Here is a 115,584-nt window from a genome sequence, read left to right on the forward strand (position 1 = left end):
GAAATTAATTAGTATCATCATAGAACTATACATTAAATTAAATGTAATAAGAGTAATAGTAGCAGTAACGAGATTAATAAAATTAACGGTATTAATGTGCGAGTAGTGACAGTTATAATAATGATAGTGGAAGTAGTGAAAGTAACTACGAATGTAGTGAAAGTAACAGTGGTAACAATGAGAAAAAGGATGAACAATTAAATAACCAATCGACTCAAGGAAATATTTTATTTATTTAAATATAGCCGGATAAAATTAAAGGGAATAATGAATTTAACAAAAAACAAATAGAGGAATTAGTAAAAGAAACAATAGTAACCACGGGAGTAGTGAACGTAATGATATTAAAAAAGAATGTCGTGAAAGTAATAATATTAATAGCGGGATAGTGAACATGTCTCATAATTTGAAAATAAATTTTACATTTCATCATAATTACAAGATATGCCGTAGAAAAATATATTACAAATATTAAACGTGTGAGTTAGACAACTCCAACATAGTTTATTTAATTGAAAATAAAATTCAACGGTAAATAGAGGTAGCCCAGGCGAAGCCGGGCGCCAAACCTAGTACTATATATTAATTCCAGAAACCAAGTGATTTCAATGTAATTAAATAAATCTATACAAATTAATTATACTATATAGTTTTTAATCATGGCACTGTGTGATGAACCCAACCAAGGGACTTCAATGTAAATATTATATAGTTTTGGTTGAATTATAAATTTAGAGAACACTATAATATAATGATTTTCCATAAAATAACATGCCCCAGTTATGGTATTAATTAGTATAAAGATGTTAATTATTTAACATACACGAATATAATATAATATAATATAATATAATATAATATAATATAATATAATATAATATAATATAATATAATATAATATAATATAATATAAGTATTTTATATTTTGGAAACTATTAAAAGGTAAATAAATCAATCTATATTTCCAAAAAATATAATATTTCATAATTCATTAGAATTGTAATTGTAATTTAATTAGTAATTAAAAACGATTGCTCTTAAATAATATTCTAATATAATATTTCAGATTTATTTAAATATATAATCCCGTGTCATGCAAGCTTGCTTCTCTACTTCTCTCTTCTCGTTCTCTTTCTATGCTCTCTTTCATCAATTATATTATACTCTGTAGTTTTTTGCCTCCTCCTCTTCTAGATTAATCTATCATTAATCCCACTCAAAGTAATAACAATTCAGCACCCCCTTTACTTTCTTCTCTCTTTGCTCTTTTGGGTGTTTGTATTTTCTTTGTCTACTCCCATTTTTCTATTTGCATGCCTCTGATCGGAAGACACTCGGTGGTAGCGAGTTGTTTCTGAAAGTGATGCTCTTTTAGTTGGTTTTGTTTTGCAGTGGTAGTTGAAGACGAAGGTCGGAGGTTGGAGACCAGAGATAGGCGGTAATCACAATCACAGTAATGAGGAACGGATATTTGATATAGGAAACAAAAATGGAGAATGAGGAACTATGAAAGAACAACTGTAATCACATGACCAAAAAATTCATAATGTATGGCTCAGGTAGGATGGAAAAGAGAGAGAGAAGAGAAGCATAGAGTGGAAGGAGGAGGCAGCTTAACACGCGAATAGGATGGAAATAGACATTTCTCCCCATTTTACCCCTTTCATCATTATTTTATGAATTATCAGTGCTTCTCACTCTGTCATTCCTCTTCTCTCCGTCTCTTTCCCCTTCTAGGTCCTCTCTTCTTTTTCAACTTTGGAATTTGTCGTTGCCTTGGTTGTCTGCCATATGCTAATTTAATCTATTTTTCCATCCTCCATTTATATGAAAAAGGGGGCAAATTAAGATCTTAAGTCTGAAGCTGAGATTGAAAACTCGAATATAAGTAGATAATCAACTACTATGATATGGTAGTAACCACCCATGTGAGTAGTAAAAGCGACAATAATAGCAATCGGAGGAGTGAAAGTCGCACTAGCAGCAATGAGAGTAGTGAAATTAACAATAATAAATGCGGGAGTAGTGAAAGGAAAAATTATGACGGCGGGAGAAGTGAAAGTAATAGTACTATAGTAGTCACAAAACATGTAATGAAAGTAACAGTAGGAACAACGGAGAGAGTATGAAAAATTAACTAATAATACGATTTTAAGAAAATATTAATTTATTTAAATATATGAGTTTGATAAAACTAACGGGTTAACCGTAAAAATAGCAGGAGTAGTTAAACAAACAACATTAATCGAAGAAGTAGTAAAGATAATAGTATTAATAGGGGATGTAGTGAAAGTAATAATATTGACAGCGGGAGTGGCGAACGTGTCACATAATTTGTTGATTAATTTTACATCCCATCATAATTTCAAGATATAAATTGTAAATGTATGTGTTCAACAAATTTAGCGAAACAGATTTCATAGAAAATAAAGTTTAAATGCTAAATAAAGGTAGCCCGGGCGTAGGCGGACACCAAACCTAGTAAAATACATGATTTTAGAATTCATGTGAATTAGCAAATATTGTTTGGTTGCCATGAAGAAAGTGCAATTCATGTAGGCATTTCAACTTATCTAGAAGGCCTAGGTAAGCAACTTCCTTCATTATGGAGGAACTAGAATTCATGCTTGTGGGAACTTTTAATTAATGTGAATTGGGTTAACCAAACAACTTGCATATTTTGCAATTCAAGTACATATCTCATCATTTACTTGTTAGGTACATGCTTGAACACATATCTTGTTTGTTGTAATATTCCTCCTAAAAATGTTGCAAAACTCGAGAAAAATTCTACTGGTAATAACCCTAATGATGCCTAATTTGAGTATTATCGGGTGGGTGCCATTTCTTTTTCCTTTTAGAAAGGAGTTGCCTGGTGAGTTGATGAAATGCAAGATGGCCCTAAAGTACAAAGATGGTCTATGACAGAAGCCCATGTATATCGGATGGGCCTAAAGCCTTTTCTTATGAGCATGAAAGTGGGCCCATAATGGCAGCTGATAAGAAAAGGTATGGAGAAGAAATGGGGAGAAGTCCCATCTTCCAAGATATAATATCCAGAGACAGGTTGAGACTTAGGAGCCAAACTTATCCACCTCTCATTATGTATCACAAATTCTTACAATGATGACTCACAACCGATTTAAATAATGTTGAAAGAAATGGGATTATGAGACGTTACAATCTTGCAACCGTCATAAGTAAGACTTGTTATGCATGTATAGAGGCGTCGTATTTAGAGAGTCTTTATATATCTGACCGCATCACTATGGTGTCCTTTTGTAACATGACGCCACCTCTATAGTATCTTCACAAATTCTCATTTGTGACGGAGAAAATGTGAAAAGTAACTATTATCTGCAGTGGTGGAGCAAAAGGGCGGCGGCTTTCAAGAGCGTTCACCCTCGCTGAAAATGGGAAAATCCGAATTTTTTAGTTAAATTTCCAAAGTTTTTTCAAATTGCCGAATTTTTTCGTTCCCCGGATGGAGATTCCTGACTCCACCATTGATTATCTGATAAATAAGAATTTGTAAATAAAATAGTCACATTTTTCCTGTCATAATTTGTGATCCTTCACAAAAGAGATCAACCGTCACAAGATGCCTTAGTATGAGTCCACTCAATGTTGTCTCATTCTATCTAAGTGAATGTTATTTGACTTGTTTTAATTTTAAGACATATATCGCCTTAAGAGAGACCTATCGGTTATATTTTGGGTATAGAAAAGTAAATATTTTGGACCCACTCACAATTGGATTTCATGTGTTTATTGCAATTTTGGTTAACATAGCAAGCATGGCCGATTCAAACATCACATGCATTTGCATTTTATTTGAGGAAAAAAAATTCCAAATTTGATCTAAATTGTTAAAATACAATCAAATATTTATATATGCACTTATGTATTTGCATTTGTCACCAACAATCTTTCATAAGATATTAAGTTATAAAAAAAAATTAGTAACATATTAATGGAGAAAAACCCGGTCAAAGTAGCACAAAAACAAATATTAGTAGGTTGTGTAAATTCATTTCGGAGGAAATAAATAGTTTATTGTATAACCGTATTTCCACTACAAAAATTAGTGAAAAAAATAAAAAGAATATATGCTTAATCAACTTGGTTAAAAAGTTGGAAAAATAAAAGAGGACCATATACTTACTTTATAGTATTCGAATAAATCAACAACTAAAAAAGTAAATGAAAAACGCACGTCGGCATGTATGGTCTATAAAAGCAATTGATAAGTATACGGTTGTTTCTGATATACGATTATTTTACTTCTAATTCCCTCTTTCTTTTATGCATACCGACTCATAACGAGTCGGTTTCGGGTGTTTTTCTTTGCTTTTTGTGCCCAATGCCCGTACTTATTACCTTGTGCATCCTTTTGTAGGAAACGACCCGAGTATGGAGAAATTGGGGCAAGAAAGGCACCCCATTGCCTTTACATGAAGAAGAGGTGAAGAAATGAAGATCGTGTGTTTCTTGCCGGGGACCGGCAATGGCCTCTAACCCTAGCCGCAAAAATACACCCCAGAGAATCACTCAAGAAATTTGAAGAAAAGCTGAAGAAGGTGCTTTGCTGGCAGGCCGGCAACCGGCCCACCGGTAAAGCACAACATGTGGAATTAAAAGAAGAATTGAAGGAAAAAACGAGCTTGGCCTCGCTGCCGGTAGGAGCACCGGCAGCCGGTCAACCGGCATTACGCACCTTGAAGAAAAAGAAGAAGTCCGAAGAAGGTGTTTTGCCGGAGCCAAGAACCGCCCACCGAAAACACAAATGCCAGCTATTTTTAAATCTTGCACGTTTTACCGGTAAGACCACCCGCCACGGTGGGCCTAAAAAAACACAAAGAAAGACGGGATTTGGGCTTTTCTTCCTTTTTCTTCCTAATCTTGTACAAGCCTATAAATACCCCCTCTTAAACCCTTTTGTACACACAACCCTAGATCTGATTTATTTCCTTTTCCAAGTTTGAAACTTTGTTAATTATTTCACTAATCATTCCCTAATTAAGCTAGTTCTTCAATCAATTAGTGATTGAATTTGGGTTTGTAAGAAGATTGAAGGATTTCCTTCTTTATTATTTCTATCCAAATTCCTCTTTCACTATTTTGTTGGTATTAATTCTCTCCCTTTTTTCATTTGTTTACATTTTGTTCTTCTTTTATGTTTGTTTGATTGTTTATGTTAAGATTGTTGGTGTTGTTTGTTTGTTGTTGTTAATTTCATCATTGTTCATCTTTTTATTGTTGATCTTTCCTTTGTTTCTCTTTTATTTATTCATCCTTGGGTAGTTGTCCTCAAAGACTTAATCTTTGAGTTGATTTGGTTAAAGATTGTGGCTTTAGGTTTAATCACTCTCATTATTAGATTAAATCATCTTTCCTTACACCAATTGCTAGATTGTTGCATGTTTAGTAGTGAATTTCATCTTTTCACCATGTTTGTGACCAAAGTTTCCATCTTTATTGTTTATTTTGCAATTAGGACCATGATTAGTGAGTAGTCTTCCACTAGGGCTCGGTTTGACCCAACATGAGTAATTTCACTAGTTGAATTTCATAAAGGCTAATTATTTGGGGAAATTGGTGAGGGTAGATTAGAGGATTGACTTGGTTTATGGGTTGACTTTCGGGTAGTGTCGACTTACGACCCTTGACCACCAACGAGAGTTGGTTAGGTTGTGATTTGGATACCCTTGATTTGACCCTATTGTTGACCTTGGTTGAGACCGAAAGGGAGAACCGGGGTAGGACACCTCTAATCTAGCGTTTGAAATCGACCCTCGAGAGAGGGAGTGGGATGACCCGGGAATTGACGGGGCTTAATGACCTTAGCAAATATTGGACTACCTTGGGAATAATGCATGTTTTTGGGGTAGTCGGGTATTGAGTTAGGGATTCGACCTTGAACCCGAGAGGGGTTGGTGGGTAGCACTAGTGTCCTATTTCGAACCCGAGAGGGGGGTCTTAGGCGAATTAGAGTCGTCACCTCCTCACCTAACTACCCTTGTGATTAGCCTAGAGATTCGATTGTGTGGAATTACGAATTGTTTGGGGAGAACCGAGTCTTAGGCTTTTAAATTATTTGATTTCCATCTATTTATTTTATCTTGCTCTTTCCCTTATTTCTTTATTTAGTCGCTTTACCTTGTTGTTGGTAGTTTTAGTATAACCTTCATCCCTTATTGTTGACTTAGCTAAACGATAGGATTAGAACAATTAGTAATCTTCTCAACTCCTTGTGGGATCGACCCTTAATAGTGTACAACGATAAAATCGTGCACTTGCGAGGTATAGCTTGATACCATCAAGTTTTTGGCGCCAGTTCTTGGGGAGTTCGGCTAGATATTAATTGTTTTCATTCTTGTTTAGACTAAGTCTTTTGTTACTAATCTCTCTCTTGAGTGTGTAGGACTTCTTGCATGAGAAGAAGAAATCAAAGAGGTCAACCAATACGTCCGATTGACCACGAGATCGAAGCAACCGCGAGAAGACTAAATTCGCTCCGTAGAAGAGGACTTATAGAAACACCGATTCCTCAAGAAAATCCAGTAATTGAGAACCTTCAAGAAGGACCACGGGTCTTTGAAACTTTCGAAAATCCTTTTGCAACACCGGAAACGGAAGTAACAATGGCCGCGGTCCCTATGAGAGATAACTTGGCTCCGAAAAAGGTGGTGAATCCGAGTATTGTGAAGCCACCTATTCAAGCCAACAATTTTGATGTGAAAGCCACCTTGCTACAACTTGTCCAAGGGAATCAATTCGGAGGGGGAGCCACCGAAAACCCCAACGAGCATCTCAACGAGTTCTTGGATAGTTGTGACATGTTCAAGGCCAATGGAGTCACGGAAGATGCCGTACGCCTTAGGCTTTTCCCTTACTCTTTGAGGGGAAGTGCCAAGGAATGGCTTAAAAGTTGTGAACCCGACTCTCTTCGGACTTGGGACGATGTCTCTAAGGCTTTTCTCAACAAGTATTTCCCACCCCAACGAACCGCAAGAATCAAGAGTGAGCTCCAAGGGTTCACCCAACAAGAAGATGAGACCCTTTATGAAGCATGGGAGAGGTACAAGGGCCTCCAAAGGCTATGTCCTCACCACGGTATTGGAGATGATGAGCTCATCAACAATTTCTATGAAGGGTTAAACAATGATATGAAGATGAACCTTGATTAGGCTCGGGAAGGGAGCTTTGGATAAGATAGATCACAAGATGGCAAAAGAACTTATTGAAGAAATGGCTTCTCGTACCTTTCATTGGAACAATGATAGGCACAAGAGGAAGGGGAAGTCAACGGTCGAGTCGGCCAACAATGTGGAAGTGAAGGAGATGATAGAAGAGCTTAAGCAACAAGTAGCCTTGATGAGCTCAAGCAAAACATCTAGCAATTCTTCTATGAGGAACCAAGTCTATAGTTGTGAGCTTTGTGGAGACCAAGGACACCCACCCAATGAGTGTCCTTTGGTGGTTGGAGATGGAAGTTGTATGGAGCAAGTGAACGGGATATGGGAGTCTAGTCCGGCCAAGCAAGCATTCAACAACAACCAATATCACCCCGGATTGAGAGCCCACCCAAACTTCTCCTATGGCTCTCAAAATGTCCAAAACCCAACCTTCCAACAAAAATCACAACAACCAAACTTCCAAACTCAAAAACAAAACACTACATTCAACCAAGGTCCACCGGGTTTCCAAGGGAGAACCTTCCAACCAAGGCAACAACAATTTCAACCACTCAACCCACCAACCAACCCACCTTTTCAACAAAACACCCAACCTTTCCAACAAAACACCCAACCTTTCCAACAAACCACCCAACCAAAGTCAAGTTTGGAACTCATGATGGAACAATTGATGACTTCACAAAACCAACTTGTCAATACTCAAACACAATTCATCAACCATTCCACTCAAAAACATGACGAGACAACCTCATCCATCAACCAACTTAGGACCCAAATGCAAGCTTCTCAACGGATGACGGACAACCAAATCTCCCAATTGGCTACTCAAATGAGCCAACTTCAAGCCTCCCAAGGGAAATTCCCAGGTAAAACCGAGGAAAATCCAAAAACTATGAATGCTATCCACTTGAGGAGTGGTAGGGATTTGGAAGACCGGGAATTTGTCAAGAAAAGGAAGAGTAGTAGACCGGGTAATGTCATTGAACCTCAAGTTGTGGTTGAACCTCCTAAGATAATTGAAGAAAAGGAGGGAGAAGAGGAACTCGTGGAAATTGTTGTGGAAACTCCAAAAGTGATTGATGAACCAACAAGGGTAGTTGAAGAGCCTCAACAACAAGTGGTAAGAACTTATCTACCACCGGTTCCCTTTCCACAAAGGTTGGCAAGAGCCAAACTTGAACAAAAGTATGGGAAGTTCATGGATATGATGAAGGGTATCAACATTACTATGCCTTTCATTGATGCCGTAAAGGAGATTCCAAGCTATGGCAAGTTCTTGAAGGAGCTCATCTCTAACAAAAACTCCTTGAGCCCGACAACCACGGTGAACTTATCCAAGGAGTGTAGTGCAATTCTCATGAATGAGGCTCCTCAAAAGCTTGAAGACCCGGGGAGTTTCTCCATTCCTTGTAAGATTGGGACCGTGCACATTGAGAGGGCTTTGTGTGATTTGGGGGCTAGCATTAGTCTTATGCCCCTCAAAATTTTTAAGAAGTTGAAAGGTTATGAGCTTTCACCAACAAGGGTTTCTCTCCAACTAGCGGATAGGTCGGTAAGATACCCTATTGGTCTTGTGGAGGATGTCCCACTCAAGGTGGGGAAACTTGCATTTCCATGTGATTTCTATGTAATGGACATCCCCGAAGACTCAAATATTCCCATCATATTGGGGCGCCCTTGCCTTGCTACGGGGGGTGCTATGATTGATGTGAAGAATGGGAAGCTTTCTTTGCAAGTGGGTGAAGATAAGGTTGAATTCTCCTTGAACAAGGCTATGAAAGAGCCTTCGGAAGAAAAGTCTTGTTATATGATTGATGTGGTAGAAGAATGGGTTGATATGAAGAAATTTGATGAAGACAAGGGTTTGCAAGGGTTCCTTGAGGGCAAGGTAAAGGATTGCAAGGAGCACCGGGAGTATGCTTTAGCTATGGAAGCAACAATTGAAGAAGACCCGGACAAAGAATTTGAAAGCTTGAGAGGAGATGGTAAAAAGGAGGAGAGATCTACGCCTCCTCAAGTGGAGTTGAAACCTCTTCCTTCTACTCTTAAACATGCTTTCCTTGGCCCTAATGATACTTACCCTATTATTGTCAATAGTGCACTCAATGACACCGAACTTCAAAAATTACTTGATGTTGTGAGAAAATACAAAGATGTCATTGGGTACTCAATTGATGATATCAAGGGGATTAGCCCTTCCTTTTGCACCCATCGCATTCATTTGGAGGATGAGAATGCATCTTCCATTGAGCCTCAACGCCGCCTTAACCCCGCCATGAAAGAAGTGGTTAGGAAGGAGGTGTTGAAGCTCTATGATGCAAGCATAATTTACCCTATCTCCGATAGTGCATGGGTGAGCCCGGTGCATGTTGTCTTAGAAGAAGGGCGGGGTCACGGTAGTCACCAATGATAAGAATGAACTAATTCCAACAAGAGTCACAACCGGGTGGAGAATGTGTATAGACTATAGGCGCCTCAACAAGGCAACTAGGAAATACCATTTCCCCCTCCCTTTCCTTGACCAAATGTTGGAAAGACTTGCCCAACATTCTCACTTTTGCTACCTTGATGGGTTTTCGGGGTTTTTCCAAATCCCGATTCACCCTAATGACCAAGAAAAGACCACATTCACGTGCCCATTCGGCACCTTTGCTTATAGGCGCATGCCCTTTGGGCTTTGCAATGCGTCGGCCACATTTCAAAGATGCATGCTAGCTATATTTTCCGAATATGTTGAGAATATCATGGAGGTGTTTATGGACGACTTCTCGGTCGTAGGCACCTCATTTGATGGATGTCTTGCTAATTTGGGTAAGGTCTTGAAAAGATGTCAAGAGAGTGGTCTAGTCTTGAATTGGGAGAAATGTCATTTCATGGTGACATCCGGGGTTGTTTTGGGTCATGTAGTGTCAAGTAAGGGCTTGGAAGTTGATCAAGCCAAGATTGAAGTGATCAAAACTCTACCCCCTCCCACTAATGTTAAAGGAATTAGGAGTTTTCTTGGGCATGCCGGTTTTTACCGGAGATTCATTAAGGATTTTTCTTTGATTGCCCGACCTTTAACTTTGTTGCTTGGAAAAGATGTGCCATTTGAATTTACTAATGAGTGTTTGGATGCATTCAATAGGTTGAAGGAAGCTCTCATCACCGCTCCAATCATGCAACCTCCCACTTGGGGAGAACCTTTTGAGTTGATGTGCGATGCTAGTGATGTGGCGGTGGGAGCGGTGCTTGGACAAAGGAAGAATGGTAAACTTCATGCCATATATTATGCAAGCAAGACTTTGGATGAAGCTCAATCACATTACACTACCACCGAAAAGGAGCTTTTGGCGGTCATATATGCCATGAACAAGTTTCGTTCTTATTTGGTGGGCTCTAAGGTAATTGTGCACACCGATCACACGGCGTTGAGACACTTGCTAATCAAGAAGGAGTCAAAGCCCCGTTTGATTCGGTGGATACTATTGTTACAAGAGTTCGATATCGAGATTAGAGACAAGAAAGGTGTAGAAAATGTGGTAGCCGATCATCTTTCTCGGCTACTCCATGTCAAGGATAAAGATGGATTGCCAATTAATGACACATTACCGGATGATCAACTATTTGCACTCGCTTTGATGGATGTCCCTTGGTACGCGGACTATGTAAATTATTTGCTATCCGGGGTCATCCCGCACGGTTATGACTCCCATAAGAGAAAGAAATTCTTCCATGACCTTAAGCAATATTTTTGGGAAGAACCGTGCCTCTACAAAGCTTGTGCCGACGGGATAATTAGAAGATGCATCCCCAATGAAGAAGTCCAACCCATAATCTCTCATTGCCATGACATGCCGAGTGGAGGGCATGGTAGTTCACGAAAAACCGCCGCGAGGGTGCTCCAATGTGGATTCTGTTGGCCTTCCCTATTTCACGATGTGGCCACCTACGTCAAGAAGTGTGACAAGTGTCAAAGAAGTGGTAACATTTCAAAGAGGCATGAAATGCCAATGAACTACATACTTGAGGTGGAGTTATTCGATGTATGGGGCATTGACTATCAAGGCCCTTTTCCCTCATCAAATGGGAATGAGTATATTCTTGTTGCGGTGGACTATGTGAGCAAATGGGTTGAAGCAATTCCAACAAAGACTTGTGACGCAAAATCAGTGACCAAACTAATGGAGACAATCATATTCCCACGGTTTGGAGTTCCACGAATTGTGATAAGTGACCGTGGAACTCATTTCCGGGAGAGGACTCTTGATGCTTTACTCAAGAAGCATGGGGTGCAACATAGGCGGAGCCTTGCCTATCACCCACAAGCTAACGGCCAAGCCGAAATCTCTAACCGTGAAATCAAGATGATCCTTGAAAAGACCGTGAGTCGGTCAAGGAAAGATTGGTCTACCAAGCTTAATGATGCATTGTGGGCTTACCGGACCGCTTTCAAAACACCAATAGGAACTTCACCATTCCGGTTGGTGTATGGGAAGCCTTGCCATTTGCCGGTTGAGTTGGAGCACAAGGCACATTGGGCCATCCGACTACTTAACTTTGACTTGAAGAGCGCCGGAGAGAAGCGGCTACTTGACCTCAATGAGCTTGAAGAATTTCGACTAGAGGCTTATGAGAGCTCTAGGTTGTACAAGGAAAAGACCAAGCGATTCCATGACAAAGCTATTATAAGGAGGGAATTCAAGGAGGGGGACTTGGTTCTCCTCTTTAACTCAAGGTTCAAGCTATTTTCGGGAAAACTAAAGTCAAAGTAGTCGGGGCCTTTCACCGTGGTCCGAGCTTTCCCCTATGGGTCGGTTGAGGTATCCGATGGAGACCAAACATTCAAGGTAAATGGACAACGGCTAAAGCACTACATTGCCGGAACCCCTATCATCAAGAGTGTGAGCTCCATTGCTACCTACCTTCAAAATTATTGATTGTCATTCATAACTCCGTCGAGCCTACGACATAAAACAAGGGCGCTTCATGGGAGGCAACCCATGCATCTTTGTATATAATTTACATCCTAGACTAGTAGTGAGAAATTTGGAATCGTATTTTGTCTATTTGGATTGGTGACGGAGGTCACTTTTGAAGAACACAAGTATTTATTTTCGTTGACCCGAAATCCCGGCATCATGCGTCGGAGTAGTTGCGGAAAACAAGAATCCCGGGGTCAATGAAAAAGCTCAAAGTTGAGTTGAAGAAAAATTGAGCAAATTTGAAGAATACAACGAAAAATGGCTGAGTGTTGTGTTTTGCCGGTGGACCGGCAGCCGGTTGGTCCACCGGCAGCGAGGCCAAACAAATTTTTGCAAAATTGAAGAAATGGTGTGTTTTGCCGGTAGGCCGGCAGCCGGCTCACCGGCATAACGCACCTGGTAAAGCTGAATACACGAAGAATTGATGATTGGGAGTGTGTTTTGCCGGCAGGCCGGCAACCGGCCCACCGGCATGACACACCTGAAGACTTGGAAAATTTTGGAAATTGGTGAAGAGGAGTGTTTTGCCGGTAGGCCGGCAACCGGCTCACCGGTAAAACATTCATGTATTGAAGATAGGAAGTCGAAATTTGAGTATGGAGTGTGTTTTGCCGGTAGGCCGGCAGCCGGCTCACCGGCAGAACACGCCTGATATTTGGAAAAATCAATTGAGGAGAGTGCTTTGCCGGTGGACCGGCAGCCGGTTGGTCCACCGGCAGCGAGGTCAAATTTTTGAAGGAGAAATTCGAAAATTAAAAAAAGAGGAGAGTGTGTTTTACCGGCAGACCGGCTGCCGGTTCGCCAACCGGCAAAACACACCCGCAGACCACAATTATTAACCCGATATCCCCCTTTTTCCAATTCATTTCTTCACTTCTCCTTCATCACTCCTCCATAATTTTTCCCCCTTTCTCACCCTAACTCCATTAAAACTCAATCAAACTTCCTCCTACCTTCACCAATCTACTCCAATCATCAAGATGTCGGGAAGAAGAACAAGGGCCGACATAGCAAGGGACCAAGAGGCATTGATTGCTCGGGCCGCAACCGATACATACCCCGATCCGGACTTTCCCACTGTCGAGTTTACCACACCTACGCAGAAGGGTAAGTTTATTCTCTTTAAAAATCGTCCCCTCACCCCTACTAAATTTCTTCATCATCCGTCTTTGTGCACCCTTGGGATTGCTGGGGAGACGGAAGCTTTGTTTGCGGGGTGTGGTATGAGGGGCATATTTTCCATGCATGAATACACTTACCCCCGGATTACATGGGAATTTTTGAGTAGTCTTAAGATTACCAAGCACCGGCAAACGGGGATGGTGGCCACTCTTAGTTTTAGACTTATGAACCGGGAACATAACATCACTTTGGGTCGGTTGGCTCAAATTTTTGGGCTGGAAAATGCGACATCGCACACCCCGCCCATTGACTTTCACTATTCCCGTGTATGGAAGGCGATTTCGGGCCTTGATGATCAACCTGGGGTAAAAAGGCCCGCGATGAGTTGCCACAATCCCGCCATTCGGGTGTGGCATAGATGTATGGGGTGCACCGTTCTTGCGGTAGATGAGCCATGGGTGTTTAGGACCCACGAGCTTGAAATTTTGGGGTCCTACTTGTTCACGAAACCCACCCCCTTCCGAATTAATGTGGCTCACTACCTAGCCCTTAATCTATCCAAGATTGCTAGTTCTCCGGGGCATAAAACCCCGATACATGTGGGTGGCATGATCACCCGAATTGCCCGCAACATGGACCGTCCGGTTGACCTTTCCACGATGAATTGGATACCCGGGGACACTCACTTGACAAAGCACTACTTGACTACAAAGCTTGAGTGGCTCAAAGAGAACCCCAATGACGGCCTTGAATATTGGCAAATCAATCACAAAAACTCCATCCGGCTTCCAAATGTTACCGCGGTAAAAATTGAAAAGGACAAGGAGTTCTATCTCCTTGATATTGAAGAAGAACCTCCCACCGACCAACCTCCTCCCACTATTCCACGGGTGTATTCTAGGGACCGTAGACGCGACACTCCCTCCTCCCTACGATACGCCGCACCTCAAACTCATCAACCTCCACCGTGGCACTTTCAACAAGGTGAGGCGTCCTCCTCGACCCCTCCTCCCTTGCCTCCTTCCCTCACCGAGTGGATGGAGAGGATGGACATTGCCACGGCAAAAGCCGCTAGTGAGAGGGACGTTTTGGGGAGAAAGTTGGACCGGATATATTATGATCAAGCTACCGGTACTTATCCCATCTATGATGATTTTTGTCGTCGGGATTACGTGGGTTATGAGCACCCTCACCCCTCCTACTTCACTTGGCCCGATGGGAACTACTCGAGAGAGGATGGGAGGATGGTCCGCGGAGGTCTTAACCTCCAACCGGACTACTTTGCGCGACCCGTTTTCCCGCCTATGCCCGAGTCTAGACCGGAGGGTCATGAGGCCCAATGGTTTGGGGGAGTTCGGCCCTATTTTGCTAGTGATGCGGGTGCGTCGGGATCCGGTGGTGGTTTCACGGGAGGTGATGGAGGTGTGATGAATATGAGTGGTGATTTCACGGGTGGTTTTCCGGGTGACGGCGGTAGTGGAGGTATTTCACCTTCAACCCCGATGATTTGATTCAAGGCTCCGATTTAAACACCGGAGATGATATCAATGATGAAGATTTTGATGATGAGATGGGGTCTTAGTCCCCGAATTGATGGCTTTCTATCCTCCCAATCAATCCAAATGACAAGTATGATTTCTCCCTTTTATCCAAATTTCTCATTCATGTTTAAATCTTTCGCATGCATTTAGTTGATAAATCATTTAGTTGCATCATATAGGATTGCATTAGATTTCAATTTTGTAATATATTGTCACATTTAGTAATTGCATTCACTTAGCCTAATTTGCATTGTCATTTCAATTTAGCATATAGAATAGAGCATGCATTGCATTTTCAAATTAAAAACCAACAAAAAATTGAAAAATGACCAAAAAAAAAAAAACCAAAAACATGTTAATTTATTTGACTAATATGCCCTCCCATGTCTATAAATAAGTGTGGGGAGGGCCTAAAAAAAAAAAAAACAAAAACATGCTTTTAATTTGAATTCCCTCCACACATTTATTTCCATTTGGAAGTAATGTAAATAAATAAGTGTGGGGAGGGAGTTCTCATATCAAAAAAAAAAAAAAAAAAAAAAAAAAAAAAACCCAAAAATATGTCTTTTTAATTTTTCAAAACCAAAAATCACAAAAATATGTTATTTTCCCTTTGAAAAATCAAAAATCAAAAAAATATGTTCATTTCTTTTCCTTATTCACTCCCTATGCTTTTGTCCATTGAGGACAATGTACATCTCAAGTGTGGGGAGGGAAATATCCACTCTTGTGCATATTTGTTTATATTTGTAAATGTTTATAAATTAGAGAAAATGCCTAAAAATCGAAAAATTTCTGAAAAATTCAAAAAAATTGCATTGTATATATATGTTTTGTCTAACCTTTTGGCTTGGCACATTGACCACTTGAGGCAAAAAGGAGCTAGAAGACCGCTTGGTATAATCCTTCCTATCTATTGCTCCTTTTACTATTCTTTCTTTTTGGTATCTTTGATATTTTGAAGGAGAATGGGAATTTTGTTGCTTTGGGTGTCTCCTTGGGAGACCGTTTGGAATTTTGTTGTTGATGTGCTGCTAGGTTTAGCCAATTTGTTGCACGTTTCATTTCATGTTTGTTTGAATTTCCGCATGCATTTGCTCACATGTAAATACTTGTTGCATTTCTTTCTTTTGCATTGAGTTTGTAAATAAGCTTTTAAGGAAGAACATGGTCAAAGGAAGGGAACCAAGTACCCCCATGATGAACTAATGTGCCCAATTGTGCCTTTCCCCTCCTCGTGACTCGCACCCGTGGCCTCTTAGTTAGCCGAGGAAGGAGGGCTTGACCAAAGAGTTTAGACCAACCTTGTGAGACCTAGGGCCGTAGACTAGACCTTTGGCTCGACTTAGCTACTCAAGGGTAAGGGTAGAGCCTCCTAGGGTGGGTACATCCATACCCCGCCCTCATCTAGGTTTGAGAGTAGGCCTCCTCGCGAGGCGTTTCACATCACTACGCATAAGTGTGTCGCATCGTCCTTAGATCATGAAATTGCATTGCATTTTTGTGCATACGATATGAAGCAAAAATCAGTTTATATGAACCTCACGATAGCCAAATAGCCTTGTTTTATTCCCTACATTGTTTCCCTTTTTGATTCACCCCCTTTGAGCTTAGCCTTTTCATTTGGCAAACCCACTAAAATAGCTACATTCCATAACCACCCTTCCTTAATCAAGAATTGGTCGGTTTTTGTAGTTGTGTTGTAGGAGGTGATTTGGGGCATAGTGACGGATAGTATACATCTCCGTTTGGGTCGGAATTTGGTATGATTTGGCATTTTATATAAATAAGAGGTTTTGAAAAAGGAATGAAAAACAAAATAGAAAAGTGAAAAAAAAAAGGGTCATGAAAAATCCAAAAAAATGAGTTAGTGTGTGTTGTAAATATTTGTTTGTTGTCAAGAAAAAGAAAAAGGCAAGCAACACCCCTACTCATCATTTAAAGAGGTAGAAAAGGCCGTTGCTAAATAAAAAGGGGCAAATTGATGTTTTTCCAAAATGAGTCGGGTTTACACAATTTTTGCATAACTTGGGAAACCGAGTCGTTGTTACGGTGTAAACGTTACCATTTGTTGAAATAAAAGGAGTTTTATCAAATTTTTCCTACTTGAGTTGGGTTTATGCAATTTTTGCATGGTTTTGGTCATCAATGCTATGTTAGGGCATAGACGTGTCTCATGTGTTGCAATAAGAGATGGGATGTGATGTGTCGACGATTCTTGATTTGAACCCCACATGTCCAAACGGTGCTTGCACCAATCCCGTTTCGACCTTCTCCTTAGCCCCATTGTAACCCTTGCTTCATGTTTTGTGCATTTTCCCTTTGTTTGCATTTCATTGGACATAGGACGGTGTTACACATTAGATTGCGGGCACGTTTTCGCTAGTCGAGTTAGTTGAGTGATTTTGGTTACTTTTTGTCACAAAAATCACCTTGTTCTTTCATTGAGTGACGAGTGAAAACCGTGAGGATGTCGTTGCCTTCGTCTCCTTAGTCATGGGTCCTTTGGTTGAATCTTGTGTCGGTTTTGTAATTCTCGGCGGACTCGCCTCTCTTCCCTTTCCCCGCTCTTGAATTTGTTTCTTGATCATTGGTCACACAAGGGTTGCTTTTGTCACATTTAGGGGGTTGGCACCTCAATTGGCACTCCTGAGACGGTACTCCCGACCGAGACCATGTTTTGTTGTTTGAAAAATCCGACCACTTAGATGAGGAAAGTGGGTCATTTTGTTAGATGCATTCTATTTGTTGATTACGTGCTTTCATGATGAATGTGTCAAAAGTTTTGTAGCAAGACCCGACTTGCCTTGCAATAGGGCACTCTCCCCTCATGGGTGTCAAATTGTGAGTTGAAGGGGCGTTGAGTGCGCTAATACTCGATCGGCTTTAGTAGTAGTTTAGTTGGGTGATGCTTATATTGTGCATCCACTCTCCATATCTATCATAATAATGTTTTGTACATTTTGTTTAAGGACTTACTCGGGGACGAGTAAGGTTTAAGTGTGGGGAGGTTTGATATACGATTATTTTACTTCTAATTCCCTCTTTCTTTTATGCATACCGACTCATAACGAGTCGGTTTCGGGTGTTTTTCTTTGCTTTTTGTGCCCAATGCCCGTACTTGTTACCTTGTGCATCCTTTTGTAGGAAACGACCCGAGTATGGAGAAATTGGGGCAAGAAAGGCACCCCATTGCCTTTACATGAAGAAGAGGTGAAGAAATGAAGACTGTGTGTTTTGCCGGCAGACCGGCAGCCGGTCTAGCCGCCGGCAAAACACACCCCGAGAATCACTCAAGAAATTTGAAGAAAAGTGAAGAAGGTGCTTTGCGGCGGGCCGGCAACAACGCCCACCGGTAAAGCACAACATGTGGAATTAAAAGAAGAATTGAAGGAAAAACGAGCTTGGCCTCGCTGCCGTAGGAGACCCGGCGTCGGTCAACCGGATTACGCACCTTGAAGAAAAAGAAGAAGTCTGAAGAAGGTGTTTTGCTTGAGGACCAAGAATCGCCCACCTGGCAAAAAACACAAATGCCAGCTATTTTTAAATCTTGCAGTTTTACCGGTAAGACCACCTGCTGGTGGTGGGCCGAAAAACACAAAGAAGACGGGATTTGGGCTTTTCTTCCTTTTTCTTCCTAATCTTGTACAAGCCTATAAATACCCCCTCTTAAACCCTTTTGTACACACAACCCTAGATCTGATTTATTTCCTTTTCCAAGTTTGAAACTTTGTTAATTATTTCACTAATCATTCCCTAATTAAGCTAGTTCTTCAATCAATTAGTGATTGAATTTGGGTTTGTAAGAAGATTGAAGGATTTCCTTCTTTATTATTTCTATCCAAATTCCTCTTTCACTATTTTGTTGGTATTAATTCTCTCCCTTTTTTCATTTGTTTACATTTTGTTCTTCTTTTATGTTTGTTTGATTGTTTATGTTAAGATTGTTGGTGTTGTTTGTTTGTTGTTGTTAATTTCATCATTGTTCATCTTTTTATTGTTGATCTTTCCTTTGTTTCTCTTTTATTTATTCATCCTTGGGTAGTTGTCCTCAAAGACTTAATCTTTGAGTTGATTTGGTTAAAGATTGTGGCTTTAGGTTTAATCACTCTCATTATTAGATTAAATCATCTTTCCTTACACCAATTGCTAGATTGTTGCATGTTTAGTAGTGAATTTCATCTTTTCACCATGTTTGTGACCAAAGTTTCCATCTTTATTGTTTATTTTGCAATTAGGACCATGATTAGTGAGTAGTCTTCCACTAGGGCTCGGTTTGACCCAACATGAGTAATTTCACTAGTTGAATTTCATAAAGGCTAATTATTTGGGGAAATTGGTGAGGGTAGATTAGAGGATTGACTTGGTTTATGGGTTGACTTTCGGGTAGTGTCGACTTACGACCCTTGACCACCAACGAGAGTTGGTTAGGTTGTGATTTGGATACCCTTGATTTGACCCTATTGTTGACCTTGGTTGAGACCGAAAGGGAGAACCGGGGTAGGACCTCTAATCTAGCGTTTGAAATCGACCCTCGAGAGAGGGAGTGGGATGACCCGGGAATTGACGGGGCTTAATGACCTTAGCAAATATTGGACTACCTTGGGAATAATGCATGTTTTTGGGGTAGTCGGGTATTGAGTTAGGGATTCCGACCTTCGAACCCGAGAGGGGGGTTGGTGGGTAGCACTAGTGTCCTATTTCGAACCCGAGAGGGGGGTCTTAGGCGAATTAGAGTCGTCACCTCCTCACCTAACTACCCTTGTGATTAGCCTAGAGATTCGATTGTGTGGAATTACGAATTGTTTGGGGAGAACCGAGTCTTAGGCTTTTAAATTATTTGATTTCCATCTATTTATTTTATCTTGCTCTTTCCCTTATTTCTTTATTTAGTCGCTTTACCTTGTTGTTGGTAGTTTTAGTATAACCTTCATCCCTTATTGTTGACTTAGCTAAACGATAGGATTAGAACAATTAGTAATCTTCTCAACTCCTTGTGGGATCGACCCTTAATAGTGTACAACGATAAAATCGTGCACTTGCGAGGTATAGCTTGATACCATCAGTTTCAAACAAATCCAAAGCTAAATTCGACAAAAAAAAAAAAAAAAAAAATTCTAAATTCATACTTTCATACAACAAGTACAACACAAAACTTTTGAGGGACGGTTTCTGAAATTAGTAAGAGACACTTCATACATTTTTATGTGATTTTTGTAAGTCATTTATTATTGATTGTAGCAAAAAAAAATACTCTTTCATTTAGTAGATATTTTTATAGTAAACATATCCCTTTTATTGTAGATTCTAACAATTTTCATTAGTATTCCTTTTTAAATTATATGTACCCGTTTAATTAATTTTGATATTACTTTTACGTCAAATTGTAATTAGTCTCCCAGTAAACTAATTGAAAAACCATTTTTCAGAAGACCTACTCTATTGTATTTAGTCATCACTGCATTTTAAATAATACGAAGTAGAACATAACTTACTATAGAGAAATATAACAGTTACTCCCTCCGTTAGTTCTGGTCATTTGTTGTGCTATTTCATTTTGGGCGTATTAGTCAATTGTTGTCTTTTCTATTTTCGAACTGCATTTGATGATTAATTTCAACATTCACACTCAATTTGATCCACTTGTCAACTTATAATTGATTCCTTCCTCTTTCCTTGGTCTTTGTGCCAAAACCAAAGACCAACAATTGACCGGGACGAAAGCAGTATATTTTTACAAATTCTTTCTTAAGACAAGTATATTAGTCGTAAATTTAAAATAATTCAAGTAAAATAGATGAAACAAAAGTTGATTGTGTTATCTCATTCTAAAACAGATATCGCCTTAAGGGAGATGAACCGGTTATATTTTGAGTATTGAAAATGAAAATATTTTGAACCTACTAACAATTGGCTTTAATGTGTTGATTACATTTTGGTTAATATAGATAGCATTCAAGCATGGCAGATTCAAATGGTGAAAACATGCAGCAGGCAATTCAAAAGGCTACAATTATAACAGTGAATAACAAAGGGTCTGGCGCTATAAGGATGGGCAGGTTCAAAAGTTGGATGGGAAACTCCAAAGATACTCAAGTGTTGCCGCTTATTCCAAGTAAAACTAGTGATAAGTTTACCGTTCTCAACGGTGAACACGGAGCGATCGCAGGGTTTCAGTATAATGGAAACACCATTTCAGGAGAAGAATGTGGATTGGTGGTGACTTGGGATGCACCTACTGTTTATAACCCTCCCAATGTTTCGAACAAGGTACCATCCATACTTAATACTTTTACTAGTTTAGATCCCGTGCACTATATGCACGGTATATATAGAGTTTTACCATTTTAATGTATTATTTTTGAAATTTAAATTAACTAATCTTTTTTATTTTTATGTTTCTCATCGTTATATTTTGATTTGAAAATTCAAAATCAAAATCGTATCAAGCATGAAATTAGTTTTTCAATGAAAGTTTTTCTTTTATCGAGAGATTAATAGTGTAAATTTATAAAATTTTACTAATAATATATTTTTAGCCGCAACTTTTTATCATAAGAAATCAATGAATTTTATCGTATGATTCTTTAAACAAAAAAAATGAATTCTTTTTTTATATCATAAAAAGACTGCAGATAAATTTGTATAAAATGTTAAATATTAAATGACATAAATGTATAAATCTAAAAGATTATGTGTATTATAGTTCACCATACTTATAGAATATGCTAAAAAAACTAAATCTTATTTTAGGAAATATTTTTAGGCGGAAAAATTTAGAGTTTCACTTATTCTTTTAGTAAATAGGGGATTTTTCGGATTTTCTTACTTGTATACATATATTTCTCAAAACTTTAATTTGAATTTGCAGGTATTTACTTACGGTAGTTCAAAGGAACTTGCTGACAAAAACACTTGGGAAGAAATCCTTGAGAAATTGGCGAAAGCTTCATCTACCGCTCCTCATGCTAGTATCGTTCATCAGGAGCCGGACACGGCTAGTCTCGTCGTAGATGTTAATATGGACAACTGGTTCCGATCCGCGGGTGAAGCATAGTCATAATCGGAGTTCGGTCATTGCTGCCAACAAATGTTGGCCCATGTATACTGAATCCTGATACACTCCCATATACATAACAATAATAATATTATTATGGGTTTTTCTAACCTATGTCCACTAGGCATAAGATAATAAATCAAAAAAGGAAAGTATTAAATGAGATTTTTATGGGAAATTGTAATATCTCATTACTATTATTATCTTTGCTTGCGTTATTCTATATTCGATTTGTTTACATCCCACTAAAATAACACAAATTATACTTAAAACAGGCATATCCGTCTAAAGACTGGCACACAAAGCCTGTCATAACTCACATTTATCCAAATAAAGTGCTATTTGACCCGTTTTAATTCTGACACAAATATGTCCGTCTTAAGAAAGACCAACTGATTCCTGACTAAATAATTTGGTGAATACTTCATCATGAAAAAAATTTAACATTATTAGTCTATTAGATGAGTTTGCTTAGTTTTGTGATATTAACTTTTACGGTACCTTTTTTTTTTTCTTTCTAATGTATTTTTCTGCTCAGTTTACATAAAATCTCAGAAAAATCATAATTTTGTATTCAGGACTACATATAATGTACAACGGTCCTTTCAATTTCTATTGCACAAAAGATGCTTTATATAACAATTATTTAAAGTAACGTGAACGAATAACTAATAATACATCGTAACGCAAGAAATTGCTAGGAAGTGCACGCAAAATAGTTATAGCATCTAAAAAGTCAAACTACCATAAACCAAGAATTATAATTTTTTTCCTTTTTTTTTTTGTATCAAATGCAATACAATATCGGTTGTAAGGAGATTCGAACCTGAAACCTATTGTCATTATTGATCTTTCTTAACCACTAGGCTAAGACCTTTTCAATCGACTGTAAACCAAGAATTATGATTGGATCGTTATTTGTCATCATCTCGGCCAGGCGTAATTGGGTAGCCAATACCATGTCTTCTGGTAGGAAAAACAACAAATAACAAGCTACAAATAAGTCCTACACCAATAGGAACAATATCTAAGACTTCTTGAATTTCATGGCTTGGTGTTGGTGCAAAACATGTTACAACATTTTTGTCACGTAACGCGACAACTCCGAATACAAACATGGATAACACGGCATGGACCCAATCAATGAACCTTAATTTGTATTTGGTGAGGTTCAGGTTTTCTTGACCAGGGTTCAAATTTGAATTTGGGTAGTCGAATAGCCACATGCCCTTGGTGGTCGCGAGTCCATAGTAGACTTGTCCGTCTGGTCCCTGTAAGCTGTCTGTGAATGAGGCTAGGAAGCATGAGATGGCTAGCATGGCTAGGAGAATTGCGGTCAAGGATCGTGTGACTGTGTCACATTGACCGTTATTGGTGAAGACCGGTGTAAGGATTTGGAAGGCTAATAGGGTCCCGGTAGGAAGTAGGTTTGCTAAATAAGCCGTGCTGGCTAAGGTTTGTGATATGACTCGTTGTCCCTTTGATTGTTGTGAAGGAGGTACCAGTGGTGGTGGTGGTGGTGGTAGATTATTAGGATTGATGGTTGAGGTGGTGGTGGTGGACGGGTGATCATTATCAGAGTCTGAATCTGAGCCTGAGCCGAGTTTTGGGATTCTTTGTTTTAGTTGAGACATTGTTGGTTAAGAAAATGTAAGACTTTGGAAGAATATTAAGTTGATGAGAGGATATGGGATTGTATATAAGGCACCACAAGATAATTGAAAGGGATTGGTAAAATATTAAATGGGTGTTGTACAATAGTTGAACTAATAGTTGAACTATATAAAATGGTCTAATTTGGGAGGTGGCCGGGTTACTTGTACTATTCTTTTTAATATGTTGCTTCTAGGAGGGTGTGAGGGAAGATTAGCACGGAACCGTAAGTCTCTCTTAAAACAGTAATATCCGTTTTAAGATAAAAATGAGTAAAATATATTCTCATTTGTACATGTAAGACAGTAAGACAAACATTTTGTTACCTTTTTTTGACATTCTGCTTTCGTCTCATCTAATCATACTTATCAGTTGTAGGTTTAATACAGATATTGCCGTATTAAACAAGAATTATTGACCTTAGCAATTGGTAGGTACCTTGAGCAAGTTTTGCGTGGTTGTCACCATCTATATCGTGCTGGCTGGTGGAATATGTGTCAATAATTAAGACGTTAACATGTGCGTCAATTATTTTCTTGTTTCGGTACTAGGAAAAAAAAGTTACTCTTTTTTTTGTTGACGTTTCATTAAAACACTTTTCACAAAAGAATAAGAAACGTAAATAAACGAGTTGAGTGAGAATGCATTTTTTCATAAATTTTCGTGGTTTCATTTAGGCAATTTGGTGATCTATTTGGCCTTAAATTGATGGGCGGATCGATGTTACTTATTTGTATCCATTGGATTTGAAACGGATACAATATTGTCGGGTCACGACTTACACATGCAAATACGATTTTCTATATGCAATTGAAGAACAGTAGCTTAGAGAATAGAGATAGTTGTGCAACCGCCAAATACAATCTACCTATCTTTAAGAAGCCAGCAATAATAACTCCGGCGAAAACCAGAATTTTTCGTACACATGAAAATGCATGTTTCTCCACTTTTCTCGTATTACAGTTACAACTTACATATGCAAATTCGGTTTTCTATTCTCCCTTCACTCTTCATCGGAAAAAGGGAGGAAATCAAAAGTTAAAACAATGGACACATACTGTCTGGTATCGACGTTACTCAGCTCCACCTTCGAGACTGTCTGATATGGCCTCTATTTACCAACAGGTACCATACCGGGGGCATGCAACCCATATTTGATGTCTGATGAGACCGACTTACATTAACTTCTACTCCAGCTCATCGTCGTCATCTGGTAGTATGGGTGTAAGTAAAGAATATCTCACCCGTAAAGATATTTTACCCTTCTCAACCTGAAGCTTTGCCCCGGAAACAACCCAGTAACCCGGTGTGTCTTGTGGGCCCCTTGTCATCTCTGTAGTGTCAACAAACTTCAAAAGCTTGGGTGCTTGGACTGGAACGGGTGGGCCCCCAGGATAGACGGCAGAGTTGATATTCACGTCAGCTGGTTGTGGTGGTGGCCTTGCGGCAGTAGTGAAATGTTGGCTGATTAGTGTTGATATAAGCCCCGATTTGCGACCCAAACCTGGTGACCCATCCCATTCCGGATTCTTTATCAGAGTGGCCCCTACCACGGTGGAATAACCAAGTCTAAGAAAGAGTAATTTCTTGAACCCATAATCCGCAACTTGCAGTTGGGCCCCAGTTACAATTGCAAGGTCATCATCGGGTTCAACTGGAGCAGTGCATACATGAGAGAAGTTCTTCCAACCGACTTTCTCATAGAACCTGTGATCGTAAGATTCCTGCTCATACTTTCCAGTTGGGTCATCTTTCAGTTGAAAGACTTTCGGAAGAGATGACAGGTGTTGCAGGTGGATGGCTAGACGATTGCTTCTTCTGCCTTCGAGATAAAGCCGTAGACCAGTCACTGGCCTTCTACCAACATCAACCTGTACCCCTCATTGACAAACAACGGAAATTAGCTGGAAGTTCGATGAGAAAATAGTTGAAAACCCCATATAAATATAAAATTAGTTTGAATATCCTATTTAAGAAAATTTCCGCGGAGACTTCAGCATTGCAATATGAAAGAATAGAGCGAAATGGTTCACTTAACTCTCGATGCCTCTTGTATCGTGACATAAAGTGTTCAATGAATTTACGAAACAATTTTCAGAAGGGATCAACCAAAAACATCTATATGTTTTTAGCAAAGGGGTGGTTCTCACTCCTCCCTGCCCTACCATAGATGGGAGCCATTGAGACGATAAGGCAATGTTGTGGTTCATCGTATTTAATGTTTGTCTAACTCTCATTTTAGATATAAAAATGCAGATGAAAATATGGTACAAATTTTTAAGATAGGGATTTTTCTTAGAAGAAATCTCATATAAAGAAGGAATGATAGCCACCACAGATTAATTACCGCACTAGTATTGACATAGAGCCTTGGACCCATGAAGCTAAACTGAAGTGAAGCATAATTCTGTTCCTTGCGTTGAGGACCCAATGGAAGTTCGCTGAACACAGGTGCCCACTGTCTAGGCAGCTGAAATTCTAAAAACTGATGCAGTTCTTCTATAGGCGGCTTGTCTGCCAACATAAGCCGAAAACAAAAACCACGTTATATTAGGCAGGCACTTCCAAACATAAAAATGCTAATTCCAGAAGATGAGGGTGGGTGTGTGATATAAAAAAGCTCAAAAGGTTACGTATTACGATAATAAACACCCACCGTCACTAAGAATATAAAGTTACAGTTACACAACTTACAGCGAAGGTATAGATTTATAGCATGGCTTAAGAACCCACTCCCAGGGACACCATTCAACAGAGATGTAATTGGGATAAACGACATTGAAATAACGTCTGGCTCAGACAGTACAGTTTGTAACCACTGGTGATGGGGAAGATTCCTATTTTCACTTCCACCTCTCCTTTTGCAAATGGTAGTGACTTCCTTAAAAATTAAAATCACAAAAATTACAAAAATGGGTGTGTAATTATAAAGCAAAAACCTGCCAAATTAACAAGGAAAATGCATATAGACGTACCTCTTTATGTGAGTATGAACAAGAAGGACTCATGTCGGCAAATCTCAGTCGCTGTTCACGGCCTTGAAACTACATAGAGCAAACCAACTGGTCAGTCAAGCAGTGTCAGGTGCTGAGCTCCAGGCCTCCATGATTTATTCATAACAGAGTAATCGGCAAATTACATAGGTAAACTACAGTAAAAGTGACACTTCCTATTACATCTGATACAGCCCACCGAAACTGTGATGCTTAAATGATGAATGTGGCGGAGATGCTAATGATACGTTATATGTGTGGAAATACAACCGTAAAGAGTAAAGACAGTAGTGCTTCTTGAAGATATGACAATAAAGCCTTCCTTGCATTGGTTGAAAATATAAAGATAACTGTGATGCACTGGTTCGGAGAATAGAAGGATAAAGTGAATATGAGGAGACCTAAGAAAATCCGAGTCATCTTTGAGAATAACATTGCATATGGTGCAGTGGAGGGCCAAAATCATGCTCATGACTGTGCTTCAATTAGCTTTGTAGGTTAACTCTCCCTCTGCTTTCCCTTAACTTTTTGTTTACTGTCTCAAGTTTCCCATTCTTTTCTCCCTTTTATAGGTTTTTTTTTTATTCTAGCGTGTAATGGTTCTCATTAGCCAACTCGAAAGTCTTTCGGGACTGAGGCTTTGTTGGTCATGGGAGTGAGTATGGATAGGGAGAGGGGCGATGTGGAAAGAAAAATTTACACTCTACGAAATATTATGCAAAATAAAGCACATACAGCTTCAACATGCTATAAATCACCAGCAATTACCAAAAACAAAGAATAACAAACTTCCTCCATTATTCTATAGACCCTCTAGTCTAATACAATTTACCCATGTTCCTTATTGTAAAAAAGGTACCTTGTCATTATGGCAAGCATTATCAGAGTTCATGTCACACTCCACATTTGCATCTATGAATCGCTTGTCAGCCATATCCTTCAATTTTTTCTGAACATCAGCATGACCAAGTGTTGATGAATGTTGCTGCTTTACGTAAATGACATCTTTCCCTCCCATCTTTACACCCACAATAATGTGAGTTCCAAATTGTTCTATGAACCTGAAAGTAAACATGATTAAAATTTAATTTACATTCAAATAAGCACGGCGGAGTCGCTAAATTATCAAATTATGTTGCATATTCAATCCAAACAATTATTGGGGTTCAGTGTATTTAAAACATAACACCATTAGGTTGCACCCTGCATAGAATTTTCTGCTCCCTGCTCAAATTGTCAGTTTGTCACCATTCTAGAGGGAATTGTTGATGTCCATCACATTGCTATATTTTCGTTACCATTCTAAAGTAAAAGCAGTTGCATTCATTTGAAAAGTCATAAAAAATTAACACTCCAAACAAAGCAACAATTACAGGTTCTGCATATGGTCAACCAGATCTAAATAAGAAAAATAACTTTTGTGGTTCGAATGTCCAGAAGACATCAGTTCTTCTCAGTTAAACCATATCAATTCAACAAAGTTTTAGCAACATTGGTACAGAAGCTTAGCTGTGACCAGCACTCCAGTAATTTCACTATATAGAGCAAACATTGAAACAAAGTCAAATTTGAGATCTACTTCTCTAAGTGGCGAAAAATAGACTTTATAACCGTATTTCAGATAGTAGCCACGCAAGGTGCAACTGATTACATTACATCAATAATTTAACAGCTGTAGACGAAACTGCATTTCCGTATCGTGTTCAAGGGTTAGTAATTGTAAATCCAATGAGCCCATACAGAACGTTTAGAATATGAGATTTAAGTATAAGAGTTTGACACCCATATCGCTATATGTTCTCTCAGTCATACCCATAACAGCCATCCTATGTTTGGCATCAACCCTAATCTTTTAACGTATTCAGGAATCTAAAAATAAGAAGAAACATAAAATGAGGAACAATATGTAACCTTGCCAATGCAGCTGGCTCCCATGTTGAAGGGACAGCTTGTTTCACATGGTCACGCAATACTAAATGACTTTTCTGTAAAGCAACAGAGTATAAGGTTATGAACACCCCATCAAAGGCCAGTGTCTTTGTGTAGGCTGCATCCTTTTGCCAACATCCCGAAAATTCAAACATAGTATTAAAGAGGCCTGAAGGTATTTTGCCAGTTAATGAGATCTTTTGGTTGAATTGTTCCGACATCTGTAAATGGAAGCCGGTAGTATAAGAGTTATTAATGTCAACATGAAGCAGCAATGAGAAAACATGATAAGCGGTAAATGAAAAATGAGCACATAAAGACCAGCTATGACTCTATGACACACTTTGCCAGTTTGCCATTGTCAGATTATTGCATTATCATCCTTATGAAGCCTCACAGCACAATGAAAAAGTCCTTATTGAACATATATCATATAGAATCCACTGCCAGCAGAACGCCATAAGCAAGCTAGTATATTAGAATATTAGATTCTCTTCTGTACACAAATGTACCAACACACATTAACACAATTATATTTCGTCAACTTTAATGGTTTTGAATCTTCGCTATACATTATCATCAAACTAAGACTTCAGCACTTCAGCTGGCAACTTTTAGTTCATCAGCAAGAAATCATTAAAAAGGGCAGCCCGGTGCACGATGGCGTCCCCGCTAGGCGAGGGTCCGGGGAAGGGTCCCACCACAAGGGTGTAATCGGGGCAAGTCTTCCCTTGCCATTTTGGCAAGAGGCCGCTCCAAGGACTTGAACCCGCGACCTCACGGTCACAATGCAACACCTTAACCGGTGCGCCAAGGCTCCAAATTCAGTTCATGAAGTTTAACAAACACATAACACACAAGTTGTAATAGGCTTAACAATAATCATAAACTAAGAAGCATAAAGCGCTAAAAACCGACAGCAAAAATTAAAACAATGAACATTCAGGCAATAAGACCCTAAAATAGTACCTGCTGAAAAGAAAGAACATCAGACCTAAACCTGGTCCTTTCACCCTTATCACATTTTATCGAATTTGGGACATTAGGAACCACAATTCCACCAGGCAAAGCAATCTCTTGGCACTTATCCTCATTAATTTCAATCAAATGAGATTCAACCGATTCACCTTTACAAAATTTAAGCCTAAGATCTGTTGATATGTCGTATCCACGACCAATCGATCCAATGGCTACTCCAGCTGCCTCTGCAGCTGGTAATTTCAATGCCATTATACACTACAACTCAATCAATCAAGCTCATCACACAAATGTACTCTACTTTCATGCAGATTGTTCAATAAACAATTAAAACCAATTCTAACTCTAAACACAAGCTTAAAAACTCGATACGACGAACAAAATTAATACACAAAGTAAACCAAAACCCAGATGCAAAATCCAACAAAGCTTAACACAGACACAAACCCAGATGTTAATTTGTTGTCAAGTTCAAAAAAATCAAACTTTTAAGCTTAAAACACCAAAAAAAAATTAATGGGTTAGATGCAAGCATGCAACTTTAATGTAAAACTCAAGAAATTATTAAGCATTAAGTGAAAATTAGGTCAAATTAAAATAACCCAGTAGTTAATTTGTGGTAAAAATTGGGGATTTGTTGAAATTTAAGCTGGAGCAAGTTGAATGAAGACAAACCCAGCTGTAATAACTAATTATTGTATGTGAAATTGAAACCCTAGCTTTAGGAAGAAGCAAAGGTTGAAGGTTGGTGTAAAAATAGCAAGAGAAGTGAGATCCTGAGAATGGGGAAGAACCCTAAATTGGCAAAATTTTGGGGGAAAGTAGAGAAAGCAGTAGGATTTGCGTAAATGGTGTTATTTTTGACTGCAGATTTGAAGTGAAAAAATGGGAACTGGGATTTGTTGAAACTTGAATGGTGGGAAAAAGGATTAGTCAAAAGATGGAGATTTGGAATTGGATTAGTCAATGCATTGAATCTACGTGTTTTTGGGCATCATTTGTGAAAGGTATATTCATAAATTGATGTTGTTGACTAGCACACAACCTATAGGCTAACCAAAATTGAAACAATCTTAATTGGAAAAATCACCGTTATTTTTAAATAACTTGAAAATAATCGATCTGAGAATGACCCAAACCCAAATTAACCTGACCCGAAATGTGTTAAACTCAAAAATGACTGCATTCGGACCCGATTATGGCTGACCCGTTTGTCAGGTCATTTCTTCATGCTTTTACTAATTTACTACAGTATAAAGAAGGAAGAAAATTATTACTTGATACGAATAGCCAAAGTGGAGTCAGAAACTAGAAAATTTATCCGGACTGCTATTAGCCCATACCCTATTAGAGCAATCCAAGATCATAGAATTCACACGGTGGAACTAGAAGGGAATTAGTAAGGGGTGACTCTGTCCCAAAACGTTGGAAAAATTGAAAAAAGAAATAAAAATAAAAAAAATCCTAGTTTACTCCTAACAACAAAATGTTGTTGTTACTATTTTGTTGCTACGTTTTTTTCCCCCTTTTTTGCATAAAAGGAGGTATAACGGCAATTTTGATGTTGGCGGGATTCGAACCCAAGTATAACACCTCTCATAACTTTATTGACTAACTAGTTGACACATGCCCTATTATTGTAAGTTTTTTTTTGGCATAAAGGGAACCACAAGGGTGATATTGATACAAACGGCTTCGAACCTAGGTCTTTAAACTCGCCGCTCATAACATCTGCATAATAAGCCTCATAATTATCTCGACAAGAAGTAAAAAAACAAAACGTCCTAAATTAACTAACTAATCTTATCATATCTCCCTCAAAACTCCACGTAACTAATTAGATGTGAATTAACACTACAATTGATTCATCATATCATGAAAACTGGTAAATACATTTTTTTTGTGGTCATATTTAAGTTTGTCCTTTGCAGCCTAGCTCCTGCTGTCTATTCTCTGCCGGCAATCTTTGGTCAGAACTTGTGAACAAGATCAATGATCTATTCGACGGGGAGTATGTCCTGAAGTATCAGATTGCAAAGGAGGATCTTGATTCTTCAGTATCAGTAAAGTCTGACGAAGACATCCGCTATATGCTTGACGAATATGATCGTCTTGAACAAGTCGGACCTTCTAAGCTCCGGACCTACTTATTTCCTGTCAAGCCAGTTGCGGTTGAAAATCACTCTGCATTATCTGGTCTAGGACCATATACAGTAGATCAGCGTTTCGTTGATGCAATAAATGACATTGTCCGGCCCACAATCTTGGTCCCGACGCCTTTTCCAAATAGAGGCCGGTTGAAGTCAGTTAGCCCTTCCCCCACTGAAGGTTCACCGGGATCACTTTCTCCTCCTCGCAGTACCGTTCCACAAAACCCACCTCTTGTCCAGGAGAACACTTTGATCAGCAGTCTCCAAAGCCGGCTCACCCGGGTCCACCGAGTCCAGAGCTCACCTAATTTATGCAGTCTTAGTGCGCGTCACATTTGCCCTGCAACGCCATATCAGCATTACTACCACGGCTGTCAGTCGCCAGATCATGATAGTCCAAGCTGGCAGGGTTACCAGTCTCCCATCACAGTGCATGGTGGCAGAAGTGAATACAGCAGGGCTCCGCCGCTTATGGGTCACCACAATGCAATGTCGATAAGGTATCCCAGAAGTGGGGGCCACAGAAGATGGGGCCACCTTGAGCAGTATTCTACACCGTGTGCATAGGGCTGAGCATCGGTCCAAGACCGGACCGGACCGGACCAAACCGGACCGGACCGAAGACCGAAAATAAAATTTTTGTGGACCGAAGACCGGACCTAAAACTTTCGGTCTTGGACCGGACCAAACCCGAAATATTCGGTCCGGTCCGGTCTTAGACCGAAATGGACCTAGAACTAATTCTTTCACTATTTCGTGTATGATAATTACATTTAAGTTTCACTAAATTAAATGTCGATGAATAATTAGATGATTGTTTTTGAGAAAAAAATACTCAATATTAATTTATAATGTCTTGTGAAGATAAAATGATAATTTAGTTTATAATATTGTAATGATAGTCTTTAGAAACATAAAATTCGGTCCATTTGGTCCGGACCTAAAATATCCGGGTTTGCTCCGGACCGGACCGAAGACCGAAAACTCAAAAAATGAGGACCGAGGACCGGACCTAAAAAATTCGGTCCGGGTTTGGTCCAGACCAAATGGTCTGGTCCGGTCCATTTTTCCGGTCCGGACCTAAACTTGCTCACCCCTACGTGTGCTAGCCTTCCTCGAAGTCCTGGTGATCTTTGGGAGTTTTGACCACAATCCGGCCTGGTCAATGATGACATATTTTCTTGCAGAACTTGCGGCCTCCTGTATTATAACTATTTCCCTCCCTAGTCTGGCTACTTAGATTATACAGCCGCCTTCAACTCCTACCCATTAGAGTTTTAGGGCTGATACACACCCCGGAAATCTGGAAGTGCTGCTTCAGTAGTTGAAATCACAGGAAAGTTGTTAATGGTTCATGATTTCATGAGCATCAATGCATTAAAGATTCACAGGTCATGTTCCCAAATTCTTTGTAAGGCTGTTCTACATGTAATACAGTCTCACATCTTACGAAAATACCTCTATAGTGATCTGTTTTTTTGGTGTATACCATCCAGTTTAGTCTGAATTCGAAGCGGGAGGACCGCTAGGGCAATAAAGCTCTATCTCATGAGTTTTAACACTACCTCATTCTCGGGGCTCGAATCCAAGACCTCTGTTTAAGCTAGAACAGCCCCTTACGAGAGTACTCATGGGTATAACTGTAGTGATTTGTGGAGCAGATGATATCGTCTTTAGAAGACTTGCATTAAATTAGCATAATACTCGTACCATTTTTGCATGAAGCATACTGAATCATGTCTACCTTTCCTTGTTTTGCGTTAGCCGCGAGTCTTGAGTCAACGTTTTCAAATCTTCACTTTCCATGGCATGAGTCGTGACTCGGTGCTCATGTCTGTTGAACTTTCCGAGTTTCCTGATGTGCCGTGTGCGTGTGGAAACAAAAATTATGTCAGATGAACCATGACCTAACAGGAACACAAAACATATACAGTTCTGCATAATACCACAGTTGATTCTCCAGCATCAAAAATCTTTTATTAGCCGTTCTCAGGTAAAATACATGGTTGATCTTTTAAGCATCATTTTGATTATAAATGTCGTTCAAGTCGATGATGACATTAAAGTACACTAATTTGCTATCATAGAAGGGCAACTTAGACCTGGCAAGTGCATCAGATTGCGTTCAAAACCGTATTCATCTCATTTCTGAATTGGTCAACAAACCCGCCTTTTGCAGTTAATAGTTAAGGCAGACATTGTTTAGAAACTAGACGTATATGAATAGAGATCTTACCAGATAAGAAGAGTGAATACTGTATTTGACAGCAAGATGGGAAGGGCTAACAGCAGAACACTGGCAACAAGCAGAGAAATCAGCAATTAACTCCTACAGTACTGTATTATTCAATCTGGATTTCGTTAACAATTCAAACCACTACAAGATCGATCCAGGCATCAACCGTAATAGTGGCGATATCAGAACAAGGAGCTACTTATCTATAATTTTCCTACTAAATCACTCTCTCATCACTAACGATTTATGCAAAAGGAAATTATAGTGATCATCATCAAATATTTCTTATACACAGCCGATGAAAAATAAAATTAACCTCTTCTAGCAGATTTCTGGAGCTCATTTGCTGTCTGTGAAGTCAGCATCAATAACATCTCCTTCAGGACCTTTGCCAGTTGAATCCGAGGTTTCTGAATCTGCGCCCGGTGTGGGGCCACCAGTTGCTCCAGCTGCACCAGGCTGGTTGTAAAGGGATTGACCCAGTTGCATAACTTCTTGGTTTAGTGCAGCCATGGCATACTTGATGGCTTGTGTTTGGCCCCCTGAGATGGAATCCTTTAGCTCTCCCAGTTTAGATTCAACCTTCTCCTTAACTGGCCCCGGAACTTTGTCTCCAAGTTCCTTCAACTGCTTCTCTGTCTGGTAGACAACGGAGTCAGCTTGATTCTAGGTGTCAATGGCTTCTCTCTTTTCCTTGTCCTCCTTGGCAAATCTTTCTGCTTCACTAACCATCCTCTCGACCTGAGTAATATCATGTCAGACAATTTTCAGCTATTATCTTCTCATATTTAAGATCAATTTTCAATTAGGTCAAATAAAATGTAACTACGTTAAATAACCTAATCCTTCTGCCCCCTCTACACTCACCAGGCACCACCCTCACTCTCCTCCTACACAACCACCATGGTTTGAGGAGGGGAGGGGTTGGTTTGTAGTCGGGGACAACGGTGGTCAAAAGGGGCGAGTGGGCTGGATTGGGTGACTGCAGAGTGGGGTGGTAGTTGCACAGGCAGTAGGTGGAATTGAGTATCCTCTATCCCACATGGAACAGAGATTCCTACTCGGTGGACTTAAGGGAGGGCAAGTGAGGCGAGAGAAATGAAGGATGCAGTTTCGTGTCAGTAATTATTGTGTATTTTGGTGAGGAAATCAATGAAGTCTCGTAGTATGAGGAAGTGTAACAGTAGGATTGTTAGGAAGCTATGAGAGAGTCTCACAATGGAATCACACGCGATTGACTATTAGTAATGTCAACGATATGCAATATAGGCTTTGAGAATGATTCAAACCTCATCACCTGGCAAGGTACTAGCTCCAGTAATAGTGATGTCTTGTTTCTTTCCAGTTCCCTTTTCAACTGCGGCAACAGAGAGAATTCCGTTGGCATCAATGTCAAACTTGACTTCAATCTGTGGAACACCTCGAGGAGCAGGTGGAATCCCATCCAAGCGGAAACTACCAAGAGATTTATTGTCCCTCACAAACTCTCTTTCACCCTGGAGAACATTGATCTCGACACTAGTCTGTCCATCTGCAGCTGTCGAAAAAACCTCTGATTTGGAAGTAGGAAGTGTCGTGTTCCTGGGGATGATTTTTGTCATCACTCCACCGAGGGTTTCAAGACCAATTGATAATGGTGTCACGTCCAAAAGCACAATGTCACTTACATCTCCAGCGAGGACACCAGCCTGCAATACGATAAAAGCGAGAAATAAATTCAGATTCTCCAAGATAACAAAACTTGGAGCATGAATTATGAAGTAGCTTAGCATCAAATAGCCGCTCATAAAGCAGACAAATAACAATAGCTATATATATTTCATCCAGTCCATATTTGTCTCCCCTTACTTTTTTGTCCATCCCAAAACAATTGACACCTTTCTAAAGCTAGTAAAATAAAGCAGCGAATTTCTCATACGATCACTACTTTTTTGGGTTTTTTAGTCACTACTACTTCAAGTACTCCAATACATACTCCCATCACGTTGATACTCTCTCTCAAAGAGTCTCTCAGAGAGGACGGACTGTAAGCGTCAATATGGTATCTCTACATGATTTTTTTTTGCGTCAAGGAAGAATAAAGATATTTCATCACAAAATGTTTGATCTTTTAGCCCAATGTGGTCAATGTAAATGAGATGATGGGAGCATTCTTTGGAAGATTATGATGCAACCCCTCCCTTTCAGAATGCACACCAATAGATTTTAAGTAATATAGATACATGAAAGTGATATCGTATTTAAAAATAGCATGGGGCATAAAAATTTGAAGAGAAATGACACTAATTTGATAGATTGGAATTAGAATGGAACCTGTACTGCGGCCCCTAGAGCAACAACTTCATCGGGGTTGACAGTCACATTAGGATCTTTTCCAGTGAGACTTTTGACCAACTCATGAACAGCTGGAATACGTGTGGAGCCACCGACAAGGATCACTTCGTCTAAATCACTGTAAGAGAGCTTGGCGTCTCTCAGTGAATTCTGTACGGGTGTTTTCAACCTGCAAACAATAAATAAATGCAAGGAACAAACTTCTAGAAGTTAGAGCACACATAAAAGCTCATTTAAAGAGGTAATATTGAAAAGGTAAAGATAGAAAACTACTACAATACTGAACCACAAATGACAAATCAGAAGACAATTTTACTATGTACCTGTCAAGAAGGTCAGAACAAAGTTCTTCGAATTTTGCCCTGGTCAAGGTAGTCGCAATGTGCTTTGGCCCGTCAGCAGCGGCAGTGATGAAAGGCAAACTAGAAACAAATGATTTCAGTAGTCAATTCTAAGTAAATACGGAGTATCATACAGCACATAAAGAAAAGGTACACAGAAGCCACTGCAAAAAAAAATATTTGAATACTATACCTAATGTTTGCCTGTGTTAATGATGAAAGCTCCATCTTAGCTTTCTCGGCTGTCTCTGTAAGACGTTGAAGCGCTTGATTGTCTTTCAAGAGATCAATGCCTTCATCCCTTTTAAAGTCAGCAGCAAGCCAATCAACAATCCTCTGTTGTGTCAATAAAGGAGTTAGTTATTCACTTTAATAGCAGGTGAAACATGAAGTCCAAAAGAAAGAGTAAAGCAAAGTAACTAACCTTATCAAAATCGTCACCACCTAAATGAGTATCTCCCGAGGTTGAAAGAACTTCAAATACACCATCACCAACCTCAAGAACTATGTCATATGAATGCACAATCAATATGATTAGGAAAAAATTATTTTAGTTTACGGTACTAAAGGACAATTATAAATCCAAATAAAAAACGACAGAGCATATGCCATATGGTATGAAACTCAGAAACAATAAGCAAGCACGGATTAAGAATGGAAGAAACAGTACCTGAAACATCAAACGTACCACCTCCAAGGTCAAAAACCAAAATTGTTTCGTTATTCTTCTTCTCAAAACCATAAGCTAAAGCGGCAGCGGTAGGCTCATTTATAATTCTAAGAACTTCCAACCCAGCAATTCGCCCAGCATCCTTTGTTGCTGTCCTTTGAGAGTCATTAAAGTAAGCTGGCACAGTGACCACAGCCTTGGTGACTTTATCGTTTAAAAACTTTGACGCATCATCCACAAGTTTCCTCAACACCTTCGGAAAATTAGAACACCCGACAATGATTGTCAGACCAAAACATCCACCTCTATAGGTACACCCACCCACATTACCAATCAATTACAAATAGTGTGCAAACAATATTTGGTAACAGCCAATTCTCTCCATCCAGGTTATTTGTTTAACTATTCCATATTTGGGTGTCACGTTCATTTGATTACCTTTCCACATTAGGAATGTTTCTAATGGGTAATGTGATCTTACACATTCACTATTGTCACTTGTCATATAATAACAATAACTACAAATGGTCCATCCTCTCTCCTTGTCTTTGTACAAAGGTCTATCACGAACAATTGCTTACCGTTTCTATTTTAACCAGTTAATGTCATATCTTCATCTTTCCATTTTTCTAAGGGTCAAGCCAAGATATTACAAAGTGACTCTTGCACATTTACCCACCTCGCACCTTCATTCTATTCTAGCCCCACCTTGCCACAATGACCACCCCTAGGCACCCACGGTCACCCTTAATAAATACTCCTTCCGACCCAAACCAAAGGTAACACTTACTATAAATAGACGATCCAAACCAAAGGTAACATTCCTTATTTGAAATACAATATTACCAAGTTGTCCTTATACCCATTTGATATTTACCAAAATGTCATTACATGATCCACCTACAAACCCACAATTAAACCCACAATTACATGGCCCACCTATTTTTTCCCTCTTTACCCTTACTTTTTCCACATTTTCTTAAATACTCCATTTTCCCCTAACCTTTGGTCTGGGTCGGAAGGAGTATTGGTCTTCGAGTTAATTTCAGTCCAGTTCATTTTTGTTCCATATTTCCATTCAGTATGATTTCAGTCCAAACGAACACGGCCTAAGTGAAAACTAGGGCTTTAGTCCGTCTTTGTTTTCAAAGACCACTACAGTGCAATAACCACAATGACCACCCCTAGGCACCCACGGTCACCCTTAGGGCTTGCCTGGAATCCATGGAATAATACAACAACAACAACAACAACATCAGAGCCTTAATCCATGGAATAATAAGGGGGTAAATTTTAATGGGGTGATAATTACTAGGGAATTAATTACCTGGGTAATGAATTCCTTGATGATAGGTGTGGATAATGTATTAATCTAATACCCTTTATGAGAGTAATAGATTCGGGAGTTGAATAATTAATCTAATACCAACTTACATATCACTATTCACTACACTGTTCATTTCCCCCCTTTTACCCACAATCCAAACAAGCCCTTAATGGATATTGGTCCACAGGGGTGTGATCTTTTCGACTAAATTTCAGTTCATTTTGGTTCCATAATTCCGCTCAGTTCTAAGAATTTCAGTCCAAAAGAACCCAACCTAAGTACGTTTTTGTGCTAAAATGCAAAATAAAGCTACAAAATCTAATTCCAAACAAACACAATAAATTCAAATAATACAAATAAATTACAATAAGACGGTTTTATACAAGAATTATCGAAACAAGAATCACCTGAGCGGAAATCTCTTCAGCAGCAAACTGTTTCCCAAGAGCAGGACAATCAAGCTTAACATTCCCATTATCATCCCTAACAACCCGATAACTAACCTGCTTACTCTCCTCATCAACTTCCGACTCTTTCCTCCCAATAAACCTCTTAACCGAAAAATACGTATTATTCGGATTAACAACCCCCTGTCGTTTCGCAATCAGTCCAACCAATCTCTCCCCATTCTTCGTATACGCTACGACACTCGGTGTCGTCCGCTCCCCTTGCGCATTCGTAATAATCGTCGGCTTTCCTACTTCCATTACCGCCACCGCAGAATTAGTCGTACCAAGGTCAATTCCCACCGCCTTCTCGTTAACCACCCTAACCGCATTGAACCGGCGGTTCGAGTGGGTCCGATGGTTTAAACGGAGGAAGGTGGAAGTGGGTTTAATTGTGCAGAATGAGAGGTTTGTTCGTTGGCCGAAGAAGACGGAGTTATTGATGTTGTTTAGGTTAGTGAAGGGGCGTGCGTTGAGGATGTTTAATTGGGATGTTGAGGATGACGACGCCATTGTTGTTGGTGTGAAGAATTGGGAATTAAGGGTTTGAGATTGAAGTGGGTGAATTCAGGAGAAAAGCGGGGTTTTTAAGGTATAATAAAGTTTGTTGGTAAGTAGGTTGTGTTCTAGAAACTTTACTCTTGCATTCTTGTTTCGTGTGCTTTGTTTTTCCTCATTTTTTGCACGGTGGTGGAGCTAGCCAATAGAGCAAAACCCTTATTATTTTAAGGTTTTTTTGTCAAACACAACCTTTAAAAAACTTTTTTTTCCAAACACGACCTTTAAAAAAAAAGTTTGTGAAACACAACCTTTAATAATTTTTTTTTTGTTAAACACGACATTTTGGCTAGAGTTTGAACACTTGTAATAGGGTGACTTTGAGTCGATGTTTGAGATAGCAAACAGGGTCGGTTTGAGGTGTTTTTAGACTCGTTGGATAGGTGGGAGTACAAGCTTTCCCGGCATTATCAATACGGCGGTGATAGGTGGCCTATGCGGGGTTTATTAGTGTGTTAAGTAAGGTTGGTCAAGAAGTGAATTGGTGTTTTTCTGATTTGTTTCTCTCTCCAATTCACTCATTGACCAACCTTACTTTACATACCAATAGACCCCACATAAACCCACCTATCACCGCCGTATTGGTAACCATTGGAAAGTTTGTACTTCCACCTTTCCAAAGAGTATAAGAACACCTCAAATGGAACTCGTTTGCTACCTCAAATATCGACTTAAAGTCACCCTATTGCAAGTGGTTAAACTCTGGCCAAAATGTCGTGTTTTACAAAAAAAAAATTATTAAAGGTTGTGTTTTACAAACTTTTTTTTTAAAGGTGGTGTTTCGAAAAAAAAGTTTTTTAAAGGTTGTGTTTGACAAAAAACCCTTATTTTAACTTAATTTCAGCTTATTTCGATTCAGTTTAACTTTATTCAGTTCAGTTTAACAATACTTTTACTTTTATTCAGTTAAGTTCAGTTCAAACAGGAGCTGTCGTCCATTTAAATATCGGAATCTTAGGCCTTGTTCTTTTGGACTGAAACCGTTTGAACGGGACTGAACTAAATGGAGCTGAATGAAGCTGAACTGAACTGAAGTAAGAGCTAATTTGTGAAGAGAAAAACTGAACTGAACTGAACTGGAATTAAGTTTAAAAGAACGTGGCTTTATTATTAACACGACTTTATTAAATTTGTGTTTTCTAAATAATAAATGCTAACCATTTTATCTATTGATTGAGCCTTTTATGTTTATAAATATTACTCCGTAATTATGATTAGACCGGTCATGAGCACTCACGACCATGAACGTACAGTCTATGCAACGGGATATTAGTTGGGCCCACTTCTGTTTGGTCCTAACCTAATGATCTCTACTCGAAATGAGTAAATAACAGCACATAGAAAATCAGAAGTGATCACCCTGAATTAATTTGGTATGTGAACTCGACAAAAAATGATCTGGTCAGGCTAATTAGATAATATTCGACCGAGGGTAATTTTTTTTTCTACTGATCCTTTCTTGAGATCCTTTCTTGAGAATTTGTTAAACATGCATATCGAACATCATCTGCATCCAATATATTTTGAATTAGGTCCGTCACTTTAGAAGTCCTATAACATCAACGGCCTCTGAGGTCCAACTTAGAAAGGACCAACCAGACATGTGGCACCCAACCTGATAAAGGTTCACTTGTTCAACAATTCTAGTACACAAATAGTCTTTGTCCTACAAGACCTATGACGCCTTTTCATCAATTTAGCTATGGACCGGGCTTGCTCAAGGACTCACTCTGCGCTAGGAGTTTTGTGCCTTACAGTGTACGCCACATTCAAGTCTGGACTCCATGCCTTTTCTTGTGTATTGCCCAAGTCGAACCTTGGGCTCCTCTGATATCACTTTGTTGTGTGAAAGTTTGAATAACTCAGTTTAGTTCAGTTCAATTTAGCTCCATTAAATTCAGTTAAGGTCCATTAAATTCAATACAGTTTAGCTCAGATAGTTTCGGTCTCTCTAATTATTTTTTTTTTCCAATATTGCCCTTGAAAAATGGTGGATGCCAGCAAAATCAACGGAAAAGCCCATTAAATATCACAAGTTTGAAAACAAGTAGACCAAAACTTGTACCGGCATTCTCTTCTACTCTCCTCTCCCCCTTTCCTCTCAACATTTCAAATTTCCAATTCAATTTTGAAATCTCCCAAACCAAAAAAAATGGCAAGAAAACCAGAAGAAGAATACGATTACTTATTCAAAGTAGTATTAATTGGAGATTCAGGTGTCGGCAAATCTAATCTTCTCTCTCGTTTTACTCGCAATGAATTTTGTTTGGAGTCTAAATCCACTATTGGTGTTGAATTCGCTACTCGCACTCTTCAGGTTCGTCTTTTTTATTTTCCGTAAGACGGTTTTATGCTAATATAGTTTAAATCCCTACTACCTAGAATATAATATCACACCTGGATCTTAAAAAGTAGGAGTATTTGTGATTTGTGAACTGTAATAATCTGAAAGTTTGAATTTTTTTCATGTGGGTAACTGATAATTCGGCGAAATTTGCTAGATTTTTAACTGGGTTAAACTCAATTTTGACAAGTTTTATCTAGTTCGTTTGATTTGCGTTTTTATATGGCTCTTTGTGTTAAATTTGTTGTTTCTGTAATTGATGTGAGAATTTTGAGATTCGATATTGAAAGAAGAATTGATCTTTGATCTGGTGTTGGTTGGTGAACTCCAATGCGAATTGTTCTATTCGTGTGGATTCGACGTCGTTTCGTGTTGGATATGGTGTTCAACATTTGGTTCAACTGCTGGTATTAAAAATTGTACTTTTGTATTTGTATATGATATATCAAGTTGAGTGTTTAGTTTGACACAGTCATATTTGCCCTCTACTTGAAATTTTGAATTTTAAATGTAGAGGGGTTGTTGAATATAACAATGTAAGGATTAGGATTTATGACCTAGACAAAATTTACCAGATCTGTTTAAGTGAAATCGATTCTGAGCAAATAATCTTAATTCTGGAAAAGGAAATCCATTCTGATTTCCACCTAAGGGATATTCTGGAAGTTATATTAATACAATAAGTCTTGCTTGAGATGGTCTGAAATAAGACGAACCAAATATCACCGTTTTTTTTAATAGAATGTAACCATTTAATGACAAAATGTTATAACTAAAGTTGTCACTTTTTATCATGAAAATAATAACATATTACAGTAAAATGACTACATTTGGTCTGTCTTATTTCAGACGGAAAATACCCCGTCAGAAATAAGAATTTGCGATATTAACAACTTGATGTTCGAGGTGATGCTTGTTGCATATCCGGGATCCTTGTCGTACTCGTGTTATTATTGGAGTGACCTTAGTAGAAACAGTTTGTGTTTTTGACCACATATGCAAGATGATACCTTAGCAACCTTACCGTGGTCGTGTTATGGCATAAGGCCAAATACCAGGCGACAAATTGCCCTGATATAAAGGAAGTGGTTACATACTTAGACGAGGATTGAAAATTTGAAATTACAAGATTTTATAGAGATAATTTTGATTGTCTTAACGGGGATCTCTTAACTTGTTTGTAGTTGTATATGTCCCTATTCTAGTAAATATGATATGATGTACATTGTTTCTCAAAGAAACACATATCAACTACAAGAACTCTGTTACTCCGACACTTCACTTGGGTGCCGTGTCGCGTGTAAGATTGTTTCGTAAGGAACGTCTCATAAGAGAATAGCTCTAAGATGCTTTAGGAGCTCTCGGTTAGCTTGCCATGAAGAAAAGCTCACGGTCACCAAGGCATTTTTCATTCTGTGTTCAGTTTTACTTGTGCACGTTTTTACTGGACTTCAGATTCCAGTCTGACCTTGTACTGTGTGATTGTTTCTGATTGCATCATAGGTCGAAGGAAGAACCGTGAAGGCTCAGATATGGGACACGGCAGGTCAGGAGCGATACAGGGCCATCACAAGCGCCTACTACAGGGGTGCCCTGGGAGCTCTTCTAGTGTATGACGTGACCAAGCCTACAACGTTTGACAACGTGACCAGGTGGCTCAAAGAACTCAGAGACCATGCCGATGCCAACATTGTGATCATGCTTATTGGTAACAAGACAGATCTCAAGCATCTCCGAGCTGTTGCCACTGAGGATGCTCAGAGTTTTGCTGAAAAAGAGGGACTTTCTTTCATAGAGACATCTGCCCTGGAGGCTATTAATGTTGAAAAGGCCTTCCAAACCATTCTCTCTGAGATATACCGAATTATTAGCAAAAAATCGCTCTCGTCTGGTGACCAAGCCCCGACAAACCTTGGGGGTGGACAAACTATCGATGTTGGGGCAACAGCTGAGCCTATTACGAAGAAGCCTTGTTGTTCATCTTAGGAGGAGTTCGCTTGGTTAGCGATTTCCACTTATGTGAAAATTGTTTTGAGTCGTGTTTGGGTTGAGCCGTTAAGTAAAGGTTGTTGTTATCAACTGGCCAAGACTATTATATGTGCTACTGTGAATGAGTGATCCTGTATTTTCCATGTCTGTATCTCTGTATAATTCCCGATCATTCAATTCAACGGATCTATCGATTCAATGTAATTGAAGAGAGAAGTGAAATGTCTTAAAGCAGGAGAGTTCGATATGTTGCTAAATTCATGAGTGGGGCGTATGGGCACCTGCCTCAAATGAAGCTGGCAACTGCAAAATGTGCCTATTTACGAACGTGCTATATTAGTGTAAAGCGTTGCCTTTGTATAAGATGTAGGGTAGGGCGGGTTTGGTTGCATGTGAAAGGATGCTAGTTTGAATCGGGTTAACCTATGTGATCCCAAAGCTAATCAAATGCTTTGCTTGGCACGTGACCGACCTGCTCTCAACCGTCATGTCCCTCCCAAGTACCCAACGTGGGAACTTGGGAAGTAATACCTTATCACGGGGGTAAATAGGAGTGTAACTGAGCCAAGCCAAGCTCGAACTCACCTACGATCGATTGATCGAGCTTAGCTCATATTATATAAATCAAGCCTGACTGCCCGAGCTCTTGAAATCAAAGCTCAAGCTCGGCACATATGTTATGACCCTTAGCTAGCTTGAGCTTTATTTGAGTACATTTTATTCGAACATTATTTTACTTTAAGGTAATTTTTAAGTTAAAAAGTTGCATTAATAACAATAATAATAAGTGAAAATTGTAAATTACCACCTACTATTTACCGTATTTTACAAACAACCACCTTGTATTGTGTTTATTACAACTTACCACCTATATTACACGATATACATCCAAACTACCACCGTATTTCATTCTCGATCATCAATTTACTTAAGTCCCGACTCGTTAAGTTAATAAGCTATAAAATGGCATGTCTAGGATAGCGATGCGGAGGGTGGTGGTCAGGTGGCTACGGTGAAGAAGTTGTGGTGAGAATGTGAGGTGGTGGTGGGAAGGAGATGGTGGGAGGAATGATTGTTGGTTCTCCTAGCTGAAGGTGCTCACAATTTTGCCAGATTGATTTTGATTCTTCAAAATTAATTTGACTTAATTTGATTTTGATTGTATTTTGGGTTCAAAGACAGATTTTGTTTGTCTTTTAATTTAGGGGTAGCAAGGGTTTTAAGTAAATTAAAGTAAGGGTATTTTAGTCATTTTATAGCTTATTGACTTAACGAGTCGGGACTTAAGTAAATTGATGATCGGGAATGAAATACGGTGGTAGTTTGGATGTATATCGTGTAATATAGGTGGTAAGTTGTAATAAACACAATACAAGGTGGTTGTTTGTAATATACGGTAAATAGTAGGTGGTAATTTACAATTTTCACTAATAATAAACAAAAAAGACTAGCTCAAACGAGCTTTCGATTTGAGCCAAGTGCACTATTAATCACTTTACATTTTTTGATTTTGTTGTTTAGATTCAAATGTAGTAAGACGGGTATATCTATCTTAAAAACATGAAACGGGTCAAATAATTAGATGAAACAAAAACTAGAATGCCTTGGCTTGACAAAACGTTGTCCCATCTAACAATATGAGCTGTTTTAAACTTAAGACGATATTACAATCTTAAAGATTAAAGAAGACCAACTGCATCTTTGTCCTAAAAATGAAACCAGTTGGTTAACCAGTAATTACTGGATTAAATTCATCACATAAAATAATCTGACTGAAGTATATACACAAAGGTGTCAACATATTGACAAAAATCTCACATCACTTCTTCGACATATTGCCAAATCTTCACAAAACATGTACATAGCCATCTCTACTGTGTGTATATAGTTAGACACCATACCCCGGGGCCGTTTAAATTACAACAATCAACAAGAAAAAAGGACCAGATGTTCCCGGATGGCCATCGACGTTCTTAAAAACTGGTCTTTAGATTCCTCCTAGTAAAAAAATCCTGCAAGAGCAGCACATTTGTAAACAGAATTGAATACCAAGAAGATGTCAACGGAAGTAGTACAATATCCTCCCCTACAACCAACGGCAGATGAAATGCTTGACATAAAATGATGGGCAGTGTAATTAAAATTTTAACTACTTGGACGTAAACAAAATGTTTTCAGGAAATTACTTGACTAGTTGACTCTATGTAGTTATCACTCAATAATACCGAAATGTATGCCCCTTCACTCAACAACAACAACATCAAAACCTTAATCCCAAAATGATTTGGGGCCGGTTGACATGAATCATCCTTTAGAACCGTGCATGAGTGAACGCACACCTCAAAATGCGAACAAAATGTATGCCCCTTCACCCCAGGAAAAAAAAAGTTGACCCTAAAATACTTGATGGAACTCTAAATTGCACCCTAGGTGTAACAAATTTCAATTGTTACCTAAAGTAACTACAGCAGCAAGGCTGAATGGTTTTCTAAATGAACATTATAAGCTGATTATGTTACTCAGACTCGTTTATAAGTATTCGACACGGGTGCGTGTCGAAGTGTCGGACTCAGTTATTTTTTTTGAAAAATATGTATTTTTTGGTCTAAAATGAGGTGTCATACTCATGTCCGAGTAACGAGTGTCGGACACGGGTACTCGAATAAATTAGAAGAGTCAGAGTAACATAGGCTGATTTTGGTTGAGGTTTGTCAACTTTGTAAGATAAATTTCAAAACCTGATGATAATTGGATTTTGAACATCCATAACATAAATATCAATACAATGCCAGTGAGTAACCGCAGGTCCACAACGAGGATAAGATATCAATATGATGGCAGTGGGTAAACTAGTTCAATAAGGAGTAATTCGTTCCAGGGATCAGAGGCAAAAGAGGTCAGCAACGGACCTGAATTTCGAAAGGTATGAATGAAATGGTTAATCTCTAAGACCCAGTTCCACCTCCAGCTCATCATCCTCCTCGAACAACTTGAGAAGACGGGCATACTGTTCTTCTCGCTTCTTCTTTTGCCATAGCTTAAAAAGGAAAAAGGCAAAAAGCACTACTGCAGCAACAGCAAGGCATATGATGGCTACCGTGGTCCCGCTACCACCACTGTGTGTCTTTCCGTTGTCATTGTTTTCATTTTTAGAGCTTGGTGTGTCGTTTGATAAACCTGACATAGTAACATAAAGGGTAACCACAACAAAGAGACATACAAGGTCATGAACCCCTACATACACATACAATTGGGCAAGTGGAAAACTTTTAGAACACTCTTCCCAACATAAGCAGCAAACATACTATTCATCTTACAGCTCACTTGTGATTTCATTGATAAAATCAATTTACATAATATTTTTTTTATAATTTATTTATATATACGTATTTATTTTTGCATAGTTTACTAGTCAATGAGGGTATCGAATGCTGATTCATGTCAGTTGTCCCCAAATAATTTGTTATAGTACAAATTCTTATGTGTAAATTAGAAAGGACACTAATCTCATTTCTCTGAAGTTGTCAAGTGTGTGAGCAGTGAATATGCATTTACCACGGGATATTAATGAATAAAGAAACAAATCAACAATTGGTAGTCTCTAACATTTCGAATAAATAAGACAAGGCATCAGCAATTTTTGATAAAAGGATAAAAAATAAAAAACACAAAACCAGAGGATGAAGGAAGAGAGCTATAAAAGGGGAACTATAAAGCGTTTCGAAGATGAAGATGAAGATGAAAATGATGTAATCCCAGACATGGTGATGATCTCTATCAACCAAGTCCATCATTCACTGTGAAACTTCCTAACATATCACAAATTAATCTAACATCCCGCCTCAATAACGTGATAGAACTTGATTTTCTACCAAAGAGCCAGAGCTTCAAATGATACGAAACGTTCAAACCAATTAGGCAAAGAAACACTTTCAGACTATACCACTTGTGTAACGAGTACTCAGAAGTCAACGTATAGCACTTTCTGATCTCTTGCCAGTTGCCATTATAAATCAACGTCCACTTTAGTCTCTAATTTTTTAAGAGCCAGAGTTTGTTAGAACTTAAAAGGGTCAGTGGGCACAATCATTAGCATCTTTATATCCAAACATCACTGACCTAGAAGACCATTATAGAACTACTGTAACAGAAAGAAATCGAAGTAACTGAAACAAACCAATTTATTACTTGTAAATACGATCTAGGAACCCTAAATCCTATTTCCTCCCATTCTCTGGATTTATAATAAAGCACTTTCCATTTTGACTCATTCACTAGTTTCACACCATTTCCTTAAATGGCAAAATCCATAAACTCTCCTCTCTTCTGCTATCTCTCCTCCCTCAAAACCCAACTGCACCACCAAACTCCAACAGAACCTCCACCACCCTAACTCCCACCTCTACCACCACCTAACGGACTGAAAACCTCCTCCATCACCCACCACCAAAAACAAAAAATCCTCCTTTACCTCCCAAAATGCAACCCGACCACGTACCTCCCCGTTGGCCACCTGAACTTCATCAAGTTTGAAGAGGCGCAAAGCGCAAGACGGAGGCGATGAGTGAAGGGGCACGACTTTTGGAGGCGAGGCGCCCTATTTTAGTAACAAATTTGTATTTTCCAAATAACATTTTGAGCAACAATACTTTTATAAGGAGTTTTCATGTTGGCTAACATGTAAAGGAGTAAAACTTGGGAATAATGGGGAAAAGAAATGGCACAATTGAAGATCTAGATGAAAAAGATATGGAAAGTGCTAACTAGCGAGTCTTGTTAAGTGAGCCTCATTTAAAAGGAGCACCTATAATGCACCGAGGGATTTTGGTTGGCGCCTTATCCAAAGTGCGCCTTAGGCGCACTTTTTTAAACATTGATTGCAGCATTGGAGAGGTAATAGCTGCTGCTTTCAGCATTTTCAAAAATATTACAAAACAAAACGAATATATGTCCACTCGCACGCATAATGATTCCGGCAGAAGTGAAAATAATGTCCATTTGTAATATACACTCCAAGAACTTTTGCTAGTTCCAGCTTTCCTATTTCTATTTTTATAGGCTATGTTTAAAAATGGTTTTTTTGACACTCGAAAATACTACCAAACACTTTGAACTTTTTCATCTGCTAGGAATCTTCGATACTTTAATTAGCCAAACGCTACCAAAGCCGTTATTCTGGCAAAAAGAGTCGAGCTTCCGGCAAGGTTGACTTGCTTTCTAAATTCTACTAACGAAAAACTACGGCGTACCAACATTTTTTTTCTTACCACAACAGTGACAAAACTCACCTAACTTTCTTGTTCACTTCCTCCAAGCTTCCTAACTTTCACAACTGCTGATTATCGTTATTCTTACTCCCAATTAAATTTCGATACATTTCCCTTATTTGTCCTCAGTTTTATTTTTTCCTAATTTGATACCCTCACAGTTTTGCTTTTTCATATACCCATTTACAGTTTGCGAGCTTTACTATTCCCAAATAAAAGTTCATACCAATAATTTCTCCATTTGTTCATTTTATTAACTTCCCTTATCGGAATAAAGAAGAGAAAGCAAAGTTGGTAGAACAAATGATGTAAAATAGAAAAGGGGGGGGGAGAAAAACAAATGAAGCTCCAAAAAAGAACAAATGAAGTATAACAGAAGGGAAAAAAGAAAGACAAATGAAGTTCCAAAAAAAAAAAACACAAAATTAGTCGAATAACGAGAATATAAAGTTTGTGACAAAAAAAGAGCAGTTTATCAACAAAAAAAGAGAGGAGAATATAAAATTATAATTCTAGTGAAATAAATGAGGTAGACAAGAGGAATAAAAGATTCCAATTAGATTGACAAAAGAAGATATTAAAATTGTGGGAAATAAAGTGAATAAGAAGAATAAAGAATAAAACAAGAATTATGGAAGAAATGAGATAAAAAAGAAACAGAAAAAAAATGAAATTGGGGTATGAAGACAAATAAAGATTATAAAATAAATTGAGATAACGTTATGTAGATTAGAGAAGAAAAAGAAGAAAATTTGAAATTAAGGGAGAGAATTGGCTTTAAAAGTTTTTAACAGGCACTAGGGTGAAAGTCATGTTCCAGGCACAAATATCCAATCTCCTATGGACAGCACAAACAAATAAAAGACAGTTAGCACCAACTAATTTTATTACCACACTGAAACGCCTGAATAATAGTCGTAATCATAGTCTCAATTGTAACGCCAAATAAGTGCTCAAGGCATCGATCAGTGGGTATATTCTGCAAGCAAAGGATACACTTAAAAAAAAACTGTATTAAACAGGAGGTATGGCGTCCATCCACAAAAGTCCATGAGATACAAGCATTTTGGGCGTGGAGACAGAGCTGAATATATTCAGGTAGCGCCTCCTAAAAGAGCATGCCATTTGATGCCTATAACCCTAGAAGGTAAGTCGAAATGGAGATGTAAATAAGCATCTACTCTATATCTATTAGCATATGTCGGAAAATGCAGTAAGTGCCATCGTTAATACACCATCATACAAGGCTGTCGTAGGTAGGGGTGTTAACGAGCCGAGCCCGAGCCGATCTCGGGCTTAGCCGAGCTTGAAAAAAATGTGCTCGTTATAAAGCTTGCGAGCTTTAACGCGAGCTCGAGCCAAACTTGAGCCTATATAAAATTGTTTATTTTTTAATTTTTTTTCTTTCGGTATTTTCAATAACAAGGCTCGAAAGTTATATGTAAAAATATTTGTCAAATCAGCGAGACATTTGACATATGTGATCAAAAAATATAATGATGATAAAATATATTTATAAAATATGAGCAATATCTTATGTAATCACACAAGTTTGAGCCACTCGCGAGCTTTTCGAGTCAAAGGCTTGACTAGTTAAGCTCTCAAGCCGAGGCCGAGCTCGCACGAGCCGAGCATTGACCAAGCCGATCTCGAGCAGCTCGCGAGCTGTCTCGTCTCATTAACACCCCTAGTCGTAGGCACTATTATCCAGCTAAAGCTTCTCAAGGATCTCAAAAGCTTTCATATAAACACCAAATGAAGATCTTCCGAGCTATCAATAGTTCATATAATTAAATGCAATTCACCTATTGTAAGTTAATAACCCGCTAAAGCTATTCAACTGCAAGCGGACAATATTCTCTGATGAAGGAATCCCAAAATCACCACTCCCAAATCTTCAATATAGTACTTACTAAATACACAAACCCAATTCTCCAAAACCGCCTCGCATCCTAAAAACTTCCCCAAATAAAAACCATTGAACATCATAATCAAACAAAACTAAAAATAGTCATTTAAGATTATCACCATCATTATCAATACTAGCTTCCTCTCTTAATTTTGAATGACTATGATGATGATGATGTTATTTTCTTTGATTATGATTATCATCGCCACTATTAGCTTTCTCTCTTGATTTTGTTTGATCATGATTTCGATAATGATGTCGATTGTATTCGATCATCACCATCATTATTATCACTGTTAGCTTGATTATGACAATGACTACTCATTTCCCAACAATGTACTCCCTCTAATTCTTAGGAATTTCCCCATTTGATTACAATAGTCCTCAAAAATCTTAAAAAGTGGGGCAATTCCAAAGAATGGAGCTAGTTTTATAATCGCGTAAACTTACATCTTCATAAAATGCACTAAACCTACAATTAATAGACAAATCACATCTCAAATACGTCGTCACTCATTGCTTATCATCTCAATATTGATGATCTAACTACAATTATAATCATAATCCCGCATTTCACAGATTATAAACTAATAATCCTAGCTAAAACTCAATTAAAAATAACTAATACAACCACAATTTCAAATTTCAATTTCAATTCAATAAAATATACAAACATCAGATCAAGAAAGAAAGAAGCATATAGTCATCATGTAGAGTAATTGAAGCAGATAAAATCACGTTAACCCTAATTTTGAGAAATTAAAAATAAAAAACTAAAAAAATGAAAACAAACCTGGCGAAGAAAGAAGGGAGATGGAGGAAAGGAACAATAAAAAGCGAATTGGAAACAATGTCGAAGATGAAGATGAAGAAGATGAAGAAGAAATCAGAGGCATGGCGATGCTCACCTTTCCTCAAATTGATCTCTCTCTCTCTCTCTCTCTTTATTTAGAACAACAGAGAAACAAAGAAAGAAGAAAGAGAAAAATGTGAAATGTAATTGGAATTTGGTACGAGGGGGTTGGGTCATTGCTTATGGTTGGGGGGTCATACTCAATTACTACTCATGAGTCGACCCTCACGAGTTCAGACGGAATGGAACGAAATGGATTACGATATAATGAAGATGTATGAGTGACAATGAGTCGAGTTGAGCGTGTGTTTAGGGTTTCTCAGCTCGGAGGCTTGCTCGGCTTCAGCTCGAGAATCATAGGCTTGAGCTTGACATTGGAAGTTTGGCTCGCAGCTACCGAGAATCGAGTTCTTGTTCAGACTATCTTATTTTCTTTCTTAAATTAAATGTAAAGTAAGTCAACGCATTATGGAGTACAATTATGCGAGAAGAGAAACTCTAATTAAAAATATTAAATGGTCAAATATCATCGTAAAGGGTCTTGTTATGTTTAGTTTGACTCCTGAAGGACTCAATGTCTCAATCCAATCTCGATCTCAAGTCAAAGTTACTCGGACCGAGCTATTATCGAGTTGATCTCGAGTCACTCACGAGCTATTTCGTCTCGTTATCGACCTTACATGGGAGTAAGGAGTTCTAAATCCATATTTCCTTTTATCTTTTTGAATTGTTATAAATCGTAAAATGATGGAATAGAGTTTGATTCATAGGAAAGAGGGTGTGTATGGTGTATCGAATTAAATCCCATCCATCTCATTCAAATGAAGCCAACTAAACGTCATTAATATAAATTTGGATCGAGTTCTCACAAGCAATATACTCAAGAGTTCTCACAAGCAATATACTTAAAACAAACTCAGGAAGTTGTCTTGAGCTCGAAAATAGTTAAAATTGGCTCACACGCCTGCTGGTCGGCATAATGCATATCAACGATTTCCGGTTACATTTATATTTGAACTTTTCTGTTGAAAATACTATTTTGTAAGAGACTAAGTTTCCATCATAATTCCAAAATATTGAAATCTTCACTAAAAGATCAAATAGGAAGAAAAGAAAAAAAAATGTATTAATAAGTTTCAAAAACTTGATTGTAAGGGGTACCATTAACCCACCATTTTTCCTTAAGCTAAGGATCGTAGAACCGAAAAAGAAACGCAGACGAAGGAAAGCGAGCGAGAGTGCAAGAAGATTAAAAGCTCTGAAGTAAGTGCATTTCTATCACTCAGATTTTTGGGTTAACAAACCTCACCAAAGCTCGCAAATGAAAGTTAATTTTCAAACAAAAATCAAAAAGTGAAACCAAAAATATTACTCCAACATTATGTTTTCCCGAACAAAACAGCAACACTCAAATCCACAAATCCCGAAATTGGCAATGGCAAAATACACTCACTGGTCAGTTACCTTAATCCTACCATACATCGGTACATAATAGCTTATTGGTCAGTTGCCTTAATCCTGCCACTGGGTTACATTGGGAATGGTAACGGCAACCATTCCCAGGATTTCAATAGATCAACCCACATCAAATACATCACCGACGATGTCTCCTACCATGATGGCCAAATATTCACCGGGAGCATGTAGGAAGACACTTCGCTGCGCTTCATGCATTTTAAGAACTACAATGCAAGAACACCATGAATCAGAATTAGAAATTCATACTATGGATGACCACAAAATAAATCGAAGACTTAAATTAGTTTCAAATATATGAAACTGAAACAGGCAATATATGATGAAAATACGTGGGCAATGCTAAATTCTAGACCCTTGGTCTTTTGTACAAGTCGTTCCCATATTTCGAGATATCTTCTAAGGTCTGATATAAGATGTGAGAAAATATTATGAAAATGTATAACCTTGTACAAGAATTTCCCATTACAATATAATGGCACATGTTTCAGAATTATTCTCAAATTACATTTTACAAAATAGGAAAAAAAGGCTTACCTATGAAAACGGCAATGACATGATAAAAAAAAAAACGGGAGTATCACAAACATCACAGATTCTCATTTAAGACCATTGTAACATCCCACCCCTATAGATTAATGAGATTATTTGAATTCGTCAATTCAATCAATAAGTTGAAGTTTCAAAGGGGCGTATGATTGTATAAAAAATTAAATAGCACACAAAGCTTCTCAAGAAAGTTATATGGTAGTGTTGTTTAGTCTAGAAGAACTAAGGTTATCTAAACAGTAACAAACGGATCCGTCAAAAGAACCAACATGAAGAAAATATAAACTTACTCTTGTGGAACTATTTTTCGATACAAAACCAAGAATATACTATACATGATGTTTGTTTAGTCAAACAAAATCACAAGTCAATGGAGGACCTTGATATGTGAAAACAGCATATAAAAACGGAGGTAGCAACATTTTCAGGCTCAAGTCCAACCAACCACTCATTCTCAACTACACAACTGCTTCTTCAGCAAGAGTGGAGAGCACAACGGTCAACTCTATGTAAGCTAATAAGATAATTTGTATTTCTAGATTCAGAACCTAAAAACGTGTAAGGTTACTTATTTGTAAAGAGACAAACCTCTTGGAACAGCTTCAATCATCCAGGTAATAGTAAGTTCCAGCTGATTTCTGCTCTCTGTCCTTTGTGGATTCCAATTTGTTGATCCTTGGCCGGTAGTTGGTCGGGTCCCTTCTAAATGTGATATCCAGATGCTGCGATTCAACCAATGAAAAGGTGATTAGTAGTCTCTTTCTTTTTTCCCCTATTGAGTTTTGACCATAGAATAACAGAAGCAAGCACAGTGCAACTTACAGATAGGAAAAGATTCATTCCAGTTAACAAAGACTGGGGGGAATTTGCAGTACAGTCCACAGAAGGTGACCCCTCATAAACAATGACTCTGTCCGCCAGATATGTCGCCATAATAAAATCGTGTTCAACGATAAAGGCAGTCTTCTTAGCATGGAGTATAAACCTCTTTATAACCTTTGAAGCTACAATACGCTGCTCGGAATCAAGATAAGCACTAGGTTCATCTATTAGATAAATATCTGCAGGCTGCATCAGCATAAAAGGCAGTATATGTTAATGCAAGATTTCAAAGTGCCTTGTATAATAGCCAGGTATTCGTTGCCGTTTACCACGATACTTCACTTTGGTAGTGTGGCTTGTCTGAATTAACGACATTTTGACACAATACAACACTTCATAGATACGAAAAACAGGACTCCTCTTCACAAAATGAGTGTACAACACTCAACATCGCTTGCAGTTGAAGCCGAGACAGAGTAACATAAATTCTCTGCTAAAGCACATTCCCACAACAGACTCAACAGAATACCGAAACATGAAAGCTAATGTTTTCTAACACTCGAATATCTCTATCGGAGTAACTGAAAAAGGCGCATTGAGGCAACAGATGCCGGTGGAGGCAGTGAACAAAGCAAAGGCATGTCACTCATACACACAAGGCACACCAATTTTTCCGAACAATTGTATTTTCAAAATATCTTACGCCAACAAAAAAACATGTAAAGATATGGAAAATAGCATCATAGGGGAACGGAAAGGCATAACATAAGAGCTTAAAGGGAAAAAAAGTATAAAACTTGCGTGTATTAATGTCTTGCTAGTTGGGTCTTTTGCACAAAGTGTACATAAACGCTCTCGGGAATTTCGACTAGTGCCTCAACAAACCTTGCACCCTTTTTAAACTAGGCCTCAATTATGTGAACAGAGAGATCTCTACCGCACATTGACTATTCTCATAATAAACAATGAGGAAAAGAAGGTAGTAGCGAGAAAAAGAAAGATACATAAAGGTTGACATCATGTTCAAGAAAAATGACTTCAATGAAATTACTCAGCAAGTTGGATTACCTTTCCCAAACACAAAGCTAACGCGACTCTCTGCAATTCTCCACCAGATAGATTAACGACTTCTTGGTCCATTAATTGCTCAATTTGCAAAGGCTTCATGACATCTGACACAAACTGAGGATGCATATACGAGTCCCTAATCTTTTGATGCAGTAGATGTCTAACGGAATGTTGGAATTTCGGACTGATCTTTTGAGGCTTGTACGAAACATTAAATTCAGGCACTTCCACGTCAGAATCTCCCACGTCGTCGGGCTTAAGCAAACCGGCCTGTAAAAGTTGGTTTAAATGTTAATATTGTAAGCAAACTTCAATTATATATCAACTCAACTATCATCATCACTCAATAAGACTCAACTATCATCATCACTCATCATCACTCAATAAGTTAAGATAAGTTAAGAAAGAAAAATACCAGCATCCGAATAAATGTTGTCTTTCCGGTGCCATTCTCTCCCAACATCACAACGATCTGGGAATCAGTAAATTCACCTTCACTGACACGTAGCCTAAATCCGCCTTGAGTTTTTGACATAGCAGGGTATTTGTACCGAGCATATGTCTCGATCTCCTCTGCATTATCTTGGGGAGTCTCTGCAACCTGATAATCTAATATCAATAGACTGTCCACAAAAAAACATGGTACCTAGGTATCTGAGAGTATGTCCGCAGTAAAATACCTTGAATGTAAGAGATTCGTCACGGAAACGCAGATTTTCTGTTGGCACAAATCCGGACAAAAATATATTGATACCTTCTCTAACAGAGAAAGGCAGGGTCACAACTCCATAAGCACCCGGTTTACCGTACAAACAGCAAATGAAATCCGAAAGATAGTCCAGAACACTAAGATCGTGCTCAACAACAATGACGTAGCTGAAAGAAAGAAATAAACAAGGTCAGCACATGTTAAGATTAATAATAAGTGAGGAGCACAAAGATATTCCCCAAAGCCCCAAACTACCTAGATCTCTAATTTATCATCCCAATAGACTTTTGAATATTAGTTATCCTCATTTGACTTCTGAGTATTAGTTATCCCCATTTGGCTTTTGAATATTAGTTTCTACCGTTCAATTTAGAGATATGACTAATACTCAGAAGTCAATTGAGGATAACTATGCCGTCTGAGGTCAAAACTCTACAGTTCAATTTGAATATTGCTTTTGAATGTTGGCTAGGTTGAATTATGCTGTCTGAGGCCAAAACTCTTATATACTATACGAAATATTGATCAAGGAAAACATAGTTTTACACTTTAACCCCAAAAATCCAGGAGAGACAATATAGATGGGAATCTAGGACAGGGTAATAGACAGGAGCGGATACCTATTAGGCCTAAGCAATGATCTGACAACTCGTGCAGCTTTGAGCCTTTGCTTAACATCAAGGTAACTTGAAGGCTCATCAAACATATATATCTCAGCATTCTGCATAGCCACCACAGCAATAGCAAACCTCTGCAGTTCCCCACCAGAAAGATCCCCAACATTACGATCCAGAACTTTGTTAAGCTCAAGATCAGTCAGCATTTCAGCCTTCATATCTCTCTCATCTTTCTGATCTAACACCTGTCCCACATTGCCCTGAACAGCCTTCGGAATGTTATCCACATACTGGGGCTTGATAATTGCCTATTAACAAACAGAAGTCAGTATAAAGGCAACATGAAACAACACCAACAACATTACACCAATGACTGAATGGCTCCCGCATGTGGTAGAGAGGTGTGAAGTAAGCTGTGCGCAGCCTTACCCCTATGTTATACATCGAGAAGTTGTTTCTGAATGACCATAATGAAGACTGTTGTAAAATGCAGATATCTTGAATAGAGAGTTTAGTAAGTAATTGTGCTTCAGTCAATCATAATCCCAAAGCCAATAAATAGCAAGTTTTTGGCCTTTAAGGGGCCACAAAGTACAAGAAGAAAAAAGAAACAAAACACAATACCACTGCCCGACTGAGTAACTAGAGTTCTCAAAGAATCACCAGTGTTGAGACGTACAACCCACAAAAATATTAGGGGCGGAGGGCACAAAGTGAATAAGCAGAAAGAAAAAACACTTGGAGAGAGACAGCACCTTCAAATTATCTTCCAATATGCGCGTGAAATAGTTTTGCAGCTCAGACCCACGAAAGTACGTTAAAATCTCTTGCCAGTCAGGGGGATTCTGCAAAAAAAAAACATCAGCCAAGAGAATAGGACAACAATAACTGAAAAAAAAAAAAAAAAAATCTGCAGAACAAAAAATTACATTGAAACGACCCAGATTAGGCTTCAGCTTTCCAGCTAGCACTTTAAGAGCAGTTGACTTTCCAATACCATTTGTTCCAACTAAACCAAGAACTTGCCCCGGCCTCGGAACGGGTAACCTGTGATACAATAATTTCAGGAATCTAAGCTGAAGAAACGAATCCGCAAAAAAATTCACAAATCAACTGATCTAACCTGTGTAACTTGAATGTGTTGGGGCCATAGCGATGTGTTGTATCCTTCTCCAAATCTTTAGGCAAATTGATGATTTGAATTGCTTCAAAGGGGCATTTCTGCAACCATAAATAACGTAATATCTCTTTCAGTGATTTCACACACACTTACCAATGACATTACTTCATGACATATGTACATCAGTTCAAGCATGTATCAGAGACGGAATAGAGCAGAGCATGGAAAATAATGTTGACCTTAACACAAATACCACAACCAATGCACAGTTCCTCTGAAATGAAGGCAACTTTTGCTAATGTAGTAACCTCGATACATAGCTTCCCTGCAAACAAGAAACGTAATTTAGAAATACATAGAAAGTTCACTAGTAACAGCTCGCAGGATTTAGTGCCATAATACTACAAATTGATATTGCAGAACTAGTGACCTAACAAGGTACCACTTCAACCTACATAAATGGATAGCAGCGCTTTTATAAAATGCACAACTTTGACAACTGCAGATGAATAAAAAAACATATGTTCAACACTTCACCAACCCTCTTCCAAGTCATCCACCAAATTGAAGTGCATAAATGCTTCAAGCAAAAGATAGTAACGTTAAATAATACCTCAATAATTTAGTACGTCTACAAAATCCGTCAAACGACATGTTGCCAAAACGCTTCTAGACTTAACCACAATTTCAAGGAACAGTATGGAAGTGTCTGCTGACTAGTAACGATTATAAAGAAGCCACTTGCTAACCCACCCACCGAAAAACGGTAGTGCAAACATACAAACGCAAGGAGCTTAAATCGCGAGAATCAACCAAGATAAATCACTCATGTCAAACGTAAAACAATCTATCAGATTGCACAGGAACAAAAGTATACCTGTCTTAACCACAGGACAGCTCTTCTTGCACTCTTGACGGCACTTCTTTGGCTTGCAACGATCTGAGCTTACAATGGCTATACGTGTCAAACGTTCCGTCATCTTGCTTGTTGTTTAGAAGGATGTCAAATACTTGACCTCGAAACCTGGAAGAAAGAGATGAAATATTTCAAGTCAGTAGAGAATAACAAAGTTGGCAACATAACCACAGATAAAAAAAAAAAAAAAAAAAAAAAAAAAAGAAATGGCACCCCTTGAGCAAGGGGACGTAAGAGAAATTACTCGTAGTCTAGAAAATAAAACACCCCATAGCAAACTATTATATGAAAAATGATAATAATTCCAACCCTTAACAAGCCCGTAAAGCATTCCCTGTTAGGTCCAGCAACGCATTAAAACAGCTCATCATGGAGTGTCAATGAAAATTTAGATTTTAGACAATGAATACAGAATTTCTCCAATACATAACATTGTTATAGAAATTAACACTCGGGAGAAAAGGAAAAAGAGTTAATTTTTAATACCTTTGCATGTTCTAACTTCTAAGTGACACGATGCATGAATATGGTGAAATTCTAAGTGACAACATCCTTTTTCACAGAACAAAACAACGCAGTAGAAAAAGTTTCAATCTTTTTATTCTAATCATCAAAAGTAAACTAGTAATAAAATACAACTTCTCACATATAGTAGCATATCATGCTAAAAGGATTGAAAACTCGCATTGGCTCCACAAAATCAAACTATGCCAGCAAAAAAAAAAAAAAAAAAAAAAAAAAAAAAAAAAAACTCATTCCCTCATCATCAATTCATGGGAACTAATATATTGCGACCGAAATCACACTTCTCAAGAAATTTTCCCCCGTTTAACCCCTTCTTTCACCGTATTCACTGATTCAGCAAACTAATACTCCTTCCGTCCCAATCATTCATTAACGGACAGGCGAATTTTGTCATGCAAATTTTATAAAAGCAGTTATGAATTAATATACTTCATGCAAATCATTATCTATATCATCACTATCAATACAAATTACCTAAGTTCAAATTTCATACAACTAACATTACAATATCTCAATTTAAAATTGATAATTCAATTTGAATCTTATGAATCGACCTATAATTAACAGGATTACATTGAAAATAACTAATCCAACTTTCTAATTGAAACATTAATACAAAAATTTACAATTTCACAACTTTAATTGATTAGCAAAAACGAAGAACAGGAATCTGAGAGACGAGATTACCTTGATAGAAAGACGATTTGGGAGGCGGAATTGAGAAAGTAGAAGGGGATGAACTGAGAGAATGAGAGGTGCCTTTTATTTAGTTTAGGTGTTTTTGTTAACGTGTGTCCGGCACAAACTAGGAAATTTATTAATATAGATTCCGAGTTGTAACCCTCGTTAGCCTACCTGCTATACGTGATTTGCAGCTATTACGTATATTCGAGGGTTTACCTAATGCACATCTAAGATAGCGGCTGCGGTTCTCTCTTCACTCAAAGAAAAATAATATATCAATACGATATTGTCGTTAATTATGGTAAAAGTTAGTTCTTAAACCCGTTTTTTTTTATATATGTCCCTTATTATTAAAGCGAGAATTACAGAAACATTGTAGTTAAACTCTCGCGAAAAATTTGTTGTTTTAATTAATAATAAAGATAAATAACACTTGTGTTTACAAATTAAAACCGCGAGAACCAAGGAAACATTTTGGTTGATTTTACCTAAAAATACCGAGTTATTATCTTTTATTATAGTTATTTTAATTAACAAGATAGATAAATGAAAGATTGTGATGTATCCACTATGCAATTGAGAGTTACTTACTACTTACTTAACTTGTAAGTAAAACTCTCGCACCGCCTAATCACACAATAAAATATCTAGTATCACTAATAAGTTAAATTACTCAACATGAAAAAATCACAATTATGATCGATAACAACGCTCACTTGTTAAGTGAAATATAGGCATTTCGGACCTATCATTTAGGACCAGATCGGATCACTTTCGGCCCGGGATATTTTTCGGTCAAATCCTTTTGGGTCGAGTTGTTTTGGGACATTTTAGGTCATAATATGTTCTTAAATAAGTCATTTTGGGTCCATCAGATCACTTCGAGTCGGATGACTTTCGGGTCGAGTAAAGCATGTGGGGTCAGGTTAGGTCACAATTTTCGGATAATTTTCAGGTCTCGGATTACTTATTGGATTGGAGTCAGCTTTACCAGATCTAGGCATATGAGCTAAGGTTCATACTGTATATGCTTAGACGAATTTTGTTGTAGTATAGTTTTCATATTAGTAGAATATTAGATACATTCATACATATTGTTCTATTAATAAAATTTTATTTATTATATGAATGCTTCGAGTATTCTATTACAAATATATAAAGTAGATCCGTACATTTTGCACGAATTTAAGACTAGTATTAAATATCAAGCGGGGTCATAACCCGTATATTTGACCTGGACTTGGACTCAATATGGTTTTTCTGAAACCGTATCATAAATACGGAGTAATATTTGTCAGAACTAAAACACCATCTAAACAATATCCAAGACAATTCACTCATCTTGTCAAGTAATCTTTTCTTAATGAGTTTTATCAATTAGTCAAAACCATTTTAGTTGGTTGATGAACAATACAAGTAAAGAAGTAAGGCCTTTCCAAAATCAGATGTAACTATGAAAGCAAGTCTCTCTTCCTGCAAAACTCCGAGCATTCTCTGTGGCAACAGCTCGTAGAATCGTTGGGATCAATCTTGTTCCCAATAAGCATGGTTCAATGTTGGTATCGGCATGGTCTCTGAGTTCTTTGAGCCACCTGGTCACGTTGTCAAGCGTTGTACTCGGTCACATCATACACTAGAAGAGCTCCCAGAGCTACCTGCAGTAGGCACTTGTGATGTCCCGGTATCGCTTCCGACATGCCATGTCTCATATCAGAGCCTGAAAGGGTCCTTCCTTCAACCTATCATGCAATAAAAAAGAGAAACAGTTCAAGGTTAAACTAGAAGTATAAAGCAGTAAGTTGCACAGTAAAAACAATGCACACAAACCGTACTCAAATGTAAAATGTCTTAATGACCATGAGTTATTCTTCGTGGCCAGCTAGTATCTTACATTCTCACTGCTATTCTTCTATGAGACGGTTCTATAGTATGAAAGCAGCCACGACAGCCAACATGCCTATTTAGACACCCACCTGGTCGACCTGGATAATTTTTGATGGTCATTTATATCAAGAATAACTAAACTTAAATATTACAGTAGTCTCATTATTGCATGTTATGAAAACCATACTGTTATACAAGTAATACAGTAACAATTTGGGTATTACCTCCATTAATCTTCATTTCTGCTTGTCTGACTCAATTCTTCAGGCGGTTGCTGCATCTGAGCGTATGTATAAAGTCTCTCATTAAAGGCCACTTGAGGATCTTTTTCTATCAAATGCCCATTCTCGTCAAAAGCATCCTTCAAGAAAACAACCCAATTCATCTCAGTACCAGCCAAATAAAATGCCCTTGGCTGCTTCGAAAGCATTTGGTAAGTATGCTTAGTGAGACTGAACTCCTCCTTGAACTCCACTATATGATGTATCGACGCCTTCTTCTCCAATGTCAATCCCAAAAATTCATGTATGATGCCAACCCTGTATTTCTCTGCTTCCAATGTAAACAGTTCATGTTTCCACCCTTCTGAATAAGGCGAAACCAGTGGCAACGTATTCAAAAAGTTTAATCGGTTCACCTCATCATGATCTAAATCCAAGGATTTCCCATGTTTCAAAGGAAACTTAAATGCCCTCTTCACTTTTTCCTCATCAACCATGAACTCTTTCTCTAGGGCACTTACTGCTAATGAAGGATCCCACTTCAATAATTCAAGAGTACGACTCCCATCATCACTGTTAACAACCCGAAAATCCTCAGGGAAGTTCAAAACCCAGTCCCTAAAATTATCAGGAATGCCAAATAAGAATCTACAATGGTAAATCTTGCTCAAAGGCATTTTCTTCTCCTTTGACATCATCAATAACTTCTTCACCACTTTTACCCTCTCCATTTCCATGGACTCCATAATCTTTTGTTCTTCCTCAAGTAATCCCTCCATGAACTCGGTAAATCCCAACCACATCTTGTTGTCATTGTGCCGGTAAATTTCAAAGAGGAGAGGATGTTTGGCAACAAACTTGGTAACCTTGCGGCCACGGGGAAATCCCAGTTCCCGGTAGAGTTTTCCAGCATTATCCAAGAGGAGGATATGTTCACGTTGCTTGGTAAGGTACTGTTTAGACCGAATGAGAAAGCGAAAATGGTTATCACGGTTCACGATTCGTTCAAAGTGGGCAATTAGAGAGGATTGGTGCTGAACAAGGGTTGTTCGAGCGCTGGGCTTATTACGTTTCTTTTTGAATTTTTTAGGGGTTTTAGTTATGAGAAAGGAGGTAGAATATGAAGAGGTCAGGAAGGCAGGGAAAATGGGACCGCTCAGAGTTACATTTTTGCGAGATAAGGGTTTTTGGTAAGCCTTGCAGAAGGCGGTAAATATGCGCCAAGCCATGGATTTAAAGGGAGGTCGGGTTAGTGAGGAAAGAAATGTAACAACTGTAAAAGAGAAAAAAAGGGAAGGTGATAGTTGAGTGACTCTAACAGCGGCTATCAACTATGGCCTCTTAAGGGAAGTCCAAAGATGCTGAGACCATGTACGCATAAACCTTCCCCCAATACAGCAGTTGCTTCAATGTCGAATTTACATAGTGTTATCTGCAAACCAGAATAAAATCAGAACATGTAAAACAAAGCCCAATTTGGTTTATTTTGGACGATGAAACTCTTATCAATTTAAAGACCAGCAACTGTTGCGTTCAATTTGTCACATATGATGACCTTGATATTTCCACACTAACATAAGTTATCTCTAAAATAAATCTTTAACGTAACGGCTCAAACCATAAAAGGATGTCTTGAATCCTATAAATAGGTTGTTTTAGCAGATCAAGATACCACTAAACAATATGTGAATGTTTGTTACTCCAACTCTTCTGATTCTCTCACGTACCCGTGTTCGACACTCGAGACTCACACAAGGGTATGACACTTCAACACCTCATTTTAAGCCAAAATATGCATATTTTTCATAAAAATGGTCGAGTCCGACACTTGGACACGCCCCCGTGTCGGATACTTCTAAACGAGTCTGAGCAACATAGGTACTTAAAAAAAAGATAAACAGTCAAGTAAGCATTATTTCGAAACTACTGAACCTCATTAAGAAATAGCAGTCTTTAGTCTGGTACTTCAATTTCTTAAAAAGATAACTGAAAAACTATGATTACAACATCGCCAATGTGTAAGGTCGATTCGATTGTGAGGAGAATCAGCTAAAAAAACAATGAAATTCGCATCCAATCAGTTAAAGAAACATAGTGAGTACCTCATTCCGACATAACCGAGGCTCTGATAGTAATAATACCCTTCTAAATGTTATGGTAAAACAAGGCAAAAGCTAGGATCCAAACAAAACCCTAAGTACAGAATATCCATTGATTCAAGAAAAATCAAGAGTCATGCGGGTTTTGGTGATAACGAAAAAATGGGGTATAAGAGCCTGAAACACAGACAAGACTACCTCATTCCACAGGCTGGTAATGTATTGTCGAATCAAATAATAAAGACGTAAACTGGAAGTGTGTTGTTCTTGTTCACACTTTGAAGTTTATTAATAACTAGCAAAAATGAAAGTGAATCCTCCGTCTCATTTTTGTGTTTTATCTCGTGTCATCCCTTTTTTTTAATGTATCCTCGATCTTTTTTATGATCAAGGATTACGTGTTTGAAGAAAAGGTAATAAGACACAAGGTGAGACATGAAAATGCGACAGAGGATACTAATCTAAATTTCTCACTCAATTTTTATCGCTTTCCAAACAATATCATCGACTCATGGTTGATGCATGGTTAATATCCTTCCAAAAAATAGAGAAATGATCAACACGATTTTCTTTCCAATAAGTCTCCCTTGTGACGGGTATATCCGTCACAAGCTTGTGACGGGTCAAGTATCACACCCATTTTGATAGATAAGAGCCATCACAAATGAGAATTTGTGTTTTCAATGATCACACAATTGCTAAGCTAACACAACTATGAAAACACACAAAAAGAAGACAGGCTAATATGGAAAAGTTGTAAACATGCACAGTTTTAGTTGCGGCAATTCATCAAACACTTGGTGAGCATATTCGTAAAAGCAATTGTGATAAGTAAATATCTCCAATCACCCGATTCATTCGAGACGACTATCATTAAGCTGAAATCAATTACAAAAATGAAATAAATTAATCAAAATGGAGTTGAAAAGACAAATTAAGTACCCTTAATTAAGGAACAAAGAAATTAAAGTGTATAAGGCGGTACCTACGGTGGTTTCCGGCGACCAAAGGCAGCAATGCGGAGATATATAAATTACAATCGGTCTCTCTTAAGACGGGTATGGCGTTGCGAAATTAGGAGGCTTTATTGAACCAATTTGCCTTTGCCATGAGTTTCTTAAATTAAAGTGATATTCTCTCGTGTACCCTTTTTCATTTTCTATGATATACCCCTTTTTTTATCCAAAAATTATGGGGATCAATCACCACTTCCCTAAAGCGGGGTCAGTTTTCGTATATACAATATTGATTTTGTCTCCCTCTCCCATACCCTCCATTTCTCTCTTATTTTTTTTTTTTTTTTTTTTTGGCACATTCTTATTTTGGTATTTAAACAAGACCTTAAAGCTTGTATCTCATCGTAAGTACGAATAAAAACAACAATCTTGTCAATTATATCGATACTAGGTAGTCTGCATCTCATTGTAAATATTATCTCTGTCCTAAAATCATTTGTTGTCGCTTTTTTTGAGACAAAGTTATCAAAGAAAAAGAAATTTGAATTGACCAATTACTAAATGACAAGTGGAATAAATTGAGTGTGAATGATCAAATTACTCATCAAATTCATTCTTAAAATAGAAATGACAACAAATGACTAAGACATCTCAAAATGAAAAGGGACAACAAATGACCGGGACAGAGGGAGTAATATGTACGGACGGGACTAAGGCCCTGTTCTTTTGGACTTCAAGTCACTTAATTTAATTTCACTTCAGATCCTATAAGTTCAGTTCAGATCCTATAAGTTCAGTTCAGATCCAATAAGTTGATTGATTCGAGATCCTATAAGTTCGATTCAGATTCAGATCTTATAAGTTGATTCGATCCTATAAGTTGATTCGATTGATTCGAGATCCTATAAGTTGATTCAGATCTTATACCTCACTTAATTTAAGTTAACTTCAGATCCTATAAGTTAAGTTAAGTTGATTCGATCCTATAAGTTGATTCGAATCCTATAAGTTGATTCGATTCGAGATCCTATAAGTTCGATTCGATTCGATCCAATAAGTTCGATTCAGATCCTATAAGTTGATTCATTCATTCGATTCGAATCTTATAAGTTGATTCGATTCGAGATCGATAAGTTTGATCAAAAAAAGAATGCGCCTAACAAGACAAAACTCAAATCGTTTTCCTGATAGGACACGAACTAAAGGTAGCGATTAGAATAATTTCTAATTTGAATTTATACAAAATTTCAAGAGATAACACATTAATGGATGACAATTCCTGGTTGAGGATATTTTTTTTTTTTTGGTAACGAGGGAACCCGTAAATGCTTATCTTCGGTGTCTGACTAGAACTCGCAGTGTGCGTGATAAAATGCGCAAAACCACGATATACTGGAAACCACCCGGAGGTGTGCCAAGTCATTGGCGTTTAACTCGCGCCAAAGAATACTCCACAAGATTTTGCTCTTGGTGAGGCTTGAACCTGAGTCTCCTGAGAATTTCACCCAAGTCTATTATTTTCAAGCACTTAAAATCTTAATATAAATAAATAAAATGACATTGAAGAACATGCTCAGCTCCCATTCAATAAATTACTAATTTGATTTTTTTTTTTTTTTGTCTCACGGAGCGCGCACATAGTCACATTACAATAAAGGGGAGGGGGGATTCGAACCTGGGACCTATTGTCCACAATATCTCCGTCTTAACCACTAGACTAAGACATCTTCGGTTTACTAATTTGATGGAAGTACAAACAGAGCGATTCGAGTTCCAGGCTGCAACTCTGTATGATGCAGCACTTGTAGGGAACGTGAATTTACTGATAAATTTGTTACAAGAAGATCCACTCATCCTCGATCGACTGAGCATTAAAAAACATGAGAATTTCACGCAAACGCCATTACATGTATCTGCTAATCTAGGGCACTGGGAGTTCACAAGCGAGATTCTACGTCGAAAACCTGAAATGGCCGAGGAGCTTGATCACTCAAAAAGATGGTCACCGTTACATATGGCTTCAGTTAAAGGACACTTGGAAATTGTCAAGACTTTGGTTGAAGTGAATCCTAAAATGTGTCTTGTACGTGACCTTGAGGGAAGGAACCCGGTTCATATGGCCGCGATTAATGGTCAGGTTCATGTGCTCCATGAGCTTGTTCGGGTTGTACCACAGGCGGCTAGAGAGCGGACTAGTAGTGGAGAAACTGTGCTTCACTTGTGTGTCAAACACGGTGAGCCAGACGCGCTGAGGTTTTTGGTGAATGAGCTGGATGATGGTGTGTTACTCAACACTAGAAATAGTGATGGTGATACGGTTTTGCACCTCGCAGTTGCGTCTAAACAAGCTGAGGTAAATTCCCACTTCTAACGTTAAAAATATCGGTCTATTTACCATTTGAATAACCTTTTTACTTTAGGTATAAGCATGAGTCGTTCCCTGAACTAGTACTCTTTTCTTTTCAATCGATTAACTAGTGTAGATCCCGTGCAAATACACGGCATTTTAGACAATAATGTATAAAAATGTTAAATATTACGGAGTATAGTTTAGTAACATGCTTAAACGGTATAACCGTATAAGAGAGAAATAAAATAATTTTCAAACAAAAAAAGATTGATGTGTAACCTAAACCTAGTTATATAAATTATTTAATAATTAGAAACAGTATTATTATGCTATAATAATAAATTTAATCAACTTGTAGTATTTTTATATCAAAAATAGAAAATTTAAATTATGAAAAAGATTATGCAAAATATTTCTCATATTATACTGTATTATTAATGCAATTACACCTGTGTAACAAAATCAAAATACTTATTAATGTGGTTTTGCATATAGAAATTAGTAATAGTATCTCTTATTTATGGATAGAAATAATATGACAGAATTGCACTTAGATGGGAAAATTTTTAAGCCCTCTTATTCTTTTAGTATAAGGGGATTATCCACTAGTCCACTCATAATTAATTTGTTAGAGTGGGAGCTAAAAAATTTTCCATCTCTTGTAATGTGTAGGTCATAAAATTCTTAACAAAAAACAAGAGAATGAAAGTAAATTTAATCAACGAGAATGGGTTAACAGCAATGGACACCTTGGCTCAAAGCAAAAAGGACACCAATGACAAGTCAATCTACAGTGCCCTAAGAAAGGGACAAGCTATGAAAGCAAAGGAAAAGGAAGCACTAGAGCCTCGAGACAAACACAAACAGCGATTGGATAACCACCGAAATGGGCTAATGGTGGTCGCATCCCTGATAGCAACCATGGCTTTCACAATCGGGATTAACCCTCCAGGAGGAGTATGGCAAGACAACAATGACGGTCACCTAGCAGGCACGGCCATTATGGCAAATGCCACAAAAGGATCTTATAATTCCATCAGCTTATTTTTCAAGGTATTTACACCAGAAACACAGTATGAATTGCTACTAGTAGTGAACACAATAGGATTAGTGTCATCCTTGAGTGTAATCCTACTACTGATAAGTGGACTCCCATGCAAGCGACTTTTCGTAGGGATGCTGATGGTGATAATGTGGGTTGCAGTGACAGCTACAGCATTGTCTTATGTTATCGCGGTTGGCTTCCTAGTGTCTGGTGGAGGGGGCAGTGAAATTTCGCAAGCCATTGCAGTCTCAGTTACTGTTTGGATTATGCTGATGATAGTAATGCTGCTTGCACATGCTTTGCGCTTTATTGTCTGGCTCACCAGGAAGCTATACTCCATATGTGCTAGAGGAAGAGTCTGAGGAGAAGATTACCATTTCGCTCAAGAAGCTCTGTTGCAGTGGCGGAGCCAGGAATGTAAGTCAGCAGGGGCGAAAATTTTCAGCGGGGGCGAAACGGTAATATTATAAGGGGGCCTCAAAAAAATTTGAAAATCTTAGCTAAATATTTCGAAATTTTCGAACGCCAGTGGGGGCGACCGCCCCTGCTAGCCCCTCCCTGGCTCCACCACTGCTCTGTTGTAGGCTATGCTATTTGTTGCTGTCAAAAAAAAAAAAAAAAAAAAAAAAAAAAAAAAAAAATTACCTTACCGTCAATGGATCTATGTGGCACAGGAGCTCAATTCTTGTATTATGTATTATATCATCGTTTAAGAACCCTCCGATGCCAAGCTAGGAAGCCACAGAAGATATAATTTTGGAGCTATAAGATTACTCATACATTCAACAAACAACCACATAAATCGAAGTTCACATTAGGTTCGTTTTAAACAGATGAACAAATTACACAATAACATCTGATCAAATACTAATAGTTAGACAAAAGAAATTGACATAAAAATCTATCAGGTTACACGGCAGTTCATTTCACTAGAAGAAACCTACCAACATCGAGATCATTCTGAAATTAGGAAATAACGCTCCACAAAGCATACACAGTTGAACATTTAGACCCAAGGTACAATAATACACGGGTTTTTAGTTAACGTCCAGATTAACAAGGAGACGCGATAAGTGCAGAAAAGCAGACGAAGGGTTGTTAAGTACAGCAATTGCTCTTCTGCTCTATAGGCCGCCCCTTCAGTGGAACAGTTCCTCGTGATGACTTATTTGCTGTAGTCTGGTTCCCAACTCTGCATTTTTCAGATTTTTTAAACATTAGCATCCCTAGGATTACACGAGACAATATGAAGCATACCCGCATGCCAATTCCATAAGGTAAATCCAAATTCTACATGTCCTAGCGCCTAGTGGTGGTCGTTTGATTTGCAAGAAATTAGTATTCAAGAGAGTTAACATTTTAAGCTAATCGACAAAAAAAAAAAATTGTTTGGTTGAACAATGGAAATGGGGTCCACAAGAACGGAACTCCCTATTAACCACAGGGCCTATGTCAACAACTTCAGCAAGAAACCCATTTAACGAGTTGTGTCAACCACACAAAGTTAAAAACCATCAACAGAACAAATGTCAAATCAGCAGGAGTTTAGAAAGCGTAATTTAACTTACTTTTTCTTAATTTCACCAGCCATAGTCAAGAAAGCCTTCTCAACATTAACTGCATCTTTGGCACTTGTCTCGAGGAATGGAATTCCAAGCTCATCAGCCAAAGCCTGATTATTCAACAAGACAAGAGACTCAAGATAAAGCAGAAAATGCATTACACAATCATCGGCAGATGCGTGTAAATGATGTAAGAGATACATCGGGTCGAGGGACACTATAAAACTATTCTTTTTGTGCCTTCTGCCCATTTTGGTGTTTAGGGGTCCACCATTGTGCATAAAAATGATACGTTCCTCTGTTCCAATCATTTGTTAACCTTTGTTAAATATACCCCTCACAATGAATATAAAAGGTAAACAAATGAGACGGAAAGAGTACGTGAACCCCGAGTGGTGATGGTGGCTGGATTTTTTAGCAAGTAGAAGAGGATGTTTCACCACACACCTCAGGAGAACTAGGATAGCGGTATTTGAACTACTTTTAAGGAGTACAACATAAAATTTCAAGGGTAAATGACAGGTACCTGTCCCATCTGTGTGTCCACAACCCTGTTCTCCACCAGATCACATTTATTACCAACTAGAAGCTTGCACACCGAGTCATTTGCATATCTATTAATCTCATTTAGCCACTGCTTAACATTATTGAAGCTTTCCATCTCCGTGACATCATAGACAATCTGATCCAATATGATGGAGTTCTCTTTAGTAAATACCAAAAGAAGGTCAAGTATAATACTACAGAATACATCATAAAAGCAATAAAATCCCTAGAAAATATGGACAGAGGAAAGAGTCGAAAGACTGAAACAAAAAAGTTTACAGCACAAAAATGTAAGCAGTTCCAAACAAATGGTGTTGTAAGGTCCCAAAAAACAGTGATCTAAGATTCTAAAGATGGCAATCTTCCAGAACCAAACTCGAAAGCTCGTAAACGAAGGTGTCAACTAGACTAGACAGCTTTTTCTCTTTATGATGATACAAGCAGCAGCCAGTTGCAAAAATAACAAGGACTGAAAACATTAAATTGAAGTGAACCACCTAACCTACAAGGCTATAAGCTTAAAAACAAATATGCAGCAGATAGCTGTCCTTCATCAAGACAATTCAACGAGGGTAGCTTCAAGATTATTTCAAAGTAATTTTGCCACTACGCACGCCAGTAAGTTGTTTGAAAACTGCCTCTCGTCTCTATTATCTAGACAAACAATTCTGGATAACCTACATAACAAGCTTCCCAACAGTGGCTATTGAGTTTTGATCGATTTAAACGAGTTAATGCTTCATCCACCCACTATCGAACAATGTGTCCTCACCCTTTTCACCTCATGCAGAAAACAGAAGTCAGGCTGCTATGCCAAATAACAGCTCATTATTCAGTTTTGGAGATAGGTACGTTCATTACCTAAGAATGAGAAGAACATGGCTACTAAAAAATTTCACACAGCCACAGCTGAGAGACTATCTTACCTAATCAAATTGCAAATATGTGAATGTTTCACTTTCCTAATACTCGAGTACTTCAAGGGGAAATAATAATTTAAGAATAAAAAGGCAAATTCAAATAAGATAAAAACCATGGCAAATATCAGCATTATTAATTTCAGAGCAATAACTTTGTTACTTTCAGCTCATTAAGTAATTCAACTGATACAGAACTTCTGTTCACCTTATATAAAGAATTTACTTACAATAATTCCATGTGCTCCTCGGTAATAGCTGCTAGTTATTGTCCGGAACCGCTCCTGCCCAGCAGTATCCCACTGGAAATAGATAGGTAACCAGATAAATAAACTTAAGCTTGTAGGCAATTCTCAAAGAACAATAGAAATTTAGCATCTATCAATATAATTTTTATAGAATGTTAGGCAATACTTCTACTCAAGCTAACAACAGGTGACAATAGACATAAACCAGAAGAAATTTCATAATTGCTATTCATAGACAATTCTCGTAAAGAAGTAAAATATACCTTTACATTGACGTTTAATCGGTAGGTCAAAGAAGGTTCATTTGATGTTTTCGGGGAACAAGTATACTAAAGAAACAAGAGTAAAAGCCTCACCCCAAACACAAAATCGGAAAGTAGAAAATGGCCACTAGAATACAAGAAACAGGCAACATATTTGCAACTTGACTACTGAGGCAACGTTAATGGGGAAGAAAGTTGACATTTTGTCAACCACAAAGAATTGCCGAAAACATGGACAGGATGCTGGCGGGATAAAAAGTGTTAAAAATCTCTTGTAAACTTAGAGTATTTGGTGAAAAAAATGAAAATTAACACAAACTGATCGGGTATACTATTGAGGTTTAAGATGATAAGAAAATTAAGTAATTGAGATTATAAGAAACCTTCGAAAGTCCAATGAGTTGTCCATGAGTTGGCTTTAGAATGTCACGAGACGGTTCGTTATCCTTGGCAACTTATGACTAGTAAGCATAATAATATGAAATCAATTAAAGCATGAAGCATCACAAACTATAAAAATGTAAACCAATTGATAACAAGCACCCAAATGATCAAGACTTGACATGTAATTCAGATTTTCAAACTACCTACATAAAGTATAACCCACAAATGCTCATCAATTCATGATAACAACACAAGCTACAAAATCACGACCACGAGTACAAGACCATGCTCATCCACCATTTTAATCACAAGGTCGACAACACAGAAATCGACTCACAATCTGTAATTTGACGCTCTTGCCTTCCAACTCTATAGTTCTGATTTTCTGCAATACAGAAAAACACAAACCCCGTCAATCAAATTCCTCATTTCTAAACACACATTTACAAGAACAGTTCTCAATGGCACACTCGGTGTATCATATCACCGTACACCCTCACCAACGATAATGCAACATTTCTATTTCACTTTAATTATGTTTTATTGTTCAGAGAAAGTATGAACATTTCTATTTTTCTCATTGTTTGGGGAGTACAGTGACGTGGTACACCGGGTATATCTAATAATTTCTCTAATTGCAAATCCACAGATGCCCAACAAGCAAAATTACACAAAGAAACTCACAAAATCAACTCCAATGGTACTAATATAGCTGTCAACATATGAGTCATCCTGAAACAAACAAATCACAACCATTTACATAAACAAACTAAAATAAAATGACAAAACACTTCATCCGTGTAATCATTTGTTTACCTTTTTATTCCCTGAAAGCGATAAATCAATCTAAACAAATGATTGAGACAGAGGGAGTAACGAAATGGGTAATCAACAAAGCAATAATACAAAGTCAAACATACTGCAAATCTCAAAAGAAGGCATGATTTCCCAACAGATGAGTCTCCAATTAGCAACAACTTGAACAAATAATCACTGCCCAAAAAAAACCCACGAAAATTAATCAATTTAAACCCAGAAAAATGCAATCTTTTAGTCACAAGATTATCAGCTAAATTAATACACATAATAAGTAAAAGTATACATACTATTCATTACTCATGGCTGTTGATTAACGGTGGGAAAGATAGAGAGAGAAGAGAGACAGGAGGAGAATGCGATATGCTTGAGAGAAAAAGGTCTTCTTCTGTAAAGGGAGACAGGAGACAAGTGTGGGTTTTGATTGGATTTTGTTGGAACGTCTTTGGGGGCAATCAAAGCCACGAAAGAGAGATCGTGCAAGGGCCATTTGCCCATTTATGCTACAACTATGCTACCATTTTAGAGACGGTTTCATAATAATTTTCGGTGTGATTTAAAAGTTGTTAATAAAACATGAATCGAGTAGCTAATAAGTTTTGTACTAGGCAGTTTTACGATTTTAAGTACAAATGTTAGTAATAGAGATAATAATACAGACACGGATGATATGAAATGGTTTAATAATTAAAAAAAATGGTTATGATCACGATAAATTAGCACAATCATTATAAAAAATATGTACGGAGTACAAAATAAAAGAGTCACTTAAGGCTATAATTAACGGCCAAAGGGTTTTAAAAAATGAAAAAATAGCCGCGGAAATATAATTTTTCGACAACTTAGAGGATCCATGAGTATGGATAAACAACTTTCATACTTTTTTCTCAACCTTTATAAATTGTCTTTTATGTTTTTCAACTCTAAGTTCATTCCTTTTCGAATGAACCCGAATAAACAAATTTCTAACAAATAGCACAATATTTTTCTTTTTAAATTTCTATCTTATCAATACTATATATTAAATCCAGAAACCAAGGGACTTCCATATAATTAAAGTAAGTTATACAAATTAATTATACTATATAGTTTTAAATCACTAGCACCGTGTGATAGACCCGATTAAGGGATCTCAATGCAAATATTATATAGTTTGGGTTAAAATTAAATTATATAGAAGATTGGTAATTTTCTTAAACATTTTTAAGAGACTAAAACATGGTCAATTTCCTTAAAATAAAATAATTAATTAAGATGGTCAATTTCCTTAAAACAAAATAAAATAATTAATTAAGATGATCAATTTCAAGGAGACTAAAAGAAAGACATGCTTAATTGATAGTTTTCCTAAATATTTATAGAAGACTAGAAGATGGTCAATTTACTTAAAATAAAATAATTAATTAGTATAAACATGCACACTTATGGTATTAATTATTATCATCATAAAATTATATATAATCCTCTTAAAATTGCATGCCTAAGTAGTAAAAGTAATTTCGTCAGTAAAGAAAAGAATTGTAGTAACATTGGATATATAGTTATATGATAGTAATCACTCATTTGAATAGTAAAAGTAACAATATTATCGGCGAAATAGTGAAAGTGGTAGAAACAACAACGAGAGTAGTGAAATAATCAATATTAATGCGACAATAGTGAAAGTAACAATAATTACGGCGGGAGTAGTGAAATTATCAATATTAATGCGGCGGTAGTGACAATAACAATAATTACGGCGGAAGTAGTGAAAGTAACAATGATTACGGGCAAGTAGTGAAATGTTATTACTATTGTTTCATTATTAAGAGAAATATTCATAACGGGAGTAGTGAATTTGTCTCAAAATTTATTTTATCGTAATTTTAGGATATGTCATAAAAAAATATATTAATGATAAATTTATGGGTTATGCAACTTTAAGTAATTTTATTTAATGAAAAAAAAAAATTAATGGTAAGTAGAGGTAGCCCGGGCGAAGCCGGGCACCAATACTAGTTTTTTTATTAAAGCAACAACCACATAACATAGGTGTCACTTTGTTGTTGAAATTCAACAATTCAAAGGCTTTTTGCCTTTCCTATATGGACCCATAATACTAACAACAATTTAATTAGAGAATTTGATACTTGCTTGCTATGAATTGTTTAATACTATATTGAGTTCGTATTTCATGTCCCATTTTTATGTCTCATCTTGTGTTCCATTATCTCTTCATTTGACACATAAGCATTAAACATTAAAAATATGTATTTAGATATTACAAAAAAATGAGGTGTCAGAAGATTAAGGTGATAGAACATGAAAGTGGGACAGAGAATCCAGAGTGTACAAAATTACATCGGCTTCGTTCAGAACAAAATTACATAATTTATACAAATCTTGACATATTTTCAAATATTACACTCCTATCACATCCTACCTGTGTTTTTCATTATGCTGCCACAAAAACCATTTACCATACTCATATCACTTACTCATTGGTTAAGTTTTTCATTATGTTGACACGAAAATCATTTACCATACTCATATCACTTTTTACATAAGTTTTCCATCATTATGTTTACGTGATAAGTGAAAAGCATTTATCATATGTGAGATACTTAGGCAACTCCCCTAAATCTGACACATACTCTGTAATAGGTATTGGCATCCAATGTATCTTCCATGTCAATCTTATTACTATAACTATTGTGTCATCTTAAAATCGAAAAGAGAGATTAAACTATTATAACAATTGCCCTCATCAAGTTTAGTGCTACTAGATGCATTGTTATCTTCACACTCTACAATTGATTCTTCACTTAAAATAAAGTTTTGTTTAGTATTACCTGTTTATAAAGTAGGCTTGACACTTGATTATGCATCTGGTAGTTGATCATATCAAAAGCTTGATTTCAACAGTAGTGATTTCAAGTCATCTTAATTTATTTCGAATGATTTTTGATCGGGTCATTTTTGGGACAAGTGATTTAGATTGTCGCGTCATTTTAGTTAAAGGTCAACAATGCTCAAATCAAGTTAGATTAGATCAACTCGGCATCACGTCAATTTCATGTTTTGCAAAGCTTAGTAAAATTTGTAAAGTATAAGAGGCAAATGCGTCGTTGTATATAAAGGAGTGATTCAAATATGAAAATAGATGACTAAATATGGTTCCTATTTCTTTTCTCAACTTATTGTCCATCACTTCTAATAGATGTATATTACTCGTATATATTATTTCAATCACACATCGTCATTCATTACTTCTGCTTGTGACCGTTAAATCGTGGTAAGAAATAATCTAAGTTAAAAGAAATGGAGATGAGAGATAATAGAGAGGATCTAAATTGAAAATAGATAAAGAGTAAGAAGTAAATTAACCAAAAAGATGTCGGCACGTATTAAATGAAAATATGGATAGAAAAAATTGGCTAGGAAAGAACACTTAGACCATCCGCAATGGTGAAATTTTCACCAATTTTCACTCTATACATTTCACCCGCCACCTCAGCTTTCCACTCACCACCAAAATTTATCAAAAAACATCAAAAAAACACTACATTAACAAATAATCAACTTTTCTTGTCTTTCATACTTTATTATACCCCACATATCCATATCACCATTTCACTCTACCCACTTATTTTATTTGCCAAAGTTATACGATGTGCTTTTGGTGTATGTCAGACTGATTGCGTCGTTTTGAAATGAGAAAAGCAAAAAACAAAGCAATGGGACCACATGCACTGACAACCAGGCCCCATATTTGCTCTTCACAAGTTTTCGGACAGGCGAAAATTTTCACACCCTCTCTTTCCTCTTTTATTGTTTTTTATTCAAAAAGCAATTTTCAGCATTTGTGTGAGAATGGACGAATACCCGTTGTGGGTGCTCTTACCTTGCTTACAACGGTGGTAAGGTACAACGAAGGGTGTATGCACTATTACTCCCAAAAAAACAGTTGTAAACAATGTGCGAAAAAAGAATATACGATAATTGGTGATCCGATAATTAGAGTACAAATTCTTATTGAAAACGGACGCTATTTGTCATAAGCTGAAAACGGATAATGCGTCTTTCACAATAAACAAGTGGCAAATCAAGTGAGAATTAAATAGAGCATGCCACTTGCTTTTCCACTTGTGAGATTGTGAGAGGGGCACTATCCGTATTGAGCGTGACAGATGGTACCGTCCTTCAATGAGACAAGCTGCTGTAATTTGATTGGTAGATGACAGACACAAATGATCAAAACATTTTTAATTACAGTTACTAAACTTCCCTCGCTTGTCCGTTACGTTTCCCGGCACCCAGCAGTCAGAATCCGACCAACCACCGATAAAGGGGCTCATAATACCGCCGAAACCCTAGAAATTAAACGCAATAATTGAACGATCAAATCTGCAGATCGCGAGAATCAGCTTAACTTCAATTCGATACGCGTCGAATTAAAAGTTAGGTGCGTTTGGTAAGATAATCGTCGATTTTTACAATTTAAGTAAGATTATTGGAATCGCCAGAATTTGTAGTTGTTTGAATGATTAGTTGTGTTGAAAAATTAGTCTCTGAAATTGAGCATGATGATGAATATTGCTTGATTACATAAGAAAGTGAGATGATATTTTTCTGTATTGTTTTGGTTAGTTGTTACTTCGTAGTTAAGAGATTAGGTTTTCTGAAATTGGTTTGATTGATTGATTGTAGTAAAGTCAAGACTGCGCGATTTTGGCATTTAAATTGGAACAAGTGTCTTGATTACTGAATTATTTAGTTTCTGAAATTATTGTTTGTGCGCTGTGTAGATTATGGTTGATCCAGGAATACCTGTAAAACCGAGCTGGCAACGTAAGCTTGATAACGAAGAAAATGCTCTTTCCCAGTTCAGTTTAAGCATACGAGAGTGTGTTCACTTGGTATGCTAACTTGAACCTAAGTTATCAGATATTGTATTGTGCCTATTGTTTGAATTTGAACTACTATTGCTCAATTTTACGACTCTTAGGTTGTGTTTGGATTGAGTAATTTGGAGGGAAAAGAAAGGGAGGGAGAGTAGGGGATTTAAAATCTCTTATTTGGTATCCAAACACACCCTATAGCAAAAGTGGAGGGAAAGGGAGGGGAGGGGGAAGGAGGGAAGGGAAAGGGAGAGAAGGGAAGGGGAGGGAGAGAAGGGAAGGGGAGGGGGAATGGGGTGGGGGTGTTTGGATACAATTTCCCTCCAAATCTTGCCTATTGTGGAGAGATTTTGATTAGGCTTGTAGGAGGGAAATTGGATCCCTCCAAATCTCTCCCCCTCCATTTCCCTCCACTCTCATTAGCTATCCAAACAAAGGATTTTAAATCCCCTACTTTCCCTCCCTTTCTTTTCCCTCCAAATACCTCAATCCAAACACACCCTAAAGAGAGAGTATGCCGCTGTGTTTGATAGCTAAGGCTTGGCTTTAAATCTTGCTAGATCCTTCTTAAAGAGAGTTAATTCATGTATTGTGTGTGACGAGTTTTGCTTCAATGGAAGATATAGCTTCTGTCAGCGGTCACTTATTTTGTGTCTCCAGATTTAGTCTATTGTTTTGTTCTCTAATTATCATGTTCGAGAACTTGCGATTTAGTGGACTGGTGACCTATTTGAGTTTTTTGTAATTTTATGAATGAGAGTATCTCGTTTAGGAAGAGTCAAGCTGAGATATATGACAGGAACACCTGACGTAGGACAACTTTTAGTCAAGTGCGTGAAAGTGCGAACCCTTGTTATGCGAGTGATGTGAAGAAGGCCTCTAGTGGTAGGAAAATCCGAAAAACTGTAGCTAAGCGGGGGAACAAATTTTCCATGTTCGGCAGGTGAGCTTGTCAGCTGGTGGAAGTGTCTTTCCTTACCATATTGGTTGGTCAATTAAGTTAAAAAAAAGAATTTCTCAAATCGAGTTTCTATTAAGGAAGTAAAATTAGTTGATGTAACCTTCCACCTTCCACCTTCCACCTTCCACCTTCCACCTTCCACCTTCCACCTTCCACCTCCTACCTTTCATTTTCTACTATGTATAGTAAAAAACATTAACGCTGCCAACTCTGATAGTAGGACAATGCAAGATTGCAAGACATTATTTCCAAGTCTCTAATTTTGTATGTTTCCCTTACTTTAAATCGTGTCAGGCTCCTATTGGCTATCGGCTGTGGCGTCATGTCCGAGAAGAAGCTGGCAAGGGAAGGGTAAATTCATGTACCTTGTTAAACATGGTTTTATATTGAACTTTGATATTGTATGGAATATAATGCAACTATTTTTGACGCACCTTCCAATTTGCAGGGTGCAATTATTAATCCATTCTTCAAGCGCACAGTAACATCTGACCATGGGGTTCCTATTGGAGGGATTGGGTAAGTCCTTCTGCTTACAAGCTCTCCGGTCAGTTCATTGTTTGTCTTGGCTTGTAATAAGGTAGTAGTATGTGAGTTTCGTTCTCATTTCATTGTTGTAGGGTCATTTCTGGTATGAGTCACTCCAATAGGTCATTTTCGGTTATTGGACTATAGGGCAATTCAGGTAGTGTCTTTTTGCCTTTTGTGATGGTGGTTAAATCGAGTTAATTAGTAATAATTTGACAAAAAAAATAGTGTTCTTTTGCAACATTACATATTTATAAGAGAGAGTACTGTTTTTTATTTTTATTTTAATGTAGTTAATTTTAAGTGTGACTTACCACTAGTCTTTTCGGAGTTATTTCGGATCGGCCAATTCCAGGTCAAGTGGTTTTGGGTCATTTCAAGTAAAGTGGTTTTGTTTCAGATCATTCTTAGTACCTGCTGCGCTTGGTTTACGACAGGAGTATAGCTAAGAGTAATTTTATGGCTTGCAGCTTACTCAATAAGGAAGTGTTAAGATTTGAATGAAACAACCTAAAAGGAATATGTACATAATTGATCGGAAAGAAGGGAGTATGTGATATGCGCTTATGGTTTTATTCTCTTATGCTGACTCTTGTAATGCCAATCATCAAGAAAGTGTATGTGAGACAAATTATCCCCCATTAGCTTATCTTTCTACTCCCGTCAAATCATTGTACAGGGCTGGAAGCATTGGTCGAAGTTATAAAGGCGAGTTCCAGCGATGGCAACTTTTTGCAAGAACATGTGAAGATAAACCAGTTCTGGCAAACCAATTTTCTGTAAGTTTGTTTTTCATTCTTACAAAATTCTTCATCGCTGTATTCTTTCTGTTCAAATCAATTAGCTACGCTTCCACTTTAGGTGAGCAGTAAACACTTCCATGTGAGTGTCATCCCTGATCTTCACATAACTTTTATCCTGATACTGTGATCCAAAAGCAAACATTGTGTGGGGAAGAGGTGCTATGTAGCATTGTTGGAGGCTTAGAGCCTAATCTCATGATTTTGTTTTCCTTTTATATTTTGGATCAGCAATAAAAAGCAGTTTCAAACTCTTCAGGGAAATAAACACAACAGCTAAGTCTTTGTCCGATGAAGAAAATAAATTCAATTACAGTAACCCTCTGTCAGCTGTCAGCCTGTACTAATTAGTCATTAAGTTCGGCTCCTCTCTTGTTGGTCTCTGTCATGAAATTGATTTGGGAAACGCGTCCTCCATCTTTATCTACCATCTAACAATTGATTAAACCTATGTCTGATGTGTCTGAAATACTTGCACGGTTTTATTTTCTCTTCTCTCAAACTTGGTCAATAAATTGTTTGGAAGTTGTCTTTCTGTCTCGCATTGCAATTGTTTCCTGAGGATTTGTGTCCTCAGTTGCCACTGTTATTGTTTTAATCAATGGTGCTACAGTCAAGCTTTAGAAATGAGAAAATGCGTATAATGCTCAAGTTTCTATATTAACAAATCAACGACTTTTTGATGACAGTAAGGGAGATTCTATTTTCAAGATTGCACAGAAAGTCGAGGAAATTTGTTACTTTATATTCCTTACAACTAATTCCTTGTTAGGAGCTAGAATCCCCTGGAGTGGTAAAATAACTATACAGAGTAGAGTTTTCTAAATATGATAGTAGAGCCATTTTTCTTATTTAATTACAAATATCACCTTCGATTATTCTTGTATCATTTATGGTACACTCTAGCAACTCTACCAAAAAAGAACTCTAGAGTATCCCAACACCCTTGTTACTTGTTGGTGTGTAACATAGCTGCTTTATCTTACAAAATTATGTTTTGTGATTCTGGTATTTTCTCTAACCATCGGCTTCAACCTCAAAATGGTATCGGACTTATTGTTACTTATCTACAGGTATTTGTCTCACGGTCGAATGGTGAAAAATACTCTTCAGTGCTATGCCCGCCAAATCCCGAGATGGCCAAGTATGCATACATTACCCTGTTTCTAGTTTTTGTCCCTTTGTGCCTATTAAGAAATGATTTAGATCTCAAGTGCAGTTGATGATTAATAGTAGTTATGTCTCAACATGGAGATAACATTGTTCTTTTGGGCTCAAATAGGGAAACTACTGCTTCAGGGATTGGAAGTTGGGATTGGAATTTAAAAGGGCATAGTTCTACATATTACGCCCTCTACCCAAGAGCATGGACTGTATATGATGGTAAAATGTGTGGTGAAATTTTAATACTTCGTATTCTTTTTCTATCCGCACGGTTACGCCTTGACTTGTTTTTTTTCCTTTTCAAATTTCAGGTGAACCTGACCCATCACTCGGGATAGTTTGTCGTCAGATTTCACCTATTATTCCTCACAACTATAAAGAAAGTAGCTTCCCTGTATCAGTATTTACGTACACAGTAAGATTCGAATCATTCGATGTCCCTGTGACTTAGATTTATTATTGCGTTACCAGTCTACCTGGAAGCTTTCTTATTTAGTAGTTTTGATATTTGCTTTCAGCTGTCAAACTCTGGCAATACAGCTGCTGAAGTGACCCTTCTTTTCACATGGGCGGTATGTTAGACATCCATCCCTTCTACGTTTATTTTTGCTGACTGAAGTTGTATTGTGTCATAGACTCAGAGCAATCGTTTGGGTAACCTATCTTAAAAATTAGCAATTTTTAAGTGAGATTTATGATCTATTTTTAGAATTCAGTGGGCGGAGATTCAGGATGTAGCGGTAGTCACTATAACTCAAAGATCACGTAAGAACACATCACGTCCTTCAATTTTTACTTCTTCAAAGTTTCTTGTGTATTCCATTGACACTGCCAACATGTATACTGACATACAAGGTCAAATATAATATTAGGATGAAGGATGGCATGCATGGTGTGCTTCTAAATCACAAGTGAGTGAAATTGATTACGCAGATGCTCCTTTTCCACACTGAAAAACAATAGTTTGCTGTAGTTTCGCCTTTTTCAAAATTCCATTGACAAGCAGGACTGCAAATGGATTCCCCCCAGTGTCTTTTTGTATTGCAGCTGAGAACAAAGAGGGCGTCCATGTGTCAGAGTGCCCATGTTTTGTCATCTCTGGTGATGCGGAAGGTATTACTGCTGAGGATATGTGGCAAGAGATTAAGGAGGTTAGTGACTTGGTTTTCTCGCTTTTCCTTCTAAAGTACATTCTTTTTGAAGGACCAAGCTACTCCGTAAGTCCGTATTAAGCAAGAGAAAAGATGTGGGGCTTGGAGGTGTGAAAACTTGAAATTTTTTGCACTTTCACCCTTCTCAACCACCATCCTCCCTCACTCCCTAGTCCTTACCACCACAGCCGCCTCCCTCACCTTTGCCACCCATTCCCCATCCCCATCCCCTTACCTTCGGTACCTTTTTTCCTCTTGGCCTAATCTTTATTTAATGCCCAATCCTATTGGTTTTCCCCCTCCCATCCTCTTCCTCTTCTCAATGAAACAAACCCCAGATGGTGGTCATTATTGGCTATGGGCCTATGGCAACCGTTCAAGAGAGGTTTGGATGAGGGAGAAGTGGTACAACTGTTTTGATCCTTGAAGTGAAATAGTGGAACCCATGTTTCACATGTAGTTTGTGGCAGAATTAATAAGGGTACTTGGGAGTTAGAGTGGTCCAAAAAGGAACATTTGAAGAACTTGTTAGGATGAGGGGTGTATCATTTAGTACATGTACTTTTAAGATAGACATATACACCCCATATCCATCATATGAATATAACTATGATAACTTTGCTATGCAATTCTGTGTCAGTACATCTAGCAAAGATGGAGTATGTGTTTCCATTGTGTCATCAATTCTGCATCGAGTATTTTGGTCAGTTGCAGATTTGTAATTGATAAGCAAGTAGTCATGAACGTCAGAGTGACTGCGTCGATTATTATTGAAGACTGACATCAAACATCTCAATTTGTTCTCTAATTTGACAATCAGAAGGCTCTACTCATATTCTGGAGGGAGAGATCTAATAAAAGGTCTTTAAATTACAAAAAATTGTGTCATTGGTCGAGCTGTGAGACTAGAGATATAATGAAAAGGTCTCCATGTTATAAAAATATGTGTTGTTGGTCGAGCCGTGAGCCCAGATTGTATGTGCTTTACATTGTCATTACTTTCAGCAAAAAGCAGATATTTGCTTTCCTGATCTCTGCTCATCAATTCAGCCTTCTAGTCGCTTTTTAATCATCAAACAGTTGACTAGGCTGTGCGTGGGCGCTTCTTTTCCAATTTGTGATACTCCAGGGTATCCTTTATTATGAAAAAAAAATTGTAATGAAAAAAAAGCACATTCGTTCAACGGAAGTATAGTGCATTTTACAACTATTGTAGTTTAGTTCTGACTACTTAGTCCTATTCCTTTCAGCATGGATCCTTTGACAATCTTGACTGTCCTGAGAAATCGGCCCCATCAAAGCCTGGGTCATCCATTGGGGCTGCAATTGCCGCTTCAATTTCAGTGCCATCAGGCGCCACACGTACCATCACCTTTTCTCTATCATGGGACTGTCCTCAGGTGACATTCTCAAAAGGGAGAACATATCACAGGTCAGTGGAAAAACCTTTAGGAATGTGTTCTTTATTTACTTCGTTAAAGTGCTACGTTGCGCTCTCGCCTAACTATTTGTTTATGATTGCTGTAGGCGCTACACAAAGTTCTATGGCACAACCGGGAATACAGCTGCAGATATAGCCCATGATGCTATAGTTGGTACGTAATTTCATTTTTCTCTCCTCCAATCAATGGCCCTTGAGTGCGTCAAGCCCATCAATGAAGAATGATAAGTCAAAAGTTGAAATCCTTCGTTGCTAGTGGCTGATCTTGTGCTTACAAATTTTATTGTAGCTCATGCGCAATGGGAGTCTGAAATTGAAGCATGGCAGAGGCCTATTCTCGAAGACAAACGATTTCCAGAATGGTGAGTCCTAAGTTTTGCAAGCTGATATGCCCTCTCAAATAAGTTGAGCAGTTTGGGTCTTGGCGGGTCCATATGGGATCGGCTAGGGTTAGTGTTGGAATATGGGTCAAAAATACATCTTCACCCCTCTTTCCTGTCCCATTTTTTGTTTATTATTTAAATATTAATATTATTTATTTTAAATCGGGTTAGTATTATAAGGAATGATACTGTAATAATAGTTATGACTTAACTTAAATTTAATAAATAGCAAGTATGATACAATATTTTTTTTTAAAAAAAAAATTCTGGTTTAATTTTATATCCTTCAAATAAACATTTGTATGATTTCATCTTTTTCGTCAGATTTGACCTTGACACCGGTTTTGGGTCATGGGTCAAGGCTTAAAGTTTCATGACCCTAAAAAACATCGTGCGAGTTTGCAGGTCATGTTAAATTTCGACAGGTCTATTTGAAGTCCATTAATAGCAAGATGTTTTTAAGACCTTGAAGTTCTCCATTGCAGGTATTCAGTAACTCTTTTCAATGAGCTTTATTATCTCAATGCTGGGGGAACTGTCTGGACAGGTGTGGCCGAAGTTTCTTGTGTTATAAGCTCGTAGCTTTGAGTTTTAGGTGAACCTAAGATGAGGTATTTTGTGCAGATGGTTCTCCTGCATTACAGAGTCTTGCAACAATAGTAGAGCAGAAACTGTCTATTGATCGGTCAGATTCCGACTTATCAAATGCTACCAGTATCTCTGAGCAAAATGATACTGCAGTGGACATCCTTGAGAAGATGACTTCAGTGCTTGAGCATGTTCATACGGCAGTTAAATTTAATTCTGCTTTTGGGCCAAATTTACTTCAAGAAGGGGAAGAAAATGTTGGTCAATTTCTATATTATGAAGGGATCGAGTATCTTATGTGGAACACATACGATGTTCATTTTTATGCATCTTTTTCTTTGGCAATGCTATTTCCAGAGCTTGAACTTAGCATTCAGAGAGACTTTGCAGCAGCTGTTCTAATGCATGACACTAGAAGAATGAAACTTCTACATGATGGAAAATGGGTATCAAGAAAAGCTCTTGGGGCTGTTCCTCATGATATTGGCCTCAATGACCCATGGTTTGAAGTAAATGCTTACAACATCTATAACACTGATAGGTGGAAAGATTTAAATCCAAAATTTGTGCTCCAGGTTTACAGGGATGTAGTAGCCACAGGTGACAAAAAATTTGCTCACGCGGTTTGGCCATCAGTGTATGCAGCCATGGCCTTTATGGATCAGTTTGATAAGGATAGGGATGGCATGATTGAGAATGAGGGTTTTCCTGATCAGACGTATGATACATGGGCAGTCTCTGGTGTGAGTGCGTATTGTGGAGGACTGTGGGTTGCTGCACTTGAAGCGGCTTCAGCCCTAGCACGAGAAGTTGGTGACAAGGGTTCAGAAGATTATTTTTGGTTCAAATTTCAGAAAGCCAAATCTGTTTATCAGAAGGAGTTATGGAATGGCTCATACTTCAACTATGATAGCAGCTGTGGTGTTAATAGTGCATCTATCCAAGCTGATCAATTGGCCGGGCAATGGTACGCTGCTGCATTTGGTTTTAAATTAATGAACTTGAAAATAAAACGAAGCAACTGTGGAAAAAAAGGAAGTGAATATTCGATAAAAGTGGATTTTTTACTTGGTCACCTTTTTCTCTTATAGAAGCAATGTGCCTTGTAAAATAATTATTCGTGGGTTCTTAGATCAAATATGGAATGCAAAGCGTCCTTAATGGCTAAGATCCTCACCCAGGTAGATTATTTGTGAGTTTTATGTAAAACTGGACTGCCGTTTTCTGTGTAATTTTTTTTTTGCTCAGGTAGATTTTAGTATTCGAAGACTATACATTCATGCTTTGGTCAAGAAGCATCTGATGTTGCTGCTTTTGCTCTCTAGATTAAATCTCTACTGTGCATGCTTTGACCAAATTCCTGGAGTTTTCAAAGATTGTTCATCAAAATTTATTTTCTTCTTTATTTTATTCTTCTCAGTGTGAATTTACACTATAATGTATCTCTTGTTTGTAGGTATGCTCAGGCCTGTGGACTAGCACCAATCGTTGATGAAGAGAAGACAAAATGTGCCTTTGCCAGTATTTTTGAGTTCAATGTAATGAAAGTAAAGGAGGGGCGGAGAGGGGCTGTGAATGGGATGCTTCCTGATGGGAACATTGACATGTCATCAATGCAGTCAAGAGAGATATGGTCTGGTGTCACTTATGGTCTTGCAGCTTCCATGATCCAAGAAGGGTTGACAGACATGGGTTTTCAGACTGCATATGGAGTTTATGAAGCTGTCTGGTCAGAAAGAGGACTCGGGTGAGTCTCCTTTTCTCTTTCTGATCTATGGTATTGTATGTCTTTTCTCGATGCATGATTTAAATGTTTTCACTCATGCCACTGATAATCCATCCACGAGTATCAACTTATCAACTCACTATGTAATTTGTCCAACCTTCGATGACTTGGGTTTCTTATTGCTTATTTTACAGTCTTTCAAGTTGAGTGGGGCTTGCTGAATTGTTGTTCAGTTGTGTCAAGTGTTTGGGTGAGGTTAATAAGTTACCAAGTTACGAAGTAATATTACCACTTGAATTATGTCTTTGAATGTGATGAGAATTAATTAGATCAGTTGTCACATTAGTTAGAAATGGCAAATTTTGTTCCCTCTTTTGAAAAAGAGGGCTATTTTTTGTTCAATTTTAAGAAAAAGGTTTTCCAATTGGGGGTTGTGGCAGAGCTTGATGCGCTAATTTTTCAGAATATAAACTATATTAAGATAGTAGGCAACATGGTATGCAAATCCACCATGGGTTCATGTGTGTTTTCTTATCGGAGTACAGGTTATATTTATGAAAAAGTGATGAAATACAATCATTACCCTTTTACTAAAAGCAAATGAGGATAGAATATCCGGGATAAAATGTCAGTACTCCATAGCAGTCCGTACTCGATCAATAAGGTCAAAGTGGGGATATTCACTATTTATTTAATAGATTTAGAAAGGGGACAGTTATTCTGACTTGTGGGTGTCACCCCATGTCCGACACAATACTCAAGGATATTGTGGTATGGCAATATGGCATCCATACCCGACCCTCACAAGTCCGATACTTCACCTTACACTTCTCCAAGTAAAGATAGAAAGGGAGGTCCGCATGAGAAAGTGGAGAAATAGATTAGTGTATGAAACATTTCAAGTGTTTTTTTGAGGACTTTAAGCTTTCTTTCTTGAACATCTCTCCATTTCACTCAGGTATAAATTGTGTTTTGTAGAATTGTCCTCGTGCTCGCATCCTCTTTGTTGATAGAGTCCCCGCATAAAAAACATTGGGTCAAGACGAGTTTGACACTCTGATATGTACGCGTATCCTGGCTTACCAAATCTGCTCAGCCCCTAAGGAATCGTGAATCAGTTCAAGCATGTTCTATCTTGATGCTGACATAAATAATTTATATATATTATCATACATTCTATCAGAGCATTTCGTGAATCGGACGTTACGTATTTGTATCGAATTAGGCAACCATGTCAGTATGGATGTATAGGATGTGTGTGCGTAGGAGTCCAAGTTACGCAGGTTGGGTTGGCTGTTGAGCTTGTTTAAGTGGACAGTTTAGCAGGCTTAGAGTTACAAATGAGGCCAAGAGAATGAGATTGATTTGACGATTCTCTCCTAGGGCTTTGTGACTACAAGTTGCTTACACAGCTGCTTACACAGTCTAGGTGATGGTTATGCTCCATCTCGATCCTTACTATGCTTACGATCTATTTCATAGGTACGCATTTCAAACTCCAGAAGCCTGGAACGCCAATGACCAATACAGGTCACTATGCTATATGCGTCCATTGGCTATATGGGCAATGCAGTGGGCGTTATCTCGGCCAAAACCCTCCAAGCTAGAAACGAGATCAGAAGTGAATGAAGATTCAGTAGCGAGGGATCACATGGGTTTTTCTAAAGTTGCTAGTCTTCTCAAGTTACCAGAGGAAGAGCCATCGACAGGTCTTGTACAAGGTCTTTATGATAAAACTTGCAGGAGGCTGTGGAGATGATTTCAAATTGTTTTCAAGGATAAACAATCCTGGACTCATTATTATTCATTGTCGCATGACAAGGTTGCTACAAAACAATTGCCAAATTCACTTTCATTGTTTATTGTACTTAATTTTGTTATACTATACTCTCTTGTTCACTCCAAGTCCATACATCGGAATTGGATTAAAATGCTCGTATATATTAGCGAAATGTACGGAATTGGAGTGAACGGAGTGGGTAATTTGAAGTGAATTCTTGGATCATCTTGTTTGCTGGAAAGAGTGGAACTTGCCTCATTTTAAATTAGGATTAATTGATATTAATACTCCAAACTATGTACGTGCTGCTCAAAATACTCCAAACTTTATTTTAACTACCAATATAACCAACTAATACCCTTCTTTGCTTTGACTAAAATTGGTTATTTTGTTAACCTATTGTACCAGGTCATTTGTTTTTTACCCATTTTTTTTTCTCTTTTTATGAGTCTTCATCTTCTTCCTTGCGAGTCTTCATCTTCTTTCCTCCTTCTCCCTTCTTCATCTCCTTCCTTTACAAATTATATCTTCTCTTCCATTTTTTTTGATAAAGACTAAGTATTATATAAATCAAAATTCAAAAATCAAAAATCAAAATCAAAATCAAAAATCAAAAATAAAAAATCAAAAAATCGAAAAATCGAAAAATCAAAAATCGAACAATATATAATTTAACTGTTGCCTTTTAAGTTAATTAGTCAAGTTAAATGTGAGATTATTGCGATGCTATCGTAATTCTTAAACTTCATGGTGTTGGGAATCCAAGTATAGAAGGTAGATCTTTGAATAGCAGTCACCAAGCTGGGTCCATACTCCACAACTTCAACCATAAACATCCCTTTTTATAGCCCTCTTTTTCAGACGCGATATAAATGAGCAAGGACAGTCGGATAGTCCCCATATATTAGAAAATATGAGAAAGGTGGTTATGTTAATGGTGTTGAACTGCAGATTACATATTTGATGCGTGCGGTCTATAGATTTAGGATGCTTCGTCCATTGTTGCTACATGTTTGTAGATCTAACTAGTAAATTAAATATTTGAAACTAAAATTTACCCAAAAATGAAAATAAAATTACAATATTGGTGCAGATGAGTTCGTGGGGGCATCAACAGTTGTGGCGAGGTCGACTTGGAAGTGGTACGGGGCGGAGAGAGGTCGTTGGGCGCGGGTTTGAATACCATTAATGAGTCGGTTTCCGGTGCGATAGACGATTGGCGGTTGTGACAATATGGGTTGGGTTAGGGTGGTAGAAAGTAGTGCAAGGTGGAGTTAGATCAATAATGGAGTTGTGTGTGTTGGAGAAAAGGTGAATAGCTGGAGTTGTGTGTGTGTTGGAGAAGAGGTGAAGAGCTTTAGGGAGTGTTTGGTTCACCCAATATAGGTATGAGGTATGGGTTTGGAATGAACCAAACCCATACCGTGTGTTTGTTTGACAAAATTGAAGGTTTCATACCCATACCTCAAACTCATGAGGTATGGGTTTCATACCTGGAGAGAGGGTGGGTATGAGATTGATACCCATGGTATCAAATTACAAATATTAAAAAGTGATAAAAACAATTGTAAAAAAATCATTTTATATATTTATTTGATTAAATTTTCTCTACATGATTTAATAGTATAAAAATTATTATTAAAAATATTGTATTTTGAAGAGTTTTTAGCTTTGATTGATTTCTAACCCCATACTCCCCAAAATTGAACCAAACACAAGGTATGAGGTATCAAGTTCCAACCCGATACCACCCAGGTATGATTCCCGATTCCAAACCCATATCCACGAGTGAACCAAACACCTCCTTAATGGTATGATTAGGTGAATAGATTAACAGAGAGATGAAAAGGAAAAGAGGGGTTAAAGGAGGATTATAAATTTATTGACTTACTTAACAGGTGGCCGGTCACATATTATAATAAAAGTGAAGGAGGGTATTAGTTGGTTATATTGGTAGTTAAAATAGAGTTTAGAGTATTTTGAGCAGGACATCCATAGTTCGGAGTATTCCTATCAATTAATCCTTTAAATTATACATAATTTGTACTTTCAGATTTCAGTTTCGTCTAAATTGAGAGTTGTTTGTAGTTCCGGTTGGTACTCCCGAGTCCTGCAAATTTGATGCGAGATGGTTGGTATTGATTAGCTGAGAGAAGTTTACAGATTTATTTACCTATCTATATATATAGCCAATTGGTCTCCCTTGTGACGGGTTACCATTTGTGGCGGATATTTTGTGAGATAAAATGGTAACAAAATGGGTTAGTGGAGAAAGGGGACCACATGAATAGTGTTGCAGAGAGAGAAAAAGTGGGTACTTTGTGAGGTAAAATGGTATCCGTCACTCAAGAGTGACGGATATGTCATGTCTTCAATGAGAATTTGTGATATATAGCTTGTTAATCCTGTTCCAAATTTGCTTATAAATCCTACTTCCTCCATTCAACTCCATTCTACCATAGTACAATTTGCACAAATGTTAAGAAAATAATAAAGTAATAATAAAAGTACAATGGGAAATGAGATGGATGATTAATTTGTCCATAAAGTGGGTAATTATGTGGGCCAACTAGTGGCATTTTGTGTAAATAATTGTTTGCCATGAGGATAAAAAGGCCATTTTACTTGCTTTTTATGGAAAGTGGTAGAGTGGAGTTGAATGGATGAAAAAGGAAATATGGTAGAGTGGAGTTGAATGGAGGAAGTATTTCAATTCCATCACTATTTTGGTATTTTTTTTTCCAAATTTCATCGCAATATTTTTATTTATGATATTTTTTCTCACAAATATTTTCCATGACAATATTTACTTTTTTTCAAATAAAAAAAAATCCATGGCCCAGATCGAGATCCATATCCATCCCGCCCAATTCCAATTCCATGGATTTCCCAAATGAACTTTTGGAATTGGATTTGAAATTGAATTCAAACATTTTGATTTCTACAATAAAAATCATGAAAATGAAATGAATTCCGAGTTTCCAAACACTACTGTAAATATGAATCAAATTTGTGACACTATTATATCATATACGATATAATAAGTCGAAAATTACACAATGAAATTGGCTTCTTTGGTTGAAGTTACTCGTATATATACTCGTATGAATAATACAGCTAACTGATCATGACGACCTACCTAAATGAAAATGCTGCGTATGAATAACACACACCTAACTGATCAGAATATGTTTATTCAAGCAGCATGACTGCGCAGGCAGTGTCAGAGCCAGTCAACTTGTTCAGTAGACTCTTTGGGCTGTTTCTTTGGTGTCTGATATCGGTTATTCTCGTACTTGGCTTTGACAATGAGACCGTAGAGCAGTTCCCGTTCAGCCGAAGTGTCATATGGAGCGTCCACTATACTGTTGAGGGGAAAAACAGACAGTACTGCTGTTATTTACGAATAAAACTTTGTAATCATCAGGAGTCGCAAAGCAATCATCTGCATGCTCTGCAGCAGTAGAGTACCTGTCAAGCAACTCCTCTAGTATAATTCTCTGAGACGGAGTGACGTAATGGATGCAACTTCGGGGGCACTGACCCACAGCTAACTGGACCTGATAGTCTTCACCATGTCCTGTACATGTCAAACATAAACCATTTTAGTGAGGATTTAGAACTTTTCGAGATACAAAGATGGACATTCTTAGCTGATTCACAAACCTTGAGAAACTGCGCGTGCAGTTCCTGATGAAGAAAAGTTAAAAGCATACGAGGCTTGTTTGACACATGAATACGGACATCCTGCCAAGAATCCAACATGATCAGTAAGTGAACCACAAATGGTTATAAACTATCGATTTTTGAGATAATTAATGCTCCTAATTCTCTGGGATTGGCCTGCATTCCAATTTTTCCCGATTAATGTTGACATATTTCATATTTCGGAATGTAATTTGTTACACATACGCATTTCTTAGTAATTGGATTCAAGTATTCAACTGTTCAGCGGCGAAGAGACGGATTGTCAAACAAGTATCCCTGCTGTTACTCCTCTGGTTATTATTTTTTTTTTTTTTTTGACAGAAAAAAAAAAATCGAAAGCCAAGGAAATTTGAAACAAACCAACAAGTGGTCTGTCTGACAGATCCAGTTTCCTCGATAATTCTGTACTTCTAGTTCGTATTCATATGTACTACTGCGTATAATACTTCTAGCAGTGCGATTCACAAAAAATACTTCCCTCAGTAACTACAGTCTCATCAAACAAGCTGGAGGAAATACACCAAATATGTTAAAACTCAGAAAAATGTGTACCTTTCCCAACACAGTATATTTCATTGACAAAAACATCCAATGCCTCGCATTCTGGTTTGTCGAAAGGATCTAAGAATTCACTGCAAATCAGTGTGTTGGTTATTAGCATATGTGCGTAGTAAAGGGAGAGCAGTAGATATATCGAAACACAGTATTTGAAACTAACTACAGGAATACAATTACACAAACCAGTCCCAAACAAACATGCATAACAAATTGTTTCATGTTGTTGGGTTCCTTATGTTGATGATAACATGCCCATTTGATTTGTGTTATCTTAGTTTACCTTTTCAGGATTAATGATGTAATCAAGCTTGGATTAAGAAGTGTTGAAGTTGTTAATCATCCATTGTAATAAGTCAAGTGTCATCTAATGTACAAGCAAGAAAGTAGAGTATATTAGAGTAATAGAAACAAATCAGACGATCATTGTTTTTTCACACGCAAACAGCTGTTTGGATTATGCCACAACTCGAGAAACTTGAAGTCCCTTTTATCTTTCAAAAGCTTTCACGTGATTATCATTTTTCAAAGATAAAAATCAGATTTTTATTAAGGAGGTAGTAGTCTTTAAAGAGTGGTTTGAATTATTTCAAAATGTTTCCTCTTTATGCAAATTCAATCCTTTGGTCTTTAAGAAAAGAAGAAATGCTTTTTGCCATATTTGTGTTTACTTGTCATCATGTGACTTGTCTCACATCCTTTGTTTTCTGATTTTGCATGAGCATTTAAGGTTATCCTTCAAACCTTCTTTCTCTTTTCTTACCTTTGCAAAAGACCCCTTTTTGGTGCAAGTGTTGGGTGGTTGCAAATGGTCTTCACATGTGAGGTCTTTGACCCTTCAAAACCCTAGCAACCCCTTCACTCACCTCCTCTATATAAACCGTGTGCCTCCTTCATAAATCCCTAAGACTTTTCTGAATTAATTCTTCCAACTTTGCAAATTATTTTTAAAGCTTTAAAATCGTGTTTGTTTGCAAAATCCTTTAAAAGTCTTCAAGTGTCTTTCGCCTCTACGATCGTGGCTATCGTTGCTTTTCTATACTAAACTCTCTTGCTTAAAAGTGTTGATCTTGTAAAAGTTGTCCACCTCTATTCTTTGTTAAGAATGTGTTAGTGGAAACTTGATCCTTTACATTTTAAGTGTGTTAGTAGAGTTTAGGACGGAGTAGTCTTTAACTCTTGACAACCGGAGTAGGTTGTGAGTTGGCAACCGGAGTAGGTTGTGAGTATTGAGTTCTAGGACGGAGTAGTCCTTTAACTCTTGGCAATCGGAGTAGATTGCGAGTTAGCTTGTTATAAGAACGGAGTAGTTCTTGTACTAGCTTTGCAACCGGAGTAGGTTGGCGTCTTTTATTACAAGGGTCTTTTAGTTGTCGGAGTAGATCACTAAAGGAAAGTAATAAAAAGGTAGATTGGACGTAGGCACTTGAGTATTTGCCGAACCAATTCAAAAATCTCGTGTTCATTGCTTTCTCTTTATTTCCGCTGCTTTTACTTTGTTTGTTTTGTTTCGCTTAAACTTAGAAGTAATTCATCATACTTTCGCATTTGTCCGGATCATACTTCACAAACGAGACAAATAGATACAAATCGAACGATTGTTGCTTTCATACTTCAAAGAAACATTTATCGTGATACTTGTTCAATCTTTCAATATTATTCTAAGTATCCTCTAAATCTCTTTTGTTCACTTAACTTACTTTAATCCAATAAAGTTGAAGTTAAAATTTTTAAAAGAGTACCTAATTCACCCCCTCCCCCTCTTAGGTACTTGAATCCATAAACTCAACAATTGGTATCAGAGCCTCGTGCTCTTGATAGAGGCTAATCCCCTTAGAGTTTGATTCGTGGGTAATGGATTCCGAGAAACACTCCAAGATCCCGGTCTTTACCGGTTCGAATTTTGGTTGGTGGAAACTCAAAATGGAACATTACATCAAAAGTATCGATTATCAATGTTGGAACATCATCCAAAATGGACCTCTTGTCATTGAGGAAACCGATATTCTTAACGGTTTCACCAAGACAAAAGAGGAAAGAAATTACAATGAGAACGACTTCAAGCTTGCCGAAAAGAATTCCAAAGCAATGTCGATTCTTCAACGTTGTGTTGGTGAGGGGAAGTTAGTCGAATCTCCGGTGTCCTACGGAAAATCTATTTGGGATTCCCTTGTACTTGCATATGAAGGGACGTCCCAAGTAAGAAAACACCGTATTGACCTTCTCATGCAACAATATGAGATGTTTAGAATGTCAAAGGACGAGTCTTTAAATAGTTTCTCTTCTCGTTTTTCTTGTATTATTAATGAGCTTAATAGTCTAGGAAGGAATTTCGAGTCCGAGGACACCATTCGAAAAATCCTTCGTAGTCTAACTCCTAAATGGCAACCTAAAGTCACCGCCATAGAGGAAGCCAAAGACTTGTCAACCTTATCTCTTCATGAACTAATGGGATCACTAATGGCTCACGAGTTTAACCTCGATAAGCATTCTAGTGAGTCATCAAAGGGAAAGAGTCTCGCCCTCACATCTTCTCCAAGTGATGAAGAAGATGAGGAGGAAGACGAGTTTGCTATGTTCACAAGGAACTTAGCCGGGTTGGTCAATGGTCAAGGAAACAAAGGGTTCACTAATAATTACTCGAAAAAACGCTTTCATAAGAGACGACCTACTTCCACCGTGGGATGCTTTAAATGTGGTGATAAAACTCATCAAATTAAAGAATGTCCCAAGTGGGAAGAAATCAAATCTAAGGAAAAAAGAGAAAAAGTTAAAAAAGACTATAAACATAGAGTCATGAGTGCTATATGGGGAATGTCCGACTCCGAGGAAGATGAGGAACTCATCGAGGAGGAACTTGAGGCTAAAATGTGTCTTGCAAATCATGGTAAAGAAAAAGTCTCAAAAACCTCAAAACTTGAACATTTAAGATGCCTCATGGCTAACCCCGACGATTCCGACTCCGATTCCGACAACGAGGTAAATCATCTAAAGGCCAAGGCTAGAACTTACTCCAAAGAGAAAGTATGTAAGTTTCTTGATCATCTTCTTGATAAATGTCGGTCTCAAAATGATAAGCTTGATATAATGCAAAATGAGATTGAGGAAATTGCTCAAGTGAACTTTAATCAAAAAATGAACTAAAAGCAACAGATCACGTCACCGTCACATCCGAGGCATATAATGAAGTCAAAAGAGTCAACAAGTTAAACAAACATTTGACTAAAGAACTTGAGCGTCTTAGGTTGACCCCACGGATGTCTCGACCTTGAAAATGTCAACACTACCTTGGTGATGCAAGTTTCCTCTCTAACCAAGGAACGTGATGATCTTTTGAAGGACAAAGATGATCTTGAAAATGAGATCTATGACCTTGTAGTTGAAGTTGTAGACTTAAAAGAAACAAAGTGTCTAAGACTCGTTGCTTTCCGACCACGATTTAGACAAGTTTAAAAGAAAGAGTGAATGGTTGGAAAATGAAAACGAGTGTCTTAAGAGTGAGGTTGTTTGTCTCAAGAATGAAATAGAAGATCTTCATGATAGGCTTACCTTCTTTCGAAAGGGTATGCCCGAATGTAGCACTTCTAGCTCTTCTCCTCATCTTAGATCCGATGAAATCGTTGATCTAAACCAAAGACTTGACAAGATGACATCTAAGTATGAAGAGTCTAAAGGAAAAATCATATATCTTGTGTCTAAACTCAATAACCACACCCATGACTTCATTGTTGAGAAAAGATTGTCAATAGAAAGTGATAACAATGATGAACTCAAGAGAGAAAAAGAAAAGAATTTGCATCTCCTCTCACGTGTCCATGACTTGACCAATGAACTTGTTAATGCTAAGAACATCACCGAAAAATGGGAAGGAAGTCAAACCGTGTTAAACTTCCTCACGAATCAAACCGAGAAATGTGATAAAGTTCTTTGGTTTGGGGTTCAAATGGAACAATGACCGATCGTTGCATCCAGAAGCCTAAAAACGATTTTAGAGGAAGGAAGTATGTAGGTCTTCCCGAATATATCATTTGCAATTATTGTGGTGACAATGGTCATGTTTTTAATGGATGTACAAAACGTTTTGATGACATTGACAAGAACACCAAAGCTTTAAATGAAATGAACATTAAGAAAGACACCACAAGTTATGTTGATCACAAAAAGGGACCCAAATTCATTTGGGTTCCTAAACTCAAAAACTAATCTTGTGTAGGGCTTGGTGAGAGGCGGCCGCAATTGGTACTTGGATAGTGGATGCTCTCGTCACATGACGGGTGATAAAAGCCAATTCCTCTCACTTAAAGCGTATGATGGTGGCACGGTAAGGTTTGGTGACAACAAGAAAGGTGAAGTAATTGGTATTGGAAAAGTTGGTAAGTCATCCTTACTTTGTGTCGACAATGTGCGGCTTGTCAAAGGTTTGAAACATAATCTCCTTAGTATCTCTCAACTTTGTGATAAGGGTAATGTTGTTGAATTTCGTGCCAATATGTGTCGAATTTTTGATGCCACTACTAATGAACTAATACTCGAAGGAAGACGTGTCAAAGATGTTTACTTAACTAATTTGAACTCTTTATCCGGTCACACCATGTCTTGCATGAGTGTAATGAACAATGATCCTTGGTTATGGCATAAAAGGTTTGGTCATGTTAGTACTAAAACTCTTAATACCCTTAAAAGACTTGATTTGGTTGAAGGAATTCCTAATATAAAATTTGACATTGATAAAGTATGTGATGAATGTGCTAGAGGTAAACATGTTAAAAGTTCCTTCAAATCCAAAAGAATTTTGAGTACATCTCAACCTTTGCAACTTTTACATATCGACTTGTGTGGACCAATGAGAACTAGAAGTAGAGGTGGTAGTCGTTATGTGTGTGTCATTGTTGATGATTACTCTAGGTTTGTTTGGGCACTCTTCCTAAGCTCTAAGGATGAGACATTTGATGAGTTTCTAATTTGGTTAAAGAAAATTCAAAATAAACTTGGTTTAAAACTTGTTTCAATGAGAACCGATCATGGAACCGAATTCTAAAACTCATCATTTGGTGCTTATTGTGATGACAATGGTGTAGACCATAACTTCTCGGCTCCTAGAACCCCACAACAAAATGGTGTGGTTGAAAGGATGAATAGAACCCTTGAAGGAATGGCTAGAACAATGTTATTAACTAGTAAGTTGCCTAAGAACTTTTGGGCCGAAGCGGTAAATACCGCTTGCTACATTTATAATCGTGTCATGATAAGGAGTATTTTAAATAAAACCCCCTATGAATCATTACGTGGAAGAAAACCCAATATTTCATATTTTAGATGTTTTGGAAGCAAATGTTTTGTTCACAACAATGGTAAAAACAATTTGGGTAAGTTCGATCCACGAAGTGATGAAGGAGTATTTATTGGGTACTCCGATCATAGCAAGGCCTATAAAGTTTACAATAAACGAACCTTGTTAATTGAAGAAAGCATCCATGTCATTTTTGATGAATCTAGTGTGCTTGGACAGGTACAAAACATGGATGATGATGATGAGGATGAGGATGATGAATTTGAGATTGGTCTTGTTCGAAAAGACTTCGTGTTCACGGATGAAGAAGCTCCCAAAGATCGAATTGCAACCGATACAGAGACTGCCGCCATCAAAGGAGAGCAAAGAACTCGGGGGAACACGTAGTACTTCCGACTCCTCTCTCGAAGCAACAGACCAACGATCGTTGCTTCTACCTCCGTAATCAAGAAAACCAAAACAAGTGAGGATGAAGAACCTTCCAGGCCAATGGAAACAATCCATCGGATCGATGCAAATGAGGGGGAACAAGAAACCTTTGTTCCAAAGAAGTGGAAACATCAAAGCTCTCATCCACTCACTAATCTCACAAGTGATCTCAACTCGGGAATTCGAACAAGATCATCCCTCAACAATCTCGCTCATCTCAATGAGTATTGTGCCCACAATGCGTTCCTTTCTCAAATTGAACCTTCAAATGTAACAATCGCCTTGACGGATGCGGATTGGTTGCTTGCCATGCAAGAAGAGCTCAATCAATTCAAAAGGAATGAGGTATGGCACTTAGTCCCTAGACCGCCTAATCGCACCGTCATTGGTACTAGGTGGGTCTTTCGCAACAAGCTTGATGACTCGGGAGAAATCGTAAGAACAAGGCTAGACTAGTGGTGCAAGGTTATAACCAACAAGAGGGTATTGATTACGATGAAACCTATGCACCGGTAGCTAGACTTGAGGCCATACGATTGCTTATAGCTTTTGCGGCTCACAAAGGCATTAAACTCTTCCAAATGGATGTCAAAACCGCTTTCTTAAATGGATATTTGGAAGAAGATGTCTTTGTAGAGCAACCACCGGGATTTGAGAACAATGATTTGCCTAACCATGTTTTCAAATTAGACAAAGCTCTTTATGGTTTAAAACAAGCACCAAGATGTTGGTATGATAGATTATCTAAATTTCTTATTGAAAATGGTTTTAAAAGAGGCTCCGTTGACAAAACATTGTTCTTGAAGCAACAATCAGAAACTGTTGGTTGTACAAGTATATGTTGATGACATTATATTTGGTGCAACAAATGAACTCCTTTACTTATATTTTTCGGAACTAATGAAATCGGAGTTTGAAATGAGCATGATGGGTGAGCTAGGATTCTTCCTTGGGCTCCAAATTAAGCAATCAAATGAAGGAATCATGATCCATCAACAAAAGTATATTAAGGAAATGCTTAAGAAATTTGGGATGACTAATGGTAAGCCTCATGATACACCTATGGTAGCCGGGTCCAAATTGGACAAAGATGAACTCGGTAAGAATGTTAGTGATAAGGTGTATAGAGGTATGATAGGCTCACTTCTTTACTTGACCGCAAGTCGTCCCGACATTCTCTTTAGTGTTTGTTTATGTGCTAGGTTCCAAGCAAATCCGAAAGAATCACATTTCAAAGCCGTTAAACGAATTCTTCGGTATTTGATTGGAACACAAAATCTTTACCTATGGTACCCTTTACATTGTCCTTTTGATCTTATAGGCTTTTCGGATGCGGACTATGCGGGGTGCACGGTGGATAGAAAGAGTACCTCCGGAATTGCAACGTTCTTGGGTCCTTGCTTGACTTCTTGGGCTTCAAAGAAACAAAACACGGTAGCTCTTTCTACGGCCGAAAGTGAGTATGTTAGTGCGGCACATTGTTGTTCTCAACTCCTTTGGGTAAAACAACAACTCTTGGATTTTGGTATTATTTTTGACTCCATTCCTTTAATGTGTAATAATACGAGTGCAATAAATATTTCCAAAAATCCTATTCAACACTCTAAAACCAAGCATATTGATATTCGTCACCATTTTATTCGAGATCATGTGGAAAAAGGACATATTAAACTTATCTTTTGCAAGACCGAAAATCAAATTGCCGACATTTTTACTAAGCCACTTGCAAGAGAACATTTTGAGAAATTTAGACTAGAAATTGGGTTAATTAATAGCTTGTGATTTTTAGTATGAGTTTTACACAATCTCTTAATTGATTAAATTAAATTTGGATATATGTTATTAAGTGTTCTAAGTGCATTGACATCATGTTTGGACCAAAAATTGACACCGTATTTGTGAGTCGGTAATCACTCAACCTCATATCTAAATTTACGTTTATTATATGCTACCTTGCGTTTTTATTTCGAGTGATTAAATTTGTCTAGTTGGGCCAACCACCTCACTTACCACATTTAATGGGCCATTAACTATCTCAACCCAAAACCTATGCCTACCCGTCCAAATCCACTAACCCACCATCTCTTCATCTCCCAAATCCTACCATCTCACCTACCCACTAACCTACTTTAACCCACCATGGTAAAAACATCTTTCAACACAACAATACCCATCAAACCCACAAGAATGACCTCACCACCCATCTCATCTGACCCACCAACAACAACAACTCCAATTGATTACGGTGAAAAGTAGAGGTCGGAAGAAAAGTACTGTTGTCCCAAGCTCTTCCTCCGAAACGTTACGGTGAATGTCGATGAAATTGAAGAAACTCCAATTGATTTGAATGAGGATCCGACTAAGTCTCTCGAGTTAGATCCGATTCCTAAGAAAGAAAGCTAACAAAAGAAAGGAGAAAGCTACTTCATCGTCGCAAAGGTCTATGTGAAACAAAGAACCAAACAACTACATGTTCTACATATGCTTCAAGAGATGATTGGGAAGTTGGTTCGAAAAATGGAGATAGATGAAATTGAACATTGAAGTTGGTTGGAAAGTTTTAAAAAAAAAAAAAAAAAAAAAAAAAAAAAAAAAAAAACGGAAGGCAATATGCGAAATGTCAAAGTGATTGTACTTATTGGAAACAAGATAGATGCAATTGAGGGTCTTGAGAAAAGAAGTAAATAGAAAATTTGGAAGAAATAGAAAGGAAGTCACAAAGTATGTCCTATGTCATGCTATGCTCAAAGGTCAAGATCAAATTTGTCAAGAATTTTCATGAAATGAGAGCAACATATAAGAAGTTGATGTTCCCCCATCACATGTCGTGTACTAAGGAAAATATGAGAAGTTTATGCTCTTTCATCATATGTTGAGAAGTTGAATCGATGCATACCTTGGTGGTTTCAATATAACAAAATCCAATGCAACAGTTGAGATGACTGTGACTCGGCCCTTCATTGTCAAACCTCAACCTTTTCCAATCCTCTTCATTATCCTCAAAAATGATGACCAAACTTCCGCACCCTAAATTTGCCCATAATCAAACTTGTCTTTTGCCTTACACCTTTTGTTCCACCTTGTTGTGCCCTCCTAAGACTATTTTCTTTACTTGTTATCTTAATGCTTGGTGGTGTAGTTTAAACTTTCTTTAGCTATGTTGAACTTTGATTAACTTATGCTTAATCTTTGTTTATGTTGACCTTGTTACCTTGTTACAATTACATGTGTCTTTTTGTGTTTTCTTATGAAATATCTGCACTCTAATGCTTGTGACATCCCTATCCATTTGATGATGTCAAGAGGGGGAAAAGGTAAACTCATGCTTTGAATCTCTTTGCTTATTGATTAAACTAATGGCTTGTCTAACCTTCTTAGCTTGACTCTTGTTTGGGGCAATGTAAAATTGTCTTGATAGTTTGATTCTAGCTTTTGCCCTTGGTAAGGTAATATTGTCCCTTCTCTATCATTTGATCTTGCTTGTTAAAAATCTTGAATCAAGGTGTTTACATTGCTTATACATTCGTTTGGGGCTTGTCATCATCAAAGGGGGAATTTGTTGGGTTCCTTATGTTGATGATAACATGCCCATTTGATTTGTGTTATCTTAGTTTACCTTTTCAGGATTAATGATGTAATCAAGCTTGGATTAAGAAGTGTTGAAGTTGTTAATCATCCATTGTAATAAGTCAAGTGTCATCTAATGTACAAGCAAGAAAGTAGAGTATATTAGAGTAATAGAAATACGATCCAGGGCATTTATTCGTTGCTTTCACACGCAAAACAATTTGTTTGGATTATGCCACAACTCGAGAAACTTGAAGTCCCTTTTATCTTTCAAAAGCTTTCACGTGATTATCATTTTTCAAAGATAAAAATCAGATTTTTATTAAGGAGGTAGTAGTCTTTAAAGAGTGGTTTGAATTATTTCAAAATGTTTCCTCTTTATGCAAATTCAATCCTTTGGTCTTTAAGAAAAGAAGAAATGCTTTTTGCCATATTTGTGTTTACTTGTCATCATGTGACTTGTCTCACATCCTTTGTTTTCTGATTTTGCATGAGCATTTAAGGTTATCCTTCAAACCTTCTTTCTCTTTTCTTACCTTTGCAAAAGACCCCTTTTTGGTGCAAGTGTTGGGTGGTTGCAAATGGTCTTCACATGTGAGGTCTTTGACCCTTCAAAACCCTAGCAACCCCTTCACTCACCTCCTCTAGATAAACCGTGTGCCTCCTTCATAAATCCCTAAGACTTTTCTCAAATTAATTCTTCCAACTTTGCAAATTATTTTTAAAGCTTTAAAATCGTGTTTGTTTGCAAAATCCTTTAAAAGTCTTCAAGTGTCTTTCGGTTTCTACAAATCGTGCTATCTTGTTGCTTTTCTATACTAAACTCTCTTGCTTAAAAGTGTTGATCTTGTAAAAGTTGTCCACCTCTATTCTTTGTTAAGAATGTGTTAGTGGAAACTTGATCCTTTACATTTTAAGTGTGTTAGTAGAGTTTAGGACGGAGTAGTCTTTAACTCTTGACAACCGGAGTAGGTTGTGAGTTGGCAACCGGAGTAGGTTGTGAGTATTGAGTTCTAGGACGGAGTAGTCCTTTAACTCTTGGCAATCGGAGTAGATTGCGAGTTAGCTTGTCATAAGAACGGAGTAGTTCTTGTACTAGCTTTGCAACCGGAGTAGGTTGGCGTCTTTTATTACAAGGGTCTTTTAGTTGTCGGAGTAGATCACTAAAGGAAAGTAATAAAAAGGTAGATTGGACGTAGGCACTTGAGTATTTGCCGAACCAATTCAAAAATCTCGTGTTCATTGCTTTCTCTTTATTTCCGCTGCTTTTACTTTGTTTGTTTTGTTTCGCTTAAACTTAGAAGTAATTAAATCATCATATCGCGCATTTGGTCTGCAGTCATCATACTTCACAAACCGAGACAAATAGATACGATCGAACGATTGTTGCTTTCATACTTCAGCAAACATTTATCGTGATACTTGTTCAATCTTTCAATATTATTCTAAGTATCCTCTAAATCTCTTTTGTTCACTTAACTTACTTTAATCCAATAAAGTTGAAGTTAAAATTTTTAAAAGAGTACCTAATTCACCCCCTCCCCCTCTTAGGTACTTGAATCCATAAACTCAACACATGTTCAATTACCGCGGATTTCATTGATACATACAACTTACAAAGGACGTACCTTTCGATTATCTCTGACCTGCTATACTGTGAAAGCATCTGCATAACCATCAAGCATAGGTTATACTCATTTGGCATAAACTGTCATTCCTCATTTCACTCGAAGCAAAAATGCAATTGAATCTAAATTGACGAAAACTGATCATTGTACATAAGCAGTTTACTCAATTATAGAGATTACTGTACAAATTACAACAGATTGAGCTCAGAGAGTAGTACTCCCTCCGTCTCGGTCAATTGTTGTCCTTTGGTTTTGGCACAAAGACCGAGGAAAGAGGAGGGAGCCAATTATTCATCAATTTCATTCTTAAAATAGAAATAACAACAAATGACTGAGACACCCAAAAATGGAAAAAGGACAACAAATGACCGGGACAGTGGGAGTACCTCATAAGCCTGAATTACGCGGCGAATCATCAAATCAGACTCTTGCCCATTTTTCCTCACATCAGGATGAAACTCCTTAACCTGCTCCACAGTTCATTTACCCAATTACCCTCATCAGAATCTTATTACACAAAAATGAAACAATCCTCACAGTAATCAACAATCCACTGTAACAGAATAAAAGTAAACAAATAATTGGGACGGGGAGAGTAATAGGTAACTCATAAAACCCAAATTGCATTTTACAAAAAAAGTTAATTTGGATGATAGGCAATTAAATATACGAGTACAAAAACTCATATAAGACCGTTATATACATACAACAGTCTCACGCAAGACTAACTGAATAAAAGAAAGTACTTTGGCTCGAAAAGCGGCTTTCAGCTGCGCAGCAGAACAGTCGGGATTGACACCGAGGATGGCATAAGCGGCGGCCGAGGAGGAGACAGAATCATTGGCAATACAGTTGAGTGTAAACGAAGATGAGGGAATAGAGAATGGTTTGAGTTGATGACGTGGCAAAGTAGGACAGTAATTAGTTAAGGGTTGGTAGTTATGACAGTTAATATGGTTACTTATCATTTTGCTAGTATGTGGGATATGAAGGATGATCATTCTAGTGGTTGCTAGCATGCCATTTCTGATCCATTTGTGTTCTTTCTTTGTCTGCTCCCTTTTTTTGAACATGATAAGCGGGTTATTCGGATCGAGTTAAATCAAATCTCTATTATTAAACCATAGTTTTGATGTTGGTTCGATTTAGTGGAGAAATTAGACCTTTATCTGTTTGATGAAGTGATAATTAAACATTGCTTTCGTGAAGCCAACAAGGTTGCTGACTTTATGGCTTCTGTTGGACATTCTTGTCCAACTCTTTCGAGGTGGTTTGAAAGCCGGTGGCTTCAACTTACCTCTCTCATTCGAAAGGATGAGATAGGTTGGTCCTACCCTAGAGGATCAACATAATTTTCTTACCTTAAAAAAAAATAAAAAAAATAGAAAAAAATAAAAAAATTAATCGAGTTTATGCTACTCGAGGTTAGTATAGATTTGGTTCAAGAAAGAAATAGATCAATTGAGAAAAAGGAATGATATGTGAAAAACAGTGGTAGAGCTAGGGTGTGACACCCTCATTTATTGCGGAAAAGTAAACACATAATTCTAGATAAAAACTGCATGGATATGTTTGTAATAGGTTCATTTGGGTAAAAACCTGTAATTTTTAAAACCTGAACCTGTTATAAAAATATCCAAATGAGAAGGTGTCAAACATGCAAGGTCTAAATAAATCTCATAAATAAAACATCGCTAAAGTCGCGAAACAAAGTTATACAACCCAAATATGAAAAAGGGAGACATATGTCCCTAAAGAAAGTATATGACATAAAAAGTGTTTAAGGGTCACAATAAAATAAAGCCAATCTAGGTGCCAAGGTTACTTTGCTCGCTAACTCGTCCATGTACCCCATATATGCATCACCTACCTGTCAATCGCATTTTATACAAATACGAAAGCCACAGTCAGTGGGGAGTAACTCTGAGTTCTCCCAGCCACGAAATGTCATGATTAATATAACATGTAAACATAAGAATATGAATATGAATAACACATAGCCTTAGCATATAGATGCTAGACAATCATGCTTATCATGTGAACAACAATATAACAACACATAGTCCTAGCATGTGAATACTAGACCGACTCATACTACACTATCATGTGAATCACATAACATCCAGGAATTCAAACTCTATCAACCATAGCCGCTTGATCTCACCTTCTATGATTCATAGAATCATCAAACAAGAAAGGACAATATATCTAGAGACAGGCATAAGTTCCTAGTACGATCAATAGTCACTCAGAATCCTCGAGTCTATACCACGAGGTAAGGTAAACACCCTAGTCCTAAACCTGCGCAGACCTAGCGACATGCGGAAAATACCGCATCCAAGACCCATGATCACACACATGAGTACCCCTAAGGAGTCCACCAAAGGGTTGGCTAGTACTTAAGCTGACCACATACTTCTACGAGTACGTCAGAAGGTCATGCCCTAACTTGGATATAAACCCACCAAGCTAAGACACAAAGGCTATTAAGCCGCAAACATACACTCGTCAAAGACTATAATGACCTATCTATGATGAAGGCCGAAATACTCACCTAGGACCTAGTCCCAGCTTGAATACTTTAGTCCACACCACACAAGACAAGTAGGACACCCAATTAACCAAAAAAAGAGCAAAGAGTCCAAACTTGCACACACAAATGATCATACACACCCTAGCATATGAAAGGCTTCGCAAAAGCATATTTAGCTGACAATCCAACAATATCTCCAATATCAATAATAATCCAAATTCCAGCTAACCACTGGTACCATAATCCATGAGAACAAGCTAAAATGGCAAAGAGACAATAAGACTCAAGCATAAGGCATCCAAAGCATCCAACAACCAACATGTGAAATGATAATTACAAATATCAAGGCATAAACATAAAACATCCAATAACAACCAATCTAACCTCAAAGACAAACCCTCGACCCGAGTCCCGCGACGGGTCATCGGTCAAATCGAGGCTGACCGGTTTAAACCTAATTTGACCAAACTCGTTCGGTCAATCTGGCCCAGCTCAGAGTCTTGGCCTACTTTGGCCCAAATCACAAAATTCATCACAATATCATTCTCATGTTATTTCCAATTTCTATCATGTGAACACTATCAACATAAAGAAAACATTCTAACTTACAAAATAACTAATTCCCCAAAATTCTCGCATAATAAAATAACATAAATAACCGTCTCACACAAGGGTAAACTTTTCTATAAATTTTAATCGATAAAACGACGCCATTTACTCATACGGACTCCGAATTGAGTGATTCAAGTGGCTAAACCACCTAATTTTTCGACGCCGTTCAATCTGTCATATTTTTGGAAACATTGGAAACCATCCCGGTCTGGTACTGACGGGTTCCAGCCAAAAAACGGACTTGTCACAACACATAATTCCTTATCCAAATTTGTTTCAAACAATAATATACAAATGGGTAACATAAATTAAACATAAGCATACTCATCTTATTCCATTCATTCATTTATCAACAAGATCGTCTCAAACAACAACAAACAACAAATACAACTACTAATGTGACATTAATTCGTCGAGTAACTCGGAATAGTTACCTTAAGCTAGCAAAAAGACAAGTAATAACTTGAGAAAGCTTCTAAAACCCAAAATTATGCATCATCTTCTACAATATATGAGTCACCTAACTCATCTTCAAATTTTTCACCTATAAGAACAACAAAAATACAATTATTAAGCTTAAATTCGAAACCCTAAAAAAAGTGTCTTAAACAAAAATTGGGGAAAATGAAAATAAAGTTTACTAGTAGATGAGGATTGAAGAGAGGATTCCAAATATATAATTTTTATGAGATTTGGTGGAGAAATGAAGGATTTATGGTGGATTTAGGGATTGTAAGGAGGATTTTTAGTGGGTTTTTGGTGTTTGAGAGGAGAAGATAGATTGAGTTATGGAGGAAATGAAAATTGGAAGAGAGGACAAATGGAGGGTAGGTGGCCAGCCAAAAGGCATGGGAAGATGGGTCATTTGTTTACGTTTTGGTTCGTTTCGACGGAAATTAGAAATATTCGTCGAACGCGATTTCCGAGAAAATTAAAGTTCTTAAACACGATTTTACTAAAAGATTAAGTACTCATATGCCCAATATCCAAACTCGTTTACCCAACGACTGTAAGAAATGGGAAAATCCCAATTTTACGACTTTTATCCGAAATCTATTTTATCAAAGGAAAAGGTTTAAATATAGTTTAAATCACTTTTAAACATTTCTAAACTATCAAAAATAATTACATTTCTTCAAAATAAAATAAGATTATATTTTATCAAATAAATTTTATTTCAAATAAATTAATATAAAATTAAAATAGATTAAAACATTACTTTTAAAATATAATAAAGGTCTTCTAATTTACGGGGTGTTACATAGGGGACGCTCGCCCCCGTTGACGGATGGAAATCGCAGAAGTTTTAGTTGAAAGTTTTAAAAAAATTCGAGTTTTCCTTATACCATAACCCGTTTGCCCTCGCTGAAATTTTTTGCTACCGTTGAGTTCAAATCCTGGCTCCGTCATTGGTCCGATCGGATTAGGTTTAAGTAGTTAGGATTTATGAGTTTCTTTCAATTTGGATTCAGTTCAGTTTAAACGATCGATTAGATTCATTCGAGTTGGATTGAAAATCAATTGACAATATTTATTTCAAATTTGAGTTTTCTTTGTGAGTCTACTTTCAGCGGGGTCACTTTCTGCATAAACTGATAGCTAAAGCAGATTATAATGCCAGATTTTATTAGAAGGTTTGTTCCAAGATTGCAAGGGAGCAGATTGTACTTGATGGGGCATATTCTGCACCGCTGACCAAGTCAACATGATTGAGCAAGGTCAAAGATATCCACAGCAAGTCAACGACTTGGACAATCTAGCCGATGCAGCCCATCGGCCCGTCAGCCTGGTCTCGGCATGGTAACCTGCCAAATGGGACACATATCCGCGTACTCATATCCAAGACCCCTCGGCGGCGACAACAAGATCCGCCGGCCAGCCATAGGCCCCTCGGCCGAGGGGTAGATCAGTCTTTCCACCTGCTAGCCACTTGGCCACTTGGCCACTACGTGACAAAAGGTGAAAGCCTATAAATACTCCTCAACCTTCATTGAGGAAAGGATCCCCAACGAATACACAACTAAACCTAAATACACTATTCATCTGGTAATATCTTCCTTATCTCTCTACAATACACATTCAGCCAAGTAACAACTTATCTCTTAAGTTTACTGACTTGAGCGTCGGAGTGAGTACGCTTGGCACAAAGCCAAGCCCTCAGTTCGTTCATTGTTGCAGGAGAGGCCGTGAGGAACGATTGAGACCAAAGGAGAATCCAACTCAAGACATCATTCAACAAGCCAAGGGTGGTAACTATATCTGCTCTGGAATTACACCCGGAACAATTGGCGCCGTCTGTGGGGAAGACACTAGAAGCTAGTCACATTCATTCCCAAACAAAAAAAAAAAAAAAAAAAAACCCACCCAAAAAGCTAAGAAGATGTCAAAACAACAAGACGCATCGTAAGAACCGACGAAACCGCATTCCACCAGGATGACACCTTCAACAATTCCGAGTCGTGCGGCCCTCCACCGCGGGGTAATCCAACCGGAGTTCGGCATGCCCATAACGCCGGACACACCGCTGCCAGCCAACCAGGTCACCATCATGGGACATGTGGTTGACATAGCAAAACTGAAAATGGTCCTGGACCTAATTAGTAATACGCCTGCTCACACTGTCACGCCGACAAGAGCGGCGGAAAACGCCCAGGAGACCAGGGCCCAAAACGTGACTCCGAGAAATTTGAACGGAGCATTGGGAGAAGCCGACCCAGCCAAGTCGCCGGGGGAGCCCAAAGTGGGCGTGGTAGACCTAAGTCCTTCCCGCACTCATGGGAGGACAGCGTCCCCGCAACACGAACGAGGCTTACCTCGGAGGAACCAGAGGAGTCCGACTCAGCAGAGTTGGAGAAGAAGTCCGAGTCGAAGAAGAAGTCCCTCCCGCTACGAGGAGAGGAGCCGGATTAGGAATGCGAGGAGCCGATCGCCGCGCGTCGTTCGATACGCGGTCAGACAGCCCCTCAACGCCTACGTCCTAGACGTCCATGTGCCAACTAAGCTCAAGTTGCCACCTCTATCATACAAGGGAGACAGTGATCCAGCCGACCACGCTGAGGCTTTCGAGTCTTACATGTCGGTATGGGAACAGCCCGATGAGGTCTGGTGCCGAGTCTTCCCGACAACTTTGCATGGGATGGCTCAAAGTTGGTACAAGGGGCTTCCCGACGGCTCGGTATACTATTACGCCGACCTAAGAGACGCCTTTCTAGCCCAGTACTCTTGCAACAAGAGGAGGGCCGTGGAGACATCGGACCTCCTAACTATCAAACAGGAGGGGGGCGAGTCTCTACGAAGCTACGTGAAGAGGTTCGACGGAAGGTCCAAAGCAGATTCGAGAAATTAATCCCGAATTGGCGGCCTTGCGGCGATGAAGGGCCTCCCAAGGGGAGACTTGAAAAATGAGCTCATCAAGTGCGGAGGGCTGAACTTGGACGCCGCTAGAAAAATGGCCGACCAGGCCATCAAGGTAGAGGACTATCACAAGACCTGGGGGCCCAGCGAGGCCGAGCACTCCGAAAAGAAGAGTCACCGGGAGGACAACCCGGATGAGAGACGCCGTGACAACAACGGGTCACGGTCCGACGAAAGACGCCGTGAGAATAATAGGTCACGGTCGGACAAACCTGCCAGAGACAGACTCGACGGGCGCCGGTGGAGTTCGGGAACGTACCACCGAGGCGGTATAGTGATAAGACCCCACTCGTCGTATCGGCCGCCGAGGTCTTTCCCGAGCAAAAGCGAGGGCCGAAGTGGGAAAGACCCCCAAGCCAAAAAGTGACGGTGACACGAGCCAAGATCTTGTGAGTACCACGGCCACACCGCCATTTAACCAACGATCACGCATCTAAAGAATGCCATTGAAGAGCTGATCCGGAAGGGGAGCCTCGGCAAGTACGTTGCCAAAGGCCAAAAGACGACGCCGACGCTCGGGTAAGAAATCCGTCTTCGAACGGATAGGAGTGATCCATGTTGTCATCGGGGGCAACGAGAACGGAGGGTCCGCTCATGGGCACAAACGGCACCTGAACGAGCTATATCAGGCCATCAACTTTGTGCCCAACACAGCGATCCCCGCTTCCAACATCCCCGACATAACCATCGGAAGGAAGGACTACGAAGGAGTCATCGCTCCTCACAGCGACCCACTTGTAGTCAATTTGGACATATCCAACCACCTGGTCAAGAGGTGCCTGATTGACACAGGCGCGTACACGAACATCATGTTCAGGGAGTGCTTCCTTAGCCTCGGCCTGAAAGTCAAGGACTTGAACCCCTGCACCAACCCACTATACAACTTCTCTGGGGCCGGCTTGGTACCACTGGGATCAATCAGACTCCCGGTGACGTTCGGCGAAAAGAATGCGGCTAAAAACGTCCTAGCTGAGTTCGTGGTCATCGACGGCTCGTCCGCCTACAACGTTCTCATAGGCCGAGTCACCCTGGGCGAGGCCGACGCAGTGATGTCCATCCGGGCCCTAACACTGATGTATGTCTCGGACCGGGGGGAAGCGCATAAGCTCGTCTCCAAAGACGAGAATGACGAGGTGGTCAACGTCCAGATAGCCGCCAGAGGATGCAACATGCAATCCCTCAAAGTGGCCAAGAAATCAGAGAAAGGGAAAGGTCTATCCTTACAACAGGAGGGCGACCTCATGGATGTAACTAGCGGCTGACTAGGACGTCGTGCCATCGACAGGCCATTAGGACGCTGGTAATCTCGGGAATAACCTATGTAGCGGCGGAGGTGTCCAAAACAGCTGTGGGCACCCCGACGCATGTTTTTACCTAAATAAAAATCATCCAAGTCTTCCATCAAAATGTTCACTCTTCCCATAGTCACTAGGAAGCGTGCGACGACGCCGACTCACACTTTGTCATGTCGACAAGAGCGGCGAGTCTTTGTCGATAGCGATGTCGGCTCACACCGTCATACCGACAAGAGCGGCGCCTCATTAAGAAACGGGCGCCGTCGCAGTCACCCCAAGTAGTAGACGCCACGGCGATCACCCCAAGAGGTTGGGACGCCGTCGCAGCCACTCCAAGTGGTAGACGCCACGGCCTCATGAAGAAAACAGCGCCGTCGCAGTCACCCCAAGTAGTAGACGCCACGGCGAGTCACCCCAAGAGGTTGGACGCCGTCGCAGCCACTCAAAGTGGTAGACGCCACGGCAGCCTCATGAAGAAGCGGCGCCGTCGCAATCACCCTAAGTAGTAGACGCCACGGCAGCCACCCCAAGAGGTTGGACGCCGTCGCAGCCACCCAAGTGGTAGACGCCACGGCGCCTCATGAAGAAACAGCGCCGTCGCAGTCACCCCAAGTAGTAGACGCCACGGCAGTCACCCCAAGAGGTTGGACGCCGTCGCAGTCACTCCAAGTGGTAGACGCCACGGCAGTCTCATGAAGAAGCAGACACCGTCGCAGTCACCCCAAGTAGTAGACGCCACGGCAGTCACCCCAAGAGGTTGGACGCCGTCGCAGTCACTCCAAGTGGTAGACGCCACGGCAGTCTCATGAAGAAGCGGATACCAGCTCACACTGTCACACCGACAAGAGCGGCAATCACGACCATCGCAGTTAATACTTGCAAAGCAATCAAAATGCCTTAGAAGCGTTAACACGATTGAGATACGCGCTCTAGACTGCCTCGGCCAAGCCGAGGCGGAAACAAAAGAGACACTCAATTAATAACGTAAGGAGACAACCCAGACGAAGACAGAGGTGCTAAAAGTACAGTTGAGGCAAACACTAGCGCAAGAAAAAGAGGTAAGGTAAAAACCTCGGCCAGGCCGGAGGCAGAAGAAACGAGCTCTTATTAAAAATGTTCAAAGAATTACAAGTAATTACAAGGACAAACCAAAAGACAAAAGGCTACGGATATTATCTCCCTATGTCCGCGTTGCTGCGCCATCGCCAGCGAGAGCAAAGACCTTCTTCAAGGGGCAACCCAGTAGCTCCCTCAGCAGCCTCAGCTTCAGCAGCCCCAGCCTTAGCCTCGGCAGCCTCAACTGCCCTTGCCCAATCGGCTTCCGCCTTGGCCGCCTTAGCTTTCTCAGCGATAGCTGCCGCCTCCTCGGCCGCTTTTTGCTCTATCTTCACCCTCGCCGCCTCCTTGACCCTCTCCTCCACGGCTTTCTCCTTAGCCTCGAGCTTATCGTCGAACAGCTTGTCGTATTTGTCCCACGGAAAGGAACCTTCAAGAGGAAAAAGCTCCACAATTGCTTCCCTGGCAAAATTTGCTTCGGCGGATCCCGGTCGAACACGGGTCGGGAGCATTTTGGTTTGGAGCATCTCAATGTCGTCCTCCTTTTGCACGATGATGGTCTCCTTGCTCCGGATCACCTTCCCCTGGATCTGAAATTTGCTCCTAAATTCATTCCTCTGCTGGAGATAAAGGTCGGCATGCCTGCGAACGAGGTCGCACTTCTCCAAAGAACTTCAGCGATTCGGCCGCAGCACCTCGGCCTTGACTCTCTCGGTAAGGACCTCCTTTTCGGCGTCCTCCCCGAGCTTTCTCTCGCCAAGAGCGCCTTCTCGGCCTCCCCTAAGCCTTCGCTCATTGAGGAGATCCAGCCTCGCCTTCGCGGCCACCTTCTTAGTGACATCAAGCTCAAGAGCGGGTGAGCCACGGCCTTCTCTTGCTCTATAATGCGAGCACCGGCCAGCTCGTTCCACCTCGCCGACTCCTCGACCAACCTCGCACCTCGCGCCACGAGCCGGGAGGGGGAAACCTTCTGGATGAAGGGTCAACGGTGACATTTCGATCACTAGTCCGCGGTCGGGAAAGGGAAACCTTCCGGGATGAAGACCCAATGGCGACGTCATGATCATCAGCCTGCGTCACTTTCTCTTCCACTTACTGCTCAACAGGAGCGGCGACTGACAGCGGCTGATCTACAAAATTTAAAAGAAAGCATCAGTATCAACATACATCGACATGCCGAAGAGCCTGTCATCGGCAGCGCCTGATGAACCGGCTAAATCTAAGCCACCGGATAGATCGATCCGTGCTTGGCCTTCTTGGCCGAAGGGCCCACCTCCTCGTCGGCGCGAAGCAACGGCAGCGGTAAAGGTCGCCTGTTTTCTCTTACGGACAAGGGGAGACCCCTCCTCCTCGTCAGAATCATCCCCATTAGAGATGTAAACGATCTCCACCGCATTCAAGCGTCTCAGCTGCTGGTCCATAAGCTCATTCGGCGACGTCCTGCGGTCATGGGTTAGAGCCTTGGGATGCAATTGAGACACGGTCTTATCTTTGTGCAGCCCCATTCTCTGGAGGATATTCTCGAGGCAGTCCGCCCAAAGTGGTCTGCAAAGGAAACAAAGCGGGAGTTAGGTGGAAGAAATAAATCAAAGTTCGAAGAACAAGAACATTGAGAGCGATGATGGGCCTTGCACCGACCCCACTCACCCCGCGCTAGGGCAGGTATGAGACCGACATAGCAAAGCGGCTCATCCTGAAGAATGATCTGCGTCGGGGGAATCCATCTTCTCGAGAGGCCACTCTCATCCGTCTCAAAGAGCCTCATCGCCAGCTTCTCATCCGCGTTAAGGTAGACACAGCTGGCATCCATCTTGAGCTTCTTGTATGAAACCCACTTGTCACGCTCCGCCTTAGTCTCGCACCGCAAATTAACCGGGTGCTGGAAGGAGCGAGGCAGCGGATAGTCATCCGGCACCTTAACGTACACCCACCGATCCCTCCAGTCCTTGCAGGAGGTAAGTTTGTCAACAGAAGCATAACCATGCTCCGTTTGCACACTGTACCATCCGGCACGGTTAGGTACTGATGGCCGGAGATAATGAAGCCGGCGGAATAAATTCACTGTCGGGGCCTCTCCCTTGAAGAGACACAGCCAAACAAAACCGACTATGGTCCTCATGGCCAACGGGTGTAGTTGGGCAACGGCAACGTTCATGGCTCTAATGATAGCCATAACGTACTCATTTAGCGGAAACCGGAGCCCGTACTCCAAATGCCGCATGTATACACCAGTATGACCCGGTGGAGGACAACAGACCGCCTGACCCTCCCTAGGAATAACGATCTCGTACCCCTCGCCAAAGAAGAAATGGTCCTCGAATAATCTCTCGCCGGAACAACGGGCAAGCTTATGGGTCCAAGCACAGTCAAGGCGGACCTTACAAGCGTCGCCGTGATCCATAACACGCTGCCTCTCCTCATTAGGGCGAGCCTCTTCAGCATCATCACCAAAATCGTC

General features: G+C 38.6%; 13 protein-coding genes and 1 non-coding gene across 20 annotated transcripts; 6 read left to right on the forward strand and 8 right to left on the reverse strand.

Annotated features, from left to right (window-relative positions):
- Nucleotides 1–7,013: 7,013 nt before the first annotated feature.
- On the reverse strand, nt 7,014–7,120 carry LOC141624472 (small nucleolar RNA R71). The gene has a single exon (XR_012534278.1). It is a non-coding gene; the product is annotated as a small nucleolar RNA R71 (small nucleolar RNA).
- A 971-nt stretch (nt 7,121–8,091) lies between these two features.
- Nucleotides 8,092–11,953, forward strand: LOC141623016 (uncharacterized). The gene is made up of 2 exons (XM_074439049.1): nt 8,092–8,608; nt 11,319–11,953. Exons 1-2 carry the CDS (start codon nt 8,092–8,094, stop codon nt 11,951–11,953), a joined length of 1,152 nt encoding a protein of 383 aa, XP_074295150.1.
- A 7,953-nt stretch (nt 11,954–19,906) lies between these two features.
- Nucleotides 19,907–22,099, forward strand: LOC141621149 (jasmonate-induced protein homolog). 2 transcript variants are annotated; one of them, XM_074437841.1, is made up of 3 exons: nt 19,907–20,007; nt 20,775–21,096; nt 21,698–22,099. In XM_074437841.1, the coding sequence occupies exons 2-3, from the start codon at nt 20,788–20,790 to the stop codon at nt 21,881–21,883; spliced, it is 495 nt and encodes a 164-aa protein (XP_074293942.1). In that variant the 5' UTR covers nt 19,907–20,007; nt 20,775–20,787; the 3' UTR covers nt 21,884–22,099. The 2 variants fall into 2 exon arrangements, with proteins under 2 accessions (XP_074293942.1, XP_074293943.1); XM_074437842.1 differs by having other exon boundaries at nt 19,944–20,042; nt 21,698–21,912.
- Nucleotides 22,100–22,499: 400 nt separating this feature from the next.
- Nucleotides 22,500–23,631, reverse strand: LOC141621150 (protein DMP3-like). Its single transcript, XM_074437843.1, has one exon. The coding sequence runs from the start codon at nt 23,515–23,517 to the stop codon at nt 22,798–22,800; it is 720 nt and encodes a 239-aa protein (XP_074293944.1). The 5' UTR covers nt 23,518–23,631; the 3' UTR covers nt 22,500–22,797.
- Nucleotides 23,632–24,377: 746 nt separating this feature from the next.
- LOC141622267 (MACPF domain-containing protein At4g24290-like) lies at nt 24,378–30,490 on the reverse strand. Its single transcript, XM_074438309.1, has 7 exons — nt 29,428–30,490; nt 28,441–28,679; nt 27,389–27,590; nt 26,512–26,580; nt 26,231–26,417; nt 25,884–26,050; nt 24,378–25,407 (listed from the first exon to the last, which is right to left on the reverse strand). Exons 1-7 carry the CDS (start codon nt 29,686–29,688, stop codon nt 24,724–24,726), a joined length of 1,809 nt encoding a protein of 602 aa, XP_074294410.1. The 5' UTR covers nt 29,689–30,490; the 3' UTR covers nt 24,378–24,723.
- LOC141623027 (uncharacterized) lies at nt 30,377–32,153 on the forward strand. Its single transcript, XM_074439058.1, has 2 exons — nt 30,377–30,443; nt 31,411–32,153. The coding sequence occupies exons 1-2, from the start codon at nt 30,377–30,379 to the stop codon at nt 32,151–32,153; spliced, it is 810 nt and encodes a 269-aa protein (XP_074295159.1).
- Nucleotides 32,154–33,901: 1,748 nt separating this feature from the next.
- On the reverse strand, nt 33,902–39,659 carry LOC141622268 (stromal 70 kDa heat shock-related protein, chloroplastic-like). Its single transcript, XM_074438310.1, has 8 exons — nt 38,902–39,659; nt 37,168–37,420; nt 36,922–37,001; nt 36,691–36,833; nt 36,480–36,578; nt 36,136–36,325; nt 35,112–35,510; nt 33,902–34,563 (listed from the first exon to the last, which is right to left on the reverse strand). The coding sequence occupies exons 1-8, from the start codon at nt 39,451–39,453 to the stop codon at nt 34,489–34,491; spliced, it is 1,791 nt and encodes a 596-aa protein (XP_074294411.1). The 5' UTR covers nt 39,454–39,659; the 3' UTR covers nt 33,902–34,488.
- A 1,863-nt stretch (nt 39,660–41,522) lies between these two features.
- On the forward strand, nt 41,523–44,088 carry LOC141622270 (ras-related protein RABA2a). The gene is made up of 2 exons (XM_074438311.1): nt 41,523–41,815; nt 43,346–44,088. The coding sequence occupies exons 1-2, from the start codon at nt 41,651–41,653 to the stop codon at nt 43,826–43,828; spliced, it is 648 nt and encodes a 215-aa protein (XP_074294412.1). The 5' UTR covers nt 41,523–41,650; the 3' UTR covers nt 43,829–44,088.
- A 9,121-nt stretch (nt 44,089–53,209) lies between these two features.
- LOC141622271 (ABC transporter E family member 2-like) lies at nt 53,210–60,589 on the reverse strand. The gene is made up of 13 exons (XM_074438312.1): nt 60,350–60,589; nt 59,099–59,245; nt 58,461–58,546; nt 58,225–58,322; nt 58,031–58,148; nt 57,857–57,946; nt 57,105–57,409; nt 56,456–56,651; nt 56,191–56,376; nt 55,776–56,045; nt 54,708–54,953; nt 54,474–54,607; nt 53,210–53,542 (listed from the first exon to the last, which is right to left on the reverse strand). The coding sequence occupies exons 2-12, from the start codon at nt 59,199–59,201 to the stop codon at nt 54,488–54,490; spliced, it is 1,818 nt and encodes a 605-aa protein (XP_074294413.1). The 5' UTR covers nt 59,202–59,245; nt 60,350–60,589; the 3' UTR covers nt 53,210–53,542; nt 54,474–54,487.
- Nucleotides 60,590–61,511: 922 nt separating this feature from the next.
- On the reverse strand, nt 61,512–65,653 carry LOC141622272 (protein WHAT'S THIS FACTOR 1 homolog, chloroplastic-like). 5 transcript variants are annotated; one of them, XM_074438317.1, is made up of 3 exons: nt 65,540–65,653; nt 62,455–63,883; nt 61,512–62,085 (listed from the first exon to the last, which is right to left on the reverse strand). In XM_074438317.1, exon 2 carries the CDS (start codon nt 63,678–63,680, stop codon nt 62,460–62,462), a length of 1,221 nt encoding a protein of 406 aa, XP_074294418.1. In that variant the 5' UTR covers nt 63,681–63,883; nt 65,540–65,653; the 3' UTR covers nt 61,512–62,085; nt 62,455–62,459. The 5 variants fall into 5 exon arrangements, with proteins under 5 accessions (XP_074294418.1, XP_074294415.1, XP_074294416.1 ...); XM_074438314.1 differs by having other exon boundaries at nt 65,536–65,653; XM_074438315.1 differs by lacking the exon at nt 61,512–62,085 and having other exon boundaries at nt 62,167–63,883.
- A 1,497-nt stretch (nt 65,654–67,150) lies between these two features.
- Nucleotides 67,151–69,557, forward strand: LOC141622277 (uncharacterized). Its single transcript, XM_074438324.1, has 3 exons — nt 67,151–67,859; nt 68,529–69,301; nt 69,486–69,557. Exons 1-2 carry the CDS (start codon nt 67,251–67,253, stop codon nt 69,261–69,263), a joined length of 1,344 nt encoding a protein of 447 aa, XP_074294425.1. The 5' UTR covers nt 67,151–67,250; the 3' UTR covers nt 69,264–69,301; nt 69,486–69,557.
- Nucleotides 69,558–69,655: 98 nt separating this feature from the next.
- LOC141622278 (ras-related protein RABD1-like) lies at nt 69,656–74,110 on the reverse strand. Its single transcript, XM_074438325.1, has 8 exons — nt 73,928–74,110; nt 73,742–73,814; nt 73,506–73,553; nt 73,159–73,206; nt 72,157–72,228; nt 70,990–71,145; nt 70,470–70,573; nt 69,656–70,093 (listed from the first exon to the last, which is right to left on the reverse strand). The coding sequence occupies exons 1-8, from the start codon at nt 73,939–73,941 to the stop codon at nt 70,000–70,002; spliced, it is 609 nt and encodes a 202-aa protein (XP_074294426.1). The 5' UTR covers nt 73,942–74,110; the 3' UTR covers nt 69,656–69,999.
- Nucleotides 74,111–77,745: 3,635 nt separating this feature from the next.
- On the forward strand, nt 77,746–89,307 carry LOC141622273 (uncharacterized). Of its 2 annotated transcripts, none has more exons than XM_074438318.1 (19): nt 77,746–78,081; nt 78,425–78,535; nt 79,773–79,829; nt 79,927–79,997; nt 80,686–80,785; nt 81,880–81,950; nt 82,089–82,189; nt 82,282–82,385; nt 82,489–82,542; nt 82,680–82,735; nt 82,843–82,881; nt 82,977–83,121; nt 84,372–84,553; nt 84,649–84,716; nt 84,852–84,924; nt 85,431–85,492; nt 85,570–86,500; nt 86,990–87,280; nt 88,742–89,307. In XM_074438318.1, exons 2-19 carry the CDS (start codon nt 78,428–78,430, stop codon nt 89,016–89,018), a joined length of 2,790 nt encoding a protein of 929 aa, XP_074294419.1. In that variant the 5' UTR covers nt 77,746–78,081; nt 78,425–78,427; the 3' UTR covers nt 89,019–89,307. The 2 variants fall into 2 exon arrangements, with proteins under 2 accessions (XP_074294419.1, XP_074294420.1); XM_074438319.1 differs by having other exon boundaries at nt 77,852–78,090.
- A 2,710-nt stretch (nt 89,308–92,017) lies between these two features.
- Nucleotides 92,018–105,292, reverse strand: LOC141622279 (uncharacterized). The gene is made up of 7 exons (XM_074438326.1): nt 104,963–105,292; nt 104,603–104,683; nt 104,217–104,254; nt 93,300–93,379; nt 92,706–92,786; nt 92,511–92,619; nt 92,018–92,404 (listed from the first exon to the last, which is right to left on the reverse strand). Exons 1-7 carry the CDS (start codon nt 105,287–105,289, stop codon nt 92,263–92,265), a joined length of 858 nt encoding a protein of 285 aa, XP_074294427.1. The 5' UTR covers nt 105,290–105,292; the 3' UTR covers nt 92,018–92,262.
- Between the last annotated feature and the right edge of the window lie 10,292 nt (nt 105,293–115,584).

This window comes from Silene latifolia, chromosome X (genome assembly GCF_048544455.1).
Source record: "Silene latifolia isolate original U9 population chromosome X, ASM4854445v1, whole genome shotgun sequence".
NCBI classification, from domain to species: domain Eukaryota; kingdom Viridiplantae; phylum Streptophyta; class Magnoliopsida; order Caryophyllales; family Caryophyllaceae; genus Silene; species Silene latifolia.

Excerpts from the sequence above, each read along its gene's own strand:
- LOC141623016 (XM_074439049.1), top strand. The coding sequence starts at position 8,092 with ATGAATGCTATCCACTTGAGGAGTGGTAGGGATTTGGAAGACCGGGAA. Across the intron at positions 8,609-11,318 it reads GGGGAGTTTCTCCATTCCTT|CAATTCCAACAAAGACTTGT; the intron begins GTAAGATTGGGA and ends AATGGGTTGAAG.
- LOC141621149 (XM_074437841.1), top strand. The coding sequence starts at position 20,788 with ATGGCAGATTCAAATGGTGAAAACATGCAGCAGGCAATTCAAAAGGCT. Across the intron at positions 21,097-21,697 it reads CTCCCAATGTTTCGAACAAG|GTATTTACTTACGGTAGTTC; the intron begins GTACCATCCATA and ends TTGAATTTGCAG.
- LOC141621150 (XM_074437843.1), bottom strand. The coding sequence starts at position 23,517 with ATGTCTCAACTAAAACAAAGAATCCCAAAACTCGGCTCAGGCTCAGAT.
- LOC141622267 (XM_074438309.1), bottom strand. The coding sequence starts at position 29,688 with ATGGCATTGAAATTACCAGCTGCAGAGGCAGCTGGAGTAGCCATTGGA. Across the intron at positions 26,418-26,511 it reads GTTCATACTCACATAAAGAG|GAAGTCACTACCATTTGCAA; the intron begins GTACGTCTATAT and ends TTAATTTTTAAG. Across the intron at positions 26,051-26,230 it reads TATAAATCTATACCTTCGCT|ACAAGCCGCCTATAGAAGAA; the intron begins GTAAGTTGTGTA and ends TTATGTTGGCAG.
- LOC141623027 (XM_074439058.1), top strand. The coding sequence starts at position 30,377 with ATGGAGATTTGGAATTGGATTAGTCAATGCATTGAATCTACGTGTTTT. Across the intron at positions 30,444-31,410 it reads TTGGGCATCATTTGTGAAAG|AACTTGTGAACAAGATCAAT; the intron begins GTATATTCATAA and ends ATCTTTGGTCAG.
- LOC141622268 (XM_074438310.1), bottom strand. The coding sequence starts at position 39,453 with ATGGCGTCGTCATCCTCAACATCCCAATTAAACATCCTCAACGCACGC. Across the intron at positions 37,421-38,901 it reads CTGAAGAGATTTCCGCTCAG|GTGTTGAGGAAACTTGTGGA; the intron begins GTGATTCTTGTT and ends AATTTTCCGAAG. Across the intron at positions 36,834-36,921 it reads GTGGTGACGATTTTGATAAG|AGGATTGTTGATTGGCTTGC; the intron begins GTTAGTTACTTT and ends TTGACACAACAG.
- LOC141622270 (XM_074438311.1), top strand. The coding sequence starts at position 41,651 with ATGGCAAGAAAACCAGAAGAAGAATACGATTACTTATTCAAAGTAGTA. Across the intron at positions 41,816-43,345 it reads TCGCTACTCGCACTCTTCAG|GTCGAAGGAAGAACCGTGAA; the intron begins GTTCGTCTTTTT and ends ATTGCATCATAG.
- LOC141622271 (XM_074438312.1), bottom strand. The coding sequence starts at position 59,201 with ATGACGGAACGTTTGACACGTATAGCCATTGTAAGCTCAGATCGTTGC. Across the intron at positions 57,410-57,856 it reads TATTGGAAGATAATTTGAAG|GCAATTATCAAGCCCCAGTA; the intron begins GTGCTGTCTCTC and ends GTTTGTTAATAG. Across the intron at positions 56,652-57,104 it reads TCATTGCTTAGGCCTAATAG|CTACGTCATTGTTGTTGAGC; the intron begins GTATCCGCTCCT and ends TCTTTCTTTCAG.
- LOC141622272 (XM_074438317.1), bottom strand. The coding sequence starts at position 63,680 with ATGGCTTGGCGCATATTTACCGCCTTCTGCAAGGCTTACCAAAAACCC.
- LOC141622277 (XM_074438324.1), top strand. The coding sequence starts at position 67,251 with ATGGAAGTACAAACAGAGCGATTCGAGTTCCAGGCTGCAACTCTGTAT. Across the intron at positions 67,860-68,528 it reads TTGCGTCTAAACAAGCTGAG|GTCATAAAATTCTTAACAAA; the intron begins GTAAATTCCCAC and ends TGTAATGTGTAG.
- LOC141622278 (XM_074438325.1), bottom strand. Across the intron at positions 73,207-73,505 it reads GTACCATTGGAGTTGATTTT|AAAATCAGAACTATAGAGTT; the intron begins GTGAGTTTCTTT and ends TCTGTATTGCAG. Across the intron at positions 72,229-73,158 it reads AGAGCGTCAAATTACAGATT|TGGGATACTGCTGGGCAGGA; the intron begins GTGAGTCGATTT and ends ATCTATTTCCAG.
- LOC141622273 (XM_074438318.1), top strand. The coding sequence starts at position 78,428 with ATGGTTGATCCAGGAATACCTGTAAAACCGAGCTGGCAACGTAAGCTT. Across the intron at positions 82,190-82,281 it reads AGCATGGACTGTATATGATG|GTGAACCTGACCCATCACTC; the intron begins GTAAAATGTGTG and ends TTCAAATTTCAG. Across the intron at positions 82,882-82,976 it reads GGTGTGCTTCTAAATCACAA|GACTGCAAATGGATTCCCCC; the intron begins GTGAGTGAAATT and ends ATTGACAAGCAG.
- LOC141622279 (XM_074438326.1), bottom strand. The coding sequence starts at position 105,289 with ATGTTCAAAAAAAGGGAGCAGACAAAGAAAGAACACAAATGGATCAGA. Across the intron at positions 92,787-93,299 it reads AATATACTGTGTTGGGAAAG|GATGTCCGTATTCATGTGTC; the intron begins GTACACATTTTT and ends GATTCTTGGCAG. Across the intron at positions 92,620-92,705 it reads TGCACGCGCAGTTTCTCAAG|GACATGGTGAAGACTATCAG; the intron begins GTTTGTGAATCA and ends TGACATGTACAG.